General features: G+C 37.9%; 2 protein-coding genes across 3 annotated transcripts; one reads left to right on the top strand and one right to left on the bottom strand.

Moving 5' to 3' along the window:
- The first annotated feature begins 6,340 nt into the window (after positions 1-6,340).
- Positions 6,341-108,951, top strand: LOC128031157 (neural-cadherin). Its single transcript, XM_052619394.1, has 32 exons — positions 6,341-7,215; positions 53,287-53,475; positions 56,558-56,783; positions 57,505-57,709; positions 60,974-61,085; positions 66,327-66,576; positions 67,577-67,719; positions 70,562-70,734; positions 73,913-74,081; positions 74,232-74,402; positions 75,212-75,384; positions 76,613-76,780; positions 83,893-84,142; positions 85,564-85,691; positions 85,932-86,118; positions 86,842-86,985; positions 90,594-90,877; positions 91,085-92,702; positions 93,695-93,788; positions 97,036-97,220; positions 98,178-98,413; positions 99,487-99,764; positions 99,910-100,124; positions 101,489-101,616; positions 101,935-102,062; positions 102,453-102,576; positions 103,307-103,654; positions 103,783-104,047; positions 104,267-104,447; positions 104,525-104,778; positions 105,814-105,971; positions 106,275-108,951. Exons 1-32 carry the CDS (start codon positions 6,528-6,530, stop codon positions 106,728-106,730), a joined length of 8,328 nt encoding a protein of 2,775 aa, XP_052475354.1. The 5' UTR covers positions 6,341-6,527; the 3' UTR covers positions 106,731-108,951.
- Positions 108,952-110,853: 1,902 nt separating this feature from the next.
- Positions 110,854-115,465, bottom strand: LOC128030026 (G1/S-specific cyclin-E2-like). 2 transcript variants are annotated; one of them, XM_052617492.1, is made up of 11 exons: positions 115,384-115,465; positions 114,416-114,456; positions 114,244-114,319; positions 114,088-114,138; positions 113,383-113,531; positions 112,942-113,077; positions 112,680-112,826; positions 112,310-112,540; positions 112,111-112,222; positions 111,743-111,900; positions 110,854-111,659 (listed from the first exon to the last, which is right to left on the bottom strand). In XM_052617492.1, exons 2-11 carry the CDS (start codon positions 114,427-114,429, stop codon positions 111,552-111,554), a joined length of 1,182 nt encoding a protein of 393 aa, XP_052473452.1. In that variant the 5' UTR covers positions 114,430-114,456; positions 115,384-115,465; the 3' UTR covers positions 110,854-111,551. The 2 variants fall into 2 exon arrangements, with proteins under 2 accessions (XP_052473452.1, XP_052473451.1); XM_052617491.1 differs by having other exon boundaries at positions 114,088-114,141; positions 115,384-115,463.
- Positions 115,466-116,918: the final 1,453 nt, after the last annotated feature.

Here is a 116,918-nt window from a genome sequence, read left to right on the forward strand (position 1 = left end):
ATACAAATCCCTCTTTGATGGCGTTTAAAAATAGTCAGGTGCTCCTTTTTTGTTGCAGATGCAAAGAGGAGATGATGGCACCATGAAAAAGGGGCAGAGAGCATGTGTCTGCTTGAGAAGTGTGAGAGAAGCAAGTCAGTCACACAAAAGGTTGTTTGTGGATGTCGCAGCAACAATGCAGCCATGCTGAGTGTATTTAGGCATAAAGGGATGCACAGAAAGCTCATTTGTGAACTGAAAAATAAGACTTTCCACATTGTACGAACACCAAACTGTACACGACTCCAGGCTCTCTCCGATGCTTTGTTAAACCCACATAGTCATGAGGTTGTATAATTAGCCTGTTCCTCCGAGAGAGAAAGCGAGCCCCCAATCATTGAGGTGTTTTTTCTTCAGGTTGCTGTTGTCATAGCACTAGTCAGGAGTTTTATATGTGCTGTTGCATTTCAGACTGACATAAAAAGAAATGGAGGACATCAGTTTGCACAAAAACAGTAGCTGGGCTCTTCCTTTTCGCAGCTTGGAGAAGGGAGTAACCCTATCTGTTATCAAGGTTACATGCAAGCACAGCCCCTTCATTCATCCCTACTTCAGATCATAAAAGTCAGCTCTATACAGTAAAAACACAGATATTTTAAATTATTATTAAATTTCAAAATAGCTGTTTCCTATTTTAATATATTTTAAAATGTAATGTATTCCTGTCAAGGCAAAGCTTTTATGAATAGCAAGTTCAAAAGAATGGCATTTATTTAAAATGTAAATCTTTTGCAACATTATAAATGTCTTTCTTGTCACAGTCATTGCTTTATGAAAAAAAAAAAAAAAAAAAAAAAAAAAAAAATATATATATATATATATATATATATATATATATATATAATATTTTTAGCATGCTAAAATACACCAAAGAAGAGAAGTGTTAACTAATAGCATCATTAAAAAGAACAAAGTGAGAATTATGTCCCTCACACTGTCATTGAAGCCAATGCTATTCAAATATGTCCGTGGTCTTGAATAAGGCAGGTATGCTACAGCTCTGCTAATTGTCACAATCCTTCTAACAATAGAGAAAGTTCTACATTTTTTAAGTGGCTGCTCAGAGCTGAGAGTCGAGGAGGGGAATTGCCTGGGATTTGCCACAGGTACAACAGATTATCATTTGTCTCCGATGTTATATTCTGTCACAAATGGTTAAGCATTGAACTTGTTTATAGTGGGCTTCTCAATGGAGCGTACAGAATTAGAAGGTGCTTTCATTGATTGCAATCAGTGGGACTTTGGGAGAGATCGCTGGCAATCTAATTGAAGGAGACACTGTGGAGAAATGGTTTGGAGGTTCAGGGAGGGTAAGGCGCTGTACTGAGAACCGCGTTCGTGTGGCATGGAGAAAAAAAACAACACTGATTATCCATAAGACGTGAGGCAGGGCGGTGATGGCAGAGCTGCCGGAGGTCTGATTGAGTGATTTACATGGCTGGTGGCCAGAGAGATGGAAGTACATGCTGGGCACAGGTGGCACATTTGTGCATGTGCATGGCTCAGCACAGCAACCTCTGCTGGCCATTGATGGAACGCCAGTGAGCCTCTTTGATGCGTCGATGAGTAGATCACACATAAAGATTGACTGATTTTCCCCCGATCACAGCCTGACCAGTCTGCAAGTTTGTTTACTTGCAAATCGGGCTTAAAATCCAGTAGTTTAAACTAGGCATATCTGGACCGGACAGCCGACTCGACATCTCATGGTGTCAGGTGTCGTGACAAGCTACAGCCAATGAGAGAGAGCAAGACATGGGTGGAAGTAACTGGAAGGAAAGCTACAGCAGCAACATGGCTTAAAGAAAAGTTTGGACACAATAAATAGAGCAAATGTTTTCATAGCGCAAACAGCTTGCAGCGCTAATTTCTTCCCAACATCCATTTTCAAATAAATAAATCCTGTTTCACGTGTTGTTTCACGAGGGTATAAGGATAAGGGGCTTTGCCCTCCTGAGGCTGAATTCCAAAACACCCCTGGTTTGGTCCAAAGTGATGGTGATTAGAGTAAAAGGAAAGCTGCTGTCACAGGCAAAGAGCTGGAGTGTAAATCTGTTGAGAGGAGCTGAGAGGTAAGGACACATGCATTAGGAAGAGACAGGCTGTCCCTCCATTGGGGGGATGGAGACAGAGAGTGATGTTCAACCATGGGAGATTGATGAGCTGTCTCTACTCTAGCAATTGCATAGGTCACAGGAGAAGAACCGTGACATTCTCTCTCTCTCTCTCTCTCTCTCTCTCTCTTTGTTTCTGTCATTCTTACTCTAACATGCTTGTCTCTTTCTGTTCAACTAAGTATAATCTTTCAAATATATCTACCTGTCAGTCCCGGTCCTCAAAGAGCACAGTAGACATCCTTAATATACAATATCACTTGTTTAAAATAGTGCAAATAGAGTTTTTTTTGTAGAATTTCTGGATAGAAACACTTTTTCACCTTTCATTGACCAGACAAACAGGGAGTCTTGGACCAAACTTGAACCATTTTTGGAGCGAATGTTTCTGAGTTTGACTGGTTTGCCCAAGTTATGGCTGGCTAGCCCCTGTTGGTAAATGCTGTGGCCAACAAAAGCTTTCTCCTTTGACAGCCATTAAAATATAAGTGTGTCCTAAAAGTTGTATACATTTCTTTTTTCCAAAATCAATAGTGTTTTTCAGGTATAGACCTGCAAACCTTAAAAGTGCTACACAGCCACAGCATTAACACATTTTGGGGGACTGACCTACAGATGGATGAGTTACTATTTTCTCTACACAGCTGGGATAGAACAGTATTTTAATAACAAAATATTATACACACTTCAGCTGTAAAAGTGCTATAAGCAATTTCGTAGGCATGCACAGTATATATTAAACCATATTGAATACCACATTGAATTTCAGCTGAAGGTTTTTTTTTTATTTTATAATATACTAAATAAAATATTTATTTTTAATATACATTTTTCATACTATATATTATAATGTTGTACTAACTAAAATCACTTGTAGCATTTAAAATAATTGCTTTTATTGCTCATTTTTACAAATTTATTTATACTAAATGGTTTTTAAAATCAGCTAATATGGGTTTAATATCAGTTTTAATATTTTAATATTAGCTCATTTTAAGTTATTATCAGTTATTGGCCAAAATATTGCCAGCTTATCCTATTGGCCAGAATTATAATATTGCTGTATTTCTTATAATTTGTCTGTGTTTTGAACGTAATGATCAAGAACTCTTCAGGAAATGAGCCAAAGGTAAAGGTAAAACTGTACTGTAGAAAGTAGTAATGAGCACACATTTCCACAAGAGAGAACAATGCAGATGCAGTAATGATGGGATTAGAACCGAGGAGGAAAAGAATGCAGGAGATGGGTTTGGAAATGACAGAGAACTGCTGGTAGGAGGACGATGTGACAGAGAGAAGCAGCTCTGCAGACTCTGATTTAAGATGTTATCACTAGAGTTGCAGGGACGGGCCTGGAGACCATCCCACACGCCTGCCTTTCTGTCAGTGAGCATATGAGGAACCAGTCAGCAATCTGATACACCAGACAGGAGAACAGAGACTGATTCTGTGCACACAGAGAGGAGATGGACGAGCAGGGCTACTCTCGCTGTTGAATAATTCTTTCTCTGTCTGTGATACAACAGGGGTGGAGGCAAAAGAAATCCACCTGGCATTCATTTGACTGTCAGTTCTCAGATTAAAGAGGGAGCACATGAGGGATGGAAAGAGAAGAGAGAGAGAGAGAGAGTGAGAGAGTATAGATGGAAATGAGGAGGAATCAAGCCAGTGTAGTGAGAGAGAGAATTCCTGTCAGTTCTGGTGACCTTTGACGGAGAAACTCAAGGTTTGCGAGATTGCCGTCTTTCCCTCTCTATTCCTGTCACTTTTTCCACAGAGAGGCATGCCAAAATATGATGAAAGACTGGCGTGAGTGGCTGTGACACGACATTCGACACCAACTCGAAACCCATTCTGCTGTCGCACGCACACACTGCCTCTTGGGGTAAATTGCTGTAATTTGTGTTATGCTTCTCAAAGAGAGGTGGTGAGGAGGAGGCGGACTGCTGCGGGGCTTTCATGCTTAAACAAGTCTATTTGACTTTAGAGAAGTGTGCAGGTGATTGCTTTAATCCATTTAAAGCGTGCGCACATCTTTCACACCACAGCATTCAGATGGTTCTTTCTCCCAAAATCAAGCAAAGAGGTTTCAAAGAGTGAAATTGAAATTGAAATTGACATATTTTTGAGAGGTAATGTCATATATACAGTACTCTGTATTGTGGGAATGATTACGGTAGAGGTTTGACAAGGTGAGGCATATGTTGAGCTGATGGGAATGAGGATAAGTATTCCCATGTGTGGATCTTTTGTTTTTCCACCTTGCCTCATCTTTGGCACTGCTGTCATTCATCACAATTGACAAAGGTTGAGCGCACATCTGAGCGCAATATGGACACGTGCACAGCACTGTACCATCATACGAGACTGTCTCTCAAGAGACATTAAAGGAATAGTTCACCTGAAATCAGAATTTGGTCATTGTTTACTCTTCCTTATATCATTTCAAATCCACGTGACAGTGTTTGGAAGAGAGAAGTAGTAGAAGTATTGATCAACATTTCCCAATTGCAGATGCTGATTCGATTTTATTGAAACTCATGACTCATGTTTAGTCATGTGACACACATAGTACCAATAAATATCTATCTAATATCCTTCCTGTGCCTGTTGTATCTCATTGAGCATTTATGACATTTTAAACATGCAAAGCAATGTGATTTCAGTGTTTTCAGACATGTCGGTGTTCATGAGCAACTTTTGTAAAATGCTTAAAAAACACTAGTGTGGATGGAGAGTGCTTTTATAAAAAAACTCAGATTTTCAGATGTATCCAGAATAATGTGGATGTAGCCTCTGATCCACCAAAAGTTCCAGCCTATAAGAGTCATATACCTAGCCTAGAGAGGATGGCAAACACTCTCTAAAGCTACTCCATTTGTATTCAACAGAACAAAGAAAATCTACAGGATTTAAACAACAAAGGAGGAGTAAATAATGACAGAATTTTTTATGTATTCCTTGCAGTGATAAAAAGCCTTGACAATTTTATATTTTTTTGCAGTTAAAATTAACTGAGAATGACTTAAAAACCTTAAAATGGACAATAATTTTCTTTGCACATCCACACAGATATGTCCATAATAGCACTTGTATCAGTTAATTTCATTTCCATTTGAAAAGCATTTTGATTTGAATAATATTGTTACTTAACAAAAGAAAGAGACTGGAATCGGGCCCATCCTATTAATCTCCTTACCATGACAATATGGACATTACATGCAGTATGTGCCCATTATGCATTTCTATCATGGAACATTGTGGAATACCCAGCTCTTACAGAGTAGCACTAATTATAAAACTGAAAAGGAATGAAAGGGAAAACAATGAAATGTGGTTTAATAGGTTATGACCAGTAGTGCGCAATTGTGAATTGACCTCATGCCAAAAAAAAAAAAAAAAAGGATTTTGTTTGTTTGCAATACAAAACGGTTCCATTTGTTAACATAGGAAATAAAATATCCTCTAGCTCGGTCCTATATTTGATGTCACAGGCTGATTTGTTTTGATCTCACCTGTCTGTGAGTGTCCATTCTGCCTCAAACAGAATCCATCAGCCAGATGACACTGAGAGAGGAGTGACATACTTATGGAATCTGCAGAAAGGCTGTTAAAGATAACCAATCAAACCTAGATCAGCTGTCTTTCAGAGGCAATATGCCACCTAACAAAGCAAAAATGTAGTAAATATGACAAAACTGAAATAAGAAAAAAGGCTTCAAAGTTTTTGGATTACATTTGGATTAATTTGAAATAAAATTTCACACTCCTTTACCTTTGGATCTGAGAAGTTGAGGTAAACCTGTACTATCACAGGGCGGATTATAGTCTAAAAGACCACTGTTGTGACCAGTTATATAAACTGCTCATAGACTAGTCTTATAAGTCATACAATTTCAGTAAAACTTGTCACAACCTGGTCATGTCCTTGCTGAATAAAATCTCTTTACAAAAAAAAAAAGAAAGAAAAAAAATATATAAACCTTTCAACAATTTAAACTGCATCCTTGCAAACGTACGCTTTGTGATGGTGAAAACTGCATATTTATTTACATTTGGTAGGAGGTTCTACATCTCTAGTCCAAACCTTCCGTCACTTTGATTGGCTATCATTTGGAAGGCGGGGCCCGGGGTACCACATGGAGATGCTATGTATCGGTGGATGAGGGAAGAAGTGAGAGGTTGAATGATGCTTGCCGAAGAGCTACACACAATACATTGACATTTTGGTATTGAAATCTTACAATGCAGATAGTGTGCAAATAGTGTATCTTCTTCAATGGTGCTTTGGGCTACATTTTTAGCATGTTATTGAAGCATAAGGGATAAAAGTCAGATTTTAAGGATAGACAGAGTGGCAGAATTGATGGAATAATGAGGGCGCATTTACGGAACCCGACTTTCTTCAGATTTCCAGCCGCATGTTTTTTAATAATTTTTCTTCTAATTTCTTATGGGCATTCAGCTGTTTTTTATGGACAAATTGAGGAGGGCGCACCTCCTGGAACTGTTGTCGCTGGGTTTCTTTTTCCTCTGGGAGACAAATGCAAAGAATTAAACTTGGTTGGATTTAAAACTGTTTTAACAGGGGAGGACTCGTCGGATTTTTCACTTGAATATCTGAGCAACGCAGGATTCGTTTTAAAAACCGCCAAAACTTTTGACAGGGAATCCAATTCGAGCTATACGATGAGCGCGCGCTTGCCGCGCTGCAATAAAGCCGAGGAAGTGACCGTTAAGATCGAGAGACTTAAAAACACTGATAAGCGACGTTTTAAGGCAACAACCGACAGGATAGATATTCTTACCGATGCTGAAAGCCGAGTTAGGAAGCCAAGAACCGTTTCTGAAGAAGTATCCTATACTGTTACAGTTTCTGAAGATGTTAAAGTCGGAGACTTGATCTTTACGGTACCGGACCAGAAGTTCGAGAAGAAATGGTTCGAGGTGGTTTCGGACGGGAACTCACCGGTCCAGATAGAAAGAGACTCCGGACGCGTGTACTTGGCTTTTCGTTTGACGTCAGCAGCCGAGGTCATGGTCAAAATCCACAACATGAGAGGTATTTTATACAGCCTTTTTAAATTCACAGTTTACGCATTCATTTGTATGTTTTAAATGGATAGTTCCCTCCATATGGCAAATCCTGCCATCATTCACTCACCATTATATTTCTCAGGATCTTGACTTTGTCTCTCATGTATTACACAGAATAAAGAGACTACAGCCCCACTTTCATTACATATTTTTTCCGTACAATGAAAGTAGCCTAAATGGTGACTGAGTATCACTAACGTCTCCGTTTGTGTTCTGCCGAAGAAATTATGCAAAATAACGACAGAATTAGCATTTTGTGTGAACTATTCCTTTAACTTCGCATGCTAATTTACAGTTCAGATGAGCGCTAACTTGAAGGAGAGAGTAGCTGTCATCTCAGACCTTCGATATTTCCATATTTTCTGCTTTCCACTGCGCCTTACAGCTTTGCTGAAATCACAGCGCACATTTCCGATAGGTCTATGTGTGAGTTTTGTGATATTTGGCGATGTATACTGTACAATTTTAATCTAAAGCTTCTCCTGAGTTCTAATGCAAAGCATAAATAAATATTAAATACAGTAACATACTCAAAAATGCAGTCATATAATGCGTTTTTATTTATTTATGAGATGCAGAATGTTTTTTTTATGTAATGAAATTATAAATTGCATGGATTGGAAGACACTTATCTTAAGCAATTTACTTTGTATTCAAGATGCACTTTTTTATTGGTTAATTTTCTAAAACATTTCTTGGGACTCAAACCTATGACATTAGCAATGCTAGTGCCACACACTACTGATTGAGCTACAGAAACAATATAAGTTCATTGAGAGAATCTGTTTGGGTTGTCAAGTTTTTATAACTTCCACTTTGTTTTACTCACTCTTAAGTGTGCAATGTTTTTCCTCATGGTTTGGTAATCAGGTATACAAATATGTTCAGATCAAGATGTTCTGAAACACTGAAATCATCAAAGAAACTGAAAAACTGGAGCAAAGGAACAATCTGTGATTGGTAAATCTCTGACTGTAATACTCTTGATGCACTTTGCTAGGTAACTCAGCTTATAATGACTGTGAAGAAGATACATTAGGACATATTGCCTAAATTCAAATGATCTCACTCGGTATCATCAAGTAACCAAGTTCAAGTGAACATAAACGTTATGGAGAAAGTCTTCTAATTATGACTGTGAGTTTAGCTTAAGTGGTTGAGGTCATGCAGGTCTGATTTCACTAATCAGAGCTCTAAAAGCAAACCTTTATTCAACCGTTTGTTTGGGATAATTAGTCATATTTATTCACCTGGAAGTCACCAGACATCACATGTGGTCTCAAATACCTTCACTGGGGCAGGACGTGTAGTTGACGTTGGGGGGATATAAATGTTTGTTTTTGCAAGTGAAGGTCCCAGTTCTTTACCTGAATACGCCATTGGGGTTGTTCGTGGGTCTGATTGAGGTCGTCTCAGTGATTGTTTGACAGTGTGAATTCAGATATTGAATGAATATACCTCTTGACATGTTTACTGAAATTGCTCCTCAGAAATAATGGTGCCACATGTTCCCTTGAAAAGAGAAATAAGAGTTATTGTGTGCATTTCTGTAAAGTATTGCAAGCAAATCCTTTGAGGAATGTCTTGTCTGTTGTAATGGTATTGGATCCACTGATTGGAGAATTACAGGATAATTTAGTTTGGGATGAGAGCTTAGAAAGCTGTATCATCAGCAGTGAGCAAAACAGATGTGGCCTTTTTAAAATTAAAAAAGAGGTTTTTCCGACACTTAAGTATCTGTGTAGCGTCTGCCGAACACATGCCTGGACTATGGCTGGGCGGTATGACCAAATTCCCATATATTTTATTACTTTTATACATCATGGTAGTAATTTATGAAGGAAAAACTGAAAAAAAAGAAAGATACTTAATGTCATTTGTTTATTTTCTCTTATTTCTTCAGTAGTGTAAATTGCACATTTGATTTTATTCCAATTCACAAGCTCAGCATTAGATTTTGTTTTGATTTGATTATGATTGATCTATGTATATTTTAGATATATACAGCCCATTTTGCAGGGTTTAAACTGGCAACTTGTCTTTCTGAGCTGTTTTTTGATTTACTAAAAAATGGACCAGTAGGTTGCATTGCATGTTTCTTTGTCATGACAACTTTTTCTGTCGTTTCACCATACATATTCCGTCTGGTCTGCATTTTCTGTCCTAATCTAAATCAAAGACCAGAACTCGTTGCGTTTTAGCCTCTCTGTCATTCCAACAAAGCCCTCTCTTTAAAACTCTACAACACAATGGAGTGTCCTCTCTCTTCTGTGAGAATTCAGCACAATGGGAACACAGTCCTGTTGGCAGCAAAAGAGCTTTGTATTTCATTTTCAGAGGCAGTTTGAAGGACTTTTTCTCTCCAAAACGCTTGTGTGGTGAAGTCAAGCCAACGCAAGGTCTTTTGGGAGACAATTATTTTTGAATCAATTGTGAAGCCTCATGCTAAAATAGTCCGTTTGAGTGCTTTTGAAACGATAGTGTTTATTTTGTCCCGTTTATGTGCGAAGTTTGAATGAGAAAGTCTGTGTTAACAGAGTGAAGACATACTCACTCATAGTCCCCGTAGTCTTTGATATCTGACTCATAATGTTGCTTCTCCAGGTAACAATCTCACAGTAGGATAGATTTAGACCGTTTTTTGCCAGATATTTTCTTTTGAGATTTTCCTTTTGTTGCAATTGGCATCAAAATAAAATTTTGTCACGCACATAAAAATTACAGCTGTGGTCATATAATATCAGTATAGTGTGATTCTATTTACCTTGATATTTCTTTAAGATACTTTCTGTTGGCAATGTTTTTTTGTTTTTTTTTGTATCTGTGTATTTTTTGCTCTGTGTATCCATCTGAAAGCACATGATGGAGATTAACTATTAATCACAGAACCAGCTTTATCTTTATGACGAGATGTGGATGACAATCATATATGATTTATTGTGCAGCCCTAAGTTTATTTTTTGATCACAAAGTTCAAAGTAGATGAGGAAAACTAGGATGCCTTGTGTATTCAAAGTGCTGCCATTACTGTTTGGAGTGCGTTGAATGGTGCGCTGTGATTGGTTGAGCGGATCTATTGCATTCTGCAGAGAAGGAAGACTGACGTTTGCCGCGGTTTGGAAAGAAAGGGAGAAAACATGATAGAATAACTTGGCGGATATCGCATTCTGCGTAAAATTAAACATTTACTTTTCCATACCGACCAGATTCAATACTGATTTTTGCAGAAACAATTTTTTTTTTTTAAATGGCTTTTATCTCATTTTGGAAACAAACTCTTAATATATAGTTAATACATGGTAAACATCTAGCTTCAGGAATACTAGATGATGAATATTCTTTCAAACTACTTCTTTTTTTTATCTCTCTCTCTCTCTCTCTCTCTCTCTGGTGTACTCTGTTGCTCAGAGTTTCTCAGTTGTTTGTTGTTTGTTCTTGTTTTGATCTCTCTGTCCTCGGAGTTAATTGAACTTTATGCCAACACGGCAGGGCGCCTGTTCGTTGTGCTATAATAGTTTATTGACAGGATATGTAGAGTGGCCCAAAGCCATGGTGTTTTTTAACAATGAATTAGGACAAGGTCATCAGAAAACCCCCTCCTCTCGCCCCATGATAAACTGCACCAAGCCTCAGCCACATGGGGCTCGCATTTCAGCCTCAGTTTTTGATCTTAATTGTTACATTGGTCACACTGGCTTGGAATTATTTTAATTCCTGGAGAAGAACCCTGTCACTCCTCTTTCCTCCCTCCCTTTCTGGAAATCCCTTACTTTCACAGCAAAAGAAATTGCTCCTGAAGTGCTTTCAATTTGAACCTTCCGCTGTGGGATTTCAGTCACAAATTTAGTTATCAAAGTTGATGATCAGAGTTTTGGCTGATTGAATTAAGATCAGTAAGCCGTAGGAAAAAAACAAAGTGATGAAAAAAAATCCCTGTCTGCCAATGAGCAGTTTTGATTTGTCTTTCAATCTATCTTAACCACGCTTCCATTAAGAGATCAATGAGGATGAACTGTTCCTGTTTGTGTGGAAAGTGCAGCCACTGGAAAGAATTGCACAGTGCTTATCATTGTTCAATAGCCCTTGGGAATATAAGGTGAGATCTTTACCACTTTTCCACTTTTCTGAGAATAGTGCGGCTTGTTTTTTTGCCACTTCTGTTTAGTCCAGGGTTACTCAACAGGTATTTTTTGAGATTTGTAATAATAATAATAATTAAATAAATAATAACATTTCAAAGTAATAAATAGTCCTGCGCTCCATCTCGAAAAAATGTCTTCGTTATTCCATGACATAAAGTTGATTTGAAAGGAGTGCAGATACTTTGTTAAAGTAATTTGACAGTTAGAGCCATTAACATGAAAATTGTATCCGCCGACCGGTTTATGTGCCAAGCATTTCGATTCAGTTTGTAGGATCAGCATATTTTTTTCCTGTATTCTCTTCCTTTTGTATGGTGGAAATGAGAGCTCTCCAAAGCCCTGACACACAATAATTATGTGAACTCTGTTTGCGGTGGGCATCTGTCTCTCTCTCTCTCTATCCTTCTCTTCTTTCTACAGTTTGCCTGTGTCTGCTGAATCTTGGCAACTGTCTGATGTCACCACTATAACACAAGCTGAATGCAACCCAAAGAAAAAGCACACATTGTTAAAGATATAGTTCATTCAAAATTTTTAAACCTTTCATCATTTTCTCATTTAAGCTATTAAAATGTTCCCCTCTCACTTCTGTATTCTAATGAAGAAAGAAGAAAAATGGGTCTGTAACTAAATAGGGTGAGCAAATAATGACACCCGCGACCCTTCTGAGGAAAAGTGGTTTGGAGAATGGATGAATGGATAAATTAGTTCAATTCATATTTGGTGAACTGTCCCTTTAAGTACAGGGAGACCTAATTAGATCCTTTAATATGTTCAAGCTTGGCTTGCATTTGGTCTTGAAACCTGGTGGAAAAGAGTTATCTTGATTCTGTATTCCTTTCTTTCTCACTGTCCCAGTACTGTGACCCAAATATGCAGCATGCTGTGACTGAACACCTGTGCCTACGAGGCTTTTAGACCACAACTGGAGGAACACCTGCACCACACACTTGCATGTCCCGTAGTCTCCAGGAGTCCGACACCAGCTGTTTCCCGCCTGTGCTCTTGGAGTAAAGCTATTGGAAGCGTGTAGCTGTATGTGCTGCTCTGGTTGTCAGAGGAGACAGAACATTTTGATGAGGAGATCTCATCAACGTGTTGGAATGTTCATGAGCCAATAGACTGTTATGGGAAATCAATATTATGTAAGCACGCTGTCGAAAATCTCTCCAGTGTTACTGTCGATTTCATACTGGGCCGCAGCACAGTAATAGATCATCATTTGCATATTGCTTTGCAGAGCTCCCTCTTTTGAAATGCCAACTTCAAAGAGCAAAAATAAACTGACAGAAAGAGGGACTGTGCTCTTGGAGTAAAGCTATTGGAAGCGTGTAGCTGTATGTGCTGCTCTGGTTGTCAGAGGAGACAGAACATTTTGATGAGGAGATCTCATCAACGTGTTGGAATGTTCATGAGCCAATAGACTGTTATGGGAAATCAATATTATGTAAGCACGCTGTCGAAAATCTCTCCAGTGTTACTGTCGATTTCATACTGGGCCGCAGCACAGTAATAGATCATCATTTGCATATTGCTTTGCAGAGCTCCCTCTTTTGAAATGCCAACTTCAAAGAGCAAAAATAAACTGACAGAAAGAGGGACTCGTTTAAAGATTTAAAAGCTGCAGAAATCAATTAAGCAAATGCACAAAGATTTCTTAGGTCTGTACATGGCAGAAAATCAACAAACAAACACAGTTGGTTTAAGATTTTACATTCAAATAGATGCTGTTCCAGAGATGTCTGCGAGTAAACTAGTCTCGTGAAATAAACACATACCCTTCAGCACTGACACTCAGCCCCATGGGTATAGTTTTATGGAACTATTGGTCATTTGGTAAGGTGTGCCTCTCAAAAAGCATCATGTACTCAATTCCATGTGAAAGATTTGTGAAATGTATATTGAGTTGACTCCCTGAATCTTAGTAAAAAAATTAAATTGTTGGAGAAAAGAAATATGCTAACATAAAAAAATAACAACAATAGGGGACCTATTGATTGCATACTGTGAGCTGTGTTCCTGGGATTCTCTTGCTTTTAGTTTTTGGCATACAAGTGTCATTATAGGTGACTGAGAAGAAGATGTTTAAACCGAATGTTTTATAGTTTTTCTGTTTTCGTATCTTCCGTTGGAAACGTATATCAAAAGTTTTGTATTTAATATAAAAAAAATTTTTTTTAATTACAAACACGTCTTAGTGGAAATGAAAGTGAGAAGGCAAGAATATTTTTTTCCTGATAATATATATAAAGGAATATTTTTTGTTAGTCATGTTGTCCACAAGTGCAAAACTGTAAGTCCAATCACACAAAAACACACAAATGACAATGGCAAGTTCTCAGGGTTCTCAGGGTTTAATAGCTTTGGTTAGGAGTTTGTTCATAACCATAATTATGAGCAATAGCCATAGTAATGCTTGCCTCAACATAAGCTGAGATCCTCACGTTAAAGCTTTGGGAGACTACCTTGGTAGGTCAGTGCTGTGTGCGAAGACAGGTTTGGGTAATTTACCTCTGACATTACCGTCAGGTGAAAAATTTATGGAGGGCGGTTAACCCCAGGGCCCCATTTTAAAGAACATATCTGTTGGCTTTATTGTAGGAAAAAACCTGCCATTTTTGCTTTGAAACCGGTCCCAAATGTTGAGTGGTTAGATTTGATGTGTACAACTGTAGATTCTGTCATGCATGGTGTCAAGTGTTGTTTGATTTTTGAGGATGCTCTGTTCTTTTCCTAAGCTTTCTGAAATAAAAAATAAATTGTACCTACTTTTGGCAAAACAATATCCCGGAGTAATTAATGTACTCAAACGGTTTATTGAATCGAACTGTCCGAAAGAACTACTGGTGATGCGAAAACTGATGCAACCGGTTCTTGACTCGAGAACGAGTCAGTCTATTGTTAGTTATCTGGCTCGGCTCGTTGTTCATCTTCAGTTCTCTCTTCACAGCAGTTCAGTCAGTGTACTGTTTAAGTAAATGAATTACTCCGGGATATTGATTCATTTTAACTCAGAGGGAGTGTCAGCCACATTATAAAAGTTAACAGCCAAGTCATTTGTGGATTAATGTGTATTGGAGATGCGAACCGTTTCAAACGATTCAGTTTGATTTGGTGAACTGGTTCAAGAAGATCTGGTTACATCTAATGATTCGTTCGCGAACCATATACCACTAAAGTGCAGTGTTTTGAACGGTCTCACAACAGACCTGGAAGAAAAGACAATGCTGAATTAAGTCGTAGTTTTTGCTATTTTTGGACCAAAATGTATTTTTGATGATTCCCTCTGATGTCACAAGGACTACTTTGATGATGGTTTTTTTAACCTTTCTGGACATGGACAGTATACAGTGCACACAGTTTAAATGGAGGGACTGAAAGCTCTCGGACTAAATCTAAAATATCTTAAACTGTGTTCTGAAGATGAACGGAGGTCTTACAGGTTTGGAATGACATAAGGGTGAGTCATTAATGACATAATTTAGATTTTTGGGTGAACTAACCCTTTAACACTTTAAATCCACTTTGGACAAAGTCTCTGTTTCCCTCACAAAACAGATGGTTCTCCAATCATCTCTCCATAATGGAGTGCTAACAACAGAATCCCGCTCCCATCAGCTCATGAAATCGGCTTAGCACAGACAGGAATAGCTGCCCTAACCAGAACATTATGCCTGTCCGGTCAGCATTCTAACATTTTATGTGCACCCATTCTCCGGCATGTCCCATGGAGGCAGATTGCATAACCAGGATGTGATTGGAAACATGAAAGCTGCATTGTGTTGCCCTGAGCCATTTCAGATTCAAAGAAATGACAGTCAGAACCAAACGCTCCTCCAGAAACAAGGGCAACATGTCCACAAGGCATTTCCGCATCCTCTAGCAAATATCACACAACAAAAATGTAACCAAAGGTTGTTTCTTACTATATCATGCCATCTTGCTACCTTTGGCTGCCTAATTTCTATATGTGATGCTGTTGTTACATCATTTTACAGTCCATCACCTTAGCAGAAGGGATTAATTATTAAAGGTTTGATCTCATGTACTATTTATGATCTTAAACCGCACGTTCCAACTTACTGCATAAAACAAAGAACTGAAGACCAAAAGCATTCAGTCTCAATTTAAGTGGCTTTATGTGAAAAGATCCAATGGCACTTTTGCCTACAAAATGATGTTGGTTCTTTCATAAGTTATGAAAACATATTTAACATCCAGAGTAATTAATTGCAATCTTTATGATACCACAACCTGCTTTTAATGCTGCAATCAGAAGTTAAAGCAAATAAATTGCATCAGTCTTGCTAGACTGATTTGTTGCTTTAAAAGCTTGACTTGGTTCCAGGATAGGCACCAACACCCTATCGTTGGAAACATGTATGCACAAATTTTGCATGGAGCAGATGCGATTTCAAAGATTAATGGAGGTGACTACAAGGGTCTGTTTTGTGTGAGTCAAATAGCCTATTTAAGATGCCTGTTCACCACATAGGGTACATTAAGGCTTCAGCTGCAGCTTGTGGAGTGTTTGTTGATTTATGAACAGGCAGAGGAAACTGTTAAACAGAAGGTCCCCTTAATGAGCAGACTGTGTGAAGTTTTAACCGTCTTTCTCCTGTGCTTAGAATATCAGGAAAGGTTCTGTCCTCACTTGAGCTTCACAGGAGTTTACTGTGACCTGTTTACCTTTAGTGCTGCCCAGGCTAGAGGCTAAATTGTGTAGCACGACTTCTCTATCTGAATGACTGGACCAGCAGGTTTTCTTTCTTATCCTTATTAAAGTGAGAGGGAGATGGAAGGAAAGTGACAACAGGAGATAATACTCTGAGCATGTTAATTTGTGGCATTTCACTTCTATGATTTGTTCAGTTCGATGAAATCTTTACAGGCCCCATCATTCATTAATTTATTCATTCATAAAAAAAAAAAATTGTTGTAAAATTGCTATAAATTATACAATTTGTCATCAAAACTTGCAACAAGCTTGAAATCTTACAGCCATGAATTCATAAACCTAATTTTTGTTTTGTTGAGTCTTTACAACTTTTGTAAAAATGTATTTTTTACATATTTGTTAAACCTGTCAATATGTCCTGACAGTAGAATATGAGACAGATAATCTGTGAAAAAAATCAAGCTCCTCCCAGTGGTCCTATTGCCATTTGCAGGAATACATCGCTCCCGGTAGGAAACAACCAATCAGAGCTGCGGTCCGTAACTTTTTTTATGTGTTCAAAATTTACAAAATGTATATAATAAGTGAGTACACCATGAATCCATTTTCTAAACCGTGTTTTTAGCTTGTCCTGAATCACTAGGGTGCACCTATAATAAGTGTTTATATTCAGACTATTTTAGATTGCTTCGGGGGCACCGCGGCGGAGTAACCCAGTACCTTTGTGATTCTTCATAGACATAAACAGAGAGAAGTAGATCCGGCTACAATGTTCTTCCGCAAGACGCAAGCAGTTCTGTTTATTAAAACTGCTAGAGCGTCAAAAGTTACCGACTGCAGCTTTAACTCCCCCTGGTGGTAAACAGGAATAATTTGGTCTAGTTATGAGCGGTATAAGTAAAAGGCTGGTTACCATGATTGCACTTCTAATCAAAGTAGAATGCACAAAAAGCTGAGGTTGTGTATATTCATTTCTGGTTACCTCTGGTTTGTTTCTTTGGCCTTCTCTGGTGGAGTCATGTGGTCCAGGTCATTTTAATTTCCCTCCGTTTACTCTCAGCCATTAAATACAGCCCAAAGTTTGGCAAGAGTATATTGCAGCGTGCAGTCACTTTGTATACTTTGTATGGAAAGTTGCAAAGACTAAAAGTCTCACATAAAAAGAGATATTCTTTATCAAAGTTAAGACTCTGCCACATCCTCCTAAAACGTCTCGTTCAAACACGCCCCCACATGTCTATATCACGATGTGGAAATATTTGCGTAATGCTGCCCAAATGTTCACACAAAGTAAGAAGGCTGGTTTCATTAACCGCAGATATTGTTGAAGCAGCCGTTTCAGGGAGATGCTGTATCTATGCGGAAAAAAAAGCACTTTATTTGGCCTTCCGAAAGTAGATTAGTTTAGGAATCTTTAAGATTACTTACAACAAAACAGACCGTTGTTTCATGAACTTAGGGGAGGACGTAATTCTGACTTTGCTACGACTTTGCTATGACAATCTGGCGCTTCTGAATCCGCTACTGCAAGTATTATTTGTTATTAGCTGAAGCATTTGCTTTTGACTGTCCAAATGCAGAGTTTTGCGCGTTTTGTGTGTGTGTGTGTGTGTGCGTGCATGTGAGAGAGAGACAGACAGGATCAAACACAGTGGAGTCCGCTGTCTTAAACGTCCATGGCTTTATGTACTGCAAACACATACAAGCTTCATCACTGTGTCTTTGCCGATTGTGGAGTGTGGCACGCTGAGACTTCAGTCGTTTTTGTAATGAGGTTGTAGACTGTAAACTCAGCATTTTATTAGAAAGAAGAAAGAACTTGAGAAAGAAACCTTGCCCCTTAAGCTCATACATACACAAACACAGTTGCTCTGTATAAATCTAACGTTTGTATGTGATGCGATGAACATCTTTGTAATCTACCCCACAAACACACATGCACACCCTGAGGGGTTAAAAGCACTGCCCTGTTTAAGCAGTGTGCCTGTGTTTACCCCTGCTTTGTGCACTGCTGTTGATCTGTAAATTGTGATGTGCATTGCAAGTCTGTGTTGTTTTTTCTTCAGGGATCAGGGAGAGAAGGTGGTGCTGGAGTGTTGGAGTCAAAAGTATCTGATATGGTTATTGTCAACCCCAAACAACTTTTCACAATGCTGTGTTTCCAAGAAAAGAGAAAAGAAGACATGATGAAAGGCACTGATTTTAGTGTATTTTTTCTCAAAACATCCTTTATTTGTGTCTTTTGAAAATGAAAAGTCAAATTGACGTGACATACAGCTAATTATGGTGACCCATACTCAGAATTTGTGCTCTGCGTTTAACCCATCCAAAGTGCAAACATACAGCAGTGAACACACACACACCCAGAGCAGTGGGCAGCCATTTATGCTGCGGCGCCTGGGGAGCAGTTGGAGGTTCGGTGTCTTGCTCAACGGCACCTCAGTCGTGGTATTGAAGGTGGAGAGAGCATTATTGTATTATTGTAGGTTCTCTATGCCCTGCCTCTCTCAAACACTTTGTTTTTTACAAAGTCCTTCCTTCCAACAAGCGCAGTCTGCTCTGATTGGCCAACTGACCCAGTGTATTTTGATTGGCCGAACACCACAAGCAGTCGTCGGAAATGTAACGACCCTTTCCATAATCAGGAGCTTAATTTTTCAAAATAAATGTAAAGACCATCAATGATGTCCTTAGTTTTACCATCAGTTCAGGCCCGAAAGGGGAACAGAGTGGTGTGACAGTGATGAAGAGCGTATGTGTTCGTAGTACACAAGCCACGGACAGTTAAGATGGCTGACTCCACTATGTGACTCTCTCTCTCTCTCTCACACACTCACACACAATGCTCAAAACTGTGCATTTGAATAGTCAATAGCAAATACTTAAACTAATAAAAAAACATACTTAACATACTTACTTATTCATACTTATTCAGCAGAAACTCAAAGTTCTTCAGGTGCATTTCAATGAGGATGCAACTCAAAAGAGACTGTATATTTGAAATCATTTCCACCCTCATCTCACTTTTAATTATGCCACAGTAGTCAATTCTCAGGTGCCTGAATCCAGTATGAAATTGCCACAGAGTATTTGGGGCTGTTATCTTGGGCGAACTTTAGCTGAACACACATATTTGCAGTGAGTAACAAGTCCAAGCTTTGAAGCTGTGCTCCTAGAGAGTGTGAGGGACTCCTTTGATGTTTTCTGCCTGGTGTGTTGAGAGTCCTGACAGAGACAGAAAGAGAGAGAGAGACGGGGAATCCGCCGATACTACCTGACCTCTAAGGGCTCACATAAAAGACTTTGTCATTTTACAAAGTTAGCAAATGCCTCACTTAGTTAAGGACTATAGAAATTGGTGACAGGGTGAGCAAGTAGGGTGGTAAAAAGACAGCCAAAAGACCATTTTTCATTCTCTGTTTTCCCATGACTCCAAGTGATTATGTCACAGTTTGTCTCTCTTAGTCATAAAAATTTAAGTTGAATGATGTGTTACGTGTCTCCCTAACCTTGGCTGGTCTTCGAAACCCTCCTGTTCAGCAAGACAGGATTAAATTGCCAGGGAACTTTGCAACTGTATCCATTGTAGCATGTGATGGACGTTCCCAGGACTGAATTTTACTCAGTTGAACTCTTGAACTCTATGAACACTTGAACACTATGCCCAGCGTGTCCAACTCTTCACTTTGATGGGCTAGAAAACTCTGAAGATCAACCCACAACTCAGTCATGTTGTTTATTCTCTTCTCAGATACTCCCTGCCTTTATTTGCTTTTGCTTTTATAATAACTCAGTGTCCTCGGGGGAGTGATGTGCTAAGGTGTGGATGTATTACCGTTAGCAAGAGATTTGTTCAGCCACTGTGCTTGAATAAACAACTTGAATGCATTATATGCAGGATCCAAAAATAACACTCAGCATGCATGACGTGAGTAAAAATAGGTTTGGGCATGTAAATAAAAAAATACTGGCCAGTAGGAATTGGAACATAATTAATGGTTTTATATGTTTTGTTGTGTATATAAATATATAATTTACAGCTTTTCAGTACTGATTCCAGAGTGGCACTGACTCAAGTTATCACTCTCCTCACTTTGTCTGGCTCACAAACTCTGGTAAATATTTCACACCGGAAATTTTCTACTTTTCCATAAATTTAGGGCATTTTATGTGTTACTTTTTAGAGAATGTATGTCCTCAATGTCCCAGTGAAATACAATTGTTTGGACTGGCTTTTGGATTTTGCACTGGGCGGTCTTCCCATGAAGCTCTGATTTCCCTCACCAGAGTCCATCTGGATTTCTAGCCATGTGCTGGGTAGAGGATGTTGCTGGAGCAAGCTCTCCCACGGCTTCAGCCCAGGCATTCAACTGATTTTATTACATTCGAGTAATAAAAAGAAATAATAAAATATAAAAATCCCTTTAGTCTGTTAATTACAAATAAATTGATTAAAATTACAAAAGCAGTTCAATCAAGAGCAGCAAGTGATTTCCCTCTTTTATTTTTAAATTAACATTAATGAGGCAGCCTATATGAAAATCTACTGTAATGCATGGATCTAATATAATGTTAGACATCAGATGTTTTTCCCCAACAGTTCCTCAAACATTCACTTAAGACTTAACAGATAATGTTTGTGTGAATACTTAAATACTGTAATTCTCTGAATATTTATCGGGATTGCACACAGTCGGAAGCATCTTTTATGCGGCCAATTCGGATGACAGTCAGTGTGAGAAGTGAGTGGAGAAAAGGTATGCTTCTTAGAAAATTTTATTTACGAATGAAGATAATTAAATATCTAAAATTATTATTTGGAGTATTGGTATTTCTAGACATTGGCTTAATGAACTCATTTTTGTAAAAACCTCAATCGATTAAAAACTATATTTTAAACTTTTTTCCCTGCAGCTCAAAATTTGCCGTGTGCATTCTGACTCATTTTGCCAACATGGGTCACATTTTGTGTTTTCACTTTTGCACTTGCTAGTTTTGCTTGTGTAGAAACCAAATTTGATTGTCCTTCATACAGTAGAACTGGAATGCTCAAAGCTGTTCCAATTTCTATTTTTTTATAATTTTTTATTTTATTGTAATCTTTTGTTTCAAATCACTTCTGGCAACCTCTAATGAATCTTTCACTAAATGAACCAGTCAGGACCGCTTACCGACTTATGAGCAGGTTATTTCAGAGAACATGGGATGTGACCTGTTTTTCCATGTCCTTATTAGAGAAAGTTTTGAGTTGATGGCCTATGCAACATGAATGTTGCATTATACAATTTAAAAAAAAGTAAGGTTTATGATGCTCTTAGTTCCCAACTATGATAATATGATTAGGAGATACTGTTGCTTTGTCGGTTCTGCACTTCCATTTGTACAGTTTTATAAACTTATCAAAAATAAATAAATAAAATAAACCACCTGGAGCCCTTACAACACTGCCAATTTTGCTTGTCTCACTCGAGTCAGGTCATTAGCTCATTAGTAGAGACTCCAAGACTTAAAATGAATGTGTCAGACAAAGGAGGTGTAAAATTGAGAGAGCACAAGGTACTTCATTGGGAGCCATTGCTATAGAGACTTGTATATGCTTTTCTCTTGTTCTGACAGAGCATACTTTCAGATCCCATCAGCAACAGAGAGAGGGTTACTCACTTGCACATCTCCATTTCCAAGGACTACTCGTCATTTGGTACTTGTGTAGTGTCCAAAGAACTGGCAGATCAAAACCCTTCTCTATACTTTTAAAAGGCGCTTCAAAATTCCCGTCACAGCAGAAAGAGTGAAGGCCCTGGAGCGCCCCGCTCCCCAAAACCTGCTGAACAACACGCTGGCGTTGTCATTCCGTGACAGCTCTTATCTGCTCTTTCAGTGAGCGAGTCAACTCAGACAGGTTCAGGCCTGGGAGGCTCCATCATCTCACTGTCTCCTAATGCTTCCATTCAGTGTAGCATCAGGCCTCACAGAAGACTTCATGCCAGTTTCTTTTCTCCTTTCTGTTGGGTTTTGTGTTGAACATTGAACCATGTGGCTACACTTAAGTGCAGGGTTGCATTCTAAAGTTTTACTTGAGAATGAATATGGAGCATTGCTGGAAACAGACCAACATGGGTTGAGTTTTTTGTGCATAACTTCTTATTTTATTTGTTAGTGTTCTAAGGTGTCCATAATTAAATGGTAAACCAACAGGCCACTCTAAACTCAATTACTCAATCAATCAAATCGATGCAATCTAACACATCAGGATTGCGTCTTTAATATGCTTTGTCATTTACCATCTAAACAAATACAATTTAAAAATGTAGAGAAATTTACAAACTGTACCCTATCTTCATGTCTATCTTCACATAATTTAATTGTACAGATTGTGGCTGATTCAATAAGCTGATGTTTATTTTTTATTGCAAATATTTACATTTTTAAGTTTTATTTTGTCTAATAAAATTCCAAAAATCAGCATTTAGGCACCAAATGTTGAGTATTCTTAACTTATCGGGTTTTACAGTGTAGTGTATGGTATAACCCTGTCCTAAAGAAGGCAAGGAAACTTTTGTCATGGCACCTTTCCTGAGTGTGAGTGTGTGTGTGTGTTGGGTGGTTGCACTCCCCTGATAAAACCGAGATATAGAGCCTCTCTCACTGCTGTATACACTGATCGCATTACAGTGACTTCATGTACCCACAGTGTCACAAATACACACTTATGTGTACACACTCTTCACACCCTTAAAATTTTCTTTCTTATTCAATCACTATTTTTCATTTGCTTTTGCATCTTGTCACTCTAACCTCAAGCCCCTCAATTATCTTTCTTTCTGCGTTCTTCATTCCACAAGATAATACAGTGGAACTCCTTTTTTAATGCATAGCAAAAATAACCCTGAAGTAAAAGAAATTCCTTATTTGAGGCAGCTTATTTCTTCTATAATTATAAAGAGCAGTGAAAGGACATTCCGAGTGAGCAGAGTAAACATTCTCTCTCGGCTTCATTAAATTAAACCAAGTTGGCAGGCACTCTCATTCCATCCATTTTTTTTACATGCTGTACGGCACTTGACTGAGCTGAAACCAAGAGGATAATGAAAAAAGGAGGGATGAGATGTGTGCTTGTCCTTCAAAGAGGGCCAGCACCCGAGCCAATGGTCAACAGGGTCACCTGTCTGCTTGTAAAGCAAAACACTTTAGAGGCAGGCTGAGGATGTGTGAATGAGCTCTGTTCTCTCTGGCGCTGATTCTGCTTTCAGCACATCTCATCCCAAACAACTTGTGTACCATTTGTAGCCAGGGCTAGATCCAAAATCACATACTTCCTTACTATAGTGTTGGGTCATTTGTCCATTTGTTTAATTTCTTATTTTAATTTTGTTATTTATTATCTAGAACCATCACTTCTACCACAAAAGACTGCTTTGTAAGTTATCTTCCTGATGTATCTGAATTCCTTAGCATATCCAAAACCTCAGAACCACTTGATGATGTAACAAAAACTATGGACTCTCTCTTTTCTAGCATTTTCTAGCATCAGAAAAGCAATAAAAACTGCTAGATCCGATTACTTTTCTTCTCTTTTAGAAGAAAACAAACATAACCCCAGGTATTTATTCAATACAGTGGCTAAATTAACGAAAAATAAAGCCTCAACAAGTGTTGACATTTCCCAACATCACAGCAATAATGACTTTATGAACTACTTTACTTCTAAAAAATCAATATTATTAGAGATAAAATTGTAACCATTCAGCCGTCAGCTACAGTATCGCATCAGACAGTGCACTATAGACCCCCTGAGGAACAGTTCCACTCTTTCTCTACTATAGGAGAGGAAGAATTGTATAAACTTGTTAAATCATCTAAACCAACAACATGTATGTTAGCCCCTATACCATCTAAGCTCCTAAAAGAGGTGCTTCCAGAAGTCATAGATCCTCTTCTGACTATTATTAATTCCTCATTGTCATTAGGATATGTCCCCAAAACCTTCAAACTGGATGTTATTAAGTCTCTCATCAAAAAACCACAACTTGACCACAAAGAACTAGTTAATTATAGACCGATCTCGAATCTCCCTTTTCTGTCCAAGATACTAGAAAAGGTAGTATCCTCACAATTATATTTCTTCTTAAAAAAAAAAAGATATCTGTGAGGATTTCCAGTCAGGATTTAGACCGTATCATAGTACTAAGACTGCTCTCCTTAGAGTTACAAATGATCTGCTCTTATCATCTGATTGTTGTTATATCTCTCTTTTAGTGCTATTGGATCTTAGTGCTGGGTTTGACACTATTGACCACAACATTCTTTTGCATAGACTTGAACACTTTGTTGGCATTAATGGAAGTGCATTAGCATGTTTTAAATCGTACTTATATGACCGCCATCAATTCGTAGCAGTGAATGAAGAGGTATCATATCGATCACAATTTAAGGTTCAATTCTGGTTACGTTTTGGACTTTATCTGGTACTACGTGGTGCACAGACATCGCTGATGTTCCCCCAGGGGGCAACTGTGGTGGAGTATGAAAGTGGGTGTGAGATGGTAGGCAGTAGGCCCAAATCTTCGCTGACGGGTAGACAAGAAAAACCCTGAGGGGTAAGACAGGCCAAGGTGCGTTCTGCTCCTATTGACAGGTGTTCGGTAACCAGTGTCACCCTCTTTCCACCTGACCTGCCACCCTTGAGGGGGGCATCCCTTCACGTCTGTGACCTATCCTTGGAGCTAATGCATTTTAGCCTTGCCAACTTCAGTGTTATAACCTGGGTTGAACTGAGGTGGTGTGACAGCTGCGCTGGCCTGGATGTAACAACCAAGCATGTCAGCTTTTAAAAAACAATGACAAATATTTGTGTTTGTGTGTGTGTGTGTGTGTGTGTGTATATATATATATATATATATATGTATGTTTGTGTGTGTGCGTGTGTGCGTGTGTGCTCGTTTTTGTGACATGTCAGGACACAACTCTGTATAATGACATGGGGATGACACAGGCATTACAAGGAGAGGGTGACTTATGAGGACATAACCCATGTCCCCATTTTTCAAAACCCTTATAAATCATACAGAATGAGTTTTTTTGAGAAAGTAAAAATGCATAAAGTTTCCTCTGAGGGTTAGGGTTGGTCTAGGGCCATAGAATATACAGTTTCTACAGTATAAAAACCATTACGCCTATGGGATGTCCCCACTTTTTACAAAAACAAACGTGTGTGTGTATTGTATTATTTTTTTTAATTCTAAATATAAATTCTTTATTTCAGCATTTTTAATAAGATTTTAAGACTTGTGTTCATAGAATTGTTTTTACCATTTTTACCATGTTTTTAATTTTTTAGGTTTTATGGCATACAAAGATTTGAAACAAAATCATATAAAATTGGTTTCTATTATAAATACATTGAAAATGCATTTATTTCAAATGTTTTTTTTTTAATATTTTGAATGAGTGATATCTTCATTTCTTCATTTTCATTTCTCAAATTTCTTACCACCTTAACCAGTCTAGACAATCTGCTAAACGGAAAGCCAGTCATCAGGAACATGCATCATAGGAATTTGTGTGCAGTATTCTGGGAATTCCATTTCCCAGGCTAAGTAAACAGAGGTGGCATAGAAACCGCAGGTGCTGGCAGCCAGGATGAAGGACACTCAGGCTTTGTTCAGAGAGCTAAACAAACAGAGATTGAAGATGTCATCAGAAGAGTGTGGAAAAGTCAAAGCCACCTTATCCAGAGAAATAAAACCATGATGTGTCTCATCTCTGGTTCGAAACAGTTCTAGCAGGGATCAGTTTGTGAATCGAAATCGAAATACTTTAGTGTGTGAATGGGGGTAGATTTTAGTTTGAAGTGAATGTGAATAATCCCTGACAAACCTCTAACCCTCAAATTCTGGAAACCTCAAATCATGTGGCTTGTTGAGAATGAAAATGCTGCCACTTTTCTTTAGAAGTCTAAAATTCTAGTTTCTGATCTTTTCAAAGGCAGGCTTTAATGGATCAGTGAAGGTAGTCCATTTCAGTTTTAACAGTCCAGATTCTTTTGAATATTATCGACAGCTGTGTTTCACAGGTGTGTATTGGCTACATTGCATCTCTCAGCATACAGGTGAGGTGTTTTGAGCACAGGATTGTGTTTGTTGATGTGGAAATGTGTGGAGTGGGACACAAGACAGGATGCTGAAAGATCAATGTCTGCAGGATGTTCTGAATATGTGACGTTAAACCTCAGTTCACAGTGGTGGGAACGTTTTCCACTGAAACTTGTTTTTGGAAGTTTTGGCATATGTCTGAAGTCTTTGTGAAGGTAAAGGAAGACTGTGTCAGTGGACACATAAACAGGATTTAATCATATAGAGTTAATCATATTCAATACCATTCATCCCTTACATGGCTCTTCTTCCCAAATCAGTGTTTTGTTTGAGTGTTTGTGTATGTTAGGTTTATGTCTGAAGGCAGGAAAGCACAATGCATGTTTGATGTATGTGTTAGTGTGTGTGGTTTTAGGGGATGATGGAGGTCCTGTTCTCATCTTCCCTGGAGCTGTGGCTTATCTTTCAGTGTAGAGGCGTCTGGAGCGTTCTCTGAACTTGAGGCCAGCTGGCTTGGCCATCGTGCTTCCCAGCGAGATCTGCAGAAACTGGTGGAGACAGTGAAGAAACATGCTTTCTGGCCTTATTTTTACACAGACACACACACAGACACGTTATGGCCTAAAAGGCTCTTTCAGATTCTGTGCTGTTTCTGCCCACTTGGATCGTGGAGGGAAAAAGAAAGGAAGAAAAATAGAGAGTTCGAGGTCAAATGTCCTCTGGCTATGATGTGGCTTCTGTCTCACCCAATCAGATTTCTAGAATCAAAACTGTGTGCTGTTGTGACAATGCAAACATGAGAGAATTACCACAAGCACTAAACACATACACACATGCAGGTCCACACATCTTAATTTTTATACAATGGAGAGAACTTTCCGTTGATTTGGTTATTTATATATTGAGAATATATTTTGTATATTTACGTTACAGCCTACTGTATATTCTTTACTTTAAAAATAGTTTACATGTCGAATTAAAAAAAATATGTATTTTTTAAGTTTATTATACTCACCAAGACTGCATTTATTTGACCAAATATACAGTAAAAATAGAAATATTGACTTTTTTTGCTATTTAAAATAATGTTTTCAATTTCAATATATTTAAAAATAGAAATCATTCAGAAACCAGTCTATTATTATTATTTCTTATTATTATCAATGTTGAAAAGCAGTTGTACTCAGTGTTCCCTCAACGATGCACACGTGTGCGGCCACACACTTCATACGTTGCAACTGCGCAGAAGAATAATATGCTGCACACACCCAAAAATCAAAATTATGTCATTAATAATTCACCCTCATGTCGTTCCAAACACCTGAAACCTCCATTTATCTTCGGAACACAGTTTAAGATATTTTAGATTTAGTCCGAGAGCTATCAGTCCCTCCATTGAAACTGTGTGCATATAGTATACTGTCCGTGTCCGGAAAGGTAAGAAAAACATCATCAAAGTAGTCCATGTGACATCAGAGGGTCAGTTAGAATTTTTTTAAGTATTAAAAAAACATTTTGGTACAAAAATAGCAAAAACTATGACTTTATTCATTGTCTTCCGTGTCTGTTGTGAGAGAGTTCAAAACAAAGCAGTTTGTGATATCCGGTACGCGAACGAATCATTCAATGTAACCAGATCTTTTTGAACCAGTTCACCAAATTGCATCTCCAGTAAGCATTAATCCACAAATGACTTAAGCTGTTAACTTTTTTAATGTGGCTGACACTCTTTCTGAGTTCAAACAAATCAATATAATTCATTTACTCAAACAGTAGACTGACTGAACTGCTGTGAAGAGAGAACTGAAGATGAACACCGAGCCGAGCCAGATAATGAATGAAACATTGACTCGTTCATGAGTCAAGAACCGTTTCTGAAATAGCAGATGATGAGCGCAGAACTGTAACAAAACTGAGAGACATTTACAGTCACAGATAATATTAGATTATATTATATATTCGATTATATTATATTAGATTTTAAATGTAATAAATTATTGACTTCAAAAAATGCATTTTATGCATTCAAATTCATGAGCCAAAATTTGCTTATATTTTTCATATTATATTATTATATAATTACATTATAAGTGGTCCTCAAGGGGATAATAATGGATGTTTCAACACCGGTTTCCCAAAAAATGCATCTTGACCTGCTATTCGCCAGACAAACAGACTCATTCCAATGTTATTGTGTCAGAATGGTCAGTTGCTCACAGTAGAAGCCTACAGAAGACTCTGTAGTTGCTTTGCATATTAATCTAAGATAGGAGAAAGTATTTTAACTTTAGGATTACACAGCTTTCAACCCAGTTTACTCAAAGTGATCTGGCCTGTTAAAGAGGTTTACTTGAGCTGAAACCTCAGAAGAGAAGGCGATAGTTGGAAAGAGATATACATATGTGTATTTAGATTCCATCTCCAGCAGACAGATTTAGGACACTAGTCAAACAGAAATCCCCAAAACATGCAACAGAAGCACAATGAAAAGTGAAATAAAACCTGAAACTGATCCACCTGAAGTTTCACAGTTGGACATCACAATACTGACCCATCTCGCTGACCTTCATCTTTGGCTCAAATCTACCGATTTGCAGCTGGGTTTCTGTTTTAACATCACAGAGACAAACAAATGTGAGAAGAGGTCATGAGTGTCTGATCCAATCCTCTTACACATACACTCATGCACACATCAGTAGAGTGGCAGACGGTCGGCGCTTGCAATCCCGCTGAGGGAACATTAACTGCCATGTGAACTTTATTAGAGAGCCCTGCTTTAATTATCAAAAGCCACTCAAAGCCGTGTTTGTTATTTGTGCCCAATAAGAGAAGAAAGGGTGAAAGATCAGGGCTGTGGTCAGTTGAGTAAAATATGTGTGTGTGTGCATGTGCGGAAGTTAAAGCCAGGTGTGCTGTAGTTTGAGACGTAGTAGTGTAATGTGCTCAGTGGACCGACCCCATGAGGAAAACAGAGGGGTTCATTAAAATGAGATGCGACTGCCACTACTACCACCAGAGAGTTGGGAAAACAAACAAACCTTCTAAATCACTCTTTCTGGGTCTGTTCCAAAACCTGGAAAGATGCATACCTAGATAGCATTTTGAGGTATCATAAGTAAACTGTTCCATTTGTTATGCTGCCTTTTGAGAGACCTTGTTTGGCAGAATTCTATTTTAGATGCACTGCAATTGACACATTATGGCCCATTTTCACAGACAGGGTTTATGTTAAAACAGGATTAGACCATAGGTCATTTAGGACATTTAAGTAGTGTTTTAGAATATGCCTTAGATAAAAACATTACAAGTGTGCATCTTGAGAAAAAACAATGAATCTGACATATTTTAAGATCAGTCAAGTTTCTTTCAGTTAAAACAGCCCAGACATGCATTTTAGTCTGGGACTAGGCTTAAGCCTTGTCTAGGAAACCGGAGGTATGTGTTTAAAAAAAATAAAATAAAAATAAATCTTTCATGAACATCAAGATTTATTTTTATTTTTCATTTTTAAGCACTTTGTGATACATTGTTTTTAAAAAGTATTATTACAATGTTTACTTTTATAATGTCATAAAAGTGGCATGTATTGCATGTGAGGTTGTTGATGAAATTGAATTTCTACAAATAAATAAATAATACTGTCCCAAATAACTAGAGCTGCTGTTTGGTAACAACCCTCCCACACCTTCAACCCCCTTCTAGTCACAATTAAGCAGAGACCCAAAATACCAGACCTTGTAACAGGATTAACTCTGTATGTTTAAAAGATAGAGGAAATAATTAGTCTTATTGCTGATAACAATAATCTGGTCATGTCATTATGAGCTCTGGTCCTGGTATTCGCTCAACTATTGTCTCTACTTATTTCCATCCTTCTCTCTCTCCTCAAACACTTAATGTTATGTGGATATGTGTGAATGCAGAGCAAGCATCTTTGTTGCCCTTTCCACTTTGCCACTTTCTTTTTCCTCCGATCTATAAGCACAAACAGACAATCATGGGTCTGCAATCTGCTTTAGATTAGAAAAAATTTCAAGTGACTGTTAAATTGATCTTTTTAGCAAAAACTTGGCCAAGAGAGGTAAAAAAGCCATCAGTGAGAGCTGTTATTGAAATAGGCAGCGGAATGTATTTGGGACAGACAATTCCAATCTATTCTTGTCTGCTTCAGACATTGTTGCATGTGGAACTAAAATAATATTGAGCAGCGGAATATCTGTAAACAAACTGTCAAAGCAGCAGAAAGGCACGTAGTGAGATAATCATTTGAATATATTCTCACAAAAGAAAGCTACAGATTTCTGTTGTGGATATCCAGTTTTGGCTTTTTAGTAAGCAGAAAGTCTTTAGATGAAAACCTTGTCTAATTTGAGATGGGGTGAATTAAATTTGGAGTTGCATTAATGGTGTTTCTACAGGATGAGGGCAAATCCAATCAAATCTTTGTAATCTGGTTTGCCAGGGTGAGGCTGACACCTCCTGCTTTAAAATCTCTTGCCCATCAATGTGCCACACAGCTGGTCTGGACTCAAAGCAGATGGACTGAAAGTGTTTTTCTTGCAGGATTAAACATAGGCCTACAACATGTAGTGTAAAAAAAAACCTTTCCTTTTCTGCTTTCGATAAATTCATTAAATAAAACAGATTATGTTTATTTTCAGATGCAACAGATAAGCTTTTTCCATCCACGTCTTTTTGTCCATTTCTCAGACCCTTAAACAGCATTCCATTATACTTCTTGGTTTCTTGTTCCTCCTTTCTGCACTCCATCATTGTTCTGATCGTCTGAGTCCTAGCACTGAAAGCCTCCAGCCCCGGGACGTCACTCAGTCTATAGGGTGAGAAATAGGCGTGAAGCTGGAGGTTAATATCCATGACTGGGAGATGAGAGATCGGCTGTGGCTGAACAGGACAGAGAGGCTCCACTGACTGACAGGAGCAGCATAAAAGCTCCTCACCTTCCTTCAAAGGGGCGAATCCAGGCCAGGAGGTCAGTATACGTATTTTAATGCACAGTGACAGTCTTCCGTGTCCACTGCTGCCCCATGACGCCCTGTGAGGCTGAAAAAAAGATGAGGGGATGATTGTGTCAAACCCCATTTGAAGGGACCATGGGAATCCCAAAGTTGGTTTATAGGATGAGCCAGTATCATCATGTCGAGATTTTAGACATTTAAGGTGCTTGTGGTAAAGTACTTTCAGTGTCAAGTGTAGGGATGGGACGAAATAGATTATTCAGAATAGATTTTTCGATTTATAATTTTTTTAAATGACATCAATTTGATATCGATTCTCAAAAGCCACGAATTGATCTTTTCCGGTATTCATTTCAGAACACATTTAAAGCAAGATCTGATTAACGATAATCTTATTACTCGTCTTATTTTAATCTTATTAATCTTATTAATCTTATTACTTGTCACCCTTATTTACCTTGCGCGATGTTACAACGGAAAGCCTGTCATTAATTCAGTGATTATGGCGGAGATACTGTTGATTATAATCAAGAAAAAACCCATATGCGTGGGTTTGCAGGTTTAATGCTATAGGAATACTATATATCTGCAGAAGATTTCCGCAATCAATAAATGAATGGCGCAGCGCACTACTAAAGCGGGGACGACGCTCTCAGTGTTTTCAGCTTCTGTCGTCTCACTATGATTGTCTTCATTAGCATTTTACTGTTTTATTTGAGAAAACTACAGTCATATCACATACACAGCAGCTGCAAGTTCCTCACGGCAAACCATCAAAATAAAAGTAACGTTATAGTTTAACATTAAGAAACGTCAGAATATATTACTATTTAGCAGTCTTAAGACTAAATGCTACCACTGCTACAGTAATACATATTAATAAATCTTTATTTTTAAAGGAATAGTCACATTTGTTTTTCTTTTTTAATATTAACAGTAAACCTCTGTTGTGCAGCACTTTATTTGCCAAAAAATAAAAGGGTTTAATTTTCATTTGATTAGGATAAATTAAATTAATATTTTATGCCTTCATCTGATTACCAGAAAAAAATAAGAAGAAAATTTTATAGGGCCCTATTATTGCTCAAAAAAGGACCCTATACAAAAAACTATAGGTTTAAAATACAAGCCTGTGGTTCTTAATTTTTTTTATTAATTCACCATCTGTAAACCGATGTTTACTGTTCATTTTTTAAAATATCAGTAGGATTTGTATTACTATATTCACTGAATGTAACAAAACTATAAATCTAGAATCAAATTGAATTGAGAGCTTGAGAATCTAAATCAAATCGAAATGGGACATCTGAATCAATATCCAGCCCTAGTCAAGTGTGGTATAGAATATGGCAGAGAGATTACTTGTTCCTACCATGGTTGGGGAAAATTTTATTTTTGAAGAATCAGTTAACCTTTCAATTTATGAGTGTTAAGCACAGAATCCTGAAATGAATCTGTTTGTCTGTCTGTTGGTCTACCCATTTATTAACTGATCGGCTACCGATCGCTATTGGCCGATAATTGCTTTGGGAAGTGTGAATGGCAGCCTTTTTAAAGGCAGATTTTATAAACTGATCTCAAGATCTCTGGTCTTACTTGCAAAAACTTCTCAACTTAGTTATTGTTGAAGGTTGCAGGATCAGCTTTGAAGTGACCAGCCAATAGTTGCATGAAAGTGTCCAAAACTTTTGCTGATAATAAGATGGTCAAAAAGGTTGAAGCAAGTTACCAGCTAAAACAGCTAAAGCTTCTACTTTGTAGCTGTGTCTGGCAGATCAATTCTCACTGAATTGTTTCTGGGTGCTGACTAATTGTTTCACGCGGTAATGGCCAGATCAGAGGGCCTCTGCCTTAATTGGTAGAACACAGTATGAGACAGATTAGAGGAATTAAGCATTAGAGGAAACAAAAGCCATTTATTGTCATCAGATAGGCCAGCACGATTAAGGTGAGCTTGCCAAATGGAAAAGAAACAAGTTTTAACCTGCTAAACCTGCCTTTCATGTCAGTGATATAAATAATTAAATAAATAATTTAGTGGAAGTGTATATACTGTATATTTAAAGAAAGTACAACGTTTTGGACAAACTTTGAAAGTTAGCTCTAGTTTGACAGTGGGAGTTTGTCGTGGAGTTTGAGTGGTCATGTTTCCTGCGACTGGAAAGATGGTTGTAATCTCTCTCTATTTAAAATGTCTGAAGCGCTATTGATCCCTCCGGCAATCATGCTAGAGAAACACTTGGTGTATTCATTATTGAATACTCCAACCTCTGTAAAAGTAGGATGAGTCTGTTTAATGAAAGGAAAAAAGGCAGACAGGTGCAGAGCACACTTGCCAATCACCGTATGTGTGATGAATAAGCAGAGAAAGGAATAGACAGAGCTGAGGAAAATTAGCTCTTCAGAGTTGGTCTGTGGGGTGAAGTGGCTGATGCAAGCCCAGTGGCTCCTCCTGAAATCCTCTTCAGGCCCAGACTTAGACCCTGGGCTGAAGTGAAAGCTTCCCCCTTAGTTTGATGCATCCCACTCCGTAAAGAAACATCCCACCTCTCCTTCCTCCCTTTCTCACTCCTACTCATTGGTGAATCACTCGCACTTCCTGCTGGTTTTTGCTATTATTCAAAGCTTGTTGTGCTGCCAGTGCTCCCGAAGGCAAACGCACATCAATCCTGACTAATCCAGCTCTCTGTAGAATGAAGATAAATAACACACTGCTCTCTCTCCCCCTTTTAATACATGTTAAATGAAGTGTGCCATCTGTGAGTTTTTTCTGGCAAAAGTTATAAGGCCTAATACATGTATTCTTAAAACCTTGCTGGAGGAATATGTAGAGCAGGTGTGCAATACAGAACAGTTTAATTTGCTATGGAAAAACATTTTTTATAAATAATTGAGCCATGAAGGAGAACCAAACATTTGTTATATCCTCTCATACTTTTTATTTATTTATCCAAATATATTACATTGATTGATTCACTAATTTCTCCTAATGTTATTTTAAATTTTTCAAATATTTAATTTTAATTCATCTATAATATTTTTGGAGATTTATTTGTGATTCATTTGATTAAATACATAATGCAATGTGATTTACATTTTTAATCGATTGGCAGCCCTAATTTTTAAGGGATTTTCTCTGGTGAGGTTTTGCAGGGATAATTTAGAGGTTTAATCATCACACCGCTTTTTGTTATAACTCTATCATCCTTAATGGAGGTGTACAATATTAATAGTACAAATGATCAACCTTAGGAGAGCATTTAATGGTCTCGTTGCAGGGACCTGGAGACCTTTTCTACAGCATTAGTCTCTGTTTCTCTCTCCCTCTCCCAGTCCCTCTTTCTCCCCCATCCTTTTCTTTCTATATCTCCTCATTGTTGCTAGAATGTTTCTGAAAGCAGTCAGCTTCTTTTGAATACATAAGCTTGGCTCAAATTGGAAATAATTCAAGACCATTTTAATCAAGCACATTAAGACATCAATATTTTAAATAATAGACCCATAATAGATCTTTGTCACAGTAGACAGCATATTTGATTTGACATAAATGAAGACAAGGCCGTGAGATACATTTATTTACACTCAGTATTTGGTATTGTAGTGTACATGAATGAAGATCATTAGGCTGGTGAAAGATCGAAATTATGTCTTTTTACAAATCAAGACAATACATTGTGAAAAACATGTTTTGTATATTTTAATTTTGTGTGTTAAATGGACTGTACAGCAGTCCCTCAAAGAAAGAAGAAAAGAGAATGATATCGACAAATAGGTGTGAGACTGAATACTCAGGAAGAAACATTAAATCAACTCGTCTGCAAGCATATGGGCATCTCAAAATAAAGATGCTGCAGAGCAATAGCACTCCTCTACATGATTCATTGAGCTTCACACAAATGTGTGACTTCATTGTCCTCTCTAATGTCCATTCACACAGAGATATAGAAATGTACCCTGTATAGTCGGTAGCATCTTTCATGTCTTAGGGGTTGATTTTTTTATTTTTATTTTTAAAGTAATAGATTGATTTTCCCCCATTATTTTCCAGATCACTTTTCAACTGTTTGTGAAAGTTTTTATTATGCCATTTACTTTTTAAATCCACTTTAAAGTTAGATTGTAAACATTTTCAAATAAAATGGCCAAACTGTTTGTCTTGTTAAGGCTAATTTTATTTAAATTGTCATAGAAATGTACAGTTAAATAATAATTAAATAATAAAAAAAATTATTTACAAAAGTTTACCAGAAAGATGACAGTGTCAGTTAATACCATGCTGGAGATAAGAAGTATTTCTAGTCAAGCTGTGATTTTGTTATTTCATGCTAAACGTTTGGACATATTATTTAATTGTATTTAGGAAACACAAAATGCTAGTATGAATTTATTTACATTTTATTAAAAAAAGGTCAAAATGCCATTTACATTATTGTTTTTCCTTGACACAACACTATTAAACACAACACATAATTTGAGATATGCTGAAAATCTTCATGAGTTTCAACAAAAATGACGTGTGAATTCTCCTGTGATGCATGTATGGCTACTTTCGGACACTATTGTTGGACAAATTAGTTTGGAAAGTGTATTTTAAGAGAAATTATTTTGTAAAAGTTCACAAAACTAAAATTGCTATTAGTTGAAGGAATATATATTACATTCAACTGAGCTTTTGTCAAGTTCTGATTATCAAAAAACAATTCTGTTGGATGGCTCATGTGGTGGAAAATATTGGTAAATTGTGGAATTTCTTGTATACTTGTATTTGAGACTCAGATGGTCATGTGTCATTTCAACACGTGACATCCATGCTGTATCCACTGTGCGTGTGCGTATGTGTGAATGTGTATGCATGTGTGAACACTGAGTCAGAGTTATGTGCGTTTGAGCTGGATGAGATAGACCTCACGAAACGCCAGCAGGATCTAGTAAGATTACACACTGTAATTGGCTCATCACCCATGTTTATGTAACCAGCACACTGCAAATGACTCTAGGTGTTGGAACATTACATAGAACATAAAGGTTTAATTACAATTTACATTAGTAAGAATGTGTATTGGTGTTTTGTATCAAGTTAGGCGCTTAAAAATAAACAGACGAATGGCAAAAATAATTTCCCTTGTCAGAAACTTGATTTGCAAGTTTTCGTCACCCCTTTTGATACTATTGCACTCTTGAAAATTAAGGTTCTAAAAGGGGGTTTTATCAGGAAAGCCATAGAAGAAACATCTGTGTTGCTCAATTAACCTTCCAGAGAACAGTTCTTAAAAGAATCTTTTTTTTTTTGGTGCAATGGAAAGTTTCCATGGATAAAAAAGGCAGACATGGACAGGTTTGAAAATGAGAGAGAGAGCTGACAAAAAGGCAAAGCAGCAAGTGAAGATGTGTGAATTTCAGAAGATGTTTTGCTGCTGAGACCAACACTGCTCCATCTTCCTTTTCCTCCCCTTCTCCCAACCTCCATTACTCTCCAGAGACAATTTACACACCATCTATCATTTCAGACAAATGTGTAGCATGTGGACAACTTTCTGAAGTTTTTGTTTTAAGAGAAACTTTGTCTGCAGCTGTTTTCCTGTTGCATCTCAGAGGTTAGACAGCTTCAGTCAGAGCGTTAGAGGAAAAAAAAGAGAAGAGGAGTGAGGTAAACAACTTTATCACTGGAAATCCGATTGGAGAGCTGGTATGAGTGGTTGCTTCTTATCTAGCTGCCTCCCAGCAGTGAGATCTTTTAAACAAGTGAAGGGAGGTTCAGGCTTTAGATTAGAGCCTCACCAGAACTTGAATTTCATAAAGCTCTGCAGTTTTTGTCAGATATCTCAGAGCCAAAGTGAGAAGAATGTAAAAAGTGGGTGAGTGGTTGAGGAACAGGGTTGAGAGAAGAAATGGATGCATAGGGAGCAGAGAAGAGGTAATGGGGGCAGAGATAGAGGCTTCCTTAATCAAACTTCAGATCCCAGAGTGAGAACTCAACACCAGAATCTAACAGCCCTCCAAGTCTCCAAGTCAGACTTCATGCACTTATACGAGAATGAAACAAGGGAGAGAGAATGAAACCAACTCAGAAATCTGAGGTAGACTTTGATGACTTCTTGTTTCCCATGATTCTGTTCTCCTGCAGGAAAGGATGCCATTGTGGCTGCTCAGTGAGATTAGGCCAGATTTACAGATTCTCACAGTCATTGTTTGGCATCTCTTTGAAAGTTGTTCACTCTTTGAAATCACAACTCCTCCCCAAACACATGGGCAGCTTTGCATTCTTTATTTTCCAGATTTTGGTAGCCATTTATGCAAACAAAAAGACAAATCTTCCTCTTTGATCGCCGAGCGATGACATTGCTCTTCTGGGATGCAGATTGAGCCGCGTTGTGTGTGTTTAGTGAGGGGGGTTGGGTACAAATAATTTTAGAATTATTTATTTTCTCTTATAATGTTTATTATATTGATCTAATCTATTATAATGATTTTATTCATTTTAATTTCAGTATAAATTTTAGGAATTTTGTTACCTGCAACTGTCATTTTTATTATATTTATATTTTATTTTTTAGGTTTAGTAATTTTAGCACTTCAGCTTCAATTTAGTAATTTCGGTTCGCTGCCTATGCAACATTTGAAGGTTTTTTTGAGTTTAAGTGTTTAATCAAATAAATATATTACAAACCCGATTCCAAAAAAGTTGGGACACAGAATGCAAATGTTAAAACAGAATGCAATTCAAATTTCAATATTTTATTCAGAATACAAAATAGATGAAATATCAAATGTTTAAATTGAGAAAATTTATAATTTTAAGGGAAAAATAAGTTGATTTTAAATTTCATGGCATCAACACATCTCAAAAATTTGCCACTGTGTGGCAACCCCTCTTCTTTTTATAACAGTCTGCAAACGTCTTGGGATTAAGGAGACAGGTTGCTCAAGTTTAGGAATAGGAATGTTGCCCCTTCTTGACTAAAATAGGCTTCTAGTTGCTCAACTGTCTTAGGTCTTCTTTTTTACATCTTCCTCTTTATGATGCGGCAGATGTTTTCTATGGGTAAAAGATCTGGACTGCCAGCTGGCCAATTTTAGAACCCATATCCTTCTTCTACTCAGCCATGATGTTGTAGTTGATGCAGTATATGGTCTGGCATTGTCATGTTGGAAAATGCAAGGTCTTCCCTGAAAGAGACAATGTCTGGATGGGAGCATATGTTGTTCTAGAACTTGGATATACCTTTCAGCATTGATGGTGCCTTTCCAGATGTGTAAGCTGCCCATGCTACGCACTCATGCAATCCCATACCATCAGAGATGCAGGCTTCTGAACTAACCGTTGATAACATCTTGGGTTGTCCTTGTTCTCTTTAGTACGGATGACATGGCGTCCCAGTTTTCCAAAAATAACTTAAAATGTTTATTTGTCTGACCACAGAACAGTTTTCTAGTTCCTATGGAAAGTCCATTCCTGTGCTTCTGGCTTCTTTTTTGACCTATAGAGTTTTAGTCTGCAACGGCGAATGGCATGGTGGATTGTGTTCACTGACAATGTTTTCTGGAAGTATTCCTGAGCCCATGTTGTGATTTCCATTACAGTAGTATCCTGAGGGCCCAAAGATCACGGGCATCCACTATGATTTTCCGGCCTTGACCCTTACGCAGAGACTATTCCAGATTCTTTGAATCTTTGGATGATATTATGCACTGTAGATGATGATGACTTCAAACTCTTTGCAATTTTTCTCTGAGAAACTGCTTTCTGATATTGCTCCACTATTTTTCGCTTCAGCATTGGGGGAGTTGGTGATCCTCTGCCCATCTTGACTTCTGAGAGACACTGCCACTCATACCCAATCATGTTACCCGTTGACCTAATAAGTTGCAAATTGGTCCTCTAGCTGTTTCTTATATGTATATTTACCTTTTTCGACATCTTATTGCTACCTGTGCCAACTTTTTTGGAATGTGTAGCTCTCATGAAATCCAAAATGAGCCAATATTTGGCATGACATTTCAAAATGTCTCACTTTCAACATTTGATATGTTATCTATATTCTATTGTGAATAAAATATAGGTTTATGAGATTTGTAAATTATTCCATTCATTTTTTACTCACAATTTGTACAGTGTCCCAACTTTTTTGAAATCAGGTTTGTATTTTATTTTCATTTATTTTACCTTTGTTTTAGTTGAAAATAACAACACTGATTGGGTACGTGTTTGTTTGGGTACATAGGAAAACCCACCATTAGACGGTCAGACGGAGAAACCCCAAACCTAATTTGTGGCACAGCTGTAGGTACCTTTCATCTCTCCCAAACGCAGGCGGTTCTGCTTTCTCTTCATCTTTTAGTGTTTGAAAACATTAGCATTCATGTGCCTATGTGTGCGTCTGCTTTTTGAAGACAAGCCCAGCGGGTCTGCCAGGGTCCCAACCAGATCTGTGTGCCACTTCTTCACAGAATCACTTGAGCGGAAAATCTAGAAGTAAAGGGAAGCATTTCACCTGAATGGGACATGGGAATGTTGGCAGTGGAGCTCTGCAATTTCCCTGTGGTGATTCAGGAGGCCGGAAGAATGGCTGGAAGTTTTTCAGGATTTGCCACTATGCTCAACCAGACCAGCATGCTGACTGTTCCAGCGCTGCACTTCTCCATTCAGAAGAAAGAGTGTAGCCTCAACAGGGGTTAACGACAAATACAAGTACATTCAGCTTTGAGGAAATGAGCTTTCTTAAGAGAACACCAACCCTCCTTTGGTTTCCGAGGGCTTTAGGTCATTATCTTTATCTATAATTGCTTTTGTTAAAATGGAATGATCTATTGGCACAAATCCTGCACTTTACATGTTTTCCATTATTTTTATTCTTGTAGTGTGCTATGCATGAGTGAGGGAAGGATCCACTTTGTTTTTTCTCATCCTGTTGGAGCATCATAAATCTAACCAGACATATGATATCCTAATGAATAATGAATAGCAAATCTCTTTCTTGCTCTCTTTTTGATTCTCTCTCTCTTCTGTTGTTGTCTATAGAGACGCTAAGGCCTGAAATGCACATTTCAACAAAGAACAGCAATTATGCTTCTCATTTGCATGACTTAACATGCATTTGCATGTGCTTGCGCAAAGGGCTTTGTGTACAGCGTGTGTTTAACACGGCAGAACGTCGAGCCGTTAACAAGCTGGATCCTGAGACCGAGCCTAATGGACAACAGCCCTCCTGGAAGTTTAATGAATCTTTGCTCAAAAACATAGTGAGAGGTGGACAGACAGACGGAGTGACAGACAGAGACATTAGCTTGAAGACTTACATACTCTGCTAAAGCTACAGAAGCTTCATTTTACATGTGGTTGCAAAAATCTGCTGATATTGGGGATTTTTTTTTTTTAATCATCGGTCAGTTGATAATAATTTTTTTATTCAACAAATAGAAAAAATAACTTTATGATTTTACATTTTGATAATACATTTGTCATAACCTAAAAATCAACTTTAAAAACACTAATAATTAAGTAATACTATTAAATGTTACCTATAGCAAATTCCAAAAATCATTTGTCTTCATACAAAAATGTATAAAATTTTAGTCACCACCATTTATTGGCCATTGGCCATGAAAATGAAATGAATTACCAAGTTATTGGTATCATCCAGAATTTTAATACTGGTGTATCCCCATTTAGAAATGTGTCGGTAGCTGAGCAATAATGTCTTACATAATCCATGGGATGTTCAGGGGGTTCCTTGTTGTCCATTAAATACAAATCTGAGAAGATATATCAGTATCCATTATGTTTTTTTTTTTTTTTTATTTCCTAAATCATGAATATGATATGAGCCCTCGCATCAATTTTTCAGGGCTTTATTTTTTAATGCTGAACAAAAGCTCTCAGATATTCATAATTCAAGTGACAGTTTCCATGTTTTAGATTATTCTATTTCCACAGAGCTTATGAAATGTGGATCTGAGAAATTTGCTTGATGATGAAAACCACATTGAAAATAGTTTTTATTCAGGGACCAGTTATTGTTAATGTGAGGACTGGTGAATTATTGAGAATGTGTCTTGAGGGTGCAATGTGAAAAATGGGAAGTACTATACACTAACTTCTTGAGTCTACACTCTCTCTGTCTCCATTTCTCATATGTCTTTCTTTGAGGTGGTTAAGGGCTCAAAAACAGCTATTTATTACAGTGGTTTGGAATATTAAGCTCAACAAGAATGTATCTGTTTTTATCTTTTTTAACTGTTCCTCTGCTCACTTATCTTTGCCATTCATTGTTTAAGTGCTCCACATGGACTGAGCATTCCCTTCCATCACACCTGTCTTACATTACAAAAGAAACTAAGCTCCCTGATGAACAGATTGATTTATTTTTCTAAATAAGCTGCAGGTAGTGACTTCTGTACCCACAGGAGAATTTAAGAGCATCCGATGAGACTGTTTCACAAGCACATGAAGCTTACTGCGTGACAATTCTTATTGCTAGTGTGGAACTTTTTTATGAGATACACTGTAAATATATATCCCCTAGGAACTGTTTATTGCTCAGATGTTGCTCTTTCAGAGGTCTGGAGATCTTTTTAGATATGTTTTGTTCTTTGTTTCTTGTAAAACTATATTTCCTAGAATAAATAAATATATACATGCATACACCACATACTGTATGTATGTGGATAAAGTTGGACATACTTATATATCCAACTATATATATTTAGAGCTGGGTGATAATATACGAGGGGAGGTTTTCTGTATAACTTATATCACTTTACGTGAGTGCACTGCTTAAAAAAATAATCAGGTGAGAAGTTCTTGTATGTTTCATTTAAGTTTCAACTTGTTCTCAGGTGATATCTGAAATATTAGAGGGAACAAATTTGACAATTATTGACATACAGTAGAATTCTAGAGCAATAAAATTATAAAGTTTTGTATAATATGGATTAATATGGATCATTTGGCTCTAAAATTATTTAATGAAAATTATTTGAGTTTATATTGAGATCTCTCAGACTTATGATTGAAGACTTTTGGTAGAGTCTTCTGTTTTTTCTTTTGAAAAATATTGGTAAGTGGAAGTCTTTATTTTTATCTCATCACTGTCTAGTGATGTCTTCCCACATGGTCACTACTAAACACAGTTTGGTGTTCATTTCCATTCTAATGAAGGAGTAGAAACCACAAATGGAGCACAAGAGTTCCAAGTCATAGTTTGTAAAGTCACTTTTAGATTTATTTATTTATTTATTTAGAGGGAGAGAGAGAGCAATCTCAATGGTGTAAGGGTGTCTGCAGTTTTCCTAACATCAGTTTGAAAATGTTTCCCATGGTCCCCTCTTCAGAAAAGCCTGTCAGACTCCAGCGAGGTAATTGAGTTTCTGCAGAGGCAAAATGAAACTGAAGTTTCAGCAGCAGCATCAAAGGGAAAGGCGCTGCTTGTGGTTTGTCTACTCCTCACAGCCAATGCAATCGATTTAATTCCTTGTAGTAAAGGGGGGAGTGGACAGATGGATCCAGGATCAGGTAGCTCATAGATCCAGCAGAGTTCTGCAGAGCACCTCTATGACATGTGAGATAAAAATGACTTGATGTGCAAATTGATGTATATAAACACCCTGAAAGTAAAAGTACCTCTCGTCGGTGGACACAGGCCTTTAATCACATATTGATGGTATGTTGTGGTAAACAAACCCTTGCTATATCGCTTTAACCCGGTGATTTTCAAAGTGTGGGGTGCACCCCCAAAAGCAGTGCCACTGTTCTTTTATTTAGTATGTTGTAAAGATATCATGGCATACCATTTTTTATAATTAAATAATTTTGTGTACTTTGTTAACATAAAGTAATTGAACAATACAAAATAATTTAACAATGTAAAGCCTTCTGGCATAAAGTATAACAAAAACAGTGAATGCTGTAAACAGTTGTGCTGCTTAATATTTTTGTGGAAGCTTTTATGCTTTGTTTCTTTCTTTCACTGTTTTTTATACTTTGTCAGTAGGCTTACATTGTCATGGGACAGCACAGGACTAAAATTACTTTTTAAATTATATTAAAATTGAAGACAGTTCTTTTAACAGTTCTTTTAAATTCTACAAACCCGATTCCAAAAAAGCTGGGACTCTGTACAAATTAGTAAAAAAGGAAATGGAATAATTAACAAACCTCATGAATGTATATTTTATTCACAATAGAATATAGATAACATATCAAATGTTGAAAGTGAGACATTTTGAAATGTCATGCCAAATATTGGCTCTTTTTGGATTTACATTCCAAAAAAGCTGGATTTCATGAGAGCTACACATTCCAAAAAAGTTGGGACAGGTAGCAATAAGAGGTCGGAAAAGGTAAATGTACATATAAGGAACAGCTGGAGGACCAATTTGCAACTTATTAGGTCAATGGGTAACATGATTGGGTATGAGTGGCAGTGTCTCTCAGAAGTCAAGATGGGCAGAGGATCACCAACTCCCCCAATGCTGCGGCGAAAAATAGTGGAGTAAAATCAGTAAGGAGTTTCTCAGAGAAAAATGGCAAAGATTTTGAAGTTATCAGTATCTACAGTGTATAATATCATCAAAAGATTCAGAGAATCTGGAACAATCTCTGTGCGTAAGGGTCAAGGCCGGAAAACCATACTGGATGCCGGTGATCTTCGGGCCCTTAGACGGCACTGCATCACAAAAGGCACATGGAAATCACAACATAAGCTCAGGAATACTTCCAGAAAACATTGTCGGTGAACACAAAACTTTGAAACTTCCACATCATTGCATTCTGTTTTTATTCACATTTTTTATTCATTTTATATTTTTTGGAGTCGGGTTTGTAATTATTTTACATCTTTGATCAAATACATTCATCCTTGGTAAGCAAGAGAAGCAAGAATTTTCTTCTTCTTTAAAAGTATCACTAAGGCATCAACAATAACAATTAAGAACCAGTACTTTAATATATACAGTGAAAAGCCATTTGAAATGACAGGTGTCACATAAAGACATGTCAGACAAGGTTAGACAGTCCAGACTTGATTGAGGTGATCAGTTAACTCATCAAATACAAAGTTAACTTGTTTTCCACCTCCGCTCAGGGCTTCTTCACCCTCTACTCTTTATGGTTTCAGTCTGCCTAGATGTGGTATGGAGCGCATGAGTGAGGGGACATAGAGAGGAGCTCTCACCTTTTAAAGACTCTTGGTCTGAGTTGAAGCAGATCAGAGGTAATGAGATATCCTTTGAAATAACGGCTCCACTCCATCCAGGAGAGTGAGAGAGAGCATGTGCCTCACTGGCAGGCTTCCTTTGAGAGGTGTGTGCTAGTGCTGATCACGTTCATTATCTCATCTTAGGACCAGCAGCCGTAACCCTTGCACACACATGCACATCCTCTAATTGAGTTTCTGTGTTGTGCTGACTGGTCTTTGATTTGCCCACGAGTGGTCAAAGAGACTTGCCTTCTGTGCTTGCCTTCCATGTTTCTAAGCCTTTTACTATCTCTCTCTGTGTCTGTGGTCAGATAGCTTCTTAATCCCAGCATCCCAGATAACATATTGACACACTCTAATAATCTACAGAAAAAGATTAGAAAAAGAAATTAGACGGCAGTTTGACCCTCTGTTGGAAAGCCGGGTCTTTCCAGCTCAAGGTGGTACAGCTGTGTGGTATCTGGTCCAGGCTGGTCTGAGCACCAGCAATAAATCTGTTAACATGTTTTAACAGTCGTTTTATCAGTCAGAGCTCTTGACTAAGATTGCCTACCAGCTCAATCAGGACTCAGCTAGCTTGTAGCATAATTGGTCAACCACTTAAACTGGGTCATTAAACAGACACTATATGAGGTACATTTTGTCAACATTTAGTTGATTTCATGTTGACTTTAAGATGGTTTTAGCTGGATTATCCAAAAGGGCACTTAAAAAAATTGTCATAGGAGTTAGAAAATGTACTGATTCTTTAAATACCTAGAGACCAATATGCTGATATGAATGTAACACCAAGTTTAAAAAAAAAATCTAATTAGCCTTTCGCCGAGCCCCGCCCCCCTTAGTTACTGTTGCTATGTCTGACAAACAAATGGTCAAATATGACAGATTACCATGAAGGGAAGAGGTATACCCATGCGTGTCAGTGACCTTTTTTGGAGCAATACCTCCGCGATATCCTCCAGATCGAGGCAAAAGGGGTTACAGTATGCAGTGGAGGGATATATTCAAAATATAAAAATACGCAATGAAGGAGACACGCTACTATCGAGGCTAATGCTTACCGGTCTCAAGCGAAATCTGAGAAACCCCATGACCTGTACCTCAAATGCAACGAGCACAGCCTTGTGGACCAGTCATGCTCTTGCACTGCCGCGTAAGTTCTCTTTCATATGTTATGGTCAATTATTGTCTATTGCGAGTAGCTATTTTGTTCAAATACAAGGGTATGTTAGCTAGCTAAATCTACATGTGCGTCAAAGCCATTCAAAGCAACTAACATTTCTCTGTTGTTTTGAGAATAGCCGTTTTGAGAATCAGAATGTTTAATTTCCATTGTTGATGAAAAGAATTCACAAATAGAAAAATTGCTTTGGCTTAAAAGGTGCATAACAGATAAAATTATCTGTTAAAGAAAAAAATAAAATAAAAAAAATAAGGCATTCAGATATCCATTTTATTTGATTATATTATATTATGGGGTGGCTGGCGCAGTGGATAAGACACATGCCTTTGGTGTGAGAGACCTGGATTTGAATCCACTGTGAGACACAAATGTGTCCCTGAGCAAGACACTTAACCCCTAGTTGCTCCAGAGGTGTGCGACCTCTGACTTATATAGCAATTGTAGGTCACTCTGGATAAAAGCGTCAGCTAAATTAATAATGTAATGTAATTATCTGTTATGCAACCCTAACTAAGCCAAGTCCTAGTTGTAAATTATGTTAATCAATGGATATAAAATATTCTGATTCTGAAAACAGCTTATACTAATAACATAACTAATAACATTAATAACTAATGCTACTTCTGTAATTCTTCTTAATTTAGTTCACCAGGGTTTTGATCTCATATTGTGTTCCTGATGCTCACACTACACCTGTGCCGTGCCAGACATAGCTTTGGTCCAATTTGTGTTCTTGCCTCTAGTTAGTAGATCTAGATAACACAGAAACTATTTAGCTGTTAGTCTTACCTTTGAGCAGACGTATTTATGCTTTGTTAGACACATTTAACTGGGAGTGGGGCCGCCCACACTGTTTTATCCATTGTAGCACCGCTCAGGTTGTGTTTTCGGGTTTTGGGAATGGAAAGAACACATCTCCTCCAGACAATATCTCTGGGTATCTAGTGTCCGATTTACAAATGGCGTGAGCGCACTGCTTCACCATCTTGCTTGGAGTCAATGTTTGTCGGAACTGCTTACATAGTAACGGTTGCTATGATGTGTGATTGCACAATGGCCGTTTTGGGGGAGGGTCCGGCGAAAGGCTAATTGAAGAACCTTGATGCAGAGAAAATTCCAGAAGATGGTTCTTTGCCGAACTATTTCTTTATTTTTAAAAATATGTGTCTGATTTTAGCCTGGTTTCCACAGAAAGGAGGAACAGTTGGCAACTGGTTTAAAGCAGTGCATGTTTGTTTGTATGTTTTTGTGGTTTAGGTCAGTGCTGTGCTGTCCGGTGTGGCGGGTCCCACTGTATTTCACTGTGAAGTGAGGATATGTGTCCACAAACAGCCTCAGGGCTTTCAATTAGATTTCAGCCGCTGAAGTGAGAAGGAAATAAACAGCAAGAGGATAAAAGGGGAGTGAAAGTGAGAGAGAAAACACATCACAAAGATTGAGGAGCTACCTCTTAGTCATGTTGCATTTATCTAAGTGGTTTCTCTCCTCTGTGTAACAGCCTCACTGCTCAGAGATGTATTGCTTGTATTTTAGATGACAGTGTATGAAATATACAACATGCCTGAGCTTTGATATAACATAGAAGAGTATATAGCAGTTGCTTTCGTCAGTTAGATACAAAAACAGTGTGTGTGTATGGTGTGTGTATGAACATCCCACACAGAGGTCGGTTTGAAATCAACAGAACAGAAGAAACATAATTATATGTGTTTAGTTCCTCCCCTCATCTCTCTCTCTGCGTGCTCTCATCAACGGTGAAAAATGTGCTTAATTAACCTGCAGGAAACTTTGTGAATGTGTATGATGCGTGGAAGCGTGTGTGTAAAATGTGTTTCTTTTTCAATAGCTGCATGTCATTGTAGTGGATTTCTCTGTGTAAATGTGATACATTATTACTAGTATTACTAGATGCTTTTGACATTATAAATCAGATTGCCTGATATAACCAACCAGATATGTGTGCACCTATGATATGTGTGTTTGTGTGTAATATATGAATATATGTGGGCCGCAATGCAAGATCATTAATCAGGATACACTGTGCTTTCGTGCTCTGGCTGGGTCAGAATAGCCCACAGAGTCTACAGACACACACAGTACTTCAGTAATGAGGTCCTGTCTGTGTCACACACTGCCCTCTGTCACAGCCTACAGATTAGTATGCACACTTACACACCTACAGTACACTAACGGTCATTCTTACTCTCCCTTTGTGTGCGTTTGGGTGTTTGGTTCATCAAGCTAAAGTCCTTTCTCCTTGCTCAGTGTGAGATGTTGTTTCCACTCCTGGATCGTTTGGGGCATTTGTTTCAGAACCTGATGTTATTTTGCTCATTCGTTAATTGCATTTTGGAATATATGAAGTTGGCAGTTGTGCTTGAATCCACACCAAAACAATTGGTTTGAGATAACCTGAATGAGGTGGTCTTACCCTGATTGAAAAGAAATGCTGGAGCAGATCAGTGGGGATATTTTGCTTATGCTGATGTTTTGTGCAGATAACTACAACTGAAACCCAAAGTAGTGTAAAAAATCTGTTTCTTTTCACATATCGCTCACTCTTTGAGACGTCTCACCCGAAGGAATTTCAATGTGCAGTTCATGGGTGGGGGAGACAGAGAGTGAAAGACAAAGGCCCTGATTTGAAAACTTAATTACATCCCTGGAAAAGCATGTCATCAGAACAACAATGGCATATACATTGTTGAGTGTTTAATTGAACATGAAGAGAGCTCTCTTTTTAGACCCGCAATGCAAAAACTGCTTCTGCCTGCCCAGCAAGGACAAGGCAATTATGTGAGCTCACCAGCATGCTTTTTGCATGTCACAAAGACTTAACCCTGCAAAGCGGAGACTTGACTCGGGGGGACACTTGCACTGTCCAAGTCACCATGACAACTTGGTCTACACTGTCATTTACCAGGACACCTGCAAGTCTTTCCCTATGCTGTTTGTGTGTCTGTGTGATTCCAGATCATCTGTTCAGGTGGTCCTTTAGGGAGGTATCTGGCTGCAATAGAGACTTCAGCAACATGGTATCAAACAGACCAACAATGGCACAATTTTCAAGATGGTGGAGTTTTTTCAAACAGGTAGTTTTCCCCAAAATTAAAATTTTAAGTCACCATGAAGTCAAAATGTTTTTTTATTTTTCTTAATTTTTTATGGAATAATGCCGTTTTTTTTAAATAAATGTATTATTATTGTTATTATTATTTTATTAAAATGTGCACAAGGACTGGGCAATAATTCCTCCTTTCCAGAAACCTGTCACTCACACGAGATCGCAAAGATTCATGAATCTAGCCTGGCCTTTCATTTTTACTTTGTTCGGATAAATGTAACAAAAGAGAAGAAAAGATGTTTGTAATTTACATTTAATGTAGACTTTAAAGGGGTCATGAACTGAGAAATCAACATTCCCTTGATCTTTTGAAATATAAGAGGTCATTGTGCTATAAAAAAAACAATCTATAAGTATCAAAAATGTTCTTGTTAGCCTAAAAACATTGAATTCAAGACCTGGATCAATGAATGAATGAATCATTCAAATCATTTGAGCAGGTTTTGCAGAATGAATCTACAGATTCATAGGAGTCAAACCAACAGTTCATTCATGAATCATTTAATTCAGACATCACTGCTATTTTTCATTAATTCAAATTAATATGTTATGAATTGCTTTAATTTCAGCCCCGAAGATAATTTAATAATTGGAATTTGATGTTTTTTTCCATAATTTAAGGTGACACCCACAGTATTCATTGATTTTCAAATTTTTAGTGACTTTATTAATTTTGTTCTGAAGAAGAAATAAAATCATACAGGGTTGGAATGACATGAGAGTGAGTAAATGGTAGAATTTTCATTAACCAAATTATCTGCACTTTATTAAAGATTTAAAACGAAAAGCATGTATATATATATAATGAATATAATGAAAATAAATAATGAAGAATTACTTAAATCTGTTCAATTCTGAAAGAGCTAGCTCTAAGCAATGCAATTTTCCTGTTGTTTGTTTCATGCCCTTATATTTGAATCACCATTGCAAAAAAAAATAAAAATGGCAACAAAAGAAAAGCTGCACATGTTTGATGTGGTTGAAGACCATTTAAGTCTCTTTGAATGGAATCTAATTTTCCTCTGTCGGCATCAGCTTCTGTTGCATCCTCTCGCCAAATTACCGTACACCAAATTAGGCCAAAAACAACACAGCACACACCCGTTTCCGTCCCTCTTTTTGTATCCGCTTTTGATCTTTTTTTTTTTTTTTTTTTTTATGTAACAATCCGTGACATCTTCTGTATTGATTTTCAAATTAGTGTGGAGCTTTGGATGGACTTAATGAAATTCACCAGCTATTTATATACCGACCATATTATATCCGATGCTTTGCTTCACCGCAGTCTGTGCTTAGCATGGATAAACGAGGCCAAAACAAATGCACGAAAGCCTTTGCACTTTCTTCTCCATTTTTTTCTCACGTTATCTGAACTTGTAAACTGCGATGCCATACAGATCAAGTGATTGTTTCGTTGTATTTTATGTATAGGGTGAGAAAGAGATCAAAGTTGGGATTCCATATTGTTCTTTTGAAACAAAGAGTAAGATGCCCAGTCATGAAATGGATAGTAAAAACCCGCTGTTTCTTTACCAGACGGTCTTGTAATTTCTATCATCGATAAAAGGGATTTATACACTTTCCTTTCTCTCTCATTCTCCTGATCCGAGGGGTGTTTATCTATCTTCAGGATGTGGTGATTCTGTGACAGCTGTTTTGGAGGAGTTGAGTAGAGATCCCTTTGCTGGAAGCCTCGCCAGGGTTCCTCGGGTGTCCCTTGAACTGCCCTCTTCCCCGCTGAAGGTTTGTTGACTGAGCCTGTGGCTCATTATCCTCTCAGGTGTGGGTGTTTGGGTTTGATCCACATCTGTTCGGCCTTTAGGCCACTTCAGCGGTGGGCTGCACAAAGAACTCTGTGTGAGGTAGGAAAGGTCGCTTCTTATGTCTGTGTGTCCATGTGGAGAACACAGATCTTTAGAGACCCATGAAGATGTGGAGCCCCTAAAGTACACAAACAGTACCAGACAAAGTCAACGTGTCTGTTCTGTCTGCGCTCTCACTCCACATGAAGTCACCTACTTTTGTGTCATTTAACATAATTTGGCCAAAAACCCTCAATGCGTTCTCCCATCTTGAGATATGATTCAGAGCTGCCTGGTGAAGAAAGCTTCTTTTAACAAACTAGAATTTTACTTAATTCAACTTAATATATATTTGCATAAAATGTAAATAACATAAAATATTTTTTTTATTTAATGTAAAATAATAAATGCTTGTATCCTTTTCATATATACTTTATAGTACAAAAATTATATATATTTATTATTTTACATTATTATTACAATATTGTTTACATGCAAATTTTACATTACATACAAAATGTTATAATTATATTATATTCATATCTGATAAATAAACATTTTTATTGAATAAACAATATTTTTTGAAAATGTTATCTTTATATTTTTACTTTTTTATTTATTACACTATACACTTAAGTATTAGCTACTAAGTTACTGTATTGTGAATTTATATTTTTAAAACTTGTTTTTGTTATTGAACTTTAGTGTGTTGTAACAGTTCATATGTATGGGCATTATATGCAGAAATTTTATCTACATTTAAACATTGCTAGTGCATGATCAGTGTTATTCTCATATTTTCATCAACAGTATATTTTTGGTCTTTTGTCATAAATTTAGCGCAGAATATTTAGCAAGTATTATCCTTTCACGAGAATATACAGTTCCTGTATATTGTAATCCTGTAATAAAATATTATTCAATAAGGCATTACTATTCTGTTCCTTGCTGTGTTGCTAAAGCCAAAGTTCCTTCATTTGGATACATTTATGCATGCATTTGGCATACATCTTGCTAGGTTCAGTCGTGTAGACCACTGATAATTTATCTGTATTATCATCAAACATCAGTGAATCACAGTGCCAAGTGGACAGCCACAGAATTTGATTACACCAACAGCAGCTTTGATAGGATGTACATGCATTTGCATAGAGAATGTCATTTTTTGTTGACTTTAACATGTGCAGTGATCTGTGGGGGTATGTTGGTTTGTGTTTTTGCTCTGCTTGTATTGATGTGGCTTTATCTATTTGACTGGCTGCTCAACTTGAGCTCCATCCATCCGTTTGCACGACACATCATGCCTCCATAGACGATCACAGCACAGAGACATGGAAACATAGAGGTGAGACACACAAGCCCCCGACCCTTGTATCTCTTTTGCTCTCATTGTGTCTTTTGTCTTTTCCTTGCATCTCCCTCAATCAGTCTCTCTTCACATACTCCTGAGCATGGCTATGAAAAGCAGGAAGTGAGGTTAGTGGTAGTATGTTCCCTGTTGACTAGGTGCTTAGAAGTGAAGTTTTTCTTATTTACACTCGTCTCACTTTTTCGTGAAATGTCAAAAACAACACGATGCAAGTCTGGAAACAAACATACAACAGAGAAAAGAGAACACAAAAACACCCACAAAAAAGATATTTCTCCTCTGATAAGTCGCTCCTTTCTCTGTCTGATCTTCTGAGGCCGTCTGAGGGAGCAGATCGTGTCTCTGACAGCAAACTTCCTCAGGACCTACAGGGGAAGTCAGAGATGACGTGTTCTACAGAAATCTCATTCCTGTCTTGCAGCCGAGCATCCTCGGGCTGAAAGACAGTCTGAAGCCAAGAGGCATCACTGAACTCTGGCTGAAGGCTTTCTCTACCCGTCCTGCTCTTTTGGTTGGTATTGAGATTAGACTATGTGCTTTCGGGGGCTATAGATGCAACACTGTAGCTCGGTAGATATGTTTGGGATTGTTTTGCTGAGATTACAGAGATTGTGAAAAACATTATGAACATCCTCCAAAAAGAAGACAATGAAAATTATAAAACAAGAAGAGTATCACAAGAAGGAAGATGACAAGCCTTGAATTTCTCTTATTAGGACCCATGGTTGGATAATTTGCTCATGATCTTGATCATCCAAGTGGATTAAACTGTACTTTTGGTTTTTATGCCTGTTTTTCACCTGTTTCAATTTTATTTACAAAAAGATCTTTAATCGCATAACAATAATAATAATATTAACAATAATACAATTATGTTTTTATCATTGCTATGTGTTACTAAGGTGTTGCTATAATGCCGATGGTTTCCAGCACAAGTTCTCAGTTCCCTTTGAAACAGTTTCTGCTTCCTCCCATAATAGTAATAAAAAAGTATTTTCTAATTTACAATAATTAATTAATTAGCCTTAAAGAAGAGAAATTGTCTTTTGAAAAACAATTATTTAGTCTTATATTTTTCTCGTAAATAGCTGAATTAGATTTTACAAGATGACTTGCATTATTTAATGTATTGCAATGCATAAAAAAAATCTACATCTTAGATTTAGATTTAGTTTTATATTTTTTACTGATAAATACCTGAATTAACTAGGTGGACTTACATTGCTATATTCTGTTTTGTAATGCATAAAACATACATATTGTGAATCTTCATTTAATTTGATATTTTGTCCTGATATATTTGAATAATTAAATCAACTTTTTTTGTAGACTTCCATTGTTATTTTACATATTGTAATGCATAAAATGCACAATAAAAATGCAAAAGTCTACAGTATCCCAAAATAAACAAGTGAACGAAGTGCTTTTGGTATGTGATAAATTAAAATCATATTTGTCTGTTTCTCTCTCTGTAGGTGATGAATGGTACCTTTGCTGGCTGACACTGACCCTCCCCAACCTGTCAGATGTGCAGTGGGCAATGTTCCCCTACCCCTACCTGGCAGCTGTCGGTCCTGACACTGGTGCTGGCTCTGTGGTCTACAAGCTCTTGGCCCGAAGTGGTGATAGCTCTTTGGGAACTGCTAACTTCCTTTTAGTTGATGGTGGGTTTGATTGGTGGACTATTTGATAATCGTAAAACTGTCAATACAATCACTCTGCCAGTTAAAACGCTGGCCCACTTTAGATGGAAAGGGAATTAGACTGATGTCTCACATGCAGACACACATTATATGATCAATAATTTTAAACCCTTGAAATTTGAAACTTGAAGCTCAGGTTTGAGATCAATTCAAAGACTGGTAGGAAACATCAGCCCCCCCGCCCCACCCAGCCAGTTAATTACTGTACAATGTAATAGAAATGGCATAATATGCTAAGCCACTAATGCAATTCTTGCCATTTCCATAGTTGTTCACTCTGAGTAAAGTGATTTAACTGATTGCACAGAGAGCAGCAAAGGTTAAATGAATCGCAGGCATTATTAGAGTTCTGTCTAATTAATCAGAAGCCAATGGACTAAACAATATCTAAACGTACAGCTCTGATCTGCCCATGTATGTGTTAGTGTCTGTGTGCGTTGGGATAGGTGTGCTGTACTAGTTTTATTGTACCTCCAGGACATCTTCAGAAACATCATAACCTCTCATAATGGTTAGTCATTCATCATCTGATACGTTGTGACATTACAAAATTACTTCTCTGGTCCATAAGGATTTAAACTTTGCTATAAATATTCTGTCTCCAGTGGTATTACACTCAGATGTTTATAAACTCTGTGAATCGGTGGCGTTGCCTATAGTGCTCTTTCTCCTAGTATTTGATTTGAGGTGAATGTCATTCATTGTCAGTTAGACTAGATTTGCACTTACAGGATGGATGACTAGTCCTTGTAGGACAAAAGTGTTAATGTTTTAGAGAAGCATAGATTTTAGACCTTGATTTTGATATTATAAAAATGATTGTTTACTGATTGGTCAGTATGGAATTCCAGCCATGTTGTGTTGCACAGTAGCACTTAATGAAATTGCTTAATAATATTTTAATGAAAAATTTTTCATAACAAAATCAAGGCCATGTTATATTCTGAATATTTTCACAGCGTAAGGATTGCAGGTACTTCTGTATGTTGTGCTTTACAGCATCCTTTAGACATGACTAATCTACCATTTTTGTAGTATAGGCAGATATAGTTGTTAAAATAGATACAAACTAGATACAAACTTATACAAACAAACCTATCAAAATTAATTATGCAAATAAATGCATGATAAATAATTAATTGCATCACATTGATAAAAATGACATTAATGACATTAACAAATTTAGAAAAGATTTGTTCCAAATAAATGCTGTTCTTTTAAACTTTGTATTTATCAAAAATCCTGAAAAAAAATTTATCACAGTTTTCACAACTGTTTTCAATGTTAAGAAGAAGAAGAAATGTTTTTGAGCACCAAAACAGCATATTAGAATAATTTCTGGAGGATCTTGTGCTGCTGGAGACTGAAAATTCAGTTTTGTCATCACAAGAATAGATTATATTTAAAAAAATATTAAAATTGGAAGTAGTTTTTTTAATAATAATATTTCACAATATTACTGTATTTTACATCAATCAAATGCAGCCTTTTTGAGCATAAGACACTTTTTTCCCGAAACATTAAAAAATCTCAACCCCAAAGTTTCTAATGTATATGTACGCAAATATAACATTGATATCGTTGTTGTCCGTTAGATCATAACATTTTTCCATTTGTTTAGTAGCATGTAAATGTTCTTAGAGTTACTCGTCCCTAAACAAAACATCAAACAGTAATTGGAGGTTGCTCAGCTTTTTCCTGTCTAAGAGGTCAATGCTTAGCCATAATAAGCTGCAAAATTTACATAATAGGAATAAGATTCATTTCACACAATTAACAAGTTTTTTTGGAGAGAGCTTGTAAGAACAGAATCGAGCATGATTGTGGATCAGAACCTTTGCTCGTGGCAGATGAGCATTCGAGCAGCTGCAGAAAGGCCAAGGCGAGGCGGGTACAGCTGGGAGATCTGCTCCGCCTCAGCAGCTGTGTTCTTCATCCACCTCCTCTTCCTCGGCTCCCAAATAACGACATGCTCCAGGGGACAGCAGTTAAAATGAGCTCTTGTCTTGCTATTGTCCTGAAGGAGGAACGGAGGGGAGCACATTGCTCCTCACACACACACAGATGCACTGAACCACAGCTGGAAGAAGGGTCCCTCACACTTAATGTGTGTAAAAAGACTCAAAGGCTTTTGTGACTTTGTCTCTGTAATGCTCTTGCACTTTAAGCTGAACTTTACATGAGTTTTTCTTTTAATATGTGATTATAAACAAGTGCCACATCAGTTTTTAGGAGATGTTTGCAAATTGGTAACATGCCACAAGTCATAATTTATTAAAGTTATTTTAAAGGCAGGTTGTTCCTATACAATACATTTTCATGTCCTTATACAGTAAAATGTGTCTTAATATACTGGATAAAATATTATATAAGGAAATCATATTAGTTAGTTTCTGCTTACCATACTTGTTATTTTAGTATTATTTTATTTACTATTAATGTATATATTCATATCTTGAATTAGGTTTTATTTTATTTTTTTATTTTACATTTTTTATTAAATTTTTGATTGTTAAATTCAGTTCTACAAATTAATTTATTGAACATTTTTGAGTTCAAGATTACACTTTTTATCTAATAATCTATTTATTTTTATTTGCATTTTTTTATTTCATCTTCATTTCAAATGCCAAAAATGTAAATGTAATTTGAAAAATAATAAATAATAAAAATACAGATTACAAAATAACATTTTAGAAATCTATATTTTAATATGTATATAAAAACATGTATATTTTTAAGTATTTGCCTTATTTTCTTTTATTGTTATTATTTTTAGCTTCATTTCAAATACTGAAATGTATTTTTAGTAGTCTTGGTTTTAGCTTTAGTTTTAGTTAACAATAACAACACTGGTCACAATATCATTTATAAATATAATTTAAAAATAATATATCATAAAAATATAGATTACAAAAAACATTATAGAAACCTTAATTTTTTTTAAATCTTAATTTTAAAAGATATTTTATAAATATTGCAGATAGTATTTGTATTATTTTATTTTATTTGCTACATTAATTGGGTGTGTATTTTGTGACAGGTGGAGAAGATTCATTTGAAGTGGACAGAGCAACAGGAGAAGTGAAGACCACAGGGCGACCTCTGACCCCCAGTAAGGAGTACACACTGACCGTCCAGGCTGTGGACTCACAGGGCAGGAGGGGTCCGCACGCCTCTATCTTCATACTAGCTGGCTTCCGGCCCCCTCAGTTCACCAACACCACCTATACCATTTACATCCCAGAGAGCACCGGCGTGGGCCAAGCGTGAGTACAGGAAGCTGTGTTTTAGTGGCTGTGTTTGTGTGTGTCAGTGTGTAAAAAGATTCAGAATTTGCTGCTCATTAGAGTGTAAGAGAAGGATTGTGTGAACATGGCCAGCTCTAAAGCTTTGTGTGTCATCTGTTGCATGAAACAATTCACCCGGAGGGATAGCGGAGGTTGAGAGAGGGGGGACAGAGTGAATAGAAGAGGTTGTGGCAGAGAGGGGGAACACAGATGCATCATTTTGTCCCCAGGCTCTTATGTTTGAAAGCGAGTTCAAATTCAAATATTTATTAAAGGAACTTCTGGATAAGCATGCAGAGCAGAGTCTGAACTTCCCGCTTCAGGCACTGGCACAGAACTGAGCATAATAATCTGTGTGAAGGAGGAGAGGACAGCTAATCATGGACAGAGAGACATATTAAAAAGAGAGACATATTAAAGTTAGAGTGTGGAAGGGGGAGATGACATGGGACGCAAGCCACAAAGAACAACTGAGATATCTCAGACATGCATTATTTCCCATTTTTAACTGTAGAGACATTAGCCATTTTCTACAATATTGTAAGTTGCCTTGATGCATACAAAAGCAGTTTACATTGACAGCATATGTATGGCAGGAGGTTGCCGGGTCACTGAATTTTGGCTACTAATGGGCTTTTTTTTTATGTATAAATGAAATGCTGGCCTGTGCATTGATTCTATTTCCTTGATGTGTCTGTAGTGTAGCGGTGGTCCAGGCTGTCTCTTTCCAGAGGAAGACTCTGTCTTATATGCTGCTGGTGAACCCAAGCAACCTGTTTAGCATAAACCAAGAGAGTGGTGCACTCAGCCTGACACGCACTGTGGACTTTGAGAGTGGACAACATCTCCATCACCTGCAAGTCAGAGTTTCTGAACCAGGTACAGGACTGAGCAACATGGCAGAGGTAAGCACATGTTTATCTAAACAGAGTCTTTCCTTGGTCTTCAATCACTTTGATTCTTTTTCCACTTTACTCACATGCCTGAATAGAAAAACCATCTTAAGCCTGACATTAATATGCTGTATGTGTGGCTGTCAGTCATTCTTCACATTGAGGCCTTGTATGATTTCATGACACATCTGGTTCTTTCAGAGGTAAAGGTGGATATGCTTTGATACACACAATAACATGCACACAAATGCATAAAAGCATGTGCAAGCTCAAACAAAAGCAAGCACATATCAGCAGAAATGCTCTAATGAGAGATTGTGTGTGACGCTGAGGCCATCAAACACGCCAACTGTGGCTGTTACCACTTATGAGACTTACTGTAGCGGTGCATGTGTCTTTATGTGTAAGATGAAGTGAAGCGACAAAGGCAAAGAAATATGACAGATGATTGATGTATTTTACCAATTGTGTTGCTGTTGCCATTATTAGTTGCTCAAAAATATATATCAATTTGTGTGTGCGTGTTGCGTGTTGTTGTTCCATGTTGTTGTTTGGCAGAAGTTCCTCCACAATAATTGAGTCCTCTTGATGGACTTGGCTGAGACACAGTGATGTGTAACTGTTTGTCTCCGCCAGCACCAGTCACACACACACGTGCACATTTTGGATATTTGTCGGAGTCACTGCCCCTTGCCAAATGATTACACCATCTGTGAAGACGACTCCATGAGTAGGACAAGCTAGAACAGAGATGAGATGAAGCAAAATGAGAGAAGGGGAGAAGATAAGAGACAAGGCCAGAAGAGACTAGATTGGACAAGAATAAATAAACAGAGAAGAGATTAGAAAAACAGACGAGACTAGAAAATAAAAAGTGATGAGATGAGATGAGATGCAGCAAAGAGGAGATCAGTTGAGACAAAACAAACCAAAAACCAGAGGAAAACTCTGTCTTATATGCTGCTGGTGAACCCAAGCAACCTGCTTAGCATAAACCAAGAGAGTGGTGAGATGAGATGAGTTGAGATGCAACAAGAGAGAAGATCATCTGAGACAAAACAAGCTAAAAGAGACCCTCAAAAGATATAATGAAACCAGATGAAAAGTTATTATATAGAAATGTCAAAGCTTATAAGACAATAGGAGACAAAGGCAAGACTAGAAGAGAGGAGAGAAGATAAGACAAAAAAAACTATGTAATGAGACAAGAGGGATAAGACGAGACACTAAATGAGATGAGACGAGAAAAGACTAAATGTGTTGAGATGAGACAGCAGGAAAAGACACTAGAAAAGGTAAAATGAGACAATATGAGACCAAAAGAGATGAGATGAGAAGACAGGTAATGAGAAGAGATGAGGATATAGAAGAGAACGAAAGAGATAAGACTAGAAGAGACAAAATGATAATAGATGAAAAGAAGAAATGAGACCAAATGAGAAAAGAAGAGACTAAACAAGGCAAGCTGAGAAGAAAAAAAGAAGCGAAGAATAAGCGTCTGTCCTCTTAGCATGTGAAAAATGATTTCATAAAGCTCTACATTAAGACTCTTCATCTCTTTTAGACCCCCGTCGTTGTTGTTATTAGCAGTGATTCTCCTCCAGCAGCAGACGTCAGACTCATTACTGCCATATTCAATTTCCAACAGCTATGAAACAAACACAGAACATCCTCTTTCATAGGGCAGATTCCTGAGGGAAAATTGGTGAGAAAAAGAAACCCTTAATGCAGAGCAACATCGGTTTTAAGGTCCTGGCATGACGGTTTCAGAGCTGTATGGTCCGCTATGGTGCCGTGTGTGTTAGATGTAAGGAACTTCTCCCTCTTGGCAGTGCTGTTCCTCTGAGATAAGCAGTTCTGCAGGACTCAGCCTCACCATGACTAACGCTCCCACTGAGAACACGTACCCTGCTTTTCCTCTGCCTCTGTTCGGTCAAAGTCAAAACCTGTGCCAGTATTCTGTCTGATTTCTCACAAATCGCTGCACAGAGAGAAGCCTGAATTTAGACATAGCCCTTCCATAAGCTATCATCTGAGCTTCAGCTGAGATCTGCTACATCAAAGCCTACAAACTGAGTTTGACTGGGGTTTATGTGTCTGTTTGTGGGGTGGTAGAGCCATTTGCATTCAGTGGCTTCTGCCACAGCTGTTCTGTTCTGCTTCAGTCTCTTCTTTTAATTTTACTCCTGTTCTCTGTTCTTAACCAAAAGCCTCCAGAGAGCCAAGTGACTCAGGACATGAAATTTGTCCATGCTCATGCAGGGGTTTATCCCTGTTTTAAAGATTACCTTCCATGCAAATATTGAGGTCAACCATCTTTCTGAAGGAGCTGGTTGACCAAATAACTGAATTTTAAGAATAAAGTAGACAAAAAACAATCAAAAAGTTTGCAAACCAATCAATAAAGTGAGGAATAATAATTGTTTGAAGCTCACTTACTCTCACAATTCTGTAAATATTGGCGTGTTTGTAAACGTTATAGAGCCATAAGAAATTTGCCTTGAAGGTCAGTAAGGAGAGTATGTGCACAGAGGTTGTGATATGAATAATCATTATACATCACCCTGATGAACTGGTTTGCAAATATTCTGTCTTGTTCTGTTTTAATCTTGCAGTATTGTTCTGTTAGGCATTTTGAGTCCAGCATCACAAGAAGTTCTGTGGCAAGAGCTATTTTAGTGTTCTCATTAATGAAATTTCATTGAAATTCCACTGGAAATAGCGTAGTAATGTATGAAGCTCTGTTCACCCTGAAGACACTTTCAAACTGTCGGTCACTGCAGCAAATATTTATGTGAAAAACAGACATTTGTGCACAAAATTTGGCAGAACAATGGTAAATGTGTTCACACTTTGTTTCTCTCGTTTATATTCTCTGCACTTTAAAACTCTTGTTTTACTTCCTTTCTCTTCAATTCTAATGCCTCTTAGCGTCCTTTATTTATTTGAATATTCCTTAAGTATATTTAACACAATCAAACAAATAATGTTTTTAATTGTTTTTAGTTTTTTTATCTGTCAACGTTATGGAAAGTATTTATATTTGTCCATTTGTCCAATGTTCTTATAATTCTGTAAAAGACACACACACAAAAAATGATGGTTAATGCCGTCACTAGTACATTTTGATGCTTTAAAGACCTGGTTAAAATCCATAGACTATGAAGTGATGAAGGTGTTTGGGAGTTGACTTTATTTGGGGACTAACTGTTCATGTTTTAATACTTGTCCACATAATAATGTTTCTTTCTTGGTCTCATTATCTTACTTATGCAGGTGCTGGTTCACATCATAGATGAGAATGACTGCACACCAGAATTTATGCACTCCATTTACAGTCGAGACAATGTCCCTGAGACCACCCCTACTGGCACATCCTTACTGCAGGGTGAGTGTCTGTTTCTCAATTTATCTTTGTGTCCGTCTCTCTTTCTTTCTCTCTGTCTGTGTTCTTCCCCTGGCAGTCCCACTCTTGAGGCAGGTGCAGTTGCCGTTTGCTCTGCGGGGGTGAGTGTATCTTCAACTCAGTCCTGTAATTATGAAATAATTCATTATGGCATCGCTTTCTGGGTGGTAAATGGATTGTAATCAAAGCCAGCTCAGTGGTTTCCAGGCAGAGAAGCTTTTCTGCCCCCGTCTTCCTCTCTTTTCCAATTTCTCATCCTCCCGACTAGCTCTGTCAAACTAGTAAAACCATTTTGTGTCTTTACTGACGTTGTGGGTTCTAGAAACACAGGTCGGAGACTGTGACCCAGCAATAGAGGTGAGATCTCCACTGTGGCAATGGATGTGGCCAGGTGTAGGGCTACGACCCCCTCCATTTTCTTCAGATAATCATGTCTGATAGAGAAAGGCAGCTCTGAAGAAAAGGCATGCCTGACCTCCTTCTCTAAAATACAAGCGTTAATGGGTAGGAACCTGTATATCTCTCTGTGCCGACCCAAGTCTTATCGCTTTAATTGAATGTGTTTTAGAAGCTTAAAAAAATATGAATGAGGTGTCGTGTTGTATTTCAGAAAAAGCTTTGAGTGCATTAGTTGTCTGAATAAATATTCATAAGCCCTAATTAGTGGTGCTTGCTAAGTCAGGCACTATTAGTGGTGCTCATAACTTGTGTTTGAACAAACCTCATTATTAAAGGCATAGTTCTCCCAAAAATGTACTTACTTTCACATTGTACCAAATCTTCAAAACACCATTTAAGATATATTTAATAAAACTCTACTTTTTTTAATAAAAAGTTTCTGTTCTTCCATTAAAAGCGCAGGTAACCAAAACTTTTTATAATTTTTGTTAAAAGAGAGGTGTACTGCTTAAAATTAGGTTATATAAAATAAAACTTTACTATTTGTATATATAGTATTTGTATAAAAATAAAACACTAAAAACTCAAATCAGTTAAAAGCCAGGTGTATAAATAGGCATAAAATATGACAATAATTAGTTTGATAAATGAATATTCATTTTGGAATTTGCTAAAGATAATATTTAACTGTTTTTAATCTGAAGATCAACTTTAAGTCTTTTATGATGACAGAGGTAATCTTAACCTGTATTGAATATCTAATGCTAATATATATCCAGTATTGACTGATGCTGATAAATAAATAAAAAAATCTCTCATATTGAAGTCTAAGAATTATGGTATCATATGGATACATTTGTGTTTCTAGTAAAAATTTCATAGACTTCAACAGAAGGAGGCCTATCTATAGATCAGAATATCAAAGAGACTTGTGGCTGAACTTCTTTGACAGCCTAACAACCACATAGCAACATGCTAAAAAACACTGAAAAACTACACCATAAATGTATGTGAAAAAAAGCTAAATTTATACACAAAGGTCTTGTTCAGTAAAATTGGCAATGATCTGTACATGTTCGACTAGTATATGCATGTGTCCTTTTTTTATTAACATTCTCCAATCTAATAGTTATCTAAGTATAAAACAGAAGCTTTGTGCTCAGCAGCAAGGAATTTCTTCTCATCCAGTGTAGGACTGTGCGATTAATCAAAATCATCATAAAATCACGATTTGAGCATTTGCGATTTCTAAATCACTTAATAGCACGATTTTCCACAGCCCCAACCTCCTGTAGTATGCTATCCGAACCAATCAGAATGCAGCGTGCATAAATGGAGCGCGAGGACCAGGTTTTTTCCGAGCCCATATTAACGGTTCATAATGTTCACACTGCACATGTTAAAAGATGTGAACACAAAAGGTTAGAAATAGAAAGGTGTGAAAATAATTCATATCTAGCGCCTGAGAACAGAGAGAGTGGTGAGTACTCAGGAAACAGTTTGAGAGAGAGGAGAGACACATTTAAGTGCACGCACTCTCTCCAGGCGAGAGCAGCGTGTATCTGAGTGTATGCGCCTGGTTTGATGCAAAGGAAATCCGCGTGCGAACAGAGAGATTCGCGCTCACGCATTATGTTAATGTGCTTTCGTACTACTGTGCTGCTTCTGGACCGCATACACATACTGTATATGCACTGCAGACTAAGTATGTGTGAACCTGGCACCGCTACAATGAGCTCTATGACCAATGCATTGCAAAGAAAAAAAAAATAGACATTTTGTCACACGTTTACTTTTATTTTGACTTATGTCTGTACTACAGACAAATTACTTTAATTGGTTTTCTTTAGAAATTAAGTTTCAAATTCTTACTGAATGCATTTATGACTGTAAAGCATGTCTGTGTGTTTCAAAATCGTGATTAAAATCAATATCGCAAAATTGATAAAAGAAATCAATATAGGGTTTTTTGTCCATATCGCACAGCCCTAATCCAGTGCTCAACAGAGATTGAAAAGCTCTACGATGCCCCAGTGCTGGCCACCCTTTTAAAGAGCTCCTCACCTTCTCCGCAGAATTCTCAGTGATGAACTATTCTTAATTTAGACTTTGTTATGCACAAGCCTACGACACTGATGAAAAGAAGCAGAAAAGAGAGAAAAGCAAAGCAACAAGCAACAGAAGTGAGTCAGAACTGACAGACCACACGCTTTGTGTGGCAGATGCACAAATGTAGAATGCCAACTGCATTTATGCAATTCCATTATGTTTACATATCGCTGCACCCAGTGAAAACAAGCACTGTTCACCATATGCAAACAGAATGGTTCCTGCCTCTGATTCCAGTTGGCTCTCCTGTTTTAGTGCAGTACGCACAACAACTTTCTTTTTCTGTCTCTGCATCTTCCTTCTCTTCTTGTTTTGTCTCCCTCACTTTCTTTCTCTCGCTCTCAACATGCAAAAGCAGCAGGTTCACACAAACACCAGCTGGGACTGTTATTTTCTTATCAAATGTGTTCTGTTGTGAGTATAAAAAAAAGAAAAGAAAAGCACGGTGCAATCGTTGACTGTGCGAAGCCTGGCAGAAGGGAGAGATTATTATTGTTGTTTACCTTAAAACGGGATTAGACTGTAAATTGGGTGCCAGCTTTTAATAGGGCCTAGCAAGAAGAGAAGTGCAGATCGCGCTCCAATTATCACACGGAAAACGTCTCTGGGAGGATTTAGTGCACGGCGAAGCAGCACACTTAAAACTTGCCCAACCTTAGCCCACCTTCCTACCAGCCTTTCTCTATCTCTCTCTCTCTCCCCCAAGTTTAATTTATCCCTGGTCTCTTACTCGCATGCATTAAATATTGTAATAGGTAGCCCTCAGAGACACTGTATTAGGGCTTGTATTTTTAATGAACCTTCTGTTTGAATCCTGGCCGTATGACTTCACATGCATTCATGGCTGCTCCGAATCTTGTTTATACTTGTGTGGAGCACTGACACCCACCCTTACCCACCTGCTGCCAACAGCTGCAACAAGTCCTCAGCTTAACCGCGAGAGAAAGAAGGTTTCTGCTGAACATCACTACATCTATGTGTGCTAGCTATTTACCTTGAAGATTGGGGAGCTGTCATGTGGCTGTAGTAATTGAGTATGCTGGCCGACTGGGTATAATGACAGCTTGCCTGCAGTATAATGATACAGGGCCCTGACTTTGGCTGTGTGCCTAGTGACAGCAAAGCCTTCCTTCACTCGTACTTTTGATCTGGTTCAGTCAACAGCAGCTTTTCACTGTGACAGAAGAGCACTTAAATTGATCAAATATAGAACTGGCCTCTGCTACATAGTTTCAATTAATATTGGCTCTATTAATATGACAACGTACACAATTTAAAAAGCACTTAGCACAAAATGTCCAACAAGATGGTTTTCGGTGTCATACTGTTTTCTTACTGGATAAATATATATGATATTCAGAGTTTTGTGATTTGTTTTAAAATATATATAAATATATATAAACTTTTTTTCGAACAAAGTGTCTTACCAATGCTCCATTTATTTGATCAAAAATTATTATACATTATATACAGTACTGTGAAAAAGTCTTCGGCCACTAATATTTTCACCAACAAAAATGGTTTTAAGTCAGTTATTTCTATCTTTTTGCTTTAGTGTGTCTGTAGTAAATATCAGTTTACATTTCCAAACATTATTTTTGCCATTAAATGTAATAATCCAGTGAGATTTTTGTTTTGCACGAGGAGTCCGACAGCAGGCAGAGCTCCACACAGAGATCTGATCTCATCATCATCAGTCTGTCTGAAATGACATGAAGAAACAGAACAAACTAAGACAGACTAAATCCAGAAGAACTGTGGCAATGTCTCCAAGACACTTCAAGAAATCTACCTGCAAAGCTACCTGAAAAACAATGGGAAAGTGCATCTTGGACAAAAGCTTTTTTTTTAACACATAGATTGGTCACACCAAATGTTGAATTAATTTAGTTAAGTTAATAGAAGTTAATTAATACAATTATTATTATTACATTATTTTTGATGGCATCCTCACTTTACAGCATTTTTACACATGTGCCTAAAATGTTGCACAGTACTGTAGCTTTGCAGCTTTCTTGAAGCATGTTTGACACATTGCCACAGTTCTTCTGGATTTAGTCTTTCTCAGTTTGTTCTGTTTCTTCATGTCATTTCAGACATACTGATGATGATGTGTGTGTGTGTGTGTGTGTGTGTGTGCGTGCGTGCGTGCGTGTGTGTGTGTGTGTGTGTGTGTGTGTGTGTGTGTGTGTGTGTGTGTGTGTATATATATATATATATATATATATATATATTATATATAGTATAATAACCCTCCCGCTCCCCCCCCCCCCATTTTTTATAATGCAAAATGCAATTCCTTATTTTCTTATTCTGATTTAATTAAACATTAAGTATCTTGTGGCTGAATTTGTCACTTCATATTACTTGACACTTGAAACATGTATGTTAAGACACAGTGTTTTGCATACACACGCACACACAAATCCTTCCTCAAAACCCCACAAGCAAGTGGTGATAGTGACATTAAAGCATGTAATTGATAGTGAATACCCCCATATCAGAACATTCCAGGCCTAATGAGAACACAGCTGTCTGAGAAAAGCATAGAGATGATTAAGAATTGGCATTTATTTTCAGTGACTGACCCAGAGCAGATCTCCAACAAGGTTGCCTTCACCACGATTTACTGCTATGTTATTGCTAGCTGTTGCCTTTAGTCAACGTGACCTGAAGTTTAACACAGCTCTTTTGTCCCTCCCTCTCTCTTTCTAGTTCTGGCAAGGGACTGTGATACGGGGCTGAATGCAGAACTTTCCTACTTCATTCAAAGCGTGAACTTTGACATCTCATCTCAGGGAGTGGTGAGCCCCAGGCAGAGGCTGGACTATGAGAGACCCAACCACATGTACGAGTGCACGGTGGTGGCCGTGGACAAGGGAACGCCCCCTCGCACAGGCACAGCCTCCATCCGAATCCGCATGGCCAACGTCAACGATGAAGCTCCTGTCTTTTCACAAACAATGTATGGTTCTTTTCTGTATGTTTTCCATTTTCTTTTTGCAAAACGTTCAGGAATACTTGATTCTGATTGGTCAGAATCGACAATCTGCAATCAAATTTGCATATAATCACTACTTAAACCATATATTTGACCATTGATCTTTTCAAATATTTCTTCTCACATCCTTTTTTTTATGTTTATTTATTTATTATTAATTTATTCATATATTTATTAGTTTACCTTATAAACTTATATTAATCTATTTTAAACTTTATATATATTTAAATTTCATTTAAAAATTGAAATTATGTTTGCATATAATAAATACAAAACTGTGTAAATGATCTCTCAAATCACTTTCTTCTCACATAATAAATTCAACTCATATATATATATATATTAACTTAATTTAGCAGATTTTCATTTCATTCATTCATTCAACAAGATCCACTGGATTCAGAATTGGTGTTTATTGATGTCTGTACATTATTCCACTTATTTCACAGCTACTTAAATAAAGTATCTCTATCTCTTTGGAGTTCCTAAGTATAAACAGTTTTACACTCATTCTTCGTCACAATGGGATTTCATCAGAGCAGAAGAAAGCAGAGGGTCCCACAAAAGCTGTGCGCCAGGCATTTATTAAATGTAGCCAGAAGGAGAGGCAGACATGTGGTCTGATTCAGAAGAAAGACAACAGTCACACTGAAGCAAGCGAGCCATCTACACACACACACACACACACACAAATAAGGCTCTATTTGAGAACATCATCTCCCTTGATAGAAGTTTGGGTGACACATAAAGGAGGTGGTGGTGGTGTATCATAATTAGAGCTGCAGTATGTGTGTGTGTTTATGTTAGGTTTTGCTCTGGTTCTTCTCAGTGCAGGGACCGCGTGGTTGTTTGTGTGCGCCCTGGGATACACTTCAGAGGCCGTGTAGGGGAAGCAGATGGTGGGTCTATGATGTTCTGAGCCTGATCTGTCTGTCTATCTCATTCTGTCTCCCTCTTTCTGCAGATATAAAACCTTTCTTTCAGAAGACGCCGGCCCGGAGACTCTAGTGGCCATTGTGCATGCCAAAGACCCAGACGGGGATGGCGTAACGTATGCCATCACTGGGGGTAACGAAAACAGCAATTTTGAGCTGGACAACCAGAAGGGTGAGTCAAGGGGGATGCAAGCTCAAAGCTCTCTTGCTCTGGTAACAGCGTCCAGGCATCCGGTACAAGGCCTTGGGGATGCTGTCTTTAAAAAGAACATCCAAAGCCATCAAAAAAGAAGTTTTCTCTTCCTGTCTGCTCAGCACGCGCTTTAATCCATCATTCAACTCACGTTTGCTGTAAAAGCAAACACCCCTTGTGTTGATTTTGGCCTACAGCTCTTGTTTTTTAGTGTGTGTGCACTTGTATGTGAATGCATGTTTGTCTGTTTTTATGCCTGCCTTCCTGCTTTCAATCTCAAGGTTACATTTGTCTGCAGTGTTTGCTTTCCGTTTGTTTACCAGCACATTTTATGCCTAAGAGCTGGAAAAAGCAGTATGGTAAAGCTCTCTCCTGTCTTATCAGCCTCTCGGCACGGCTGTTCCACCACCTAACCCATTACAGGCCAGCACAGAGAGATGGCCCGTGGCTTCAGCACTCAAAAAAGCTGCGTGGAGTTGTCACTTCAAAAATGCAGCAACACTTTTTTTTGGTGCATAACCCCATACTCCTCAGTTGTTTGGTGAATGTGCAACCATAAAAAGAAAATTTTACGATGTTGTTAAGCACAGAGATGTATAAAGTACTAGAGACCCATACTTGAGTAAAAGTACAAGTGCTCTATCAAAAAAGTGACTTGAGTAGAAGTTGAAGTGCTCTTTAAGCACCACACTTAAGTAGAAGTACTAAAGTATTCAACATTTTTTGTACTTAAGTATTGCAAGTAGTCTATTTTAAAATTTACTACTCAAGTACTGAAAGTAAAAGTAGAAGTATTGTGTTATGTAGCTATTATAGAAAGTAGTCAAAAGTTTGAACATATTGTTTTTACGATTTCAAATGATTACCCTAAAGGACAATCACAATTCCTTTGACGAACTTCTTGTAAACAAAAAAGGGTTACTAGGGTTAGTTAGCCCAATTTGCAAAATGATGTCATTAATAACTTACCCTCATGTTGTTTCAAACCTGTAAGACATCAGAGGGTCATTTAGAATTTTTGAAGCATCGAAAATACATTTTGGTCCAAAAATAGCAAAAACTACGACTTTATTCAGCATTGTCTTCTCTTCCATGTATGTTGTAAGACAGTTAAAAACAAAGCAGTTTGTGATATCTGGTTCGCGAACGAATCATTAGATGTAACCGGATCTTTTTGAAACAGTCCACCAAATCAAATTGAATCGTTTTAAACAGTTCGCGTCTCCAATACGCATTAATCCACAGATGAATTAAGCTGTTAACTTGTTTAATGTGTCTGACACTCCCTCTGAGTTAAAACAAACCAATATCCCGGAGTAATTCATTGACTCAAACAGTACACTGACTGACTGAACTGCTGTGAAGAGAGAACTGAAGATGAACACCGAGCCGAGCCAGATAATGACTCGTTCACGAGTCAAGAACCGTTTCTGTCAGACGCGTCCGATTCGTGAAGCGAGGAGCTGATGATACTGCCATAGAACCGACACACAGAGCGTCTGAACCGAACTGATTCTTTTGGTGATTGATTCTGAACTGATTTTGTGTTAATGTTATGAGCCCAGGTGCAGTCAACGCCAATGACGCCATTGCATCGAGCGCAAAAGAATCGGTTAACTGTTTTCTTCAACTGGTTTATTGAATCGAACTGTCAGAAAGAACTAACGTTACTGGTCATCCGAGAACCGATGCAACCGGTTCTTGACTCGTGAACGAGTCATTATCTGGCTCGGCTCGGTGTTCATTTCTCTCTTCACAGCAGTTCAGTCAGCACGCGCAGTCTTCTTAATCGCTTGTTTCGCTCAATGATGTGCCAGCTTCATCAAACCTGCCATCTACAGTTCTGGCAGTGGTTTGTAATGGAATGGTTCGTAACATTATTATAATTGTAACGAGTAACGATGCAGCACATAAAAAAAATATCGGAGTAAAAGTATTAAACTCAGCGAAAATATGTACCGAAGTAAAAGTGGAAGTAGGAGAAAAAAATAATACTCTAGTAAAGTACAGATACCGCCTTTTAGTACTTAAGTACAGTAGTGAAGTAGTTCTACTTCGTTACTATACATCTCTGGTTAAGCATGATGCATAAAGGCGGTTGTCATTCTTTTCAGATATTAATGTTTTCATTTAGAGAGCTTGTCACCTTGGGTAAAAAAGTGCTTGTATTCATAAACAATTTTGACAGTGATTTTTTTGGTTGTGCACCCTTGTGAAAAACAAAGTACATTTTTGCAACCTAAAAAAAAAACAATACAGAAATAATACTTATTATGGAAATGATACCCTTTAACAGAATACACTTTAGTGTGAACTGAATGTAATATTTTTGGCCACTCATTTTTTTTCTTAATTTTAGTTAAATGAAAATTTACAGTTTTATTATTTACTTTTAGATTAAAAGCCACTGAACTTTAGAAATCTTTTTTGTAATGCTGAATGCTCTGACCAGCTTTAACGATAAACTAAAATATCCTTTAATGTCATTTCTAATGATATTTGTAATAATGTACTTGTGATGATAAAGTTGCTATTTAGTAAATTTGGAATCTTAACTTTATTTTTTATACTGAATCAAGCATGGGCTTTAGTATGTTAGTCAGCGCACACAAAAGTGTACTTTAGTTTGACAAAAAATGATTAAATTAATGATTTAAAATGAAACTTGTGGTCTTTCATTTAAGTAATGTTATATTATCTGCAAATAATTTTTTTTTAAATGTAATTGTATTATACAAGTGCAGATTCAATACAGTTAAGCGCACGTGTCTTTTAAAAGGGCAGTGAGATGAGCTAAAGCATTCTATTGAATTATTGACAGGCATCATCAAACTGCGGCATAGTCCTCCTCCAAAACTGCGCGGGCCTCAATATGTCCTTAACATCACGGCGACTGACGACAATGCAGCCGGTGGGCCACTCCCCCTTAGCAGCTCCGCACAGGTCATCGTTGGCATCAATGACATCAACAACAACAAGCCAGTATTTGATGAGGTGAGGTTAAAAAAGATCTTAAACGTGTCAAAATCCATTTCTAGTGAGCAATACACAGGAGAAGAGCCTGACTCGATCGGTCTAGATAGGAGTACAGAATTCAAATATATTCTCTCATTAAATCTGCCTAGTATTGAGTGCCTCAGGCTTTTAATACGAATGACACTGTGAACACCTCACTAATGGCAGTGTTTATTGCTAGAGATGAAGTCTGATGAGACAGAAAGTAAAGAATAATGGGTAGGAGCTAATATAAAGAAATAAAAGAGCAGAAGACATACTGTAAATGAAAGGATAAACAATGAATTTTGTCTACTGATGACATCCACAGTCTCATTTTATAATCCGTTTTACAAAAAAAAAAAAAAAAAAGATTCGTTGCTAAACACAATTTCTATGACATGATTCTCCGTTTTTAGGTTTGTTTTTGAATGTTAGATTTTGATGGATGCAGGAGACTGCCATGAACTTACATTATTTACTCAGACTGTGAACTAGACACCTGAATTGTCTCTTTAAGACATTGAAAATATGTTTGACTACATTGCGCATCTGGCTAAAAGGCTATTTCATGAATTCACCCCAAAATGAGCAAGTAAAAGAGAGCAAACATTAAAGAACGTGCAAAATGAAACAGCGAGAAAGAGAGAAGTAAAAGCAGAGCTGAGGGAAGAGCAGACAGCTGGCAGAAGGAGATCTAAAGGCTCTTGGAGGTCTCCGGTGGGAGAGCTTTCCCGCACAGGCCAGTGGTGCAGGAGAGCAGTGTGTGAGTGTGTAGCCCACAGAATCGTGTTCCTGTACACTTCCGTGAGCCCCACAGGCCGTACTTCTGCTGCCTCCGCTGCTGCGCCACCATCTCCTCTGCTGCTGCCCATGAATATTTCAATTACTCCCTGGCACAGGGGATGCAGGGGATGCATATGAAAGCACTAAGTGAGCCCCAGGGGCAACATCTGGCCCTGTTCCTTCCTCTCACTCTCTATAGCCCCTTTCACACTGCACGTTGGACCCGGCTTATTGCCGGAACATTGCCGGGTCGGCTTCTGTGTGAAAGCAACCACGTTCCGGGATTGATTCCGGGATTGATTCCGGGATTAAACCCGGGTGGAGGACCTAGTAACATTGCCGGGTTCAATTGCGATGGGCGCTGTGTGAACAAAAGCCAGAACTAATGCCGTGTCGAAGTGATGATGCACGTTATCGTGAGACTCTTTTACCGGCTGTTGAAGGAAGATCAACGTTCCCGACGAAAAAATACGTGCAAACTGTAATGAAGGAGAGATCAGTTAGTTCCTCACTTTCCGCGCTGACGCCGAGATCGTTCGCTTGCTTCAGTGGAAGTATAACGTGCCTAACGTTTTCGACTCGTACATTACACGTCACGCCCTGATGTCACATGTCATTACAGTATCTTTACAGGTTGTGTGTGAAAGCACGCACATATCCCGGGTAATCACTGACAGTGAGAATGTGCAAAATCTAGCGACCCGGGAACAATTGCCGGAACACTTTACCCGTGTATTTGCCGGAACGGCAGTGTGAAAGGGGCTTATGAGTCTTTCTCTTCTGTATAACTGGTTCTCAACTGGTTTCAAGACTCTTCATTTTACATCAAGCAGTGATTCAGTGCAGTACCAAACTTGTTTATTGTACAGAAAATGTTCTTAAATTCAAATATTAAAAGTTTTAAAATTATTATTAATGGTAATTTATTAATATAATGATTGGTTTCTAAATCCTTTGTTCATCTTCAGAACACAAGATATTCTTGATGAAATCCAAGAGTTATTTGACACTGCATAGACAGCAACAGAACTGAAAAGTTTTATGGACCAGAAAGTTAGTAAGGACATTGGTAAAAAAAAATAGTCCATATGACATCAGTGGTTCAACCATAATGTTATGAAGCTACAAGAATACTTTTTCTGTATAAAAATAAAGACTTTTTCAATAATTTGTTGTTAAATTGTTGAATAAAGTCGTTATTTTTGCTTTCTTTGCACACAAAAAGTATTCTCATAGCTGTGTTACATTACGGTTGAACCACTGATGTTACATTGTCTATGTTATTGATGTCCTTACTACCTTTGGCAATTATCTCAAGTTTATATCTGCCAATTCTGAGAAGAAAAGTCAGAATTGTGAGATGAACATTTCTTATTATTTGTATGGTGCAAAAAAAAAAGATACAATTGCGAGATGTAAACTCAGAAGTCTAAGAAAAAAAATTCTGTCTCGCAGTTCTGAGTTTATGTTTTTTTATTCTGAGTTTATAGCTCATAATTTCTCTGAGAAAACAAGTCTGAATTCTTTCCTTTTTTTTACTTTTTTATTCTTTATTCCATAGGGGAAACAGGCTTCCACAGAAACGTGGAATGCAAAAAATATAAATGGTCATTCATTTTCATTTTAAGATATGATTTCTTTTGATTTTGAAGTGCAGTAAGTCATGTTCTTAACTGGATTTGTGAGGTTCACACTGCCTCATCTTGACCACACACGCTTTTTTATGTTCAGTTGAATGCAAAACCTTACCCTGCTTTGCAGTTGCTGGTTGCCGGCGCTCCTAATAGCACTGAAGATTATGGCAGTAGACTATCTGTTCTAGTCTTTTCCCTTGCTAAACTGAGAAATCCTCCCTAAGCCCTCTCAGAAAGGTGAGTGTGTGTGTCGAAAGACAATGAGAGGTGTGAAGTGCAAAGCACAGTGAGAATTCTCTTCAGAGGCTGGGAGGGAGGCTAATTCCAGCTTTTAGCCCCAGTATCGATCTAGTCACTTGATTAATCACCTTAAATTGACATCCCACTCCCTTGTGGGCACCGCTCATCAGATGCCTGCTCTGTAATGAGAGCATGATGAGAAAGCAAGAGGAGGAGGAGGAAGAAGAGGTAGGTTGAGCCCTCATTATGAGTGTGTTTGCTCATATTATGGACATCATATTGGAATTTATAAACACTTTATCCTAAATTCAAACTTCATTCTCTCTGTCGTCATGTCTTGGTGTCCTGTTCCTGCTTTTCTTGCTCTTTATCTATTATTTGGAATCCAGCATCAGTCTTGTACTGTTCAGTTTTTGTTTGAGATCTTGATATTGGCCTATGCCAAGGCATTTGCTAAGAATGCATTTCTGGTGTTTCTTGTATTTTTATCCATGTCTGAAACTCGGGTTCCTTTAAAGTGCCACAACTACAGCGTGAATGCACTGGTCCTGGAGAATCAGCCCCCAGGCACTTTTGTCCTGCGCGTGCAGGCTCATGACGCCGACACTGGGGTCAATGGGGAGGTCAAGTATGGGATAATGCAGAGGGACGGGGCCTCACCAGGGTTCACTATCAACCCTGACACAGGTATTTCCTTTCTTCTTTACCAGATCATTGAATACACACAATTGAGCCTTAGCTGGCATGTGTTTCTAGTCAATGGGACTTTAAACATGAGCAGAATGCATGCCATTTAAGCTTGTGAAATCACCAATGAGCATTGTATGTGTTGTGCAGGTTTGATCAGTACGGTGGTAAGTTTTGATCGAGAGAGACAGCGAGAGTATACACTCTCGGTCACAGCTACAGACCAAGCAAAGGAGCCCCTTATCGGCATCTGTCAGATCACTGTCCTTATCGCTGACCAGAACGACAACGACCCAAAGTTTGAGAACAGCCGTTATCAATGTAAGAACCACTAAACAATGTTTATAAGTCTTATTGAAGACCTGGTCAAACTGATGCAGATGTTAGTTACAGTGTACAAGGCAGCACACTTTTCTTATGTAAATCCCAAAGTAAAAGCTTTTTCTAAAGAGATCTATTTTATTTGTTACATAGTGATACTATGAAATGAAATCTTCCAAATGGTCTTCTGTGGAGATAGGATCTGTTGGCCTTACTTAGGATCTGTTCCTCTGCTTGTGTGCATATGTAAAGGAGAGCAAGAAGGCATTCTTGACATAGCCCCAACTCAGGTTGTAGCTGTAGACTCTTTAAACATTTATACATGGGCCTTTAACATTGCACTTAAGGGCAGTAAGGATTTTGCAAGCTTAACGAATTCTCAAGTTCAAGATTTCTGGGTTTAGTCAACACATTAAACCTCAATATTAAAAATGCATAATGGTCTGAGCAAGGTGAGGTTTACTGCGCTGAACACAGTATAAACACATCACTAATCATTTTTAGATGCAATCGTTTGCAATCCTGGAAAGCTTGCTCAGCCTAGAAGTGTGAGAAATTTGCTGTGCTCTTCTAAGTGATTTTATTTATAATTGCAAATATAAGTGCGGTAAAATTGATGACAGAATTCCTTTTCATCACATTAAAAGCGGTACTGAGAAAGCTCATTAACTATTAAAGAGAAAAATTGAAACATTTCTGGACATGCACTCCCCCCCCCCCTTCCCTGCACATGGATTTTGATAGCAGCAGGCATTGCTTGTATTTAGACTGTTGTTATTTGTTTTTATTGTTAACCCTAACTGTGCCAGACTTCCTGCGAGAGGACACACCAGTTGGGACAAGCTTCCTGAGGGCAGCAGCTCATGATGACGACCAGGGCACCAACGCAGCCATTACCTACTCTCTATCCCAGCAGACCCCAGCCTACTTTCATATCAACCCCAGCACAGGATGGATCTACGTCAACCATCCTATCTCACAGGTACACACACACCTTTTCCAAGCTTTTAAAATGGGAGCATGCAAATACTTCTGTTGTTATAAAGCTAATTATTACTATGCAAAATCAATTTCTGTTGGGCAGACCCTTTGAGCACCTGAGCAGAAACATACATGTATAATAAAATATATATATATATATATATATATAGATATATATATATCTCATAATTAACGGGCCGTTAAATGGGCCGTTTAATTATTAGAAAAATAATGCTGCGATGATGATGCGAATGTTGCGAATCGAGATTCGTCCGGTTTTTGTACTTAAATGGCTATTGTGAGTAGGACTATTTTTTCCAAGTCTCATCCAATGCCTCTTTTGCTAGTACCAAAACGTAATTTTAAAGCTGGTAACGGAGGCTTGAGCCATTGATAGTTGATGAAGTTGCTACACTTTCTAACAGATAAAATCATCAAGGCAGCGCTGACAACAGCTTTTTGTGCAAACTGCGTGACCATTATTACAGTTAACTATGCGAAGTGATATGGAACTGTAATGTGGTCAAGAGAGCTTCCTGGAACTACATTCGCCGTGTTTTTCCCAGAAAATAATTGCACACCTCAGAACGTTTGTCAGCCAATCAAATTCAAGAATTCAACGGCCCCCGTAGTATAAATGCATATAATTTATAATGAACACAGTTGTAGTCCTTAAATATATTAAGGATTTATAATATTATTGCTTGACTTGTTTTTGTTAAGTTAATTTGCTCTATTTTTTTTTTTTCTCTTTGAGGACGGCTCCAAATGTTTTGTCAGATTTAGTTAACCTTTGTTTTTGTCCCTAAAGTATAGAGTAAACATATGCACTTGTGTAAACAAACATGTTTAAAGATGACATGCATACATTCCTGCTGAGAAAACTTAATACTGTTTATTGTAGTACAGGACCTGAAAAGGCAAACTTTTGGAGCCAGTTAAGCAAAGTTTACTGCTGACTCAATCTTAGAAAGTGTTTTTCAATTAGTAAGATTCATTTGAAAGAATCATTAATGTAAAAAAAGCTGCTTAACTGCTGTACATGATATTCTGGATGTGAAACATCCAATGGAAAATGGTAGTATCAGGGATTGCTCTCTTCTTTGAACCTCCATCGACAGAAAAACTTCACCTGTCGTCACCGGTATCAGTGACAACTTACATATTATTACAGTGTATGCTGATAAGCCCCTAGGCTGGATTATATCACCTGTCTCTTGTGCTGATAGACATCACGGATCAGCCAGCAGATAATCGCTACAGACGGAGGGAGTCGGAACAGCTCGGTCGACCTCACTGTCATCATCACCAATGTGCACAACCAGCCCCCGCAGTGGGAACAGGCGGAATATTGGGTCACGATCCCAGAGAACACACCGCGCGACACCAAAATAGTGGTGAGACATTCATATTCCACCACAGTTTCCTCTCTGCTTCCAAACACAAAGTACCACTACATTTAAAAAAAAATGTACACAAAAGCATGGCTTTTCAGCCATTCAGATTGTGCAGCTGTTCCTAACTATTACACTAATATGTAATCATATGCTCTACCGTTCAAAAGTATAATTTATTATTATAATAATTTATTAATGATTAATATAATTTGTAATTGATTAATGTAATCTCATCCTGTGATGCCAAAGCTGAATTTTCAGCACCTTTACTCCATTTTTGGGTTCTTTGACGTACAGAAAGTTCAAAAGAACAGCCTTTATGTAATCTTTTGTAACATTGTTAATGTCTTTATTGTACATTCTAATAAATTTAATGTATATGTATGTGCACACATTTATGTATGTAATTTTTTTTTGCCCTATTGAAAAGTAATGTCATGCTCCACATAGCAACTCATATGTGTGTGATACAAATAGTGCACTGTGCACAAGATACTTTGATCACCATTGATTTAATTACAGATGAAGCAAGAGAAATGACATAATATGATAAATATACAATATACAAAGTACACACAAACATTTATTAATGTATTTGGCAATATTTCTCAGTATTCAATGAACTATCTATATATATATATTGTAATCATAATCATTTTCACTTTGTCTGCTATTCATTTTCACTAAGCTTCTCTTAGTTGATTCTGGTAAGCTTGTCTTAGTTGATTGTCTTTTCAGCCTTTGCATCAGTTTTTTTTTTTTTGTTTTTTTTTTTGGAAAAGAGAAGTGGTTTTCACTCACAAAGGCAGTGTTGTGACTTTCTGCTGAAGCTTGTCACATCTTATCCAGCCTTCATCTTGTCTGCTATTTCAGCCTGTTTCATTCACTGTCAAATGTTACATTGGTCTTGGAGCTTGTACTCGGAGAGAGATCAGCATCCACAAACAACCTCATTTGTCCAGCAAACTCAAGCTGACTGCTTGTCTGAACATTCTATTCTAATTCATTCAAAAGGGGCGAAAAGGCCAGTCCTAAGAGTCTGTTTTCCTCACAAACAGCAGATTTAACCGTGAAGAGTGCCAAGAAGAATTCTGCTGGAGTCACTGTGTTTCCCTGACATCAGCGGCTTCCTCTGCCTGCTGCCAGCTATTCTGCAATCTGTATGAACCTCCACATCTGTCTTAGCAGTCCTCAGTGGCACAAACTATGGCAGGGATGTTCACCTCTTCACGTTGCCACAGGATGTAAAATAGGCTTAGGTTGGATGTTTGATCTTAAAATACCTAATGATGTTTGTTAAGACACTCTTTAATGATTTACTGTCTTTGCATTGGAAGGCAGCTATGTAATCAGTACATTATGTTTTGAAACAGAAATTTACAGTGCATACATCCACAATCTACTTTTTATTTTATTTTACATATTCATGGTAATGAAGAACAGGAAAAAGAGCTAAAACAGCATGTAGCATAGTTTCTAATTGGTCGGGACTTTACTAGCAGCGTGAAGCTCGATTAACTGCATTCATCTCCTGACAGCCCGCCCTCCTCTGGGGGCTTCTGTTAGCATCCCTGTCAAAGAAAATTAATATTGTCCTAATGAACTGTTCCACACACCGCATGTTACATATTTTAATACAAATGTTTTTTTTTCTTTTTTTTTTTTTAACTCCACTCAATTATTTATATTAATTAACATTCTCACTTATACTGATATAATTCTAACCTACACTGTATAGACTCTCACAGATGTTGAATATATATATATATATATATATATATATATATATATATATATATATATATATATATATATATATATATATATACACATATACGTGTGTGTGTGTGTAATTTACATTTATATATGTATGTATTTCTACAATCTGGTCCTCTGCACAGCATGAATTCTGTTATTAGCAGTGTATTAGTAAAGTAAAACTGTAACTTTAGGGCGCAGTATTCAATGTGACCGCATTGAAGCATATTTTATGACTGGCACTGAAAAAGAGCCACTGCAAGGCATCTCTGATCAGCTTTTTCTTTCTGATGCCATTGCTGTGTAATGAGATGATTTCTAATTATTGCTAATTTCATGGCACCTTAGGCTATGCTCATTTTGCTGGGAGTGCCATTATCCATCTTATCACCAGCTTATCTGTTTCAGTCTTTTTAAGTGGTTATTTTTGATTATGTCAACAGCTTTTCTTCATTTAATACAGGACATGAGACCACAGCTCTCAGAATGAGATTTCTTCTGCCATCACTCCAATTATGGTCTTGCTTGTACCTGTTGCCGATTCAGGGCCAAGAGTTTCTCATTGTGTTAGATTTATTGGGTCTTGTGGGGGGAGGTCACTAGTGTATGTTTTGGATGCTGTATTATAAAGGAATATTTCAACTGGAACATTTTTGGCACCTATGCATCATTACTGAATATTTATGTAAAAGCTTAAAAATGGCCTGTTTAATTTTGAGTGAACAGTTACTTTTAATTAATATAACCAGAAAGATTTCCTGAATGACTAGCTGAAATTGAGGCACAAAATTACTTTCCAGAACCTCTTTATTCACTGTCCCTTCACTGCCAAGTCCCTAACATTATTTAAGAAAATCTTGAATTAGTACTTAACTGCATCCTGCTAACTCTTTGAAAAAAATAATAATAATAAACATCCTTTCCTTTCATAAATCCCTCTCTGTTCAAGCTTGTGCTATTCTAGATTATGTTTGAAACTTCATATTGCTAGCCCATCTTGTTTTATTGCCACCTTAAGGTGAATCACTTGTATAAAGTGTCTGCTAAATGAATAAATGTAAATAGTGCATGGCTGATCAACAAGCTAGACCAGTACCAAAACAGCACTAGCTAGCCTAATCAATCATGACTAGTTTGAAAGGTGTAGCTGTATTAGACAAGCTGTACTGTTTATCCTCTCCTAGATATCTTTAGTCAGGTTTCTGCATGTCTGGGATTGTGTGTGTGTGTGTGTGTGTGTTAGCATTAAGTCTGCCACAGTGTGTATATGAAGGTGATGGTCCTGGGGGTAGTGTGTCAGAGCAGATCTGCGTGTCCCTGCCCAATCTAACAGCTCTGCTAATGGAGGATGTACCTGGAGGTCACCTTCAGTGTCTCCTCAGTTAGAAAATAAGATAAGTGTTGTTCCTCAGAACTTTTTACAACTTCCCTTCCTGCTCTCTGTTGAGTGTCAATGTCATTTCATATCCAGCCACTCTTTTTTTAACTACTTCGTCATACTCTCCACACTTCTTTAAGTTGGATGTAATGATTATAACTTAAGTCAAGGGGTTTCAAAACACAGGTTGCACAAGTATTCAGATGCAATCACTGCCTTTTGTTAATGAAACACACCTTGTCAATTGGACAAATAACCTCATTTTCTTTATCCTTCCTTTCACATGTCTATGTTTCCCTCCTGTCAATCCCCACACCGACTCCCAGAACTCTAACACCGATGTTCCCTGTAATATGACTTGAAAAACAAAGTGCTTCACAACAATTACAGTCGATCTCTCTTTCGCTTCAACTTTCCAAATACAGTATGAACTCCCTAATGTGAAATAACTGTAGCAACTGGCTGTTCAGATCTGTTCTGTGTATTGGGATCCTCCATGCTAATTCATCCTCAGAACTCTAAATACAAATTAGACTTGTTAAACAGTATAATGCATTCATTAGCAACACTGAGTAGCCTTGTTGTGTGTCGAGTGCTCCTATTCATTTCTCACTCTCACTTCCTCCCCCCTCGTCTTTCTTCTTCATCTATCTGTCTGTCTCTCAGTCTAACTAATTAAACATTTAAATATCAGTCAGCTCATTGTGGTATTATCTCAAGGAATGCTAATTAACACATTTTCAAAAGCAGTAATTGCAACCTTGAGGATGTAATTTAAAGGGCCTTGTTCGTGTGTATGGATAATGAGAATGCTGTTCTCATCAAGCCTGAGAGACGTGCTCTAATAAACTCTTGGAGGGAAGATTAGACAGGTTGGGATTTGAAAGTTGGCCAAATTTCTGTTTAGTTGAATAGGGGAACTTTCGGTCGTATGAATAGTTTAACACCATGGGTGGTTAACCAATAGAATGGTGTGGTGGGCTGGTAAATGAAAGTCTGTAGGTTCAAAATCCATGATGGTTGATCTGTGAAATATCACCATTGCACTGACCAAAACACTTAACCCTGTGTTACTCCAGATGGATTGTCCCTGTAGAAACTACAATGTAAGTCACTACAAAAAATGTCAACTACATGATGATGAAATGAAGGTTTTGAAGTGAAGGCAAGATGGCTTAGGTTACTTCTGAGAGATTTTTGATGTTACTTTGCACTAAAACATGCTGTTTTGAGAGTGTGTAAGTGACTGTTTCAGGCCTCACAAGTTCTTTGTATGAGGGGGGGGGGGGGGGCTGAAAATCTTCATAAATTTACTTCAAAATGTATAGATCAGAGGTCTGGATCAGTATTTAGACACAGTGGAACTGTCATAGTAGCATTGGTCAGGGAAGTTATTGGAGCTCTGTCAAAGTGTCTGTGGCAAATAAGTTTACTTAACGGGCCATTTCTGTTGGGGGACACATACTGGATGGCAATGCCGACCCTTAAAAGCAGGAAGCAAAAGCCACAGAGCTTTTAAGGTGCTTGTTTTCTGTGTTGCAGTGGCTGGATGCTCTCAAACCATGGCCATGCTTGATTTAATGCCTGACTGGACCCATGTTCTCTGGCACAGAGTTCTTCCTCTGTAACTTGTCATTGCTCCCTCTCTCCATGCACGTTTATTTTGCTCTACCTTTTCAATTCAATTTCAATTCAATTCAAGTTTATTTGTATAGCGCTTTTTATAAACAATCGTTACAAAGCAACTTTACAGAAAATTATGTTTCTACAATATTTAGTAGTAGCTAGTAGTTTGTGCACATTTGACAGGATTTCAGAAAAAATAAAAATAATAATAATACAAGACGTAGTCAGCTAGACGATGAACTATCAATATTATTAATTAAGTTATTATATGATTCAGTCACACATTTAGCAATAATTGTTAGTTCTGTTTGTTGATTCAGGGTTAGCATCATCTGAGGTCCTCTGAGGGTCAGCATCATCTCTTCTCAGGTGTTCTGGATCCAGACTGGAGCTTGTGTAAATCCTAGTTACCACGGGATGTAAATCCCGTGGCGAAACATAGAAACAAAATACAGACATCATTAGCATAGCTGCTGATCCACAAAGTAAAATTAGTTTAACCCAAGCTAATGAATAAAAAAGCACCTTTGATCAGATGCAACTACACTCACAATTTAAAAGATACATTATTCTTTTAAACTCCTTTTCTCTGTCGTCAAAGTTTTTTAAACCTGTGTTTGTACGCCAAACATTCATTACACTGGATGACCATAAATGGGACTTTATCTTTGCTGTGTCTTTGGCTGTATTGTCATTGGTTTATGGTGTTTTGGGTTAAATGTGTTTTAGTCAGCTAAAAGACTTTGTGAGTTCTCAACACAGACATGTTCCAGCTGTAATATTGGATTTTCCAAGCCCAAATCGGCTCCATGACTTGTATCCAAGTACAATGCGTGCATTTTTGGATGAACACAGAATAAACAATGACTTTGGCTATCAAGTTGTAGCATTTTATTTCAAAAGTTGCAAAGCTGAGGTATGAGAACAATAGAAAGTGTACATTTATTCAGATTAACAGCCAAGAAGTAGTTACGTTTTCAAATTATTAAGTTATTTTGCAGTTAATATAGAATTTTGTGATCTGGAATAAATTATAACTTTGATATATTCAAACAAATCTCTGATTATGAGGCAGGGAAATACTGCTCTGATTAAATTATAAGTAGTATACTAATTATGGTTATAAAATGACATTGCTTACTCCTTAAGTAACTTTATGTCTTGTTAGTATAATGCAGCTCTGTGAGGCTGACGTCTGGAAACTACTACCGCAGAAAGTTACTCCATAACTGTCAATATCAGTTTGATAAGCAATTATGCTTAGAGATGGATTACAGATGAACCGTGTCTAATGTATTCACACGCTGCAGTCAGCAGACTCCTGACCAACGGTTCTGCTGATTTCAGATGCCTTTTCACCAGTGTTGCCAACTTCTTTCAATGGAAAGTAGCTAAACCCTGCCTGAATAGTCGCTAAATGTCGCTAGATGACGTCATATGCTAATTAGCATATTCATGACGTAAGTGCGTCATATTATCTTGCCTTTTCTGTGCTCATGTACTGCATTTTAAGGCAGCTAAAATTCTCAATAAAAGTTTTTAATTATTATATTTTAATGTTTCTGTTGTCCGACAACGGAATTAATATTATAATGACTGAAACGCGGTCCATTAAGACTACATAACCAGCTCTCAAAGATGTTAATCTCTGCAGTAAAATACTATTCATGACAATATTCTGATCAATTAATCCTATTCTAATGAAATCACATACACATAAGATTAAGATAATGATTGTACTGTGATTTCGGCTATACTTGTATGTAAAATAGAGTTAGAAGCAACAGAATATATTTTTTTAACTGAAAGTGCTGCTCCTCTCTGCTCGCTGAACATAACAGATGCACAGAGAGAGAGGCGTGTGTGCACGCTGGGAGAGAGAGAGAGCTCGTGCGGCAGTGTCCGAGACTCTCAGAGACTAAATAAGGTCTGTCGCTAGTCGCTTTTTTGGAAAAAAGTCGCTATGGGGGTCTGAAAAGTCGCTAAATCTAGCGACAAAGTCGCTAAGTTGGCAACACTGCTTTTCACAAATAATGCTAATTATACTGTTTGAGCTTTGGGAGAAGGTGTTTATCTTACTCTAATATGTGACCCTGGACAACAAGTCTTAAGTGTCAAATTTAATACATTTTCGAAATACATCATCTGAATGATGAATAAATGAGCTTTCTATTGATTTTCATGGTTTGAAAATATAGAATCTGAGAGTGCAAAAAAATCTAAATACTATAACAGGAACCTTGACATCACTGCTGAAAGATCTTCCCTATTCATGACATAATATTTCACCTTGCAGGTCATATTTAATTTTATATCACTAACCTAAAGTTAATCCCCCACCCCCCAACAGACCATCAAGGCGACTTCCCCTCTTGGTGACCCCAGGGTGACTTACAACCTGGAGGAAGGTCAGGTTCCTGAGACCAACATGCCCGTGCGCTTTTACATCAAGCCTAACCGGAGGGACGGTTCTGCGTCTATTCTGGTGGCAGAGAATCCAGACTATGAGACCACGCGTTTCTTTATGCTCCGAGTGCGTGTACAGAATGTGGCGGCTGTACCACTAGCTTCCTTCACCACTGTCTATGTCAACATCACAGGTGAGAGATACTTTATTCTTCTGTAAATTATACTGAATTATACGTAAACGGTAATATAAATTCCACAAATTTGGGTTAATTTAATATATATTTGTATGCACACACACATATATAATTTATTAATCATACATTTTAACAATAGATGCACTATTAGTATTTTTGACAAATAGAAAGTTCAAAAGAACAGCATTTTCTGGAATGTAAATATTTTGTTACATTATCAATGTATTACAGTGGTACCATGTCTAAAAAATCCTGGTAACACCATGGTACTTCATACTTAGTGAAAGACAAAGAGAAAGAAAAAGGATCAAATATATGTACAAATCTGACACAATGATAATAGTCAATGTTGACCCCTCTCACTAGCACGCTACAAATATGCCTTGACAACAGGTTCTACGCTGCCTGTTTGCAGGTAAACTCATTTGCTGTAGTTTAGCAATCAGGATTTCATGCCAGTGCGGTTTCTCAGAAGCACATCAGTGTCTGATCTGATTCACTGATTGTGTTTGAGCCGCTGATGCTAATGCCCCCCCCCCCCCTTTCTTCATAGCTCATTTAGCCTGTTGTGCTTTTGTACACAAAAGTGTTTTCTGCTGTCTTTGAGTGTATGTGGAAATACACAGAGTGCTGATGAGTGCATGACAGGCGGAGGATGGGGTTGTAGCACGATGGTGTGTGTGTGTGTGTGTGTGTGTGTGTAATAGGAACAGTGAAGAACTTTGGGACTGACACACAACACTTGAGACCACATCAGCATTAATTAAGAGGAAAATGGAGATTGAAATTGAGGGAAAAGGAGACAAAAAGCCCACGGGAAAATCTAGTTTAGAGGGGTTACAATCTACAAAGAGCTGAGAATCCAGAAAATAAACCTGCATTTAGTGAATCCAAAAATTAAAACTTGCACTTACTCTTGCTTAACCTGAACACAGTTAAGCACACACCAAACATGATCACAATGAACTAAGCCATACAATTAAAAATTAAAAGACCAACAAATGACCCCAAAGGTGACTCTTAAGTCATACTTAAGAATCCCATTGAATTACATATAAAATAAATCATACAGAAGATATCAAACCAAGTGGAGTTTATTTTTCAAGTAAAGAAAATAAAAAAAAATTTAAATGCTATAATAGTTGGTACTTTATGGCAGTCTCAAATAGTGGAATATTCAGAAAAGCAATTTGGTTCTGAGAAAAGTTTAGAATCATTTAATTGCAGGTGCCTAATTTTGTATCTAATGCAGTTAAACTTCAAATACTTTTTGGGGCTACTGCATTACTGTAAAATAATGTTTTGTCCCTTATCTAACATGTGTCCAGATTCCATTTGAAGTTTTGTTACAGTAGTGTTTCATTTGTAACAGATTGCTCTCTCTCTCTCTCTCTCTCTCTCTCTCTCTCTCTTTTCAGATGTAAACGACAATGTTCCCTTTTTCATGTCATCCACGTATGAGGCGACGGTCCCAGAGGGTGCGGAGATTGGCACATCAGTTGCACAGGTCTCAGCAACTGACCTGGACTCTGGTCTCCATGGAATGGTGAGACTCCTCTAGAGTCATGGTCCTTCTGGTTCTCTCTAAAGACCAATTCACACTGCACTGACAGACACAAACAAATGGCAACACATATCATTGGGTTTTGTCGGCACATCTGTTTATGTTGGTCCAAGCTAGTTTTCGCAGATTTAATATGTTAGTGTGTATTGGCCTTAATACTCTACCTTGCAATGATTTTTAGAATACTTGATGCAAAGTTATTTTTTTGTCTTTTCTATCTAGATTAACTACATCATTCTGAAGGATCAAAGTGGGGACTCACAGTTCTTCAGCATTAATTCCTACACGGGCATCATCCACACCCGGGCCACCTTCGACCGTGAGCAGAAAGGCTCCTACTTGATCGAGGTCCAGTCTCAGGACAGCTCAGAGTCGGGCCGACCCGGTCAGCAGGGTCAACCCAACACAGGTGTGATCCACAAAGCATGTCATCCTAACCTCACTCTGTTTCCCCTTTAATAATTACAGCAGGGCACACCAACCTCCAGGATGAACTCCATTCATTAAGACTTCAATGGGTCACGCCTAATGAAGAACTAATGCCATCCCAGGGATTTGTGCGTAATATAGACTGCGTATAATATAATAAGGCTGCAGTTTTAATATTTAACATTCATTAGGATATTTAATACAATTTTACACTGAAGACTGGAGTAATAGTTGCTAAAAATTATGCTCTGCCGTCACATTGATTAATTACATTTTAAAATCTAGTAAAATGGAAAGCAGTTATTTTAAATTGTAATAACATTTCACAATATTACTGTTTTACTGTATTTTTGATATAATGCACTCTGGCGAGCATAATAAACTAATTTCAAAACCAACCCCAAAGTTTTGAACAGTTGTGCAAATATATATATATATATATATATATATATATATATATATATATATATATATATATATATACACACACATTTACATTTCACTTGAGCTCCGATGATTCAATTTCATCATACAATGAATGCCAGTGACTTTGTTTTTCTTCTTTTTCTCTTTTGTTGTTTTCGTTCTCCCATCTTGGTTTGATTTATAAATTAATTATCCAGAAAGAACAGCTTTTCTCTTGAGAGACTATAATGCATTGATGTGATCTGGAAGTAATGCACACCTCTCTTCTGCCCTGTAGACACAGCCTACGTGAGGGTTTTTGTCACAGATGTAAATGACAATGCTCCAGCCTTCTCTCAGCCTGTATATGAGATCAGTGTGGAGGAAGACAAAGAAGTGGGCTTTGTGGTCATTACAGTTACAGCTAACGATGAAGATGAAGGTAATTTTGTTTTTCATTGTGTGTAGGTGTATCGAATATTATTCAGATAGTCCTGTCACTTGTCTTTAGTTTGTGGTTTTTGTTGTTTTAGTTTTGTTTGTTTGTGCAATGATTCCTATCTGACAGCCCAATGATATATCTGACAGAGATTGAGGAGGAGGGGTTGCAAAAAGAAATTGGGCGAAATAAATCTAGATGGAAAATTCGCTCCTTTTTCTGCTGAGCTTGTTAGCAAATCTCTGTGGTGAATGTGGGTGTAACAATTTCAGCACCCCATTTGATGTTTGTCTCTTTGATTTGTTTTTCTTTGTTGTCTTCAAGAAAAAGAATTAAATAAGTAGCAGGCTTTCTTTAACGATAGAAGTAAACCCTTGTGTGAAAGATTTTGCATAGAAATTTACATGAGATGCGTGACATCTGAGAACCCAGGCAAATAACCATTGAGATTTTTAAATGGAACGGAATAGGCAGCTCTACACTTTTGAAAAATATAGTGAAATGATAAAAGTAGTGTGTAATGGTAGATTTTTGACAAAACTCTTGAGAGGCTTTACCAGGTGGCGTAACCAGAGATTAAATGAGAAAGAAAATAACAAGTGTTTTAAACAAGCTGCACAGATTTATTCATCTATTATTAGTCAAACAAGGGAAAAAAAGTTTTTAAAGAAATAGTTCACCCAAACATGTGAATTCTGCCATTATTTACTCACCCTGGTGTCATCTGTACTTTTGTTGTATTCTGATTGCTCTTTTCCATATGGCACCAACTTGGTCTGTTTTATCGAATGAGCTATTTTTATTTGAGCCGTAGTTACATTTGAAGTAATCTTGATGTATAATGTATGTTTTTGTCATTTTAATTATTTTAAAATCAGGTTTTTTTTATATATATGGGTAACATTTTACAATAAGTTTCTGCTTGTTAACATTACTTAACCACACTAGTTAACATAAACTAACAATGAAAATAATTCAAAAGTATTTCTTAATCTTTGTTAATGTTAAATCCAACATTTAATAAAACATTATTAAATTCAAGAGTTGTATCTATTAATGTTATTTAATGAACCTGAGCTAACATGGACTAACAATGACAATGAATTGTATTTCTTACTAATAAATTACTAATGTTAACAAAGATTAATAAATACTGCAAAAATCTATTGCTCATTGTTAGTTTTGTTTTCCAAAGTGCTCCATATTGTAAGAGTATTGTTACCAAAGTATACTGAACCCCTCAAGGGCAAGCTGAAGCTGCAGGGAGTTCATGTTTATTTCAATAGCACACAGACTTTGCAATGATGTAACTATCACCATTACCGGTACACCATTTTACAGAAGACAGTCTGTATTTTTATTTCTCCCTGTAATGTAAGATGCCAAAATTAGCATATGTACAGTTATTGCTGGCAATGTACTTTACCTTAATGCTATGCATTGTTTGACCTCTGAAATTAAACTTAGCTGTTTAGTAAATGGTTTGTTAATGTATTTAGAGAGCTCTGTATGTCACGATACTACTGTGTCAGAGCAGGGAAGTTTTCGGAGAACACACTTTAAAAATCCAGATAGTGGTTAACACAGGAAGACAGGAGTCACACATAGCACCTCACAGAGAGACTTTCAGACATACAATACCAGACAGGGAATCACAGGACAGACTTCGCTATAAGTACTAACACAAACGAGGGCAATTAACAAGACACACGTGAACCAAATAACACAATCAAACATGAGGGAAAACTAGGACACGGAGAACACATGGGGAGAAAAACTCACACAAACAATCCAGGGGTGTGACAGTATCAAACAATTTCAGACAATTTCAGCACTGCCCGAAAACATGAACAGCTATGAATTAGTCTAGTGAACTCTCTGTGGTCAGTTAAATTAGCATATTCTGGAGCGACTTCTACAGTTGATTTTGTAAGTCCTGTTGGAACATTTGGTCTGTCACTCTTTCCTCTTCCAACATAGCATGGCAGCCTTCCTGTCTGCCCGTCTGCCCACCCCCTCATTTCTCATCCTCTGTAGAATATTCAAAGCTTTCACCTCCACACATCTTGGTGACACGATTCTCTCCACCTGATCTCACTCTGATCTCCATCAGGGCATGGTGACTTCGGCTCATCTGTCAATAAAAACAAACAGGCGGGAGCGCGATGTCTCTCACGGTGTCGCGGCTTCATGTGTTACATATGCATGACAAATTATGTGTGGCATGGAGCTGCATCAACAAGCAGACTGAAGAGAAAGACACAGGGGCAACAGAATGGAGACATGCAGGTGTCTGATACCTCATTAATGATGAGACGCACATGCTGCCGTGGAGGTGAGAAAGGTGACATGACCTGCCACGGCTGGATAGACAGTTCAGAGCCGAGCAACAGCTAATATCTCACAAGAGCCATGCAATTCGAAGCTTGATGTCCCTCTGTCCCCTTCCTGCTTCCAAAAGCACAATGAGTGAGATCGCCATTAAAATGAAATATTTCTTATTACGCTGGGGATGAAAATGTGGAAAAGGAATAATTAGGAGCTGATTTGCAGGAGAGAAGGAATTGTATGGTCCTGTTAAGTGTTTCCTAAAGCTGATTAGCAGTGCCTTCTTTGAGCTGTTCATTAAACTCCAGACTGATTTTAAAGATGGAATATGTAAAACATGGCAAACTTTCTTCAACAGCCGAATGAGCAAAAGGTCTCCTAGACGTTCAGCTGTCTTTCATCACCAATGACCATTCTATATATCAGTTGCTAGGTTTAACCTAGTTGGCTTGTGGTGGTGGTGGTGTGGGTAGGGCTGCCATATGGACTGGCTTGTCATTAAGGAAGCTTGCTTTTGGCAAAATCACTGGAGCGCCCCTCAGCAAGTGTCACAGCACATCATAATTCACAACCCTGATGGGCGTAGCCAAGATGAGCATGAAACGTTCTAATGAAATCCTCACACTTCATGCCCAGATGCCGTTTGTCTCTGCCAATCTGAAACCGAGCAGGTGCGAAACTAGAGCCTTTCCCCCTGCAGTGTACCATGGTTGGATAAAGCCATTTGGGGTCAAGCTGGGGGGCAGCAGAAGTGGGAAAGATAGACTGTGGTCATTGTTTGAAATAAGATTTTCAAGCACAGATGTACATCTCTAAAGATGAAGAGTTTATTTTTTATTCCAATAGGGCTTCCAAAGAGAATTGCTAGAAAAAAAGGAACATTTTATAATATTGTTATTATAAGAAAATATGTATTTATTATTATTATTTTTTTTAGCATTGTATTTCACATATTAGCAGAGATAAGTTATTAAACTTTTTGATGTATCATTTTTATAATCAAACTGTCATTTCAAAGAATCAAATTGGATTTAATGGTGCATTGATTAAGAAAAAACGGTTTAAAAAATACGTACAAAACATTCTTTGTGACATTGTGTGTACGTATGTTGTTTCAGTATTTAAACACAATCATATCATGTCTATGTGCATTAGAGCTTTCTTGTCCTTTATGTAATCCTCATAAAACGAGCACAGATTAATGCTGACATTCTCTTTTTATCGAGCTCAGCCAAGCTAAACACTTCCTAAAATGCTAATGCTTCCCAAACCCCCCCAAACAGGTGCCAATGCCAAACTGCGGTACCAGATTACCTCTGGGAACACCATGGGCGCATTCGATGTGGAGCCAGAGGTTGGCACGATCTTCATTGCCCAGCGGCTAGACTATGAGCAGGTGCAGCGCTATGAGTTACGACTGGTTGCGTCGGATGGAAAATGGGAAAACCAGACAATGGTTGTCATTAATGTCATCAACCAGAATGATGAGGCACCCCTTTTCACTCAGACTGAGTACCACGCCAGCGTCATGGAAGAACTTACAGAGCTTCCTGTCCTTGTACTTGAGGTGAAGAGTTAAAAGACTATTGTCAGTGTGTCAGTGTAAAAAATAGACGTCAGAGGCTTTGCATAAACATACCGGAAAAGAGGTGGAGAGAACTATCTGCATTCCTTTGCACTGACTATTAACTATTAAATGCCCCATATGTTCTGTGACAACTGTGTTGAATTCTTATATGCATGCCTGTTTTTTTCGCATCTGTTCTTCACACAGGTCTCAGCCACAGATCCAGATCAGGAGGCGGACCAGCGTGCAGTGCGGTATTCTCTACATGGGCAGGGAGCTGGTAGTGAATTCACCATAGATGAGATGAATGGTAGGATCTTCTCCCAACGTCGTTTAGATCGTGAGGTCCGCTCGGCCTGGCAATTTCTGGTACTTGCCACTGATGAGAATGGGGCAGGTCTTACCGGGTTTGCTGATGTTCTAGTCGAAGTGCAGGATATCAATGACAATGCACCTGTCTTCCTGTGTGCAACAGACAACTGCTTTTTGGGTCACGTGCCTGAGAACTCCCCAGCGGACACTTCCATAATGGAGATGCAGGCCACTGACCTAGATGATCCAAAAGTTGTGAAAAACGCTATCCTTACATACAGAATTGTGCAGAATGTGCGCAATGAGATCAATCTTAACCTTTTCTCCATCAACCCAGCCACAGGCACAATCTATACTGTTTTGCGCTCTTTGGACAGGGAAGTGGTGGATCGATATCTTGTTGTGGTAGAAGCTTGTGATGGAGGAGGACTTTTGGGGACAGGGACAGCCACCATCATAGTTTCTGACGTCAATGACCATCCTCCAGTGTTTACCCAGAGAGTCTACATGGCCTCTATGCCAGAAAACATGGACATCAACAGCGAGGCAGTGGTAGTGGCTGCCACCGATGGTGATGAAGGTGAAAATTCAGTCATGACGTTCAGCATCATTGGTGGGGATGAAGACCGCAAATTCTTCATTGAGACTGACAAGGTGAACCACCGTGGCATAGTGAGGCTGAAGAAGAAGATTGACTTTGAGAAGCCACATGAGCGCACATTCAACCTGACGATCAAAGTGGAGGATGCTGACTTCTTTAGCCTGGCCTACTGCATCATTCAGGTGGAAGACTCCAATGACCACACTCCAGTCTTCTTCCCACAGTTCTACGAAGCGGGATCCATGTTTGAGGATGTTCCAGTAGGCACCATCCTGGCACAGGTGACAGCAGTGGATCTGGACTCTGGACAAAATGGGAGGTTCACATACAGCATCGCCCCAGAATCTGACCCCTTTCAGCAGTTCCTGGTAGATAAGAGTGGTTGGGTTGTGGTAGCTGACTCTCTGGATAGTGAAAAGGTATCTCAACATAGGCTTATGATCCTGGCCACTGACATGGGCAGCCCTGCTCTGACTGGCTCTGCCATTGTGCTAGTGACCGTACAAGATGTCAATGACAATGGACCAGAGTTTGAGGCTCCATATCGGCCCATTGTGTGGGAGAACACTATTGCACCACAGGATGTTCACATGAACGATACATCCGTTCTGTTGCATGTTATTGACAGAGACACATCATCCAACGGAGGGCCTTTTTCCATCCGTCTGCTGATGCTGACATCTGATGTTACTAATTTCAACTTGACTGATCTGCGGAATGGCAGTGCCTTGATAACCGCTCTCCGCAGCTTTGACCGGGAACAGCAGAAGCAGTATCTTCTCCCCATCCTGATGATTGACAGCGGTTCACCACCAATGAGCTCCACCAGTACACTCACCATCATAATTGGAGATAAAAATGACCATCCCCATGCACCTGGACACAGCGAGTTCATTGTGTACAAATTACCGGGTATGTTCCAAAGAAATTACATAATCTTGCTACCATAGTACTGAGAAACACAGAAAATTCACTGCCTGTTGTTATTTACATCCCTTACAAAAAGTACTGTGGCAGTACCATAGTATATTGGTGGCGATACTATAGTATTTTGAAATATACCATGGTACTGAAATTCATATATCATTGTATTTTAATGGTACTCTAGGGTACTTCCAAGAATACCATGATACTACTATTCTGCATGTCCCGAATACCATGGTGGCACCATAGTACTTTTTGTAAGTGTTAACATATAATTTTGCATGATATTTAGTTGGTACTCCAAGGTCCTTTAAAATATACTTTGGTACTGCCATGGTAAATTTGTAAAAAATAAAATAAAAAAATAAACTATAGTATTGCCATGCTACATGTCCAGAATACCATGGTAGTACCATGTTTCACTTCCAAAATACCATGACATTATTTATTTTATACTACTTAAAAATATTTTAATAATGTGTAAGGAAATCATGGCTAAACACTACGTTTTTTAGTCTTCTTAATTTATCACATTTTAGGAAATTAATATAGTTTTACTTGATATATTTTTAGCATTTTCCTCTTTTCTCTGATGAAAATGCATTAGTCTTTTAATAAGAATTTGTCATGTAGCTTAAATATGCCATGATGGTAACAATTTACTTAAATCCAAGGCTTAAGAGGCACATAAACAGGAACCATTTTAAAGGGTGTTGATTTCATGACTAACAGGATTTCAGTATTTCGTTTTTCCTTTTGGAGAAATGGCAATGCTGCATGCTAATAGCATTGCATCCCTCCCCCCAACCCCCCGTGCTTGCTGTTTAAGTGGGTCCTTATGTGCCAGTGAGATGCTCTGCTTTTGCTTATCTTTTTAAAGATATTTCTCTTCCGCCCACCCACACAGGCGCATCGCCCCAGGTATCGCACAGGCTGGATGAAGGTAGCTTTTCTTTAACCTCATTATGTATTTTCCCCAGGTGCATTCCCCATGACAGTGCTTGGACAGGTTCAATCCCCTGACCTTGATGATTGGAGTGAGAAGGTTTACAAGTTCGAAGGCAAACCCCCCAGGTGCTTTGATCTTTTATTGAAGTTTGATTCAAACTCTACTGTGACACTTACAAGAGAGAAAAAAAAGCGAGGTTAAGGTAAAGGGTGTGAGCGTGCAGAGCCAGGGCTTGAAAACGAAATAAAAATTAAATCTGTTTACTCTGAGCTGAACTGATATTTTAACGTTTCTGTTCCTGCGTTCCTCTGATATTATTACAATTGGGTGGAAGAAATACCGGTTAATAACGTTATTTTTTAAAAACAATATTCTTTGCCTATAATTTGCCTAGGAAAAAAATAGATATCTAACGCTTAGTCACAGCAAATACAGCATCATCTTTTCTAGATTTTGGCCAAATGAAAGCTACTTAAAAAATATATAATAATCATAAAAAAAATATATTTACACTTTAAAGACATCAAACTATTTTTAAGATATTCAAAAATGTTTGCTGCATTGTTAAAATAATAAAATAAAATAAAAACTTGTATAAAATTTTGTTTTGAGAGTGAGAAAAAAAAAAACTTAAGTCACGGCTAACATTTCCTAAATAATGAAGGCTAAAATGCCTGTAGTCTAAAGCAAAATGTTTACAAACATTATAAAAACAGTTATTAGTTTAGACTATAAAAATGTAAATCCAAAAAAAAACAATTAATCTAAGGTGAAGCTGATGCCTACCTCTCTCATTCGGCACGAATCCAAATGTTTCCATGTTCCCGATGTATCTGGATTCTAAAATTGTATTTATTATATAGTGTTTGTACTTTAAATTATTATTATTTAAAATAATCTTGTCGGGTAATGGTTAATAATCGGTTAAGGAGCGTCGGATAGGAAAAATAACCGAAATTAACATCCCTAGTCGGTAATGTCACAGAGCAAAGAATATAGAATAATAGTTACTGTATAATAAGTAACGCTGTATATGCGTCTGAAAGTTGGACTTAGAATTATTTTGAGGTTAATATAGCAAATGAAAACTGTTAAGCTTCCGGGAAATTTGAGAAGCTCCGCTAGGCTAGTTTAGTTTCCCTTACTCCACAACAAATCATAACCGTATTTAGAAAATAACAAGAATTACAAATATAAGAAACTATAACAATATTAACGACAAACCAAAACTAATTAATTTAGGGCTAAAAAAACTCAAACCAAACCAATGGAAAATAAAATGTTTCCTTATCCGCAATGTATTTGAATGCCAAATGATTATAAAAATAGCCTACCTATATTTACAGTGTTTATTATAGCCTAATGTTCGTAAACATTTTGTGTCTGCATTATGTCTATTTCTTAATGAAGTAATCTTTTTTTTCTCTAAAAAAAGTACATGTTTTTTTTCTATATATGTATATATATATATATATATATATATATATATATATATATATATATATATATATATATATATATATATATATATATATATATATATTCTCTCTAATGAGCTGCATCTAAGTGTCGTGGCCTTTGTCCAAACCAGACTCTGTGGCTAATGCCAACAATGGCACCTTTAAGTAAAGTGCTTATGCTAACACTCCAGCAACCAATGCCAACTCAATCAGTTTAGTCTTGAGTTCAATCACAGTCTATTTCTGTCTGTTTCATTCAAAGCTGTGCCCGACGGTGTGTTGTGGAGGATCTCCTCATTAATTTGGATAATTAACACATTAATACATTAGCAGTTAGCTGTGTGCTAGCTAGTGTGACACATCTCTTGGCACCAAGAGCATAGCTTCGATCCAAGCAATTTTTCATTTGCTTACTTGTCAGTTAAGTACCTAATTTGGCACCCGAGCTGAAGGTTATCATCGAGGATGAACACTGTTCCTGTTATATGAACATGATTGAATTTAATTTGAGCAGTGACTACTGTGAGTTTAGCGACCTTGCTGCACAGTGTTTGAAGTTACAGGGCCAAGCAAATGCCATATTAAGAGCCATAAACCAGGGCTGCTGTAATAGACATGAAATGTCTATTTTCATTGTGTGTCTTTGTCCTCTAAGCTCACCCTACAAAACATATATGCCCTTATTTTACCAACAAATTTCAAGAGTGCATGGTTGTAGAACAAATGTACATTAATATAATGTACGAGCGTGAATCTCCCTATTTGCATGCAGATTTCCTTTGCTCTCGCACAAAACGGGATGCTCTCTGCGCAGGGATATGCTGCTCTCACCCATGTCCATTACAATTGTGCTAGAAATTCATTATTTTCGCACCTGTATTAAATGTTGTCAAAAATTATCAACCAATCAGACATTTTGGGGAAAGGATTTTTTGATGAATATAAAGTTTAAAAAAAGCATTCGTTTGAAATAAAAATTGTGTTAGTGTAACAAAAAGTCTTTACTGTGACAGCTGATATATACTGTACTTGTTAATTAAAGTATTCATTTCTTTAAAAAAAAAATTATAATAATAAAAAAAGCATACTGACCCCAATGTGAAGTGTAGGCTAATTATCTTTTTTTAAGCATATATCTCACACAGTTGAGTTGTGGTTTATGCTTAAAAGCAAGAAAAATGTGCACAAGAGGACACGCTTGAAAATGCACAAAAGAAATAATACAAATGTGACCTAGAGAGAGAAAGAGTGTATCCAAAAGAGAGACTAAGAGATTGGTGTGGCCCAGCTGTTCCTGGAATCTCTTATCCAGAATAGCAGAACTGTCCCTGTCATGGTCATTACATCTGGAGATGGAGACAGGAGTTGACATAAGTGCTTTCACTGATATACACACTGTCATTAATAATACATCTTGAGTTATCTTACAGCATCAGTGCTGCTCTCTCATATGTGATGATCCAAGAATGAACCTGGGAATGAATCACCAGTTACTGTACAGTTACTTTCTCTCTGGTTTAAAAGGGATAACTCACCCAAAAATGGAAATTCTGATACCATTCTGTCACCCTCGTTTTTTTCCAGACCCATATTTCAGAGGTGTTAGACAGAAAGTTGATGCTAGTAGATGCTGTCAAACTCCAAAATGAAAAAAAGAACCAAAAGTATTATAAATGTCTTCCCTCTATATGTACATTCCAAATGCTATAAAGCCATAAAAGATAGCTTTGCGTGAGGAACAGGACAAATGTGTGAAAAAGAAATGAGTAAATTATGAATTTCTTTTTTAAATCATTATTATAATATAAATATTTACAGGTGGTCAATTGAGATGATCATCAATACACTAGTTGAATATTGAGTCGTGAATTAATTCTCATCCTTTTAACCCACTGAACATGACCCCACACAGGCAATTCAGCCTGAACCAAAACACCGGTCAGCTGAGCATCCGAGAGGGAACACCAGCTGGATTCTACAGCCTGCAGGTGAGGGTGGCAGATAAGAGCTGGCCTGATGTCACCTCATCAGCCGAGGTCATGGTGATGGAGCTGGAGGAGGAAGCGCTGAGGAATGCTGGGTCAATCAGACTGGCCAGTAGGTGACTCTTCGTTTAAAAAAGAAAAAACTGACAATAGAACTTGTTTTTGTTTTAATTTTTTTTAATCTATTATTTCTTAAACATATGCTTAACCTTTTTGTTAGTTTAACATTCATTTTATGTGAGAAGATTTTATTTTCCCCAAAAATGCTATGTTACTGCATTGGACTCCAACTTTGTGACTCTTGTGGAGTTCCCGTTTAGAAATGAACAACCTACAAAGAATTGCTTGTAGATATCTCATCATGCAATATTATTACCAAATGTAGTATTTCTATCAACTTGTTTTCTTTCAAATGGCCATTGGGTTTTGTGTTTCTTTTTGGAGCTTATTGCTATTTATCTGAATTATTGCACCTCTGTTTTTGAGCGCACATTGCAAAAATTATCCACAAAAAATCTTTATTTCTTTTTCACTCAGAAATTTAGGTGCAGAAGCTCAGATCAGTGAAGCCTATGAGTACGGTAGTCAGTTCCAAAAATAAATAAGTAAATAAAGTACAAAAAACATTTTGAAAAAAACACATAACATTTGCATCATTGTGTCCCAGTTGAAAAAAGTGACTGATTTTTATGCTCAGTCATTTCATTTCACCGTAAAAGTTTATGCATCACATTTCAATGTAGATTTTGTAAGTGTATCACATGTAATGCAGGCTTTTATTGATAAAGGAGCATAATGCAGTACACAGCCTGAGAGTAAGTGCTCTAACATATTTCATATGCGAAGAGGCCATCTGCTTGTAAGTCTTAGCATATAAGAGCCATTGTGGGAAAAAGTCCAACAAAATAGAGAGATGGTGGAAAATATATGGTAAAAAAAAAACTACATTTGGTACAAGGAATATTTTAAGTTGTAAAAAAATTTTAAGAAACAGTATGATGTTAATAAATATGCTTGGATTTTACACTAATGGCAAGTTCTTTGTATGTGTGTGTTTGTTAATGCACAGACCTTTCTGCAAATGAGTTTTTCCGAGCATCAACTAATGAGGAGAGCCGATACATGCGTCTCCGTCGCCTCTTGTCCGAGCTCTTCCAGATTGATATTGAGAACGTTGACATCTTTAGCCTGGCCAGTGGCAGTCAACCAATACAGCATCACCTCAGCGTGTGGTTTGCCGCCCATGGCTCGTCATACTACAAGCCAGAGAAACTCCACGGCTATGTGGCAATGCACAAAGCCAAGGTGAAAAAGATATGCACACAAAAAACATCACACTTTCTCACCAATCCTTGTCTCCTGTGTTTCTCACATAGGCACAGACATGGAGTCTATAAAGCCATTCACATTTACATGCGTCTCACATATGCACTAAGAGACACACTTTGCAATGGTTCAATAAATATTTAATTTCCATGTAAGGTGGGCTGACGCTTTGGGCTGGGGAAGCAAGCAGGATTTCTTATAACGATTGAGGGAGGAATGGATAGAAAGAACATGTGGCTCCCTGTGCAGCATCCATCAGTCTATAAATCAGGTGTAGAGTGGGTGCTCTTCACAGCCCAGCGTGGTGCTAATACTCTCACCGAGATGATGTTGATGCACTACACAGGAAGCTGCTCTGACATTTTTAGAGCCGCTGCTGAGGGATATGATGGACTGCCCTTGAGTCCAGAACAAACATACACACTCACACTAACAACACATGTACAGAAATGATTATAGTGAATCACCTGTGTTGCTTTGTTCCACTTGTGAATTGTTTTGGATAATAATGTATATAGATAAAAAAAGTGTTTTCTTATGCTAAAGAAAGAAAATGAAAATGTAGTCATCAGAAAGAAATTGAAAATATAGTCATCCAAATGTATGCTCTTGTCGTTCCAAACCAATATGACATTTCCTTTACTGTTTCCAAACTCCTCTTTTCCTTAATTTAATTTAATTTTATTTTATTTTCAGTAGTCTGACAAAAGTTGTCTTTTCCATATAACTAAAGTGAATATTGACTGGTAAATTAAAGGAAATAACAGGTTGAATGTGGGGGAAAAAGAAAGGAAGAAATTTGTAAAATTGAAACATAATATTTGCTCGAATGTACTTTGTATTTTAGCTTTTCGTTTTATTTCATTTAACTTGCAATCTAGTTGTAGTTATGTCAGGTTGCTAACTGTTCCAATATGTTGTTTTGCTTATGTGTAGAATATGTTTTTATATAAAAAAAGATATCAATCATCAAATATTGTAAAAAGGAATCAGTTGTTTGAAGTAACATTAATTCAGCAAGTAATTTAGTAGGATTTGTAATTCTCTTTCAGCTGGAGTCCGCTCTTGGTGTGCCCATTCTACAGGTGGGGGTGGACGAGTGCACCTATGCTGCCTGCGGTCAAACAGGTGGCTGCTCTAACAAGGTGACATTCAGTGACACCCCTAAAACACTGAACAATGGAAATGTCTCTTTGGTGTCTGTCTCAGCCAAAGCGAGCGCTCAGTGTGGCTGTCTTGCTCGAGAGCGCGTTCACCTGCACTGCTCTTCATACTCACACAACCCTTGCCTGAATGGAGGCACCTGTGTGGACAGTGAACTAGGCTACAGGTAAAACAGTCTAATGTTCTAGCACTCATGTCTTGTTAAAAATTGCTTGTTTCATTATATGATAGAATAAATGATGTTTATTGATATAATGCAGTTTCACTTTTGGTGAAGTAAAATCTACTACTAATCTACTACTCTGTTGTAGGTGTAAATGTCCCCCTATGTTTGATGGACCAGAATGCCAGCAAACCAAGCACAGTTTCCTGGGTAATGGTTATGCTTGGTTCTCTCCCATAAGGCCTTGCTTCCAGAGCCACATCTCTCTGGAGTTTATTACAGAGGTAGGCAATGGTCTGCTATTCTACAATGGCCCAATGGGAACACCTCAGCCTGGAGAAAAAGAGGACTTCATTGCACTGGGTATGTATGACAAATGATCATGTTTAACTGTTTATTTGCCTAGTGCAGTGGAAAGTGACATGTCAATTTAGAATGTACTGTGTTATTTTAGTACTATATATCTACTATTTCTGTATTTATTAATATTCTGAATTAGCCTGTGTTCAGTTTTTATTTAGTTTAGTTATACTTTTAGTTATGTGCTTTTGTCATTTTTGTTAGTTTTTTCTATACAGTTAATTTATTTATTTTTTTATTCTAAAAACAATCTCCATAACAGAGAGAATATACGTCCATAGTACCATCATAATTTAAGATTCTCTTGTTACACTGCATGACATTAATTTCCTCTAACGATTAATTGTGTTACTAAAATCGATTAATGGCAACAAGCACAATCTGAAGTGAGTCATTAATTATAGATGTGTGTAAATATGTGTTGTCAGCAGTGGTATGAATGGGGTTTGGTGAAAAGTCACTGGTGAAGGTCAGATATTCAGATTCTATGCCACCTGTCCAGTACTGTATTGTGCAACTGGTCGTGTGATTTCAGGAAACGACCCTCCTGTGGCCTTGCATTAGCTTACATCATCAGTTTGGAACAAACTTGTTTTTATTGAACTGGGGCAAAAGCCCTGCCACTGCAGTGACAGCAATTTCAAACTGACCACAAATAATTTTTACTGCTGGGGGTCAAAACCAATCTTAGGGGGCATTAAACAGCATTAGATTTTCACGTCACATGTGTTTGTGGTACCAGTGTCATATGCCTTCCTATAGTGAGTTTGAGAACTTGTTAAAGGTGAAGTGTAGCCTACTAGTGGCACCAAATAGATTTTTGCCATTTTATGTTGCTCTGGGAAAAAATCATTAGTCTGTTTGCTCAAAAAAATTGTAAGCTGCATGATTTGAGGTGTCATTCATGTTTGTAGCACAAATAACACAAGCTCAAACAAGTCTTTAGGCCCAGAACTCCCTTTTTTGCAGTGTTAATTTGTGAAATGGTTTCAAATTGGGTCAGTAAGTTTTTTCTTTTAAATGAGTATTGCTTTTATTCAACAAAGATGCCTTACATTTTCACAGTTTCCATAAAAATAGCCAATTCATTAAATTAAAATTATTTCTGAAGGATCACTGAAGGAAGACTGAAGTAATGGCTACTAATAATTCAGCTATTACAAGAATAAATGACATTTTAAAAGATATTAATTGTAATAATACTTTTTTGTTTCTAATGTTTCTTTATCAAATAAATGCAGCCTTAGTGAGCATAAGAGACTTCTTCCAAAAATTTTAGAACATTTTACCAACCTCAAACTTTTGAATGGCACTATACCTGTTGGCATTCACTATCATCAATATACTCTTTTTTGTTTTTTCATTAGAGCTGAAAAAAGGAATTCCTGTGCTGAGTGTGAATCATGGTTCAGGGACTCTAACACTGCAGCTGTCCGCGAGAGCCACTGTCACGGACCGCCGCTGGCATCTCCTCGACATCATCAGCGATGGCAAGGTAGAAGCATAGACTGAAATGCACGTGACCAGGATGAGAAATTGGGCATTTGCCTTTCCCAGATGAATTTTAGTTTGACTTAATAATGTTCTCATCCTGACCTCAATTTTATTGAGACATGAAGCTGTCAGAGAGTCCAGATCATCACATAGCTCTGATGTTCACACTGGGTTAAGCAGATTGTGAGCTTTATTGCCCTCTTGAATTTGGGTCTAAAATATCCATTATGAAACGTGACCTCTCGTGCAGTGTATTACTTTGTCTTGAAGTCATTATTGTGTGTGTGCGTGCGTGTGTGTGTGTGTGTGTGTTGTGTAGACTGTCCAGATGATTCTGGACCACTGCTCTGGTGCCATGGTGAACGAGGTGGAAGGCCTGGGAGTTGAGATGTTTGAGACTGATCAGTCGTTGTGCAAGGCCTCCGGAGAGACGCCAGGCAGTGAAAGGTAAATTTTTTTTATCTTAATATACTGATAGAGAAATACCCTGCTAAAAAAGTATCTACTTAGACCATTTGCTTGCTGGTCCAGGATTACAGATTTTACTACATTGCAACTTTATTAAGAACCCCATGAAATGAAAACAAGAGTTTTGTGGATTTTTGATTTCATCCGAGTGTCATGGCCTTATACCTTTAGCCCATATATATTTTTTTTCTTTAGGACAAAAGACCAAAATGCTGTTAACTTAATTTTTCACGAAGCCATATACAAATGTTTGTCCGATAAAAATGATCTCTAGAATACCACCTGCCTTTGAATAGCAATAGCAAGTAGTAAATCATGGTTCCTGGATGTGATGTAAACTAAATGCCACATTTGCTCATTTCACTTCAGGTTTTTGGATGTGTACCAACCTCTCCAGTTGGGTGGGGTTAAAGAGACACACTCACCCCGTAGCTCACACCCCCATTACAAAGGATTTGTGGGATGTGTGAGGAACCTGGTGGTGGATAGTCAGGTAAAACCAATGTAAATCTGTTTAACTTTCTGGAGAGAGTCTTGACAAAAGAAATTTATATAATTTAACAAAACAAGTATAAACAAAATAATTAAATACTCTCAACTGACAAAAATGGAATATTGACTATTACAGACTCCTTTTCTTTCATTGTGCAATGGGACTGTGGGAAATATTAGCCAAAAACAAATGCACAAGCGCACAGTCCCAAATTTGTTTTGGAAAAAAACAAATAATAAAACCAATGGCATGCTTGGCTTAATATTTAAAGCATACAATCTTCAGTGTATTTGGTAGGCACTAATTCTGTTTGCATCGATTATTTGTAAATACAAACACGGTGTAGATATTTCTATTTCAAAAATGATTGCACAACACTGTGCTTTTTTAGTTTTTTTGACAGTGGGCCTAATTCATAAAACAAAATCGAAATGAATTCTGCTGGAAATAATTAAGAAACACAAAATTTGCACATATGCACTACTGCATCTTATTCAAATGAATGCAGAAATTATTTATAATCATGCGTCACGTATGAACCTGTCAGTGTTCAACGTCTTTTCTTTTTCTGGCTGAGATTAAGACAATGTTTTTCAATCCACAATCTTTTGTTTGGACAGAACAGACGTTCACCTGAGCCACTTTCTGACAGTGGGTCGATATGGATCAATGATGTTCAGAATTGTTCTGACTCGGGCCTTTCTGTGTGCATGTGTCTGTTTTCTGTCAGGTGTACGACCTCGGCAGCACAGCAGAGAGTGAGAACAGTGCCCCGGGATGTGCCCTAACAGATGGTGTGTGTCTGACCGCTGGAGGACCCTCCTGTGGGGTCCATGGGAAATGTCTGGGGGAATGGGGCTCCTTCAGCTGTGATTGCCACCCTGGATATAGCGGACACAAGTGTGACAAAGCGCTTCCTGAGTGGTCGTTTGAGAAGGACAGTGTTCTGAGGTACCAGCTGAGAGGTGGAGGAAGTCCACGCAAAACCCAAGCTCACTTCCTGCTGAGAACCCGCTCCTCCATGGGCAGCCTGCTCAGCATGGCCTCACGTGACACCAACGAGTTCATTATCCTTGAAGTGAGTGGTACACATGAATGCAATGACATCTAGTGCAATAGTATCTGTTTTAAGCATCCCTTAAGTGTCCAAATACATCTGAAAATGTTTTTAAAGCTGTAACGCTGTGTCATCTTCTTGTCTCTCAGATGGTAGATGGGTTCCTCACTGTCGGTGCAAACCTTGGAGACGGCAATCACTCTCTGAAGTTAACAGGTCATCGTGTGAACCACGGCCAGTGGGTCTTCATTAGCCTTCATCGCTATGACAACACCTTTACCCTGCGACTGGAGCAGGGAGGGGGGTCACGGGAGGTCACAGGGGTCCTGGGTCAGAAAAAGGAAATAGTAGTTCACCCCTCCAGTGTGTTTCTGGGAAACAGTGCAACTCCAAACGCACAGAGAGACTTTCAGGGTGGGTTTTCTCTTCCCTTTTTCAAAGTAGCTGTGTAATGAATGAAGTTATGCACAGTCAAAAAAAATAGTAAACCTTAAAAAATAATAAATAAATAAAATAGAAATAAAATAAATAAAAAACTTTGTACAAATATCCAAAAAATGTATAAATTCATAGTAACAAATACAAAATCTGTAAGTTCTGTAGTGTTTTCACCATGTTTCTTTTACCGTACAGGCTGTATGCGGGACGTAAGACTGAATGGTCACTCTCTGCCACTGGATGGTCAGGGCACAGAGTTCAGTACTGTGCTGGAGCGCCGTGGAGTCGTGCCCGGCTGCCACTCTGACGCCTGCAGTGTCAAACCCTGCCTGAGTCCGCTGTACTGCGTCGACCTGTGGAGGAAACACGAGTGCAGGTGAACACTCTCTCCTACACGGTTTCCTTCTGTCAAATGCCTCTTCATTCATTTTAACATCCGCTCTCTTACTCCAGGTGTCCAACCAATCAGGTTGCAGTGGTGGATGAGGTCACAGGTCTTCTGCATTGCTCCCCATCCCCCTGTGTCCCCACCTCATGTCATAATGGTGGCACCTGCCTGGCTCACTCCACCAAGAGCTACCAGTGCCGCTGTCCAGAGGGCTTCAGGGGCCAGTGGTGTGAGATCGGCCGGGTCAAATCTCTCCATCTCACAGCGCTCAGTCCCAGCTCCATCCTAGCCATCAGCATGTGTCTACTCATCTTTTTCGGTAACTGTCAGGGTATCATGGAACACTTTTCATGAAAAGCATTTTAAAGTCTCCTTTATCAATGTGGAACTATAACGAGACCCTCTAAGTAGAGTAAGTAGAGACTGGTCAGTAACACCAGTCAGTAGAGAGACAACTCATTCAAAAGAATGATGAGGCAGGCCAGTCGTGTGTGTGTGTGTGTGTGTGTGTGTGTGTGTGTGTGTGTGTGTGTGTGTGTGTGTGTGTGTGTGTGTGTTCGTGACAGGACACCTCAGAAAGGTACATCCATGACGTGACAGGCTGGCAGTGCCCTCCAGGCCTCTCTGCCAGCTCTGACACGCCGTCAGCACATCACAAGCAGACACACAAATCCTTTTTAAAGCATTACTGCATGCAGGCAGGAAGAAATCACTCATCAACTGAAGCACAAAAAGAGAAACGTGCTGCCAGATGATGGAATTGGTTGGGCTTATGGCCTTCAGAGAAACTTGGCAGAAAATGATGGGTTATTTTTGGATTTATCTGTCTGTAATTGAAAAGAGGAGTCTTACCATCCATGAACTGGCAAGATGAGATGAGCTGGTGGAAGCTGAAGCCTGCAGTCAGACTGTTGCACTTAAAAAATGAAATTAAAACTGATCTTGTTTACTCTGTAAAAAAAAAAAATTAAAGGATGATTTACATATTGTCCACATTATTCCAAAGACAAAAAAATCCTTGTAATATTTCATCAAAATATGATTTTTCCCCCTCCACCTCTGAATCACAAATCTGGGATCCAAAATCTGGGATTTTGTCAATTTAGTGCATTCTTTCTGAATAAAAGTATTAATTTCTTTATTAACTTTGCTGACCTCAAACTTTTGAACAGTTGTGTAAAAAAAAAAATGCAAAAGAGAAGCATTTTCATTAATTGTTTTCAACGTCTTTTGGACCTCTTTGCATGTCGCAAAATGTAACTTACCTTAAGCATCCACAGTTCAACAAAAAATATACTTTTAATAACTGGTGTCATCATTCTTGTATTAATCTCTCTCTCTCTGTCCTCTGCAGCCGTGCTTGTGGCGGTGACCGTATGGAATCAGAAGGGTAGTCGGAATAAGTTCCGCAAGCGAGGTGTTTACCACATCCCAGCGGAGAACGAGAGCTGGGAGGACATCCGGGAGAACATCCTCAACTACAACGAGGAGGGAGGAGGAGAGCAGGACCAGGTATTCCATTAACGTAGGGCAGCCGCGGGAGATATTGATTTACTTTCAGTAAGACTCGGGTCAGGGGAATGACCTCCATCGGCATCTACAATCAACTGCAATACCATCATCCTCTAGGTGGCAGCATTCAGCTCTTTAGAATTTCAATCTGCATTCTACATACTCCCTACTGTTCCTCATACAGTTCAAAAAGTATGCTATATTGTTGTCACATGACCGCTTAGAGAGTTTGAGATATATGTCATAAAGTGGCGTTCTATAGTACTCCCCCAGAATTTAAAGTGTTGCCTGTGTGTCCAACAGAATGCCTATGACATCACTGAGCTGAAGAGGCCTCTGTGTTCCAGCTTGTCACAGTCCTCCTCCTGCACCACCGCCCCCCTCATCAAATCATCCCAGGGCTCTCAGGAGGAGGTCCATCCCTGCGGACACATCAGCCTTCCCTACCACCACAATGCCAGCTGCAGCGGTCCCTGCTCCATGGACTTCAAGAGCTACGTGTCGCGCATCATCTGGGAGGCTGATAATGACAGCCTTGCGTTCCCCATGGACACCTACCACGTGTACTGCATCGAGGGAATGGGCTCCAGCGCGGGCAGCCTCAGCTCTCTGGGATCGGCTGTTTCAGAGGAGGCCTTCACCTACGACTCTCTGCGGCACTGGGGCTCCAAGTTCGAAGCCCTCAGCGAGCTTTATCATCGACCTGAGCTGGCCATCCCCTACATGGACACGGTGCAAAGCCAAAGCCAGGAACAATAACCTTCAAGTTACTGATGACTTCAAGCCCAGCGTTTGTTTTTGTGTTAGTGTTTTATAGCCTTTATAGGGTTCCAACTCTACAAAAATGTGTCCTAAGTAACGGTTTCTGTTCATTTCAGATCACACAGCTTTAAGTGTGAGAAGCAGCTGAGGTTAGAGAAATGATTTGTTTTATTTATTGAGTAAAATATTAAATGTACTGTATTTATTTTTGCTCTGATAGGGAACAAAGCCAGTGAATCATCAGGACTTCACCATGATGAAAATGGTATAGTCACATCCAGCATCTCACAACTAATGTGCGTTTTAGTGAACACACGTGACTAATGCTGCATTCCTTTTGACTCCGAAATTTACAGCTTTCTTTGTGGAAATGTGCATTAGAATGCCACTTTATGTAAGATATCCATCTTAGAAGCTTGTGCGGAACTTTGATTTTGCCAAATTTTTTATTCACAGTAGCGTTCAGAAGTTTGGGATCGGTAAGATTTTTATTGTAAAAAATTAAAATTAAAATCCAGTAAAACATTGACATTGTGAAGTATTATTACGTTTTAAAATAACCTTTTTATATTTTAATATATTTTTAAAAAAATGTAATTCATTCCTTTGATGGCAAAACTGAATTTCTAGGATTTTTTTATAAAAATAACATTTTAATTTTGAACAATGTGATGTGTCTTTACCTGTCACTTTTGATCAATGTAATGCATTATTGCTGAATAAAAGCATTCATTTCTTTAAAGAAAAATACAAAAATAATACAAAATCTTACTGACCCCAAACTTTCCCATAAACGGGGTTCCCATAGTCCTGAAAGACCAAAACAAGCAGACAAATACATAAATAAAATATAATTTTAAAGTATTTCTTAGCATAGAAAATACTTAATTCATTAAGTTCTATAAAATCTCCAAAACAAATTTATAATTTAATGAAAATATCATGATCAAGTCATGTTAAATTACTGGAAAACTAATGGACATGTCATTGAAAATGCACAGAAAAATTTGTTAGGAAGTGTGGGAACCCTGCTTGAACATGACCCAGTTAACAATAAACATTCACTGCATCAATGAGACAAATTTTCCTACATTTATCCACTGATGAAACCTGTTTAGCAGAGTTTTGCAGTGACAGGTGTGTAAAACACTAAATGATCTTTTCCAGATCATCATACACCAGCACAGCCATTTTGTTTCTTTATGTCATTGAGAATCAGACCACAGAACATGGTTTTATGGTCAGACGTCATAAAAATGAAATAGATCCCACATCCGCCTTTGAATGGAGTGCAGCATTATTCCCAGCAGTTTACTGTTTAGAGCGTAATGTTTTATAAATCAGCACTTGACCAAAACACTTTTGTTTTAATGGACCCAGCTGCACTAGTGATGGATGCCCTCTTCAGAATTTGAACACTGAAGCATAAATTTGCCAAAAAAGGGGGTCATAAAGACACCAAAAGACTTCACAGGTGACTGATGTGCCAATGAATCACATATCCGCTCTTGCAAAAAGAGCATAAGTTACATTACTTTCAGTCAGTGGCAGTATAAATCTGCATTCTGCCATGAATATTCATTGTGTAGGGTTTTTTTTTTTTTTTTTCATGAGGATACCAATCATTTGTGATGCTGGTGTGCTGAAACGTGGTGACACTATGGTCTGTCACAACACCAGATGAATGTGTGCAGTATTGAGTAGCTGAGTCAAGACTCCACTGTGTCAAAGTCTGTTTAAAACGTTCAAATGTGGCCAGACACAGCGCAAATACAATCATTGTGAATATTTTAAATCGCAATACGATTACAAAGGCTCTGTATAGTTCTATTTTTATTGTTGTAAAACTAAAATTTGCAGGCTACATTTTGTAAGAACAGTGAGTCATAAGATTGTTTTTTTTTTCAGTTAGGTTAGTCCTCTAATAAATGCTCAGTAAAACCTGTAGAGACATAAACTGAGTCGAAGACATGACCATTGGCCTTTTTTCTGGAGAGGTCCGGGCAATGTCACTTCATGAATCTTGTAAACCTAACAAGAGCATAAGGTCATTGCCACAATGGCTCATAGTTGACTTGAAATGTTCCTTTTAACCCCTCACAGACCTGTGCTGCTCATTCTGCCATGTAAATAATGTACATACAGAAATACTTTTTCTAGGGACTTAACATTTCCTTTTTTTGTATATGAATTTTAATAAATAAAACGTTTTCCTTGATCAACCGTGAGAGCGAGGTTATTTTTATCGTGTAGTTTCCTCATGTTACACTTCACGCCTCAATGTCGCTGATTTTCTTTCGTGTTGTTTTATTGCCACCCAGCGGTGACTTACAGTAATCACAGGCTGCTTGTTTTTTTTTTCTGCAGTATTGTTTGCAATTGTCTCTTGATCTGTAGATTCCTGTTAATTTAGGCCATTTATATTATCATCTACATCATTTATATGAGTTTTCCAGCCTTTTTTAAACTTGCTGATGTTTGAACTTTTGTATATTTTCTATATTTAAGTTTGCTCTCATCCTTTTACATCAGTTTCTGAACTTAGATCTGTAAGAGTATTACTATTGAGTGCCATAAATTGTCTTATCAATTTTCTTTTTATTCTTGACAGGCTCCTGTTCTGCACCAATCTGTCTCCTCTACTAATCTTAGGAGCTGTGTAGTCCAGTATAAAGGTCAGCTGGTCAGTGTTGTTTCGGTTCTTTGTAGTAATACAGTAATATGATTTTCCTACTTTGTCTAGCACATTTATTTGACTATATTTCTCCTGGTTTGAATTTTTGAGCTACCTTAGTCTCTTTAGTGGGTGTCATGATGTCTGACACATTTCTGGTTTATCTTCATGACCTTTCTGACACCTTAGGTTCTGCTTATTAAACAATATATAATAATAATATATATCTGTTTGAATCTTCTCCAAGCCATCATGATGCAGTGGTATGTGGGACACATCATTAAAAGTAAAAGCGTGTAGTCTGGAGTGGGGTCTTTGTCTCAGAGGTTCTTGCAGGGGGTTGGGAGTTCAGGGGTAGGAAGCCCACTGAGGAGGGGACACTCGTTCCCAGACCTACACAATAACTCAAACAACAAAAGCATTGTAAGGAGAGTCCATGTCTTCAGTGCCAGCCACATGTCTGGGAGACACCTCTACACACACACTGGCTGGCCACTGCGTAAACACAGGAACTCTTTACAATATGTATCAAAATGTCAAGAGAATATTATCCAGCTCTAATAATTAGAAAACAGACCCTTTACTAAAGAATTGAGCTCTAGTTATAGCTAGCTGCTTCTGCAAATACTTGAGCTGCTTGAGTTTCTTGCCAAAGATTCTCCACATTGTATATCAAAAGGTGTTTGTCTTTATGGTCTTTCTTCTCTGTTTATCTGGAGGTGAGAACAGCAACAACTTTTTTTGGGGAGACCCAGACACCTCAACACACTCATTAGGACAATTTGCAATTCAGATTTGTCAGTAGTGCTTTTCCTTTGTCACGCCACCAAAAGGTACATCACTGCCTCCCCCTCCTTTCGCCTGCTAAAGAGTCATGAGGAATGACAATGACTTCATGTTAGATCAGATAGATGTTTGCACATTTCTGTAAATCAGAATCAGTTTTATTCAATAGGTGTGTGCAAACACACAAGGAATCCTTTTTTTAGATTTTTTTTTTATTATCACTCGATTTACAAATGCTCTTGAGTTCAAAAGTTTAGGTCAAGTAAAAATTATATAGAATTTTAACTTTACATTTAGAAAATTCTGAAAAGAAAAAAAAAAATTATCTGAACAGCACAACTGTTTTCAACATTGATAAATGTTTCTTGAGCATATCAGAATTTCTGAAGGATTTTGTGACACTGAAGACGTAATGGGTAATCGCTTTGATCAAGTGAAAAATGAAAGATGGATTTTTTTTTTTTTTAATAACTTCACATAGGAAATTACATATTACAGAGTCTTGAAATTGTTATTTGTACACATAAATCTCGTGTACATTTTTACACCGTTCTTAAATCAACAATGTAGCTAACGTGACTGGTTCAAGTCCAAGTCAAAATTAATTGAAGCTATGCTACACACAAATGGCATTACATTCATAAATAGCAAGCACCTCAAATTATTAAATATGCCTTTGGCATTGAGGAACACAATTGCAATTCAAATATTACAAAGACAATCTATATGAAATAAATATGCAGTTTGCTTAAATTCAGTTTGGCAAATTCACTTCCGAGGGGTGAAAACAGTCAAGTCTTCCAGGAATATCTTCTGTCGCAGGAGAATGAAAACACAGGAATGACATTCACAATGATGTAAAGGTTTAAGAAAATAAGCCAATAACCTAATCGTCCTGTTTAGCAGAGTTCACACCACTGGGTTAGCATCGGACCACACTGATGCCAAAATTAAGAACATGTTTCACATCATACGTTATCATACGCACACACACAATAAAATTAAATCATATTTACATGAAATAAAACAGTAACATATGATCCACAAAGCAGCAGCATTTATCCAAACCTCTGATCTGACAACATGGCCAGAAGCTCTTTCAGTCTGAGATCATTAATGTTTCGTTTCTAGTTTCAGAAAATGGATATGAATCCACTCTTTGATGGAAGGCACTTTTGAGTGCTTCAAATACTGCTTTGGGAGACCAAACATCTGAAGGTTATAGCATCTCAACCTGATTCAACACCGCACACAACAACTGGAAGTCTCTGGATGTGTTGGTGTGGAAGGTCTCGCACCTCTCTGGGCTGTGACTGCATTAAATGAAGACTAGCTATGCCAGGTTCTCCTCAAACCCTTCAGGCATTTGCAGGTTTCTCAGTGCTTTTAGGAGGGGTCAATATTCCGGCTACAGCCAATGGAGACATCCGGTCCATGCTGTCCTGCTGCCGATCATGTGCTTCACTCTGGAAAAAAAAAAAAAAGGATGAGTTAACCAGTTGGATCTCAAATAAACCTGATAGAGGAGACAGTGAAAATGAGAACTCACCAGCATGGCCAGGTAGTCCACGTGGGTCTGTATGTTGTGTCGAGCGTCTGTCGCCACCTTTTTGAAGTCCTTCAGCTGTGGTCTGGGCCATTCACGTACCGCCCGCGCAAACGGGTTCATCCACCGCACACAGCTTGAAATGCTGTCCCACGTGAGTCCTGATGGGGAACAAAAAGACAATACTTAGAACAAAAACAATAAACTGATGAAACGACTTAAGCACAAAAACGTTCAGGGTTCCTGCAGGTTTTATGAAGGAGAAACAATAAATCAATATGGTCTTCAAATGTAAATTAATCAGAAAAGAAATAAATGGCCTGCAGAAACCCTTCAAATCCTTAAAGGATATTCAAGATCAGAAAGCTCACCTGATACTTTATGGACCGTTTCAAAAGAAGTAAAGTGACAAAACGCAGCAGCAGCGAGGACTCCATACTGGTAATCCAAACAGTTAATGTCTAAAATGCAGAGATCCAACAACTGCAGAGAGGATTCAAGAGTCAGAAGAGGCGTCAAGAAAACAACACAACTATATACACACTTACATCAAACAAGCTCAAGTCTCACCTGTGTGATCTGGATGTAGGTTTCCTGCGAGAACTGGGGAATGAGGAAATTAGCATCATCCTTCAAAGAGTCCACTTGGGAGTAGAGCTTCAACCATGACATGACGGTCTCAGGACAGAGCTCCCACTTCAACGCCTTTAACATCACGAGCTCTTGAGAAAGAATCTCCTCCTCGTCGCAGGCCCCGTCCGTCACATAAGCAAACTCCTGGAGCTTTGGCGGGTAAATCTCCTATCAAACAGACATACGTTATGAGATAAACAGCACCATGGAGTTCTGTTATGATTCAGATGAACTGTATTGCCATTACTGAATCTTACAGAAAACCCTTCTAGTTCTGTAAAACCAATTCAAGAGGATGTTAAAGTACCTCTATTTTTGAGGCTATGAAGAGTGATGTTATGCCGATGAGCTGCAGGTGATCTTTGCCAATGTCTTTTTGAGTGAGCATGAAGCGATCGAAGATGTCCTGAGCCAAATAAAATGTCTCCCGGTGCAGAGTATAAACTTCACTGACCTGTACAGAAAGAATTTAATAACAGGTTAAACAAATAATCAGGTGACAAGAACACAAACCCTTCATAGCTGTGAAAAAGAAGAAAAAAGAAAAAGAAAAAAAAATAACTCCATACCTCCATGAGCCAGTCCAGCAGAATGGACCTCATCTTGGGCTGCAGATTTGGATGTTGCTGGATGAAGCTCTTGTCGTGTACATACTTCAGCTCCTTGTTCAGCATCTTTATCCACACATCATCTGAACTGGCCCAACTGACAGGACAACAGCAAATTTAGACCATTAAACCAGAGAGCAAGTACTGAATGATATTAAATAAGTTCATGGGTAAATTCAGCTTGTGCGTTTCAAAACGCTGGTGATAAAACCATAACACAGGAAGTGATGTCAATAAATCAAGCCAAGTGTTTTTCTCTCACTAGGATTGTGAATTAGTTTCCTTAAAGGAACGGAAAGGGTAATAATGTTGTCAAGTGCTTTGTTTTACATGACATTATTAGTAAGAGGCTTTGATTTACTTTCACTTTTCAAAGCGTGAGATGCTGTGATCGTGTGTTACCTGAGGCATGGCAGCGGAGAGGGTTTCACAAAGAGGTTCTTGAATCTGAAGTGCTTGAAACCAGAAAGATTAGCGGTCTCCTGATGAAGCTCCTTCTGAGGAGTCTCGATTAACACACTGGGACTAACATCACCTTCAAAACACCGGTTCTAGGAAAAGAAAACATATGGGGTCACCACAGACATTTTATGAATAGGACTTAACCGTAAGGCATTAATAAGAAGAAGGGATTTAGATTACTCAGCATAGGGTTTCTTTTGCCTATTTTTATTTTTATAAACTCTTGTAGGCCTATAGCATACATTATACTGTATATACAGTTTCAGGATTTCTGCAAAGGAATATTCTTTCAGGCATCAAAGAACATTTTATGCGAATAAACTTTTATTAATACAGCAGCTGCCAAACAAAACGTTAAGAATTTTTTTAGGCAACGTTCACTAATTAAATAGTTTTTTTTTTCGCGGGCTGCTGAATAAAGGAAATAACAACGGGAGGTTCCGCGCGTGACGTCACAGCGCTGATTAGTGACACCATTTACTGCGCGTGACCGAGCTACTGCATAATAAACAGACTGCTAGAGAAAAACTAACAGGCATTTCTTATACCGAATACAATCAGTCTGGCTCTTTTAGCTGCTAAAAAATAATACGAATGATTTATAAATATACAGAATACTGATAATAATACATATCATCGGCTCACCTGAATTTCATAGTGTTGTTTCTTAGCTGCTGACGGGATTCTTCTATTGCACTGCTGAAAAAGGGTTTATGATATTTAAATATTTACATAACGTTACATTGTGAAGAAAATAATTAACAGCTGTTTCAGTAACGTAATATTTAAAACAAATCTCACCTCGCTTTTTCTTTTCCTCTGCGGTTTATTTTGTTCAGGTGCATTTTCATTTCTTTCTTGTAATGTGATGCGACTACTATTAAAACACAAAAGTTATAAAATGTTTTTTTAGGGTTAGAAAAGTCATACATTCGACAAATTAAACGAATCAAACTAATAATGCTTAAGTTACCTGCGTCTTGACATTTTCTAAACAAATGGTGTGCTTTTCTCCTGTGAAACAGAAACATACAACGTTAAGGTTACACTTTGATTAACAAAAGAACTTCTTAAACCTAAATGAAGAATAATGACGTAACTACATATCGAAAAAGTATTTAAGAGAAATCCTGGCCAAAGAAAAAAAGATGATTAACGTTAACGATAAACATTCGAGTTTCAGCCATTTGATCAGAGAGAGAAGTGCATATGTGACCAGAAATATCGAACACATTTTTTTATAATCCACACAAATTAAAATTCAGTTAAAGTCGAAAGGCATTGAGGGTAAATGCTAAGTCTACACAAACAGTAGTATGATCGTCTGTTTTTACTGAAACCAGAAATACATGATCCAGTTCTGTGGGTTTGTGAAAGGACAGTCCGCGCCAATTTACACGAAGCGGGAGACTACAGCTGCCCCCACAAAACCCCATCGAAGATCTATTCAAAGCGCAATAAACACCAGTTTAACAGAAAATACTGTTCAGGTAACCCCTTGGTGTATGGAAAACCGATAACACTTTCCACAATATCAGTTATTTCCCCAGTTTCTGAAAGAGTTTACAAATGTAAGTCCACGTACAGACAACGATCCGATCTGGCGCCTAGCAGAGACGGCTAACTTTCAGCAACATCCCCCCTCTAAAGTCGACATTACCTTAAACTTTTGCCTATGATATATTTCGAAACACATTCATTGCGCTTTCTACCTTAATAATCTATCCAAAAAAAGCTGTTTTTAGGAGTCCCGAGGAGATCTTCACCTCTAGTCGTAGATGACTAACGTTAGTTAAAAGACACAAACTTCCGTTTAAAGCAAAAGCAGCATAAAGCAACAGCACTATTCCCGCTAAAGCGTGATTACGACTCGATTTAACGAAGTGAAATTAAGATAAAAAGAGATTAAAGGTGAACAAAGATTAAAGTACGTGTCCTTACCGCTGAGTTCCGTGCGAAAGAAATGAATGGATGGCGCGAAGTGTTGCTGAAGTATTATATAGTCCAGTGGCTCGCGGCTACTGCGCATGCGTGCCGCTCTTTTCATCCTTTAAAAACAAACCAAAAAACTAAATATTACGTTGTTTTGGGGGGCTAAAAATGACCAGTCAGCTTCATAGGTGATAGTTAAAAAAATCTGCAAGGAATTAGAAACTATAATGTGGACTGCTTTTGAGAAATCTACAGAAAGTATTGTGGTTTGTAGACTTGTTTTAGTCTGAGTAGACCCTTGGTTTAAATATGTAAAAAACGCGCTTTCCTGATTTCCCGGTTAAACAAATCCGGCGCTCGAGGACCTCATGCATTATATGCGAGTAGGATTGTATGTTAATTATTGCATTTATACGTTATTATGACGAGTTTTCAACTCTAAGGAGACGCTTCCTAGTTTGACAGCTTCTAGTGGGCGTGGATTTGAATCGTTCTAACCAATCACGGTTATTCTGCGAGAAACAACGTGCTCTTGTAAACAAACCCATGAGGATTCTTGTTCTGACAGGCAATGTTAAACTTATCATAATATTAGTTGCATTTCACAATCATAGATGTCAATTTATCAACCAAGAGCCTTTTTTGGTCTTAAAGAAATTATCAAAAACGACAATGATCTGTCATTATCATTTACTAATTTTGTGACAAGGCTTTTTAATGTCTTCTAGCCACTGGTTACGTTATTACATTTACTAAGCATACAAAACAAAAATTACTTTGAACACGCTAACATACATTTTTGCACCCGTTAAGAGGAACACTAAAACACAAGGGAAGTTCTGTCCATCCAAGATCAACGCGACAGCTTTACACGTAAACAAGAAAAATTGTATTGTTTAACCTTTTGAAAGAATAATAATAATAGGAATACTTTTTGGAGGGATGTCGAAACGGCGCGAATTCTTTACACATTAAAATCCCGCTCACCCTTTTGTGTATGTGTATGTTAAATTACGTCACATCCGGGGAGAGGCAAAATAAATAACTTCTCCTTCACGCACTACATGAGTTCCAAATGCAAAGATCTCCAAAATTCTATTTTACATTAACATTTACAAAACAAAGTTTTTAAAGTCTATGGAACTCACTTTATGGACTTTTCCAAACAATTCACCCAGTAAAAAAAGATACAACCAAAAATTAATATATATAATATAATTTAATATAAAACATGTATGGTACTACATGTATGGGGGGGGGGGGGGGTGTATGGTACTAATGCCGTTCCAAAAAACAAAAATCTTTAAGTCATAACAAAAAGCAAATATGAATTATATTTGGATTTTAGGTAAACATTCAACATTGCAAAGAGACTGTTAGACTATACAAGCTACAGGTCACTATAGGCAGCATGTAACCCCAGAAAGCACCAGTGCATTGAGAACAACAAGGAGGACATGATTAAACTGCTACAGTTAGAAATCTACTTTATTAAGGTTAATACCCACACTGGTACAATGAATAATAGGCTTGCGGTAATCGTG

Source organism: Carassius gibelio, chromosome A16 (assembly GCF_023724105.1).
Source record: "Carassius gibelio isolate Cgi1373 ecotype wild population from Czech Republic chromosome A16, carGib1.2-hapl.c, whole genome shotgun sequence".
Lineage (NCBI taxonomy): Eukaryota > Metazoa > Chordata > Actinopteri > Cypriniformes > Cyprinidae > Carassius > Carassius gibelio.

Coding starts and splice junctions, on each gene's coding strand:
- LOC128031157 (XM_052619394.1), top strand. CDS start 6,528: ATGAGGGCGCATTTACGGAACCCGACTTTCTTCAGATTTCCAGCCGCA. Junction 66,577..67,576: donor CCTGTCTTTTCACAAACAAT/GTATGGTTCTTT, acceptor CTCTTTCTGCAG/ATATAAAACCTTTCTTTCAG. Junction 102,063..102,452: donor GAGACGCCAGGCAGTGAAAG/GTAAATTTTTTT, acceptor ATTTCACTTCAG/GTTTTTGGATGTGTACCAAC.
- LOC128030026 (XM_052617491.1), bottom strand. Junction 113,078..113,382: donor TCTCCGCTGCCATGCCTCAG/GTAACACACGAT, acceptor TTGTCCTGTCAG/TTGGGCCAGTTCAGATGATG. Junction 111,660..111,742: donor TGGACTACCTGGCCATGCTG/GTGAGTTCTCAT, acceptor TTTTTTTTCCAG/AGTGAAGCACATGATCGGCA.